Here is a 130499-nt window from a genome sequence, read left to right on the forward strand (position 1 = left end):
TAACTCCTCGATGAGATCTATCTTAGGCCTCCCTACGTCAACTCGCATAGATAAACTCAGAACCATTCTCGCCCTACCCTCCTTTCAGGATTCTATTCTCTTCAGAATTGGGTTATCTTGTATTTCTGCCACAGCCTCTCCCACGCAGGGTCACTCTAACCATATGGATTCGGGTTTTTGTCGCCTCTCTCCATCTTTGGCTAGGAAAATATCACAGTTCAATAATACCATTGGTTTTTCCCATAGGTCCATGTTGCGTCCAATTTATTCCTTTTGGCCGTGGATACCCTCAAATATTTATTTCATATCGGAGGGTCTTAATTTTCAAAAAACTAAGTCTACCATCCCTTATCAAGCAATATTCCAAGAGTACATTGAGTCTCTGCCGCTGAATGCTCATGTAATTGCTACAGATGCATCTAAATCATCTCAAGTGGTTTGTGGAGCTTTCTGTTTGGTTACTAGAGTTATCAAGTCTTGGTTCATTAATAAAGACTCCTCAGTTTTCACTGCGGAGGCCCTTGCTATTACTTTGGGTCTCAGATCCTTCATTCAATCGTCTAATTCTTCAATATTCATATTTACGGATTCCAAATCAGTCATCATGGCTCTCGACAATTTCTCTATTCATTCATCTACGGTGACTCATCTCCTGTATGCTCAACTGGTTCATACTAGTTCTTTGGTTAACAGCATATCACTAATTTGGGTCCCAAGTCATTCGGGCATTACCATTAATGAAACCATTGACAATCATGTTCGTACTGTAGCTTCTTCTACTGTTGATCTTCTACCTTCTAGCCTTTATGTGGAGGACATTCGTTCGATTTACTATCGCTACTTCAAGGAAAATATTCGCAATGCTCTTTTCTTATCTATTCCTGAGTTTAGCTTCTTCTATAACTGCTGCCAGAACTTCTCCCCTTTGTTTTCGAACAGAAGGTTGGAATGTTTATTTTACAAACTCATTTGCAATAGAGCTCCCTTGAACGAATACCTACATCGTATCAGGAAAATGGCTAACCCTCTCTGTCCACAATGCAAGATTCCTGAAACTTCATCTCATTTTTTGTTTTCTTGTATTGGGTTCTCCCAGGTTCGGTTCTCAACTTTTAATTCTCTTTCTCCACCAGTTAGGTGTTGGTCCGAGTTCTGTTCAGGCAGACCTGAGAACATTATCTGTAGCTTTGAGAGGTTCGTTACCCTTAGTCAACGTTTTTCGTGAGTTTTTATTATTTTTTTTCTCTCCCCCTTTTCTTTCTCTCGTTTGGTTTTTGTCCTTTTCTGTCTTGGTTGTTTGGTTTCATTTTTGTTACCACACACTCATCCAGGGACTCCATGTCATCATATCATTCTAAAGCGGCTTAGCATCGTCCCCTAAGCCTGAAGACTTCTTCTCCATCTCATATAACATCTCCATCTGCGTTTGTTTCGTCTGGTTTTTTTTTTTTTTTTTCATACCCTTCTGAAGAAGAGGGAAGAATGGAAATTGCTGGAATTCCCATGTGTTCTGTGATTGATGACAGCTCTTTCGTTAGTATATTTTATAACATTTTCTATGCTTTTGTGGAATGTTTCTTTCTCTAACAGGGGATGGCCCGAAGGCATAAAGCCCTGTATAATTGAAGAAGAAGAAGAAGAAGAAGAGTCAAGTCAGTAAACAAATGTCTGATGAGCTTGTCTAAAAGCACGTTTCTGTTCTGTTTTATTTACGTCAATATAGCATTTGATCAATCGAATAACTCTTTGACTGAGTAAGTTTATGAATTAATTATGGATAATATTTAATTAATTCATTTATATAATATTTATGAATTGAAAATAGCTTTGATTATCTATGGTTTATTTCACGTAGGAATCAATGGATGATGATGCAGAGACTTACAAGTTGTGGAGAATTCGTAGAACTATAATGCAGGTATTTTAATAAAAAGATTAATTTATGCAAGCATTAAATCGTGTATTTATTGTCCACGTCATAATTTATTTTGTATTACACTATAATCCTGTTAGTCCGAACAGTTCATGGCAGCGTGGATCTGGGGGGGGGGGGGGAAAGAGGGCGTTTTCCCCTTTCCTCTCGCAAGAGCCTGAATAATATGGGGGGGGGAAATTTGTCCGTTCCATAAAATATGGGATGATCCAATGCATCGGCATAATAAGTCGCTTCTCTGACACATCGCTCTGAATCTACTTGCCTCCGCTTCATTTGCAGTTGGAGATGCCTGTCTTCGGCCCATTCAGAGCTGAAGATATGTCTTCGCTCCATTCAGAGCTGAGATATGTGTTTGCTCCATTTGAAGCTGAAGATATATGTCTCTGCTCCATTTGCAGATTATGATGTCTGCTTTCGCTCAGGTGCAGATCCAGTGGGGAGGGGAGGGGGTGATAGGAATGATTTTCTTCTTCCAAGAGCCGAATAATATGGGAAAATTTCTGTCCTGTAAAATAGGAGAGTATTCACATAAAACTTGTACAATTCGCCTTCCTGACACATCCTGGATCTGTGTCCCGGTAACTAGGTAGATGCTTGGCCAGTGAAAACAAACTCTAATTTTGGTATTTCCTGTGTAATGTTGAAGGAATGAATTAAATGCTAATTTATAGCCCCTCTTGTCTGTTGCAGAGGAACCAGTCCTGCTTGCCCCTCTCCCTCCTCCAGTTGTGGCTCCCATGAAAAGAATGTTAGGGCATTTCACTGCACACACAAGCGCAGGGCCTTAGACATCATGGGACACATGAGCTATAAGCTAGACACAATTTATGTCTAGATACCAAATTTACTCCGTCGCGGGGAGGGGGATTTCTTCTCCTTCTAATTTTTAAACGGAAAAAGACTAAAAACTCTTGGCACCTTTCCTGGTGTTCAGTGCACCCCCTTCTCTCTCTTTTGTGGAGCCCTGTCTAAAAGTGCTCTCACAATAGTAAGTCAGTCCTTGAGCGATTGTAATGCCTTTTGAGATACAGGTTGCAATGATTTTGGAGACAAGCAGCGAAAATTGTTTTATCGAAGATTTGTTGATGGTCACAGCATTAAAGAGATGTATTTTTCACCTCTTGGATTTCATATAGTGGAATATTGCTGCGCTGCCATCAAAACCTGTTTGTGTGTAGGCAGGAAAAAGGAGAGAGAAATAAGAATAAAAGTCAAACTTATTTATTTTTTGCCCACGAAAGAAAAACACAATAAGAAGCATATGTGGATGCACCTTTAGAAAGAAAGTTTGGCACCTGGGGCTCTATCTGCTGTTTAACACAGTGGCATCTTAATTGTTGGGCCAACAGGTTTCAACCCTTCTACGATCACGGATGGAATATTTCCATCCAAACATCAGTGGCAGAAATTCAATCCGTTTCACTGTATTTTCTTTCTCATCAGTAATATAGTAACTTATAGTAATCCTATGAACCAGAGTTTTTCCCCTCTGTTCTCTCTGTACTCGCCCTCATATAATGTATCTTTCATATGCATGTAAGAGCAAAAAAAAGAACACTTAGGGTGAGGGCAAAATAGAAATCTGTAAAAAAATCCTTCTTTCCCTTTCTCCTATCTACTATAAGGTATTTCCTCTGTTTTATTCCCTCTTCTTTTTTTTTCTTTCGTTTATTTTTTCTTCTTTTCTGTTGAATTTGAGACAATTTTATGATCGATATGCCAAATAGGGAGTATTCAAATTTGCTGCCAAAAGCCTGTACGTAAAGTGTTTAAATGCCCTGCATTATGTAGAACTAAATCATTTGGAATTTTCAGAAAACCTAATTTGAATTTTGTTTTTCAAACTCCAATTGGCCTATTTAATTTTATTGTACTCTTTGCAGTTGGTGTTTGATTGCTAAAACACAGTAGACTCTCACTAATCTGTTGCAGGTTTTCTTTCAGTACAGAAGAGAAAAGCATGTCACTGCATGCAGAAGTTGATAATATTTAAATTGGCTTTTTCAATTAACTTCCAGTAACTCGGCACACCCTGGTCTGATATGTCGCCACCTTATAATTAATGAAAACCTTATACATCAAACATTCCCAACTTTATAGGAAAAGCTAAAAAGGGATGGCAATCAGACTTGCCGCAAGGGACTACCCCAGTCAAAAATAAGTGCTTTTATATTTATAAATTTGATATTTTTCATAAATTAATACATTCACCTGTTACCCAAAATCACATCATGACACCAAAAGGAGGACACGTCATCCTTTTTGGTGTAATTTCAAGCGTCCTCCTACATTTTAGAAAATTTGTTTTGACCTCCTTTTCAGGTTTCCGGAATCAGTTTTTTTTTTTCAGGAGAATTTCATTTTCTAATACTCAAACATATATTTCTCCATTGGCATGAGTGTTTGTTACCAATAAATTTTTACACGCTGTCACCAATGCCCTCAAAATTCCCAGATGAATCCAAGCTGCATCCAAGCAGGTTAGATGCTATTCTAACCAGCTTGACATGAAAAAGACAGTTGGAAAAACAGCCCTGGAAGAAGAAAACAGCAATAGCTATAAATTTTGAAAATACGATTGTTCACCAATAGCAGATGCCATGTACTGAAGTGAGGAGGGAGGGGGGTTTCCTATTCAATTCAGAAGTAAAGAATTACTGTCCTGGTAAACATCCAACACTGGGTACAACTCATTAAAAGCGAGGGAAGACGGATCGTTGTGTTTTTCTTTTTTTGCTCCTACTCATAATGTCTATGCTAGAGATAAATCTCAAAATGTCGAGACGTTTCAAGTCCAAGACTGTTGAATAGCTTTTTGGCCATCATCATCCTACTCCTTTTTCCACCTGGTCTGAAATTATGAAGGAGAAAAAATTTACCAATGGACGGTAACATGGTAAGTATGATAAAAATAGAAGAGAAATCATGCAAAAATATCACAAATTCCACCACTCATCGGTTTCGCCCATAGATAATAGGTGCACTGCACATATTCCACCATAAACTCTAAATTACCACATTTAACGTGTATAAGGAACCCCTGAATTTTTTGGGCTTAAAATTTGGGAAAAAGTTTAAAAGATATAGCTATAATCAGGGTATGCTGATTTAAATCACAAAATTTAAATTGTTTTTTTCTTTGCAATAACTTCAATGATATTGAAGTAGGTGTCACCTGGTATGAAGAGATGGTATTTTTTCAGTCTGAAATATACTGAGAAATTGAATTTTCTGGATGTTATGCCAAAACTGATAATTTCTTTATCACTCACTTCTCTTTCCAAATATCAGTTTCGGCATAACATCCAGAAAATTCAATTTCTCAGTAACCTGGTATGGTTTGCATGTTACTGATATGTGATAAAAGTTTGTGATTAAAAGAAGTAGAGAAGTTCTTTTTTTGAAGTAAATATAGACTTGCAACTTAATCAATAGATACAGTGCAGAAAGGAAGCTGCTGTATTTCTAGATTTTGTACGTGGAAAACATTGCAGAAAAATATAGGGAGCTAAACTGCACTATATGCACTGCATTGCAATTTGGCACTAGGGTTCCCATGAGATTAAAAAACAGAGGAGTAATTTTCTGTCTAAAGCCTTTCCCTAATTGCTGATTCAAAATAATAATAGATGTTGTACCAACATAGATATCATTGGGACCTTTGCTTGTACATCGACTAAATTGGGAAACCTGCACCATATGTGTGATACTGATTTGTCACCTCTCATTCACTTTAATGGGGGGGGGGGGGTTATGAATAAAGGAACTTTTCAAGGTAATCCATGAAATTAATCTGGGCTCAATGATGTTTCATGTTACGTAAACACAGATTTTTCATGTTCGTATTTTTTTCTTATAGTTAGTTTATTTATTAATGCTTAGTTAAATCTGAGTGATTAGGAGAAAAAAATCAGTTAGGTGATATGGAAATATGAATTTTTAATGATTAACACGATTTGCTTCAATTAATAAGGGGTCAGTTAATTTTAATTTAAAAAAATGATTTTTTCATACCCTGGCTATAATACTCTCCATGTATAAGGAACCTCTCCTTATTTGTGGGACCTAATTTTTTGAAAAAAATTTTCCTTATACACGTTAAACTATGGTAAATGAAAATAAGCATTAAAAAAACGTGTAAATACATGAGCTGATTGAATCCATCATCTTAGACTGAAATTTGAGCAAAATTTCCAGTAAATGTAAATAATTTATTGGTGATTACTTGACAATACAAGCTGGGGATTACACATTATCACAGGTAAAAATGTGAAAAACAAAATTATTGAACTTACAATAATGGTTGGTAGCTATGCATAATAGCCGGTGATTATGCATAATAATTTGAGTTATCAAATTTCCGTAACATATATAATGGTTCTGTTTTAATTGTGAAAAATTACTGTGGTGGTGGGTTTATTTTTTTGGAAGAAAAGTGGTGCCATCTGCTGTGGAAATTTTGTTCCAGACTCTGCCACGAAGCTGGGCTGGAAGAAGTCTCTGCATCAGGATAAGTCCAGTGGCAAAGTTCTGGCATTAATTCATTGCTGTGGAAATTGGAGAAAATGGTGTTGTTAAGGATGTGCGTGCAGTTGTCTTCCTTTCTCAGTTATTGAATCTGGTTACCCCACCTATGTATAATGCTTGTTATGTGTAGTGATGCCATCTGCCATCAATTTTTCTAGATGAACAAGAATCTATTTGATTTCAACTTGTATGCACAATTTGACATGTTTTCTTCTGAGAAACATGAGCATGACATGTTTTCTTCTATACCCAAATAAAACCCGCCTAAAAATGCTGAATCACTGAACGGGAGCGGGCTAGTGTAAAGCAGGGTAATCACTACTGTACCATCTTTTCCAAACTGAAACAACACCTATATTCAAACTAATTGTGAACAAAAGAAAAACCATTGAGCCACTGGAAGAAAACTTTTATTCAAATAGGCAACTGTTAATTTGTGAACTGGTGACTCAAAAATTCTGATAATTCTTGTAAATTCTTTTATGACAAACTTTCAGTTTGATTTTTAAAATGTTCTTTTTTTTTCTCCCGTTTCAAGTTATGCCACGATCGTGGTTATCTAGTGACTCAAGAAGAGTTGGATCAAACTTTGGACGAATTCAAAGTACAATTTGGTGACAGGCCAAGGTAACGGTCTCGATCAACTGATTCGCTTACCAATATCTTAATTACTTAGCACCATTTTAGTATATTTGTAATCATGTGATTTTTCACCTGAAAAAAAAGAAAAGTAGGCCAAGTCAGATCGCTATTGCTCTGATTTTCATATTTATCATTGTTGAAATCTACAATTGTTTTGTTTTTCTCTCTCCTCTTCAGTGAAAGCAAGCCTGCAAGAGGTGATCTTATAGTTCTTGTTGCTCATAATGATGATCCAACAGGTCAGTTTTGATAGTTTGATTTCTATATTGTAAGTTGCAACATTGTTCAGATGTTATTGAACTTGCATTTATTTTACCCTCACATTCGTGGAACTATTTATTTTTGTATTGTTCGTATAAAATGCGAAAGGTAATACAGTAGAGCATCGATTATCTAAATACTGATCAACTGAAATATCGGTTAATCGAAAGCATTCTAGTCTGCCAATTCTCTGCCTTGAGATAGCTATGAAGTGGTTAGAACAACAAGAAGAATGTGATGATGTCCGATTGCTGTCTTTAAAACATTCAGCAGCAGAAAAACACGTCTCAGGACTCATTTTGGACTTCTTTTGCTAAACTGTAGGCATATTTTAATAGCCATAAAACTAAGCTAGTCAGTTATTAAGTCAGTCTATCAAAGTAAGATGTGTGATACAAAGTGTATATAATATATAGTTTTCTGTTAATAAAATAAAAACGAAATATTATTTCAAAATAAAAGTGAGAAATATTAATGAAATATTGAACTTCAAGTCATTGGCTATAATTTAAGATCAATTTTGTTTTGAAACTTCAACTTTGAATTTTTTGTTTCAAAAATGTGGAATGTGGAATTTCTTTGGGAATGACCCATACATTAAAAAATTTCTATGCATACCGTTTATTGGAATTAAAAATGATGCTACATTCGGGTATCCATAGGCTCCAGTGCTTCTGATTTTTCAGCCTTTTTAAAATCTTCTGGTTGGACACATGATTCTTCCAGTTTCTCGTATCTTTATAGAAATATCCTGAAATGGTGCTTTGCTTGAATGAAAAGTCCATAAAGAAAATATTCTTTCTGTCCTTGATCATTGTGATCTGACCATGTTTCCTCAGAAAAAAAAAAATATTGGGGAATTAGGATTTTTCAAGTATGGGAAATCGGCAATTGTTGCTAAACATGCCAAAATAAGGCTGCAGCTATAATTCTTGTGAGGTGGAGATGGGGGGGGGGGGGGAAAGCAAAATTCGATGATTTTTTTCTCATGGCAATTTTGTTCTCTCTTAAAATTTGATAACTTCAAGGTTTGATTCTATGGGCAGCAGCCCATTTCGCCTGACTGGAGCGAAATAAGCGTGAAATTTGGAAAGTGGAATGCACGATTAAATATTTTGAAACAAATTTTGTGTAGAGAATACAGAGCTGTCCCATTTTTCCGTGTCAAACGGGGCATATAGTCATTTTATTTTCTTCTGGGTTGGTTTCAGATATAGTTGTCTATTGGTTATTGTTAACAGAAACCCAGAGTCCTGATGTAATATCATTACGTGGCGTGTACTGTAGTAATATTCAAGAGACTCGAGAAAATTATCATTGTGACTAGGGGGTGTACGTAGGTTGAACTTTTTTTGGAGGAGGTGCAAGGAATCTCTTTCAGAGAAATTCTGAGTTAACTAACCTTCAAGAAAACATTTTAAATTAAAAGAAAATTGGGTTTGTTAACGATTAAATTAATGTTCATCATTAGGCCTGTATGGAAGTTCCACCGTATATTTATACGTGTATATTTTTGTTATTTATTCAGAATTTAAAAAATGCATGTGCAAATTTTATTTTTTTTCTTTAAAAAAAATATATAACTCGTTTGCAGACCAGATGTTTGTGTTCTTTCCCGATGAACCAAAGATCGGCATCAAGATGATCAAGACCTACTGTCAGAGGATGCAGGAAGAAAACATCTCGAGAGCCATAATCGTAGTTCAACAAGGCATGACACCATCGGCCAAACAGGTAATGTATTTAACAATATTTTATTTTAAAAAATTAAAATGTTTAAATAAGAACCATACATTTTAGTCGTCTGTGAAAACAAGTTTTTGGAAGTTCTGTTTATTTATTGTCCCTTTCATATCATGCATGCACAGATGTGGTGTTTCTTTTTCTCACTGTAGCAATTTTTTTTTAACCCCAGCAAGTTAAGCCCTGACTTAAAGGACTATTTAAGTTTTGAGTTAAAAGTATGATGAATATGAACTTTGGCGCTTTCATCAGAGGGCAGCACTTGAAATTGAGCTTTCAGGGAGTTTTAAGATGGCTTTCAAGAGAAAGTGCCTCCGAGGGAAAAGTGTGATTTACAATTGATTCCCATTTTAATACTGTTATAGTGAAAAAATCTTGTTTTAATGAAAACTTTTCTAATCCCCAGATAAGTTTATATAGAAACAATATATAAATCTGGAATTCCTTTGTAACAAAATTTTATTATTGCAAAGTGATTTCCCCAGTCTCTTGGAGGTCGTTATAACAGAATTCAACTGTATTGCATCAAATTTAGCAATAAAATTCCAGAAAAATTTATATGTAAAATATACCCTTCATCATCGTGGCTGAAAAAATTTTAACAGTTAATTATTTCTTTGAGGAAAATAAAAGTTGAAAAATTGAAAAAAATATTAATTTTTGCTGACATATATGTGTTTTTAATGCATTTTTTGAGTATCAAAAATGCAAAAACATCTTGAAAAATTCACAAAAATTGAATACTCGGGTCTGATAGGGATACAGATTATATACTATCTTTTAATATCTTTTATTGGTTTTATTTTAATTTTTCAGGCTTTGGGTGATATGGCTCCGAAGTACATTCTAGAATATTTTCTTGAGTCTGAGCTTCTCATCAACATCACTGAACACGAGGTTGGCATAACTCATTTGTATATAACTTTTTATGTCCGCATGATCTATATTTTGATGTCAAATTAGTACAGTGAATACAAATGGGTTAATCAGCATATTGAACTGTTTTTTTTATATCCAAGTATTTCTATCCAAAACAAATCTACCTGCTTTATTTTAAACTGCTGGTGTTCCTCTGTTTCCATCACAGAGCTCAAACGCCAACTTAATATCCTCTCATTTACCTCCCAGAGATGTATTGCTCACCTAACCCTACTTTTCAAAATTATTCACAGCTATTTTAACTTTGACACTTCCCGTATTCTAATCAAATCTTCACATTTTTCCAATATACTGTCACTCTCACACATTGAAACCTTTCCTTGCATCCACAGATTGCTTTGAATTTAGTTTCTTCCCCCGAAGAATTATAGATTGGCACATAAGTGTATGCAGAATTTTTTCGGGGGGGGGGGGGGATTTCAAAAAAAAAAAATTCTTCTGAAGGGGTGGGGTTTTTACGTTTTTTCCTGCAAAATAACACTGCAATCTCTACTTCCCTTGCACATGCCAATGGATTGGAACAACATCAAATACTATAGATTGTACTTCAATTTCTTATTTTGTATGTAGCATCAATCGTCTCGTCTCAAATCCTGTCATGGCATAATATAATAAATATTGTAGTATTTGGGACTAGAATGCCTAACCAACCAATTGACTGCCTACTAGTCTGCTGAATATCTTATTATGATTTGCTTGGGGTATCAATGCAAAAAAAATAAGTAAATTTTTCTTCTGTGTGTTCAGAAAGATATATATCTGAATGGTGTTATATATATATATATATATATTGTATATATATACTCACTGCTCATTTGAATGGTACATAGGCACACATGTTAACATGTCTCTAGACCAGTGTTTCCCACCATTTTGAAGTTTCGCAGCACCCTTTAGAATAACATTAAAAACTTGCGGCACCCTTCTTTGAATACAGTTAACTACCACAACAATCACTGAGTGAAAATACATCAGTAGAGTTTTGTTTGATTAATCATTAATGTCAAACTTGTGATTGATGCTTAGAGCGCAGATACTTGAAATCAGGCCTTACAGTTGGCCACGAATCACATAAATTGTCCTCCGGGTCTTGCGGTCTATTTCCTGACAGATGATAGCACTACAAATAACAAGCATTACACAGAAACAAACTTCACATTTGTTTCACAAAGAGTGAGGCATCAGTGTCTGCTTTTTGGCTTGGACTGAGAGAGGAGTATCCTAATCTAATGAAGATAATCTGCTGTGGTGACAATAAAATACAAAGCAAGAAATAGACTGCTACTATAAAATCATACATGCACCTTGCACAAATTCCTCTAATGAATCGGTACATGCCGGAAGGCACGTGTATGTGTTGTGAAACAAACGTGAAGTTCAAAATTCTCAGTGGAAATTACATATCTATTGCATCTTGCAATTTTGATAAGTGTTGACAAATGAGGTCTTTCAGCTTGAAGGTGTGTGTGTGACGTTACTCTCCGCTATTACTTTGAAGGTTTTGACAGCTGGCTGTGATGCAAAGATAAATCCAAGAAAGACTGGCCTTGGGAATCGAACCCATGTCCTCTCACTTGCCAGGTGAGCGCCCTAGACCATTAAACTAGAAAGCCAACGAATCCTCTTTCCTTAGAGCTTGTGTGCACTGAACGAGGCCGTACGTGGATAGCCAGACCTAACTCAGGCCAAGTTTCACATTGCTGAAACTACCATCAGATGGCGACTTATCAGATTAGTCTGCCATGCATGAGAGTAATTCGACTTACTTTATTTTAAGACCCTAAGTGGACCATAATATTTTTTTGATTTATCTCCATAATATCTCACAGCACCCCATTTCCTAACCAGTGTGTCCCGGCACCCTAGGTTGCTGGGGCACACCGGTTGGGAAACACAGCTCTAGATGCATTTACTGCTTCAGCATTTATCAATTAATTTAACAAATTTCTATGAATATTGCATGTCATTACTTCCATGATAATCTATTCTTTTGCAAGATATAATATGTGACGAATGCCATTGTAATTTATTTCTGTAGCTGGTCCCTGAACATGTTGTCATGACACCAGAAGAGAAAACCGAGTTACTCAACAGATAGTATCCTTCATACACTCAGTTATTTTTATCAATTATTTGATTTTATTGTGATTGTTATCAATTATTTTATATCATCAATATTAACTGTCATTTATTCGAATGTAATTACTAAAAGAATGTTTACCCAAAAAACCAGCTATCCCATGTTGGGAGAAGGTTTGTTTTTGTGCTGGATGTGTGTTTTATTTTAAAGTGATAGTTGCCCCATCCTCTGCACTTTGTACCACATTGAAAATTTCAGTGAAGCTGATGGTCCAGTAAGGCATACTGTCTACCACCATCAAGGTTGCTATCGCAGTCCCAGGTTCAAACCCGAGGGAGGATAAAGATATCATATGAAGATATATATACAGGGCCGTCTTAAGAGCATCATAGGAAAATTCTCAAAAATTTCAACCATATTTCATTTTTGTGAGGCCCCCGGGCCGAGCCGGGTGGACCCATGCCTTAAGACGGCACTGTATATGTAGATAAGATGTTTTCCTTAACAAGCTTGAGGCAACCACCGATAGACAGTGCCTTCATTTCCAACCCATCTCATTAATGGCAGTAAATTGCAATATAGTGATATGGCCAGAGTTGGTGCTTGGTGTAATAGTGGGAAAGCTTTGAAAAATAAACACCAAAACATTGCATGCAACTATTAAGGCACACACTAAAGAACGTTGTTACTGATGGTGGGGGACCCCCGTCCACAATATTGATTGCAAAATTAAAGGGCACCTTTTGTGATACAACTTATTTTGCCAATTGAATCACCAAAAAAATCTCATTTTACACTATGAGCATCTAGTCAGGAGAGCTATTGTATATCAATAATTCATTAATTTAGAATTGTTGGTTACTGTTCTCATACCTATATATATATATGTATTATGGTTCACATTCTTTTTTCGAGAGTGTCCAAGCTTTGATAATCCAATTTTCTACCGAGTTTTCACCTTGATCTAAGTCTCTCAGCAAACTGAAGGAGAATCAGTTGATGCGTATCCAAGCTGGTGATCCAGTTGCAAGGTATTATGGTCTCAAGCGAGGACAGGTGGGTAATATATTTAATCATGATATTTTATATGAGAAGTTATAAATTCTGTTTAATTTTATATAATGTTAATATGTCACTAATGCAGTTAGTACAACATGTCCCCCCCTCCATGTTTAATGCTTTATAGCAGAGATGCCTGAAAAAAAATTCAATGCACACAATATAACTACTAAGTTCAAAAAATTTTGTAACTTATTTCATTAAGGGAGAATGAATACGGATAGAACCTGTTTGTTAAAGGGGTGTTTCCTTCAAAATAGCGCATTTATGCTATCATTTATACACAGGTGTAAATGCAGATTGCAAGCCTCCTTTTACCACATCCTCTATTGCTTTCGTCGCTGCACTTCTTTGGAACTTAAGAATTATTGCTCCTCAAGCAAATTCTTTATTCAAGGAAAAGAGATAGTAATGCTATTATAGCCGAGCATTGGCGTACGCAAAGGAAGTTTTGGGGTTCTAACCCCCTCCCCCCAAACCAAGATTACTGTGTTATTATGCAGGGAAAAAAGTAAACCCCACCCCCCTGAGAAAATTCTGTGTATGCCTATGCAGCCGGGCTTGAACTTGGTTCTAATAATGGTTTTTTTTTGTTTGTTTTCAAAAATCTCTTTGCAGTCACGAGGCCAGATCAGGTTAATAAGCTGGTTGCGAAGGGGATGTTTCACAGGTAATCTAACCCCAGGAGAGACCTGTGAGCTGACACATTATCGTGATAGTGCACCCATGACTTTGCCTTCCAAAGATCTGGGCGTTTGCATTTCACAGAATCATGCAGACGTTTAAGGACTCACAGGTCCTGTCTGGTGTTAGATTACCTTGGGCTGCGAATAAGCTACCCAGAGCAGTTTAACAAAGAAACTCTTTGAAAAACGTTTGTTAGGCTGCCGCTGCACATTGCATAGTTTGAGAAATCCTGGCTTCTAGTAGATAGATAGATTCGCTCACCACCCCCGGACTGATGCAAACCACCTTGCTTCCTTGCACTTATTTGGCTTATAGTATGTTTGCCTCCCACATCATGCAGCAGGGGCTCCCCCCAGAATGGGATCTTCTTCACCCCCCCCCCCCCCCATGGCAGACTTTCCAATGCGCCCACCCCTTATATCCTGTATTCAATTTATAGTGTGAAAAAACAAAAAATGATGAGAATTGTCCTGGTTCCCTGAGTTAAAGCTCTTTGTCAGCCATGCCTAGCAGTTGATTGCTGGTTCTGTGTTCAAGCTATTCAATAAACTGAACCCATAAATGGGATGGCTACATACTAATAGCATTTCTTGTCAAGGATTCCGCTCTCTCCAAACACGTAATACAATGTGTAATTATACTGTGCAAAACATGGAATTCGTCTCTGTGCAAACTGTGCTGTGTATTTTTTCTGCAGCTATTGTCATGTTTTCACATTTGACCGCACCTAATAATATATATATTCTACAGTTTGGTCTTGATTCATATATCATTTTCTTTTTTACGTTTTAATGAAGGTGGTGAAAATCATAAGATCTAGTGAAACAGCTGGAAGATACATATCCTATCGACTGGTTGTGTGAAGAAGGAAAAAACTTTTGTACATTGTATAATTTTTCAATAAATATCCATCATATCGCCAATGAATATGTCCATTACGAAACTCAAAATTTCATGATCATGTAAGTGAATACATGGTGTTTTTCAAACATGCTAGAAAAGTTTTGTTCCCTCGTTAACTGTGTGACTTTTTTTCATATTTCATTTGAATCAATAAACGCAACAATTTGCCGTTAAAAATGTTGACTTTTGTGTTATAATGGCTCAATATCCATATTAAGGCTATTCTTTTAACCCATACAGGCTTTTGGCAACAAATTTGAATCATCTCTATCTCATTAATTGGCGATAAATCTGGTAACCTTGTCCGAACCAAACCGTATATTAGAAAAAGAAGGGATAAGAAAAAAAAATTAACTAAAAAAAGGGAAAACAAAGTGTGTGTGAAGAGAGCATACAATAGATTTCGTTTTTCACCCTCAGCCACGTGTTCTATTTTTGCTCTTGCATACAGGGCCGCAACTAGATGCTTGGTCAACCGGGGCAAACGCGCATTTTGATGCCCCCCTTGTAATGTTGAAGGAGAGGTTTCAGAATGAAATTTGTGCCGCCTGCTCCCACCTAGTTGCGGCCCTGTATGGACAGGGCGTCCATAATTAAAAGACCCTATTTTAAAGTAGCCTGCAGGCGAAACCAGTCATCAGAAAATTGTGAAATTTTGTGAAGGAATTCATGAAGTGATAAGAATTTGCTTCAGGGGGAAAAAATTAGTTGCACATGTCACCATCAGAGGGCGTTTTATTAAGAAATGACACATTTAGGCAAACGTTTAAATTTTAACAATTGTTAAACACTCTTTTACAATTGTTACTGCAACAAAACATGTTCCACGTGATGGCCATCATTTTCAGATATCGTGAAATCGCAAGATGGCATTTCACTACTCACCGAAGCCAAAAATCGCATGGATTAAGGATCGGGGAAGGCCATAGATTAGGGAAGTGGCTGATGACACGTTCTTCTGTAAAATGTATTTTAAGAACATTCTTAACACTGCAATGTGCGGAGGAGCTCCGTCTTGCATAAAGATTTTGTGTGCAAGACAGTGACGTGCTTGCAGAGCCGGAACAATTTCGTTCTGTATAACAGCAATGCATATCGCTTGCCGGTGATCAAACATGTCACTGGACCTGTAGAACGTGACTTCTCGTAGAAGTAGGGACCGAGAATAAGGCCCTCCTCACACGGGGAAACTAAAGTTCGGCAACTGATAAGAGAAACCGTCTCCCGAAGACCAGTACGTATATCGCTCTAGACGCCCTCACACGAGGAAATTAGCGTCTTGGCGAGGAAATATCGAACGCGACTCAGTCACTTGGCGACTGACATGCTAGTCGCCGCCAACTTTTGTTGAAGAAACTAGAGAAACTGCCTTTAGCATTCCTTCATATTTTCGTCATGCGAGTTTGGACTCATATTGAAAAACAATCCAGAGTATATATATAATAAATTATCAGTTGAAAGGATATAATGAAATTTCTTCAGAATTTCAGTTCACAGGTAAATACACGATTTCTTTATTTAAATTGATATTATTTTGAAATTATAATGAAATCAGGGGCGTCGGAATTGTTTCGAAACTGGGTGTGTGTGCTCGTCTTTAGTTTTATATCGGAAAGTTTAATTTCTTAATCAATTCTGGGGTGCTCGGATCCATGCCACAAATTACCGTGGGTGCTTGAGCTTGCACCCCTGGCTCTGACGCCACTGAATGAAATGGTAAACCAGGACTGTCATTTCAACTTTTTTCGGGGGGGGGGGCAAAGAACATATACTCACTGTATGTACGTATATATACTATTTATAGTGTATTTTTGAAAGCCGGGGGGGGGGGGGAATAGCCCCCTGATCCCTCTAGATGTCGGGTCTGTGGTAAACACATGGGCCCACCCGGGCACTCCCCCGCTGGGGTGATTTCAAAAGAAGATGGAGCGTCACAAAAATTATATCTGGTAAAAAAATTTCAGGAATAACCAAATGAATTTGCCAAGTAGGATCTCAGGAAAAAAATACATGGCTGGGAGCCCCCATGTTGCTCTTAAGACGGCCCTGGATAAGAACCTGCAGAAAATTTCAAAATACTGTCTACTTTTACATGTACCTAAACAAGCACGTGTTCCATAGGGATGGTCCCTGATTTTCCCCCTTGCTTGGAATGTCTGTAATCTAGGTCACGTACACGCACATCTGTGTGTGGGAGTATTCGGGGAAAATCATTCCCTGAAACATAAACAAAATTCATGTGTTGTTTGTCTCTAGTTTTGCCTATTAGTACTATTCGTTTCATCTCATGAAACTACTTAAAATTCTGCGTGACAATATTTTAACTAATAAACAATAAATATATATTAAATCCAACATATATATAGGTACTGAAAGGCACATTTATAGAGGAAAAACAGACATTTTATTGCGAATTTTTTTTCCGAACGAAACATGAAATTATACTAAAAAATTATCTAATTTTTACCATTTTATTGTCATTTCAAAATGATATCAATTTAAATAATGAAATTTTGTATTTACCTGTGAGCTGAAATTCTGTAGCAATTTCACATATAATAAAAATTATTTTTCTTATTTATTTGTTTCGATTTTTCCTAACCCGGTTAACAAGATAGTACCGGAAGATAAGAAGGAAAACTATAGACTGTGCTGTTTTTACTCAGTTTCCCGGGCTTTGAATATTTTTTTAGTAGCGCCGTGTGAGGGAGAACGGGCAACTCAACTCGTTCTAGTCAACTCAACTCTCAAGTTGAAGCAACTCGAGCTCGATTTTAGTTTCCCCGTGTGAGGAGGGCCTAAATGATGCAGTAAATCCACACCGTACCGTCACTTTTGGGGAATGCAACGGAACCTCTAAGATAGCGTGCGTATTTACTGGTTCCCAAATTCGGCAGTTGTGAGTATTGACTGCACTGTCCAAGTGGAAATGCGCTTCGTCTGTTCAGAGAATATTCCAAGGACATTCTGAATCGACCTCAATTCGAGCTAGAAACTGCAGTGAGAACCGGAGTCGAGCGTCATAATCATGTGGAAGCAACCGTTGCAAGTTTGAACGGATAATATCGGAGGATATTCCGCATGATCTTATGGACCTATGGAACGTGGCCTATCTAACGCCTGTGCTACACTCCTGACACTACCACGAGAATTTGAAGCTCTTCCACCTGAAGCGAAACCACCACCTCCTCTTCCAGGACGAACAGCCAACGATTCTGTGGTTTCAAATTTCGTTATCATACTCCTAAGGTTTTTAACATTTATTGGACCTTTTCGAATCCTCTTCCAAGTCCGATATTTCCGTTGAGCAGTTACTGCGGAATTGATGTTTTGGTAAAACAATTTGACCAAGAAAGCGCGATTTCGTAAACTTATCCTCATTGCGAGCAGCAAACACATTGCGGAAACAAGATCTCCGCGAATGTGTCTAGGTTTCACAACCGCTGCTGCGTGACATCACATAAATTTACATGTTTACTACAGGTATTTTTAAAGTGAAATGCCTTCTGGTGGCGACATGTGCAACTAATTCCCCCCCCCCCCGAAAGAAATTCCTATCACTTCATGAAAGTCCTCCACAATATTTCACATTTTTCTGATGACTGGTTTCGCCTGAAGGCTACTTTAAAATAGGGTCTTCTAATTATGGACGCCCTGTATATTATGGAAAGATACATTATATGTGGGAGGAGATCACTAACAGGAGCATAGAAAGAACAGGGAAGGAAAAAAAGCTTCGGTCCGTAGGGTTACAATAAAGCTTCGGCCCGTAGGGTTACAATAAAGCTTCGCGATGGTGAGGAGAAAGAAAACAGAGAGAAATGGATTGAATTTATTTCACTGACGTTAGGACGAAATATTTCGTCCGTGGTCGTAAAGGAATTAATACCTTGAAATACAGGTGGAATGGTATTGAAAACTTAGTCGAAGCTTCCATTGTTTTATTGTACCGTGTTAAGGCAGGGCCAAAACTGCGGGCATAGGATGATACAGATCCCCCCCCCCCCCCGTTCATTCGAGTCTGTATCCGCTTATGACTGCAGAGAGAGCAGCTGCCTCTGGTGGCAAATTTTAGGAAAAACAAAAAACTCACCATTATAAAATCAACATTAACAGTGAAGGGGGTGGCACAATTAAGTGTGCACCACCACCCCAACCCCTAAAAAATCCCAGTTACGGCACTGTGCCGAGGTGCCCTCCCCCAGAAATAATGACCATGCCTCCCCAGACTTCCAAGTTTAATACCACCTATGCTTGGACCCGATCGAATGCCTTCTGGAAATAATAATAAGGATAAACAACATCTACATTTTTTGCCCTTACCCAAAGCCTTAGTCACGTGATCATAGAAGCAAAGGAGGTTAGTTATACATGAGTTCCCTTCCTGAACCCATGCTGATTATCCGACAAAATATATAGTATATACTAAATATATACGACAAAATATATATATTATTATATAATAAATACTATTACATTACTATACATGCTAATACTATATACAGTGTGATTCAGAAAAGATGGGAAAAACTTTAAGAGGTGATAGTACACACCAATACAAGCAATTCTCATCGAAGAATGCATGGTCTAACATGAAACGCAAACGCGCGTTTCGAAACGGCTGCTCCGCAAACGTTAAACGGCATTCCTGTTGAAATTTATCGGGAGAAAAAGAACACCATGCATGCAAATGTAACCTGGGGAAGAAGAAACCCTACGCAAAAAGCAATTTCACAGTGAATAAAAGGCACGGACTAAGTTGCGCCATTATCCCGTACGTTACAACTGTTAGAACGGTTGCACGCCGGAATAACTTCACAGTGCTGGCGTCCACGCCTTTTATTCACTGTGACGCAGATTTGTATACAGTTTCTTCTTCGTCTCCAGGTTACATTTGTATGCGTGGTGTTCTTTTTCTTCCGATAAATTTCAACAGGAATGCTGTTTTAACGTTTGCGGGGGCGGCCGTTTCATGTTAGACCACGCATTCTTTGATGAGAATTGTTTGTATTGCTGTGTACTATCACCTCTTGAAGTTTTTCCCCTCTTTTTTGAATCACCCTGTATAATAATACTATACATACATATTTTTTTTCGGCCCACCCTAATATACAATGTACTTATCATTTATATATATCTTGGGTTGTTCGAATGATGTCGCTCAGAGACAAACATCTTCAACCCGTTGCTCGTGAGCACCACGGTGCTCTCTGAAGCACCCAGAGTGCTTCATACTCGTGTCCGATTTCATGCTCACGAGCACTGGATCAACGTTCCAAGTAAACACCTTGTACAAATTGCATCGAAAGATTGAGATCATCATGATTCCACTCATTACTGGTATGTCAAACATGCCATAAGGGTGCTCTTCTTTTGATGATGGGGGACAAACAGTGCTCGCGACTACAAAAAGGTTGAAGACTAAACAAAAATGCTCCATGACTTTAGGGCTGCAGGATTTTTAACTTCATTCTTGGCGTTCAAAATATTAATACTGTATTTTCAATTTTCTTGAGCGGCCCATAACAATTCCGTCGGATTTTTTTTTGGTATTTTTGTGCATATTTGAGCAGAATTTCTGGTCATTTTTTCGAAATTTTTTGAGGATGACACTTGCGGACCGTTGCTTGTGAGCCATACGACTGAAATTCTGTACACAAATATTAAAGGGATTTCTAGTTTTAAAAAAAAAAATTAAAACGTGGGAATTTTTTCGTTTTTGGGAAAACCCTGTGATTAATTACATGTCGTTATTACATTCAAAAATCGAAACCACATCAACGAAAATTCAACATCGGGGCACAAAAAACGGGGTAGATTCGAAATCATTTCGCTCGATCGATTGACGCTGGCTGTTTGGCGAATTCTGGCTTTTTGTCGCCAGAAATTGAACATTTCTTCGTGATTTCGCCCGCAATGGAGACATTTTACTTTAAGCACGTGAAGTTATTTTAGGGACGAAAAACACAAAGAAAGAGAGAGAAAAATAATTTTTTTCCTCGTAAAAATAAGCTTTGGGAATAATTTTGTCCCTCGGAAAGTACCTATAGGGATTCTTACGTTTTGAAATCGCGATTATGATTTGGAAGATACGTACAAGAATTTCTAATAAGGATATCCGGGAGACTATGAAATCGAACGAAGCGAGAAGAAACTGGACAAAAAATTATCGATAAATGTGAGCGTCATCCGTAAAGCCAAAACTGGGGCACTTGGCTACAGAGGAGTATTTACAGGCCGAGGATAAGCGAACTATATAGCCAAGAGAGCGAACTGTAGCCGTTTTGGAATAAATGGTCAAAATAATTGGATAAAATGGCCAAGTGTTGGGAGAGACAACTGATTGTGTAATCGCGCAGGAACATCCCACATTTTACAGTTGTTTTTTACTATATTATCGGCTCTTGGGAGGGGTGATCAGCTCCGTCGCAACCCTCTGGATCCATACCTGTTTTTGAGTGACAGAGAAAGTGAGAAAGCGTGCGCATGGTAGTGACCTAGATGTTGTGAGAGCACGTTAATTACCAATAGAGTGTGAAAACATGTGAGTGACCTATACAGCGCGATGCCGGGTCAGTGAATGACCCAGAGAGTCTGTGAGCATGCGAGCGTGTGACAGACCAAAATAGTGAGGCATATACGCTCTAGCGAAGGAAAATCTCTATCTCCTCTGTAGCTTAGTGGTCAGAGCGCTTGTCCGGCAATCGCGGGACCCGGGTTCGACTCCCGGTAGAGGCAGAGATGAGTTTTTTCCTTCCTTAAAAAATTAACATCTCAAATAATAAATATCTTCACAACATCCAGTCTTCTGTATATCTTGTTTTAAAAATATTGTCTCGATGAAACAAATCGATTTGTATTTGTTCAATCATAACTAAATCTGAAAATTTTCGAACGAAATTTTTCCACACCCGAAAACCGTACCTATCAAGTGGTTGTATTAATGTAGATGAGTGGTTTCAGGTGGCATCACAAGCACGTGAACGATTTTACCCGGTGGCGTAACACTATCAATCAATTCATTGTTTTTGAAGGGTGACCAAGAATCCACCCCCCTAATACAAGGGGTGTATTTTTAAAATACATTTCCTTCCCCCGATTTCGAAACGACGGCATAAATATTGTCAGCTTGAAACATTTTCTGCCGAACTTGGGTTCCGAATTGCCCTTTAGGTTCAGAATACACAATAAATAAAGGCGATAGCAACATTCCATCTTTGCTGATTGTTGGCATTACAGCATATGAATGGGCCGTAACATGGACAGACTGTGCAGCACTTTCAATCTGTTTTGAACCCAAGAAACCACAAGCGTTCTCCCAGAATGAATTTCTTTATTAAAACCCGATTGACAGAATTAAATATCTGGTTATCCTTCAACAGCGAATTCTTAAAAAAAAAATACATCATTCACATATGCTTTTGAAGCATTTACAATGTGATCATCCTCATAAATCTGCTTTTGAGCGATCATTTCAGTAATTTTTTACTGCTCTAACAATTCTATACCTTTCTATTTAAAATTACAGAGCCATTTTCCTAAAGCTTTGAATGGCATTTGTAGGGGGAGAGCACAGCTTTTCAAATTCGAGTCATGCACGTTTACATGCCATCCTGAAACTTTTGAAAAACATGTTTTTGAATTTCGTAAAGTTTGTGCCTCTTATCACCAAATTTGTACTTTACCTCAAATCAGCGGGAATCCAGGTGTAACTTTGATCGTCAGAACTCCAACGTATGCCCCGAAGGGCGGGACGCTAGGACTTTAAGCCTTATCACCAAATTTGTTGACTTGATTTTCCCACAAATACATTTGAGACAAATTTTTTCAAATCTGTACTTGCTTTGAACAGATTTTAGTGTGCGATGTTTCATTTTTTTACTGCTACGCCAGTATTCAGCGGCTGCTCTTTCAGTTTCAAAAATGGAATACTTTGGACCAAGGGCGTAGCCAGGGGGTGGGGGGACTTGGGGGTCTGGTCCCCCCCCCCCCGAAATGTGAGAAAATGACCGAAAAAAGGGAAAAAGATGGCCAAATCTATTGTTCTGTCACTTTGGTTCCCCCCCGAAATGAAAGTGGTCCCCCCCCGAACGAAATTTCTGGCTACGCCCCTGCTTTGGACTTCCTCATTTAACTCTTCACCTACATACATTTCATCATTTTCATCTACATATATAATGTCAAAACCAGAATTCTCAAATTCACTTTCGCCAACCCCGATGACTCGAAATCCAGAGTGTCTTCTACTTCATCACTAAACATTTCCCAAATAGATTCAGGTTCTTTTCAAAATCTCCATTATTTTATTTGTTAAATTTATTTCGGCTTCTGTAAAATCTGCCAGCTCCATTTCTTGAACAGAGAATTCGTGGTACATCATCGTCGAACTCATTAATATGTGGGGGCATTTTCCATTTGAGAGCCACAGCTGGTTTAAAAAAATAGATTCAAAAACATCGAGGTATACAACAATGCAATTTCATGCGAAAGAATTTGCCTCTTTTTTCTGAATCCTCGCCAAGTAGGGTTGCATTTGGCGTTAAAAACGTTGATTTGCATTAATTTTTTATAGCTTTTCTGTTGCAATTTCGCAGTACATATTTTGAGCCATCTACTAAATCCTGTGAAACTTTCGTCGACATCTATGAGTTTAGCTTGGAAGCGTTTCCTTGTGAGGAAGGAACTAAGAGGAAGGTTGGTTTTTGTTAATAATGGGTAACAACGCCACTCAACAAAGCCAGGAAATTTAGTCTGGTCCACGCAGAACCAGCCCAAAAACTGATTTGCACGGTAAACTGCGTAATAATTGTGCATCGTACAAAGACAAGCAAGATCCACCTGGTATCGGTACAACAAAGGAAATCAACTCGTTCTCGTAAGCGCTGTGCCGAGTTTCTCTCCCAAACCGGTTTTTATCTGCTCGGCGCTACTCTACGCGGTTGGTATGGATCAGCACTTCCTAGAGATAGAAGGCCTCCGCAGTCTACTTGTGACGCCAATAAGTAGTCCATTTTCCCTCACAATATTCAGGGAAAAATAATTTAGGTGCTGTGTGGATCCGGCCGGGCTTACTTTACACCCGACAGACCAGACACGACCCAGGCTCTGTCCCTCCCGGGATTACTTTACACCCAGCGCTATATGGTAAGGGCTACCTCATCCCTTTGAAGTTGCTCTTGAAACCTTGGCTCATTGGGTGTGGTCTGAGATCAGAGCTGCGTGACGTCTCACTGCTCTAATAATTTTTTAGCTAGAGCACGATCTTGAAATATCAGGGTAGCCAATGACAATTAACCAGTTCTGTCATGGCGATGGCGTCAACTGGTATCGACTCCGGCGCGTCGTGAGATAGCCCTTATTATATGGCCCTGCTTGTACCACAGGTTAAACCTTGGCTGACCATATTTCTTTGAGGAAAATCGCCAATTATTGCCGAAAATGATACTAAATGTTATGGAAACTGCCAATTATGACGAAAATCAATGAAAACATGGCAAATGGCGGGGAATGAATTATATCACATTGCGTCAAAGGTTCAAGACGCTGAACCTAATGAATTACAACGAATTGGAGTGTATGTGGTGGGTTGCTTGAAAATTGTCGCCATACGCCCCTTGCGAAAATGTTGTGGGCCTTTACCTAGCTAAAAGTATCCACCCCTACGGGGGTACTGTAACTCCCATCACTGGTAATCATGGCCTACCGAATCTCATTATCAAAGAGTCCCAGGGCCATGCGTCAACTTGTCTACAAGTACTGCCATCTGCTTTACAAATTGGGAGCTTTTTTTGGGGGGGTTGGGCTTAATTTTGTTTTTCTTGGGTATAGTGTTGAGGGTGTGCGTGTTGTGTTTTCAAAATTGGAGACCGGGTCACATTTGTGCCTTGTTCATCCAACCACTTTTGTTGTTCCGCCTGTGGGGGGGGGGGGGCTCTGAATCGCAAGACAAAAACACCTGTGTGTCGTCGATTGCAGTAACTCGAAATGTATGACGAGGTGTCACCAAATCACGCGTTTGATATGAGTAGTACATGTTGTGTCTTCAGGTACTGCCATCTTAGAAACTGAGATTACCAAAACAGTGTGTAAGCTTGGAGTGACTAAAAGATGGACCAGGTCAGAGAGCGACCACAAAAATGACCTAGAGTGTGTCTATGCATTTTGTGAGTAACACATACGGCCGTATTCACCTACACAATTTAACTGCAATCGCAGGTTAAAGGATTAGAGATCGACACGGATTGGTTAAAATCATGAATTTAACCAATCCGTGTCGATGAATATAATCCTTGACAAATTTAATTCTTTCATCCGCGATTATACAGGGTTATTTTAAAACGGATCACCCGATTTGAAATGCGTATGTTACGAAAAATATTGAACACATAGACACTTAAGATTACTTTATTACGTGGCTAATCAGTTTCTTACAAACCAAATCAAAGATGCTCAATGTGTCCACCATGGGATTCACGGCATATGTCTATACGGTCGTCAAATTCGTCAGCGAGCATGTTTGCATCCCCTGCGAGTGGATTTCTCTACACTACGTGCGAAACTCCCGTCGGATGCGCTACACATTTTCGTCTGAAATGCGGGGACGGCCAGGGGATTTCCCTTCACACAGACAAACCTGTGTCTCGGAATTGTTTATACCATCGCCTTATGCTCTGAGCGGTAGGAAGCTCAACACCAGGGTATTGGCGACGAAAAGCACGATGAACAGTTGTTACGGACTCGCACTTCGCGAAGCTTACAACACGAAACGATTTCTGTTGTGCAGTCGCCATCTTGACAAACACTGAAGTGGCGGCCGAAGGAAGAACGTTAGCGCTACCTGTCGGCAACTGCGTGAAATTCGAGATTCCCCCCCCCTTTCTACCTATACATCATTTGATCAAAACGGATTAAAAAGTGAATAGTTCTGATTTTTTTTAAATCCGGGGGAATTTTTTAAAACAGCCCGTAGTTTAAACTATGTCGGTGAATACGGCTGATAGAGAGTGAGTAAACAGCATGAAAGTGGTCACCTAGTCAGTGAGGAACTATGTCAATTGGAGCGACCAAGAATGTGTAAGCATGCAAATGACCTAGAAAGCGTAGAGCCACGTCATCGAACAACCAAGAGTGACTCAGAGGGTGTGCAAGTATCTGAACCACCACAAGAGTGACTTAGAGATTGAGCAAGCATCTGAGCGACCTGAAGAGTTTGTAAGTATGGGAATGGCCTAGTAAGGAACGTCATCGAGCGATAGAAAGAGTACAACCATTTGAGTGACCATAGAAGTGGCCTAGGGTGTGCAAGCATGTGACTGAAGTAGAAAGCGAGGAGCCGTCATCGAGTGACAAAAAGTGGCCTATAGTTTGTTGAATGACCACTCATAATTCGAAAAATAGATGGAAGCACTCTACAGCAAGCTTTACACAGAAATAAACTTCACGTTAGGTTCACAACAAGCACCAATTCACTAGAAGTTCCGCAGAGAAATTTGGACTAGGTGTATGTGTGGTTTAGCAGTAGTAGAGTGCGCAAGCATCTAAGCAACTACAAGTGAGTGCACGAATGTGACTTAAACGAGAGGCCAGGTCATTGAACGACCACGTGGTATGGAAGTGCATAATGGGAGACTTTCTGTTAAACCGAGCACAACTCAGGTCTACCGAGTTGTGCCAGAAGTGTATCTAACAGTCTGAGTGCGTTTGAAGTGTTGTTTTGATTTTTTTGGTGCCGCTATCTATATTTCAGAAGTGAAGTGAGCGATGTGTTAAGAATTACATTTGCAGTGATTGTAGGTCTGTGTTGCTCTCTGTGGAGAGACTTTTTAAAGAAGAGATCGACTCGCATGCGCGCGTTGAAGTTGAGAACAACAAAGCCAACTTCAGCCGACGGTGGGGTTCGAACCCGGGACCACTCTACCACCACAGCGGCGCATAATGGGGATTAGCGACGAAAACGGTGTTGTATTGTTTTCCATCTCATACTCAACAGGAAGAGGAAAGGCACTCCCCGAGGTGCAGGAAAGCAAGTTTGTTTTTCCCTCGAGGTGAGATTTTCGCTATCTGCTGATTGTTTTTTTCCTCCCTCTTCTGAAGCATGCTTTCCCCGAGTTTAGTTCCTACTTGGTGTGTGGGTAGCTACCAGCGACAAAATCCTGCTTCAATGTGGAAGTGCTGGGTTAATTATAGTAAGGAATAACTTTTTTTTTTTCCATGAGTTTATATAAATCCACACCATCAGACTAAAAACTTTAAAAAAAAAGGCTTTTATTTGTACTGTGTAACAAAATGATAAAAAAAATTTGGCAAATATACAAAAGCTGCTTTTTTGAACATCAGCGTTCGACAACACGCAGTACAATGATTACTGTACAAGAATCGAATTTTTCTTTTTTTTTTTGCCTCTCGTGTGACAGACCCCTAGGTGTCTCGATGTTTTCCACACATTTTCTCACGGAATCGTCCTCAGATGATTGGGGGGGGGGGGGGGGGGTCTGTAAACGAGAGGCGAAAATAGCACAATGTGGAAGAATGGGGAGAGACTATGTACATATATTGCTTACATCGATCTTGGCAATTTTCCTCCTTACAAGAATGGCGAACTTGTTGGATCCATAGCCGCAAAGACTTTCCTCAAAGTTGCGTTGTTGACAACTTTAACTTTGTTCGCGCGGTAAGTGTGATCTTCGGCGGCAGTGGCAGCACTTTCTGTGGCGTCGTGCAATTGTTCGTAGTGTGGCGCGATGGTGTTCACGTCGTCGGAGGTCATTTCCGAGACGGCACCAGTCACTGCGATTTCTTCCACCGGATGATCTTTGTCCGATTCGCTCATTTCGTAATTTATATGCGTCGGATGATGAACCTGTGAAGAACGTGGATGTGCGTCGCCGGATGAGTCCGATCGTTTTTTCTCAACTATGGTTTCCTCGCTCGGAACACATTGTTGAGAAAAAACAATGGTTTTGTCACTCGAGAGAATCACGCAATCTGAATCGTCGCCGGAATCGCTGATTTTTCCCACGATTTTTTTCTTGGCTGGACGAGGCTGGAAATCATCTTCCGAATCGTACTTTTCGTCTGTTGACAGTTTCGGTGACGATTTTCGTTTTTTATTAGCGGCCTGAGAGTCTTTCTTCGAAGGTGATGATCCCCTCTTGACACTCCCCGCGGATGTCTGCTTATCTTTCTGATGCTTCTTTGGATAGACGTACTTGTGCAACAACTCTGTGACTTTGCCCTCGTGCTTATGCTGTGCGTTTTTCGGATCGGAATGGTTGCTACTGTCGCCGCGGTGCGTTTTCTTGTGCGATTCCCTTCGAACCGTCGCGTGTTTCTTTTTGGAGTTTTGTTCCTTTGATTTTTTTGTCTTCCCATTGCTAGCGCTTGTGTCTTCATCCGAGCTGCTGAAAGAAATTGCGCCACGGGAGCTTTTGGATTCGGTGTCCTTCGAGAACGTAGCATTGAGCTTAGGATCTTCGGCTTTTGGGCGTCCTCCACGGGGCGGCGTGGAATGCTCGTCGAACCAGGAATCGAGCGACGCGCTCGACACGTCTTCCAGTTCTAGATGGTTTACTGAAAGTCCGTTTGAAGTCGACGACGGTTCCGAGGTTCTGCTTTTTGAAGACGACGACGAATCTCGACTGTGTTCCCTGTGTTTATTTTTGGAGTCCCGCTTGCCTTTATCACTACGCCCTTTGATACCGTTCTTCAACGAACCACCCGACTTCTTTCGAGTCGACTTGGTCTTGCTGTTTTTGACGTGTTCTTTCGCCGCTGGTGCAGATTTTGATTTCGAGCTTTCGTGCACGTGAACAGCTTTGTCTTCACGTTTCGAAGAAAAAGGTCCTGCGCTTACTTTCGATTTCGAATCGACAGCATCTTTCGAGGTTGTTGTTTTATGATGGTGCTTCTTCTTCGGCGGAGGCTGATCCTCGGCAGAACTAGTCTTCTTTCCATCTACGTTATCACTCTGATATTTCCGTTTTGAAATGTTGTTCTTATCGGCGCCTCCTCCACCGACACATATTTTCTTGACCTTCGTTTGCTTTTTGCTCTTATGAGAAACCCCGTCGCTTTTCGGACTGGTGGACCCATCCAGACTAGAGCTAGTCCGAGAAGTGGACTCGTTACTGGAGCTTCTTTTGGTCTCTTCCGGTGTAGTGGGCTCTTTTTTCGGCGCGTTCATTGGTTCCTTTGGCGCATCAATTAGCTCCAGCTGTCGATCTTTCTGCGCCTCCAGCTGTTGAGCTTTGCGATATTGGGCCTCCACTATATCCAGTATATCTATACTTTCCTCCGGGTCGACGATGACGTTCTGCAGATTAGTGCTATTCGGTTCGTAATTTGGTATGAAGGTTCCTTCGACAGGAGGGAACAGATCATCGCCAACAGTTTCGTCAACTGGAATGATGTTGTTCTTCTGTTCCTCCTGCATTTCGTTCATTATCAACATTTTTTCGATATCGTCATCCTCGGTGGACGAAAAAGCCTCAATTTCTTCGGAACTTCTCAAGTCGCAACTATCGTACCCGGACAAAGGAAGCCCTAGTTTTTCCGCCCGTTTGATAATTCTCGGATCCTGACGCATTTCTAGATAGTTTGGTGGCATGTAAGTCTTATCAACTCTGACATCTATTTTACGAAGCCCTAAGCCCTGCAATTCCACGGCATTCCTCTCCGGAGAGAGCGGGGAGTCCAATGTTTCAGTTTCTTTTTTGTCACACACTTTCTTGGATGACGGGGTTTGTTTTACTGGTTTCGATAGCAGTTTAGCCCAGAACATTTTTTGCTCTTCGGTCAACACGTCATCGTTGTCGACCTTTTCTTCACTGCTTCCACTACTTTTCTGATGAGTTTCGGAACGATGCGCAGGCGATTTCTCCCGAGAAGTCTTGGGTTCTTTTGGTGGCAACTGCAAAAAAACAACAAAAAACGTGGGGTCATGAGCTAAATCGAAATGCTACGCATACCCATTTCTAAGTTCAATAAAATGACACCTACCTTCAAACAATATTAGGTAAAGGCTACTTATATACAGGATGGGTGGCAACCCGCTTATTCGGGAAATACGTGCATCATCCAACTTCACCAAGCCGCCAAAATATGGTAACCTTGCTCACATCACAGGAAAATTTCATACACGGTGCGAGGGGGATTCTTCCTTCTAGTCATAGGCAATAACGGAGGGGGAAGATATCGTCCCTTTTTCTCCCACTGCCAGGGTTACTTTAGGGCCTTTTTCCACCCTTTTCGGTGCTAATGGCTCAAATTGCATGTTCGATAATAAAAAGTCATTTACGTCTCTAGGTTCCATTGGAAAATTTCACTTGAAGGGTAGGAGGTACCACCTCATCTCATTCCAGAAAGTTCTGGGACACAGGGACACCCTGTATAATGACAGATTTGAAATCAAAATGAACGGGAAATCTAGATGGTAAACGATACAAAAAAGAAAGATGCAAGAATATAAATCGTGATTCTCCTCCAAAGGGAGTGTGACAAATATGGATGCAAACACAGCACGTTTCTCATAAACAACTTCTCTGGATTCTTTATGGGATAAATTGAACTGCTGACAATCAATGGGGAGGTGGAAGTGTAGTTAATGTTTGAGGTGTGCATATTATGTGTGTATGAAGTTATGCCACCCATCTTCCGAACTGGAGATTAGAAACAGCAAATACCCGATTTCACTGATGGCTGTAATTTAATGTTACAGGCCGCATATAAACAAACCTTAAATTCCTAGACACATAAAGAACTTGGTGCATCGTGATTAGTTGCGATGAATGATGAAACATTGTCACTCAGTGAAATACTTGGCGAAATTGACATTCAGAAAAGTTGGCTTTTTTTTCTCTATCGTTTTACTTTCTCACATGATTGCAGGTGGATTCTTGTTTCGAAAATTTCCTGGTTTTATTTTATTCACAAAAAAGCCTTTTCAAAGGCCAAATTAAATTTTTGAATGGAGTTGCCATCATCTTCTGTGAATAAGATCATGGAAGAGGACGACAAGACTTTCGTAATTCGAAGTGATATAAAAAGTATCGACTATTTGGCGAGATTCAGTTTCGCCAAAAGCTCTGCCCCTCGTGACGTCTTCATAGCTTTCTTCCTCATAATAACGAATCACTGTGTGCTAATGCCTCATGTTAAGTAATGTAAGGATTATAATCACACACATACAAGCCTGCTGATCTCTGGATTTTTCAAGTAGTAGTATTTGTGCATCAAGGCTTGGAGACCAATGACAGAATTGACTTCACTTTAAAAACAATTAATTTTTGATAAGGAAAGGCATTCCACTACTAGTCCCCTAGCGATGGGTCTTGCCACTAATTATTGGATGACAGATAAGATTCAAAACCAATACAATTTCATATATAAATAGGGAACAGCCCAGTACTCATAAGGAAGTTATACAGTATAAAAATTTTTTGAATGAGTGAAGACATTTGGATTTAACGATCACTTACTTTTTTTTGGATGTTCTTCATCATGTTGATTAATCCATCTTCGTCATCGCTGCTCTCTCCACTGTGAGACATCCCCTTCTGCTCTAAAATAGGGGGGGAAGAGAAAAACACGCACATATTCCTATTTTTATTATCTATTGATGAATAACTATAAACATTATTACAAAGGAACAAAAATCAGCACATCAATCAAACATACAACACTTTCTTCTTGGACACACATCGTATAAACAAAGCAGAATTTCAAACATTTTTATTCATTATAAGGGGCCATTCAAGTATTACATCAGCAGATTTTTAGTCATTTGTGACCCCCCCACCCCCCATCAGCAGCTTAGAAAATTTCATATCTTCAAAAAGGGTGGTTGATGACGTAAGCAATCTTCAAATCCCCCTCTCCCCCTTGTCATCCAAAAGTCAGCAAATCCGAAATCCCCTACCCCCCTTCCCCGATGCTGACCCCTGAGCATTATTTCGGAGACCACTAGGCTCGACAAAAGGTATGGTCATATTCCATAACTATAATTTTTCATGCTTTTACTCAAATGCAAGCATTATAAAATACGTCTTATCGTTCATCTAGAGGCGCCAACATAAATAGAACACTAGGGGAGGAGTTTCCAATCGTCACCAATATAAGAGACACAAGCTTGTATGAAGGGGGAAATGTGGGTAGCACTGAATATTAATTAATTATTGCAGGAGGAGGGGGCTCAGCTACATGACAAAATTTAATGGAGGGGAGGTTCAAATTGCCTCAGTTTGTTCCTTCCCCCATAGGTTCTGGCGTCTATGCCTTCATTCATTGCATATTGATTTTGTTTCACTGATCTCACAATCGAGCTTCCAATATCAATTGCTGAAGACTATCTTCATGCATTATCTTCATCATCAACAATAACAACAAGATAATTATTGTAACTGGTTCCCCCTTGTTAATCCTACCACTGCCATATCAGAATATTATAGATGCAGTGCAATGATCATGGGAAATTAATATGCATGTCACAGATGGGACAGTCTAGCCCAAACGATGTGTCTACGGCTGATTTGGCCATTCAAATCATGAAACAGGACATATGGGCATCTAGGAAACTGAGTATCTAACCATCTCCACCATGAAGCTCCAAGCTCTATATTACCTCCATGGTTGGAACTTCTCGAAAAGAGAAATGAAGTAATTCACCAGAGACAAGTAACAGAAATACTTTTAGTTCTACTTATGGCAGGTATATAAATTAATTACCCATGAATTTTATCTAATGATTAGAAATTATAATGTTACCAAAAGACGCTGAAGTTTTCGATACAATGGAATTTCCAATAGAAATGACCAAATTGTAGTTTAGTTCACTTCTCAAACTCTAGTTGTTATCTTGTTGTTATCTAGTTGTTGTATCTACATGCACAGAAAGAAATTTACTTCCTTTTTATCTGTCTCCGCTAAAGTGACAGTTTTGAGGGGGGGGGGGAAGAAAAGGTCAACTAATAGAATGGTCAGGTACAATGAGCAAGTCACAATCAACTATTTTAGAAAATATGATTACAAAACTAAGCGTTCTATTATGGTAACTTTTTACTTTCGGCTTATCTTCTTTCTAGGTTAGCAATTATATATACCTGAACGTTAGCTTTAATAAATAATGCAAAATAATTCACACACAATCTCACACTTTCCTTATCAAATGCTCGCGAGGAAGGATGTGAAGAAGTTTTAGATATTGATTCTGTTATTGACCCACTTTAATTTAACTTGAATAAATGTGAAATTATCAAAAACAATAGTTATGTGTATCTAAGTTATGTGTCTAAGGTTTGATTGGGCCACACTCATTGGCAGTCAAAATGAGTAACAGGCTGGTTCATGGGAAGAATAAAAAATTATTTCTCAAAAATAATGAGATGTGGGATTCAATTTCAACATATTACAGAACTTTCATTATTTCCCCCCAATATATATACCATATTTTGACAAAAATGGATGATCTATTGGGCTAATATTTGGGAAAAATTTTCTTATCACGGATATTTTTTATTCATCAAATAAACTATTACAAATTTTTCATCACTCTCATATGATAAATCACAGTCAGCTACATTAACCAGCTTATTATCATCAGAGTCACTCTCAACGTAAATTGCAAGGAATTAAATAATGTGTTATTATACTATCCAGAGGAGTATTTATGGTTTTACCACCTGTGGACTACACAATTTTTGCCGCCCTTCTCCCATTCTAGTCTAAATTTCCTTGACTACTCTTCACTCGGAGGGTAGTCACTCCTCCCCCCCTGCAAATACAAAGTGTCTCTAAGTCACTCTTTTGGTCATTCCCACGCTCACACACAGGGCCGCAACTAGGGGGGAGCAGGCGAGTCTACTGCCCCAGGTGTTGGACTAGAAGGGGTGCAAATTTCACACTTTTACCTATCTTAACATTACAAGGGGGTGCCAAAATACATGCTTGCCCCTGCTGACCAAACTTCTAGTTGCGGCTCTGCTCACACACTCGTTAAGTCTCGATTTTAGTCACCCACATGCTTGCACACTGCTTCTGTTACATATTGCACACTTTTGGTCACTCACATGCTTACACCGTTTTGGCCACTCGCATGCTTGCACACTGTTTTGCTCAATTACAGTATATTTGCATACACTGTAGGTCACTCAATGACACGGTTTCTTGCTTTATAGGTCACTCTTTGATCATTTACACATGCTCTAGGTCATTCACATGCTTGCCCATACTCTAGGACACTCTTGTTCATTCGCATGGTAGCTCGCATTCCAAGTCACTCTTTTGGTCATTCACTCCCCTAGTCCCTTACTGTTGTGGCAGCAGGGCAGTCTAAAGAGCATCAAGTGCCCCTGGGCAAAGTGATATGTTTTGGGACTCCCCATCTAGAGATGAGAACTTCTAACTTGAGCATGAACCCCCATGCTCGCCCGTAACCATTTTGTACACTTACTCTTGAAAATTTTAAATGGTTCTCATTTCTATGCACCCCCCCCCCCCCCCGCTCTTGAGAGGCCTTGTCCCATGCCTGGGTAGGCCCATGTGTCAAGACGACACTACTTGGCAGATGCAGATTTATTTAGTTATGCAAATTTTGCCACCCTTCTCTCATTCTAAATTTCCTGGCTACTCACGCTTCTTATACACGTAAAATATGGTAACTGTACCAAGTATTTGTAACGCATTGCAGTAGGACACAAGGGTTGCGTAAAGAACAATCTTGTCAATAGAATAAATTTTTTTTAGTTACTTGATGCTGAATGACCCTTTGATTCTACATAGTGAATCTAGAAACCTGCAACATGTGATACTGAGTCCCCTCCAGAATAAAAACACTCTACAAGAGAAATATTAATCCATGAAGTTAATTCAGGCTCGACGACCTTTCATGTTACATTAACACAGATTTTTTGGCACTCTTATTTCTTGCTTGTTAGTTTGTTTATTGTTTGTTTGTTAGTTTATTCACTGATTATGAATTACATTTGAGAGAGTAGGTGAAAAAATACACATTCTTAATGATTGACAAGATTCATTCTATAATTAAAAAGCAGTCGGTCAATTTAAATTTAAAAAAAAAAAAATCAAAATTTTTTTTTTCAAATCATGATTTTTTTATACTCTGGTCCCTTTACCTCCGGCATACAAATATACACAGTAGAACCTACCAGTTCCAGCCCCTATACACAGTCAATGCTCGTAATAATGACTCCACATTATAGTGACCATTTTATTATAAAGACTGTTACGATACGTCCTAAATGTTTATATATATATGGAGAACCGCTATCATATATATTTTACTTTTGATACAACAAACCTTCCAATATAATGCTTGCTTTTGACAGGACGAAGGAGGTTGTTATATTGATTGCTGACTGTATTTGCCTCAGAAAGTCTGGCACTTTTGATCTTGTTCATGTCCCAGCCATCAGCAACAAGGTTCCTAGGCTGTCAGACCAGACACTATCCAGGCTCTGTCCCTATGCTCCCCCCCCCCCAATACCACCGACTAGATTTCTCACGAGCTATATTAAATTTATAGTGTGGAAAAACTAAGCATGAGAATTATGATGGGCCTCACAGATGGAGCCTAGTCAGTAGTATACATATTTGTTAGCAATTCCCAAAAAAATGTTTACACTATACATTGCTCAATTAAATTAAAGTGGCTCGCTACAGTGTTGAGCATGTAGAACATTGTCAGGCGCGTGATTGGTGCAGCTTTTCTAGCAACTGTTGGTTAACATATCCCAACATATTTCCTGGCAATGTTTAATAATAGATATACTTATAAATTTGCAAGAAACCGATCTGGTACCGTGGTTAGAACATGGAACACATATAGTGAAGGTAGTGGGTTCGATTCCTTCAAAACCAGCTGAGATTTTTTCCCCCTCATTATCATCTTCGTTTTTTAATGTGTGTGAGATCTTAAATTTATATATTTAATCAAATTTATTTTTTTAAACCATTGCACACGTTAAATGTGATTCATTATATTTCACCATCAATCACCAGATGCATGGGGCTAGGGGGTTGTTTCCAAACAGCAAACATGACAAGACGAGGCTGCCCCATACAATAAATTATTCATTTATTCACCGAAAATACTTCAATGTTTTTTTCTGCTTTTATTTAAATGTGGTTCAGCTGTGCTGTATCAAATTTACAATAATATAGTTCTTTATATTATATATACTATATATTATACATTCGGCAATAAATAGCCGGGGAGGCACTTTACTGTGTGGAAGAATACTCCACACAGTACAGCCACCTCTTCTCATATCACATATGAATGTTTGGACAATGTTCAACCCACTCAACACTACAGCGAGACTCTTAGAACTAAATAGTAGCAATGCCTGTAACCAGGCCTGAAGCCAGAAATTTCGTTTGCGGGGGAGGGGGCTTTACGCCCTTGCCTGTGACTAAGGTCGAAGATGTTCCATTAGTCAATGAAGTAATCAGGTAAAGGCTGAGTTAATTGTTTTCTTGTAAAAGCTCACAGGCCATCTAAAATTCCTCTTAGGACACCTAATCTATGAAGTACCTAACAGATGAAATATGAAATTAAGATATATTAACTTTACACTGGTTTAACCCAGTGCCGTCTCAAGGCACGGCCCGGGGGCCTTACAAAAATGGGATCTGGTTGAGACTTTTGAAAATTTGCCTGGTAGGACCCCCCAGAAAAATCATTTGGCTCAGGGGCCCATGATGCTCTTAAGACGGCCCTTTGGTTTAACCAGATTTTTTTCCAAACCAGCTAATCTTTGAAGTCCCTACAGGCTGAAAAAGAAAAGGTGTACTGTATACACAGTACCTAAATAGATTGAGGCAGCGATCCTCAAATGCAAAAGCTTCACGGTGGAACTAAAATTCTAAATACAGTGGTACCTCAACTTGCGAGTAATCCAATTTACAAACAAAAAGTATTCCTTTGAAACGCTAAGTAAGACTTCTAAGCGAATATTCAACTTACAAGTATGAAGCTATGGCTGCCACTACATCCTGCATCTAGGTCCCTTAGGCTCTGTGGCAGTGCTCCCCCCCCTCCCAGCAGCCAAATTTTTCACAGGGGCAGCTTTGTTGTAAATTTATAGTCAGCTGAAATTGGTTTTCTAATTTTGAGGTGCTAATACAAGCCAGTATCATATTTGACTAATTTTTTTTAGCAAACAGGCAGACCTTTAACATGATACTTATACATTTTTGTTCTTGGCATGAAAATTCAAACATTTACCATTTTTACTTCAAAATATGGAATGCAGGTGGCAGCACCAGCAAGAATGCAAAACAAGCTCAACTGAGCTAAATGTTTGGTGAAGTAGCAGTAGTGAATCTATAGTGTGAAAAAATGAATTCTAATATATATAGTCCCAGCCCCCTTCCCCCCCCCCCCCCAACTGGATCCATATCAGCATAGGCAGAGATAGACTTGAAAGTCTGGAGGGGTTGCACGATGATCATGATGTGAAGGCGGAAAAGAATCAATGTCAATGGATATAGATGGCAATCTGATCAGTTGACTACATCATTGACGCTAGGGATAGATGGAAACAGATTTGAAAGTGGAGGGATACGATGATTGCTGGGCGGGCATGATGATGCCACTTCATATATATGCATATACATTGTATCAGTCAGTTCTGCCCCTGACGCTGGGGAATATCCATGTAGCACACAACAAAGCCATTCAATTTATCTAAGCTTAGGCATTTTGAAGAAATTAAAGCTGATAGCACTGCCTTGTATGCTGAATTCCTCTCAAAGACGATATTAGTTTCATTACAATTGAAATACTCACATGCTAATTATTTTCTTGAATGAATATTAATGTTTCCAAAACATGAATGGAGGCAGGAATCAGGAATTTTCACTGAAGGCATGGGGTGGTTGCCCAGTTTGCTCCGAATGCCCCCTAGAAATATGGAACGAATCGCATCATTATTCTAAATGGAAATCTTCGCCTTGAGATACCAGTTGATATAGACTTGAAATTCTATTTGGGAACAGGCCTGTGGCAGAAAGAATTGTACTTAAATCACCCATTCAATCTTGAGACACAAAGCTATTATAGATGGCGCTACATCATTAAGCTTACTGTTGCTAAGGCTGCATATAAGCGAGAGCAAAAGAGGATCTTTTAACATCCAGATTTAAACAGGTGTGAAGGGAGCCGCTAAATTTTATAGAGGGTCGCAAAAACAGGACAAAAATACTTTGTTTACATTTTGACTTCAACTTCATAACTAAGTATGTAATAATTTAAATTTTTGTCCAAGACACGGAGCCTTCAATATTCAGACATTGAACCCCAGGACTAGGGTTTTGACAAACTGAACTCCCCTCCACCCCCAAAATTATGCTAAGAGGTGCAGGAGGACCTGATGTCCCAGGTGGTGGATCAACATTGAATATAATTCTTTTAATCAATTATTAAAAACCTGGGGGGGGGGGCGCTTACTATGACTGAAAGAGCACCCAGTTGCGGCCCTGGAGAGATAATCGGTTCTATAGCCCCGACAACTCTTCCACTATGGTTCCCTGTGTACAGATATTGTAGAGCAGTGCTCCTGGGTTGGAAACATAATTTTTTGCTGGGCAGCAGGCACTATTGCTCAAAGTTTTTAGAAATGGCTTTCTTATTACCATGAAATAGTAGTTATAGTCATTCTTGTGTGCGAGTGAAAAGTTGGGTGACCACAGACACTGGAAAACCCAATTTTAGAGGGCCACAAAATACTTAGGGCCTTCCTGGGTCTTGTGCCCACGCGCTGGATCAGGAAGGACTCCAAGTTTACTCATTTTCCTTAAAAAATTAGGGGGAGTGGAAATGAGTACTGGAAGAGTACATTTCTAGTTGGGGCCTGGGCTGTTATTTAGTTCTTCCTCACCCCAAAAAAAATTTGAGCAGACATATTCAGAAATGAATTAATCTCTCAAGTCAAGGTACCACCACAGCGATTGCAATATATAGATCGAATAACGATATCACACACAAGAGCAATTTGTTCAATCTAAAAGAATTAATACACAAAATAAAGCATGCAAACAGTGGGTTTTCTTTCCCCAACTGTTCAAAAATGCTTACTTTTCAGTGTTGGTTTATCTTCCCTCGATGATATGAAACTAGTTACAGCACCATGTTCACTTGAATTAACTGGTTCTTTATGATCGCCCTTTACATTTTCTTTATTGCTGTTTACATCGTGGCCTTCGTACTTCGGACTCACTGTTATCAGTCCTGAGGTATTTGGATGCCAACCACTGAAATCTGAGTTGCTGTCAGACGATGGAGAGGTTGGAGTAGCTGCGACTACAGAATTTGAATCAGATGAGATTTTATCGGAGTATTTTTGTACAACATTCTCATGGTTCTCAGTCTGCTGATGATTCTGTGATATGGAATAGGCGAGGCGGTTTTGAACGAATGCTGATTTGTCTGTCATCTCGATCTGACCGGGAAGTGATGGCACGTGAGCAGGATGAAACTGTGTAGGGGACAAGCTGTGAGCATGATTCGAATGGACCATTTCTGATTGGTCAGAAACTTTCACAGAAATGTTTGCACTGTGATCATTTTGATGAACGAATGGAAGAGGATTGGGAGGTGCAAACTGATTGTATCTAGAGTACTGTAAATAATGCGGATTCACATACCTATTGTCGTTGTACATGTAGGGATTGAGCTGATAAGATCCAGGAGTCGGAAGCAAACCCCTAGGAGGGCTGTACACAAGAGGAACTGTACTCACAGGTGGCACACCAACGGGTGGATAACCACGAACATAAGGATAGTTAGGATAACCCGGATAGGGATACATATCTGATTCTTTCACACTTTCTGGATCGCCAGAGAATTCAGAATGCTTTGGAGAGCCGGTCCGTGGACTTGATGGTGTTTGCACTTCTTTAGCCGGAAGTTTGGTATTCACAGACCCGCTGGATTCGTCGAGGCTATGAGATTCAAGAAATGGGATTTGCTGGCGACTGAGAATGGGTGTATCTACCCCATCTCTAATTTGTGAAGGCGAGCTCAAAGCATAATTTAGCGATGAAGTGTCGTGCTGAAAATACAAGAAAGGAAAAAAAATTTAACTACATTGAATTAAACTTTGTCTATATACATCATCCAAGGGTGCTATAAGAATAAGGGGAGAAATTTGACACTTTGCGTAAAATAGTTGTATGTTAACCTTTACAATAGCTATCCAGATCTTGTCAAAAACTTGATCTGCTTTATTTCCGTCTCCCCAAAATATCTTGGGCTCATAATACTTTTTTCCCAATGTGGCAGTTATAATGCTGATCAGGAAAAATTTTAAAAGTAGGGCTAACAGGGCTTCATTTTAATTTATTTATTTTTGTCTCTTTATCCTTTAAATTCACTTTAGAGGGGCCTGTAAAATGTCTGGGATGCGAGGGCCTTGACCCCCAACATTCAAAAAGCTGGTATCCCTCGTGTTCCACAGCATGCTAGCTAATGCGGGGAATACAATAATTAACTTCATGTCGAATGACACAAAGATGTTTCATTAAAAAGACTCCGTTTAGAAAAAAAAAGTCTTGTCTATTGAAATCAGAGAAAATAGATGATGTCACTAGGAAAAAAAAACTCGAGAAACCGATTTAACAAGAAACATTTCTTGAAGTCACTCCATGCGTATATGTGATCATCCCGGTCCAGACTTTATCCAGGAAGCATCAAAGACAAGGCTGTCTTCAGAGCATCATGGGTTCTTCAGGCAAAGTGATTTTTCTGAGGCCAACCCTACCTCATCCTGGCTAGAAGTACCTATACCTCCTACAGTTGACATACGTAGTCTGGAAAATTGTAACCTGATCTCATTACTATGTATGAGGTCCACCTCGTTCTTCAGCTCCCACTGGATCAAGTCCAGGTGGATCCATGCATTAAGATAGCACTGATTAAAAAGACTAAATTTTTTTTATTTTTTCCAAATGCTTAAGACAGCATTTATGTAACAATAAAATCTGAGCAGAGTGGTAAACTAGAACCGCCAGACAGTCAACCAGCAAAATAGGTACAAGAACCCGTAGGCCCTGGATATTTAAACCATGCGCCGAAATGGAATTTGTGAGTAAGGCCAAAAATTCATGAATATATGACTTCCCGCACGCCCTCGCTCGTGTGCATAGGCGTATGCAGAATTTTCTCGGGGAGAGCTTCCGAAAATATTTCTACTGGGGGGGGGGGGGGTTAGAACCTCCCCCCTTTGCATCAATGCTCGTGTATATGTGCCCTGAATTCTATCCACACTCAGCTGCCACCCAAAAGTGAATAAATGCTCATAACTGCATGAAGATCGATTCAAAAAACTGATACTCAAACTGACACAGCACAGCTATTTCATTTCCGTCATAATATAGATCCATCCATCTCCAAGTTTCCATCTCCATTTTCTTTATTTTCATGGATTTAAATCAAATTAATTCTAAACTTCTGTATTCCACAGACCCTTCTGAAAATAAGATGAAGGTCACAGACCCTTTTACAGAGTTACAGTGCTGGTCATAAAATAACTTTGCCGACACATAAGCCCCTAACAGCCACCCTTATAACCACTGATTAATCAAACCAACAAGAAAAAAAAATTTGGTGGTCCGTGGGACCGGTTGCAAAAAAACTTTGCCTGCCCCTTTTTCCATGGGGATACATTTGGTGATTGTGGAAGAATCTTCTATGGGAGAACCACTGATCCTCAGTCATTTTAAATTTTCTCAGCCATTTAAGTAGGATGATAAATATTTCTTGCTGTGAAAAATATTTAGAAACCCGCGTCTCTCTACCAAAATTCAAAAATTTATGAGTGAAACTGATTTTGATCATTGATCATTTTTGTCACACCACGGTCATTTTCTGCACAAGAAGGCTAATTAGACCGGGACCTACAGTTTATCGCAGATTCCGAAAGGCAGGCTTGTTTTTTAATACTCATCGAGAAGTTGGTGTGCTAATCCCTCGATGGGGGACTCCCTGCAGTAGCAATTTTTTCTGTGGTCATGCCGTCATTTCTGTTGTACCCGTGTCAGGAAAGTTTTCTGACAAGGACAACCCAGTTATCGAACTCTGGACACCTCTAAACATCCTTTGATACTTTAAGCAAGTATCTTATCGACCTGGGCTACAGCGCCCAACTGACTTTGATATGCTGTATTCTGCAGTATGTGTACTAAGTGGTCTGTTAAAATGTAATAAGAAAAAGAATAACTCTTAAAACCTCCATACTTGTTCATCAATAAAGTCATAAAATTCAAGGGGGGAGGGGGGGTGTTTATAAGGTTTGACCGAGTTCTAATTGTTTTCTACATCTTTTTACACCCCTCAGTGGTGTATCATACTCTTTTAGAAAATGATATATTCAGGAAAATGAATTATTATCATTTAGAGGTGATTCCGTTTAGTGGACCATTCATTATGTCTGTGGACCAGTAGGTTCTTGTATTCACTGGTTTGTGGTACCAGTGACTTTTATTTTTCAATTCTAACACTGAATGTGATCTGCGTTGGCCGTTTCTGCGTTTGTTTTTATTTATTCAGTACCAGGGCTGTGTACTGAATTTGAATGGCATTTCAACTTTTTCCGGGGGGAAGGACAAAGAACGTGTACTCAATGTATTTACAATTTTATATATATACTAGGAGTTCCCTGCCGCCTTTGGCGTCCAACCCCCCCCCCCCACTTCTCTTCACAACATATCTTGTTTATTTCGTCCCACTTCATCAGCATGCTATGGAAAGAGACGTGTGAAAACACCAGCTTACTGAAGAAGCGAATTTTAATAAAAATAATGATAAGGCAACAAAAAACAAATGAGATTCATCAAGTACCCCAGAAACTGGAGCCCCAGATTCAATTCGCTGAATTTTAGTGGGGCCCCACACTGGATATATCTCGGGCTACCAATGTGTTGCAAATTTTACAATGTTAAACAACAAAAATCAATGAGATACATCCAGGGGCCCCGAATTAGAACCGATCAACATTCCCATGGAACACTGACCTGGAAACTTGTCGGACACACCCCTGTAAGAGGCCACGAAAATTTTTCATTTTTTTCAATTTTGCAACAAATAAAATCCAGGGCCCCACATCCAGTAGCGGGAACACAATACGCAGATTTTTAGTGGGGAATCCAGACTGGATTTATCTCGGTCTTCCGCTGTTGCAAATTGTATAATGTTAAAAAACAAAAAGAATCAGATTCATCCAGAGCCCCAAAATGAAACCTGTAAACATGGGGCCCCCAACTTGGAAGTTTGGCGGTTATCCCCCAGTGAGAATGCCATGAAAAATTTTCATTTGTATTTGTTTTACCAACGAATAAAATCCAGGGGCCCCTACCAATTACCCGGGACACCAATTCGCATACTGTTAGTGGGGCCCCATACTGTCTTTATCTTGGGCATCCGCTGTTGCAAATTCTGCAACAGAAAATAATGAGATTCATCCAGGGCCCCAAAATGAAACCTGTAAACATGGGGCCCGGACTTGGAAGCTTGTCAGTCATCCCCCGCTGTGATTGCCGTGAAACATTTTCATTTGTATTCGTTTTACCAACGAATAAAATCCAGGACCACTCACGCAACTACCAGTGACCTAATTTTTCATATTCATTTTCTTTAGTCATATGTATGACAGAGCCTTCCACTTACAGCAATGAATTAAACCGGTGGCTTCCAAAAGGTACCACCGATCTCAAGCTTAGAACCACTGGTTACATATTCCTGAAACCGCTTCAAGTATCCCTAAGAGGTCTGTGGACCCCCCCGGTTAAAAACCCACCTGATTTAAATGGATAAAATTCTTCAGGAATAATTATATTGAACTAATTATCCAAGTCAGGAGTGCATGAAATAAAGAGCGCAACTACATATGATTTTTAATCGAGAGATCACATGCTGTACTGTTGGGGTTCATGTTCCACTGGAAATTTTGTTCCAACAACATAAAGTCCACAAACCCTCTCCTGTACCAATAAAATGAAGGGCACAGCACGCAGCAAGGATCACTATCGAATTAGTAATCCTTCCCAGGGCTGCAACAAGATAATTTGTCAAGCGGGACAAGCATGCATTCTTACGCCCCATGCACAGGGTCGTAATTAAATGCTTGGTTACTAGGGACAAGCATGCATACAAAAGGCAAGAGTGTCCTTTGTAATGTTGAAGAGAAGTTTATGAGAATGAAATCTGCGCCCCCACTATGATGCTCGTGGCACGAGCCATACCTGCCCCCCCCCCCAGTTGTGGCCCTGCCCTATGTTATGCAGAAGGGTCAGCTAAAAGGTGAATTCTGCACACCCTCTAGTCCAGCACCCGATATACCACACTCAACTGCTCTGCTCTAGTTGTGGCCCTGGTCCTTCCTAACACATCTTGAATCTGAACCTGAGTCGCGGATCATATTACCAAATAACACTCAGTATATTACACTGCTCTTTATATCAGCAGTGTGAAAAAATAAAACAAAATTAAGGCAAATGTCCAGCTGCACCCTCCAACTTATGCCAATAATGCAATTGACCAGGACACTCTCCCACCCACTATATATGCTCAGTGCCATTTTAAAACATGGCCTGGAAAGAAAAAAGGGGCCTCACAAAATGAGATCTGGTTGAAATTTTCTAGAATTCACCAGGTAGGGCCTCATAAAAACTAATTGACCCAGGGGCCCGTGACGTTCTTAAGATGGTCCTGTTTATCCTGAATATTATTCAGCAAAAATGCCCATGGCAATTCATCTTATTGGAGGATTCCCTGACCTTTGTTTTAATTTGATAATATTTGTTGTCACACCACTGTCATTTTCTGCAAGCGGGGTGGGAGGGGTGCTAATTAGCTCAGGACTTACAATTTATTGTCAATTTCGAGCAGCAGCTTAATTTTTAATACTCACTGAGAATGGTGTGCTAACCCCCTTGCCGTGTGGGACTGCGGTAACAATCTTTTTCTGTGGTTATGTTGCTGTTTGTGTTGTTCCCATGTCAGGAAACTTTCTTGCAAGGATGAACCCGATATAGAACCCACGACTGGTATTTTAGGCAAGTATCTTAACGACCTAGGCTACTGCCCCCTACCCTTTGTTTTAATGCCACAAAGGGTTTGGAGTACAAAAAGGTTAAGAACCCCTGGTCTAGACAAAAAATACTCAAAGGGGAAAAAAGTATAGCTACTGAACAGCTATTCAATAGAGCGACATGAAAAATTAACATACAATTAGTTCAGAAAATTAAAAATGATTAATTCAGGATATTGGCTAAGACGTTTAAATTCAAAAACCGATTTCTTTGTGCTACAAATATTTTCAAATCCCGTCATTTACAACCTGCTAAAATTTCATGAATGTGATTTTATCTGTAGATAGCCCAGAACAGGCGAGCTTCAATTACAGACATTGCAAATAAAACTTTCCATGTATTGCGTCAAATGACCCAAATAAAAGAAAGCTTTTTTTTTCCCCCTGAAAACAGTCAAGGACATGCGAAGCCATTGTATAGGGAATCACATCAGTGAATACCTGTTTGGAAGTTCCTTGACCTGATTTCCGTGTGAGCGAGATATCTTTTCCACCAAATGGCACATCAGAGACGTCTACACTTCCTGGTAACGCATGACCATTCTCAAATTTCCTAACAAAGGATATAAATTTTCAAATAAAAATGAGTAATTTTATTTTACTAATGAAATTTCAAAAAATAAAAATTAATAAATTGGAATATTTAATATAAAAATGTATAATATTTAAAAAGCACAACAGTAATTTTATACATGGCTCTCACAAAGGGGAGGGGAGCAGACAGGACTCCAGTTCCAAGGGGGGGGGGGTTTCCCTGGATGATTTTTATCATTTTTGTTTTTTCGCACTACAAATTTATTATAGAGCACCCATGCAAAATTTGACCTGGAAGGGGGGGCCCAAAAAGATCTCAGCCTAGGGGTCCTGTTGCAGGATGTGAGGGCCAGGGTTTAAGCTACTGTCATATTTTTCGCAAAATGCAAAAGAAGTAGTAGCCACTTTCACAAAAATGCGTACAGGAGGTACGAAACGAGTAGACATCCAACCATCAGTCATTAGAACTGTAGCACTTTGCTAAAGCTTTTCCCTCCTCATTTCTGCTTTTTTTTTTTTTTTTTGGTAAATCTAGCTTAAACCCTGGTGAGGACCCCATGATGTTTCCCCAAAGAAAATGTGATTCAGTGCAGAATTCAAGTCTTTTTTTTTTTTTTTTATGGAATGCGAAAGATCAGGATTGAACTTATATTCTCACCCCTCTCTCTCCCCCACCCCAAAATTTTACTAAATTAATTTTTAAGGAGAAGTTTATAAATTTAGTTCTGTTTGGTTAGTAGCTTCTCAACAGGTAGGGCGCAGGCGCAGTCAGACAGAGAAATGGAATTAGTTTTTATTTTACACACACACACAAATGTCACATTAAACTAAGCAGTGACATTACAGCCAGGGTATAGCCAGAGCATCCTTTTAAAGCAGGGGCCCACCCAGGTATGACCCAGGAGCCTCAAGTGTAAGAGTTCTGGTTCTATGGTTTTTGAGAGAAAATATAAATTTATAAGCAGGTACTTTCAGCTAATTAGGGGCTCTAGAACATGATTTGTGGGGTCCCAAAATTTAAAAATATATTTATTAACTAAACATCTTTGACAATAGTTACAGGGGTACCGCAATTCCTGCTTTGCCCAGGACTCATGTACGAGACCACTATTGCTGAGCATCCACAGAATTTTGATTTTGTACCCACTGAGTCAGGAGCAGTTCCAAAGATTTTTATTTTATATAGCACCCCATCCTGCCAACTCTTCAGAATTCTTTTCTCTCTCATTGCCCCCAACTGAAGCCAACCAACAAGATCCTATGCTATCCCTATAATCTTTTAAAGTCCCCAAGCTATTCCACCCCCCTCCCCAGGGGACAATATTGCCCACTTTGGAAAACGCTGGTCTAGAGCAACCCTAGAATCAATTTTAAAAATCAAAATCTCCCATGTAGTTTTAAAATGTCAAGTCAATGGATAATATGGGGGTAGCAGTCATGTTCATTAGGGGCCATTCAAGTATTACGTAAGCAGATTTTCAGTCATTTTTGATCCCCCCCCCCCTGGTCAGCAAAACACCCCCCCCCCCCAGAAAAATTTCGTCAGCAGCTTAGAATATTTCATTTTCAAAAAGGGGTGGTTGATAACGTAAGCAACCTTCAAACCTCCCTTGTCATCAAAAGTCAGCAAATCCGAACCCACCCACCCCCCCCCCCCAATGCTTATGTAATACTTGAATGACCCCTTAGGCTAGACCAGTGATTCCTAACATGGGCATTAACGCCCATGGTAGAAGCTACAAGTATAACATAGGATCCTATGGGTTAGATTGCATTGAGTGGGGCGCTGGGAGAAAAAATTTCTGAAGGGGGCAATGGGACGAAAAAAGTTGGGAAACTAAGGGCTAGACCATAATTTCCCAAACTTTTTGTTCCATCACCTTCTTCATAAATTTTCCCCCACATGGTCCATGTTCGGACATCTCCCTACATTGGACAATGTTGATTGGAACTGGTTCCTATGACACACACAATGTCAACAATACTGTATTCCATAAGTGTTGTAACCCAGGGCTGCAACTGGGGGGAGCAGGTGGGTCTCATGCCCCGGGCACAAATTTTATTCCCAAACCTCTCCAACATTACAAGGGGGCACCAAAATGTGCACTTGCCTTGGGTGACAAAATATCTAATTGTGGCCTTGCCGTAACCTAGCGGCTGAGGCCCTCCCAATAAATTTTACGAGGAGGCTGAGCCCCCAATAATTTCCGGAAAAAACAATGCAATGCACCTTCCTTCTTCAGCGCCCATTGCTGGAAAAAACATTCAATGTTACCTAGCAGTTATTCTAGTGAATAATATTTCCAGGCAATTTTGATTCTGTCGGACGAGAGGAGACACTATCGGTCAACTCATATTTCAGTTACTGATGCATTCATCATTTTGTGACAAAGTCTCTTTTCTTAACTGAAGTTCCAGGTCAAATTGAAAAGCACAAATGTTTTGTTAACAATATGCAAAATGTTAGATGCATCAGTAAGGCCAATGTTACATTAAAGAACTTTTTAAAACTTTCACAGTCAAATTCCAACCTAACTAATACGAGTTGCCTAATATGTCTCTTGTAGCGCAGAATCAACACTGTTTGGAAATATTTATTAGAATAACCACTAGTTAATGTGTGTGTGTTGAATCTTTTCTTCAGCATTAGTACAAAGTCAAAAAAGTGGATAATGCGAAGTTAGTGAATTGTGGTACCACTACACATCTTGGACACTAATGGAACTGTAGTTGTCAAACTTAGGTTTCACACATTGCTTGAAAATATCTGGCATACAACACAATATCAAGTTTTATACACTTACAGATTAATGCTTTGCAGCATTCACTTTTAAAGGACAATAAATCTATACAACGATGAGGCACATATACCACACACAAATACTTCACTTGAAAATGACCAGCATGTCTGACATCTGCCTGTTACTGGAAATGTATCGTGTCATTCCCCCACTATTAGGGGCCTTGCTGCGTTAGTGAATTTATAGTGTGAAAAAGAACAAAATAATTGTCCTAGATCTCTGTCGACCCCACCATTATGAGGGCATGGTATGAAATTCATGGCGTGACAATTTGAAACACAGGCATCAGAAGGGTTTTTAACCTGTGGGTGTTGGCTCAACTCGGTCTTAAATATGACTGAATTAACTGTTCAAATTAATTCTGGGGCAGGGTGCTCAATCTAGTGCTATAAAATACTGTAGATGCTCGGGCACCCACTGCACCCCCCCCCCTCCCGGGCTACCGTCCGCACATTTCCAGAAACAGACACATTGATCAAACACACATTTTTCATAAACGTCATTTACATTTATTTCAAACAAACATAATTTTCAAAGCACATTAAATTATTGCTACAATAATAATTTGAGAAAATTTAATGATGGCCGCATTGGAGTACCAATAACCATGAGTGTGTGTGTATGTATATAACCTGTCACTTTGGCGCCAAATATCACGCTCGACTATTATGCTCCACGCCCTTGAATCTAGATTAGAACCAGACTTTAAAAAAAATGAAATTGGTTACACTAACCGTGATGATGCGATCCGTAACCGCCGTAAACAAGTTTCTTATAAATTTATCTCCCATCAGAATTAGGGCCGTCCCAACCATGCCTCTCCTCCCCCAAATCCTGTAGCAGGGTCCCTAGGCTGGGTTCTTTTCATGGGCCCTTCTACAGTCAATTTATAGCGTGAAAAAATAAAAACAGATGAGAACTGTCCCGTGGCCCTGTCCATGTGGGAGCCATACTCCCAATTATAACAGAAATCCAAGAATTTTTGGGGACCCTCCTCTGTAAAAATTGTACAACAGAAGCGAAACACACGCAAGAAATAAAACAAAATTCAATGTTTTGGGCCCCTGTTCAATTCGGGTTTTGGACTTTCTAGACAGGGCCGCTACTAGAGGAAGGGCCTGGTGCCCCAGATGCAGGGCCGCAACTGGGGGGGGGGGGCAAGCAGGTCTCGTGCCCCGGGCGATAGACCCGAGGGGGCGCAAATTCCATTCTGAAACCTCTCCTTCAACATTACAAGGGGGCGTCAAAATGCACGCTTGCCCCGGGTGACCAAGCATCTAGTTGCGGCCCTGCCCGGACGTGGGACCCAAAAGGGCCACACAAATAGGTGCTTGCTCCGGCTGTTTCCCGATCTTCCATCAAGACACACGTACCTTAAAAAAAAAACCACGTGGCAAAATCGGGCTTCAGAAATCCAACTGGCCCGGATCCAGGGATTTTTTTTTTTGATCGGGGCCAATATCTTAGCCGTAGCGTCGATCTTCAGAACGGATTAAAAATCCAGGCCTGACATTACTTTTTTAAATATCTATCTAGACTTACCTATTGGACCAGGTTTTCCTGCGCCCCGATCATTTGGGACCAGATTCCAAACTGGACCCAATCATTATAAATAAATTAAACATCATCCGTGTTAATCTATTTCGTTACAATAGCGTAACATGATCAATTAACACGTACGATGGTACGCCATCGAAAGTTCAATAGGTGCCGACCAATCTAAACTCGCACTTACCTCAACCGTAAACTGAATATAACTGACTACATCAGCGGGTAATACAAGCACTATACACCAGCATAAAAAGAGCCAAATCACGGACCGTTTGCCATACATGGCAATATATCCCTCAAAGGTAAATCCTAAAAAAAATATTTTACTGCCATTCGCTCCAATACACACCTCTCTACGCAATCCAATTTTATTTTTAAGGAAACATTTTCTGGATATTACGTCGGGGTGAACCCGGAAAGAAAAGTCACCTGGACGGACAGGTGACTTTTCTGGGTTCACCTTGGCATAATACCCAGAAAATGCGTTTCCTTGATATGGCTGGGAAAAAAAAGCCGCCACTGTTATTTTTGTTTCACCACTGTTGGCGATCTAACATAAAAAAGGAAAATATTCTAGTAGCCAAGAACACTGCTAACCATGGAGAATATCTGAAATCTGATTTGTTCGTGACGAATTTGCATGACAGTACAAAATGGGCCAGGCTTGTCAGCAGACACGGATTTGGTCCCATGGGAATAGCCTGAAACAGTGAGGAAAGATTTTTTTTTTCTTCTTCTTTCACAAATCTGTTGCTTTTTGCGCCCTCTGGAAGTGTTAAAACTCAACAATAATTTCCGTATCGAATTCAGATACATCTTGGACCAGTGGCGTCGGAGCCGGGGGTGCTCAAGCACCCACGGTAATTTGTGACATGGATCCGAGCACCCCCAGAATTGATCCAGAAATTAAAATTTCCGATATAAAACTAAAGACGAGCACCCACAGTTTTGAAACACTTCCGACGCCCCTGTCTTGGACGCCATTCTCCTGAATAATTCTGAAATTCCAATGAAAAGATCATTTTCATTCAAGTATTACCTCAGCATCTGGGGGGGGGGGTTCGGATTTGCTCACGAGGGGGTTTGAAGGTTGCTTACGTCATCAACCACCCTTTTCTGAAGATATGAAATATTCTTAGCTGCTGACGAAATTTTGCTGGGGGGAGGGGGGGCAGTGCTTTGCTGATAAGGGGGGGGGGGAAGGGGTCAAAAATGGCTGAAAATCTGCTTACGTAATACTTGAATGGCCCCTAATGGTCAGTTGCGTACACTTTTTTCGTCAAGGAAAAGGTCGATTTTCACTATAAAAACAAACACCATAATCTCTTCCCCTGGGGAGGGGGGGTGTACCCTATACTATCACCCCTACGTTCATTGTTTCTATCAAAGGGGTTTTTTAACGAAAAAAATTGTTCCATTTGGCAACTTGTAATCTTGGGTTATTTATCACAGGTGAAAGTCTTATAGACGAAGAACCGTCATAGGCCGCAATAGACTTGGATGTCTTGGGGCACGATGATGCCAGTGCATATATACATTAGATCAGTTGACTACCTTTGACGCTGGATTGCCTGCCCGACCCCCCCCCCTCCCATATCTCGACCTATGGGAACCGTGAAAAATGCTCAAGGACAAGGCTTGACAAACAGAGAAAAAAAATACAGGCGTCAATCAAATATTTTAGGAGCTAAGCCATTTATTTTTGCTCTAAGCTTAGTAATTAAACAGGAAAAATTTCGGGCTCCAATACAATTTATTTTGTCGCCATGGCGACCTGGGATTCATCGTGCCCTCCTTGAGCCGTCCACAAAGTACGGGGTTCTTTGAAAATCCTTCTGTTCGGGAGCCCGTGGTATTAAGACGTTGGGTAATTCGGGGCGGGGTGTTTAAATGAATTTTTGTACTCCCACAATTTCAGGCAGAAAAATTAAAAATATTTTCAAATATCTTCGAGAAATAATTTTAAAAAAAATGGTCCATTTTTCTTTTAAATAAACTCATTTGTTAACTTGAATAAGCTTCTAGAAGGAAATTACCGAAAATTCGAGGAAGAAATTCGTTGTGTCCCCTGGAAAAGCCGATCCTGCGTATATATGCCCCTGAATTTACGTTTTTCTTTTTTTATGAAGAGATTTATTTTTCGGCCCGAAATATACAACAGATATTAAATTTTCTGGATGTTGTGCCGAAGCTGATATTTGGAAAGCAAAGTGATTTGTCTCCACCCCGAGAATCGAACCCGGTTCCTCTTGCATACCGGGCAAGTGCGATAATGCATTTTTTTTTCCCTTCCTCAAATTGGACGCCAACTAAAAAAACGCTAGAGCTAGCTCTTCGGCGGGGAACCAAATTCGAGGTGGAAGGTTGGCAAAAAATTAAAAAATAAACTTCGAAATCGTTGGGAGTAGAAGGAAATAAAGAGGCCCGTCATTTTGGGCGGGATGTTCAGGCGGCCTACCTGGCTTTGAAAAACACAATAGAAATTGCCTACCCCTCGAGAAAGTTGAACTAACGGCCCGGTAGGGAGCGAAACGGGAAGACGTCATCTTGACCCAAGCCCTTCATAGTACCCCAAAAGGAAAACTCATTGAACCCTACACCCATGAATTCCAATGGTCCAACGAGGTCACGGGCAGTGCCGTCTTAACGCACGGTCCGGGGCCTCACGATAACGAGATCAAGATCAAAGCATGTTAATTTGTAAGCAGGCATTTCTGGACAGGCAGTAGGACCCTAAAAAAAATCTACCCGTGTGGGGGAGGGGGTAAGCAGTGGCCCTGGCGAAAGATCGATTAGGGGCAATCACTATATTTTGCATTCGACGTCCCCCCCCCTTAGCAGAAATTGGGGATCAGGTGGGGAAAATAAAACTTCATAACACAGAAGCGTTTTGATATTTATTTCATTGGCTAGAAGCTCTAGGAGGTGATAAACCAATAAACGAAACTTGAAATATAAATATGAAACAATTGCAAAGAGAAAAAAAGGCAACCACGTGCCAAGACTTCCAACGAATACATCACGCGCAAACATTAAAAAAAAATGACTTTTCACGAACATGCAAAAAATTCGGAATTCCAGTCCACGTGGCTGTTTACACGCCTACGTGGCAGGGGGGAAAACTGAACACGCAAACATGGCCGCCACTTCCTGAATCAACGACCTTGACCTGCTGCCACCTAGCGACAGAAAAACTAACCATAGACGGAGGAAAATTTGTAATATCGCCAGCCTATCATTGGTTACTTTCCCTGCCGAAATTTTGTTCATTTTGAATTTTTTATAAAAAATTATTTATATCTATATATTTCTTATACCTTCCAATTAACGTCATTACCAATAAGAATTTTTATAATGAAAAACTATTATAGTTTTTTTTTTTTTTCTACGCTAAGTCTAAAAGCTCCCATAGAAATAAAATGCACGCCGTTTAAAAGAAACTATATTTAGTTTTATCCCATTCACAATATCTACAAGTCCAACTACCTATTATATAAAAACAAAAACTCACATTTGTGAATACATATATACAACACATGAAGGGGATATTGTATATTTAATAAGAAAAAGGAGGGTTTTCCACACACACAACAATGCGTATCCATTTGAACGTCACTGATTCAATACACACACACACACACCGCGCGTCACTGAAACCAAATTTAGAAAAAAAAACCAGCCTAATCGAAAACACCGATGCTCCATACACAAAAAAATGGCGCTCAAGATATTTTAAAAAAATCAGCCATTTTTTTTTTGCTCATCCATTTCTCCGGCCATCATTAACAATTGATGATTATTACCTCAAGTCGTTCGACAATTCTCCGTCATCAACAATCGTAACATCGACGAGATTCGCCAAGTTCTGCGAGTTTTGCTGCTCTCGCTTCGTCGTAGTAGTATTCGTCGCCGCCGCAACAATGGAATCAACACTGGAACTCTTTCCGCTGCAGATGTTATTCACGAGCAGCACGTTATTCAGGTGCGAGTATCGGGATCGATCCGCCCTGGACGACGCAAAGGAATGGTGCTTCATCGTGTCCAACGACGAGGACGTCGTCATCGTCCATCCTCGCTGATAATCCTCGGCCATCGCCGCGACGGATAACATCTGAGATCCCGCAATTTCTTCTTCACTCCCTAAAAGATGATTAACATTCGTATCGTTTCTCTGTTACACACAAAAAAAACCTCGTCCAAATTAAGAAAATAAAACAAAAAAAAAAAACGTTTCTTTTCAATCGCGGAGAGGACGCCGAAAGACATCCATCGCGTATCGTAGCCGGAGCGAAAAAGAACGACGCTGACGAATTCCGTTGGTTTTATTCGAGCGCGATTAACGCAGCGGAAGGAGGAAGAGAACGAGACGATCACCCCTATTTTAGGAGGAATGAGAACGGCCCTACCTACGGACTGGTTCGTCATGGGTGGTGGGCGGGAGGGAAAGAAACGAGGAAGGGGGAACAGATAACACAAAAAGCTAGAAAACGAGCTCCAAGAGGAGAAGGCAGACGACAAAATCTCGTCTGGTTGCACATTCCTGGGGATTTCTTTTTTTTCCCTGCTTGCTTTTTGTGGTTTGAAAAAATATAAATCGGTTATTCGATGTCTTTTGAATGATGATATTTTGTTTTTCTGAAATAGGAATGATGAAATAAAGTGCTATTTATTTAAAATTAATGAAATAATTTCCTCTTTAGTGAAATTAATATACCCATGTGTTTTTTTTTTATTTTTCGAGAAAATGAATGAAATATTCCCGGTTTTCGAATTCGATCGATGATTCACATTATGATAAGATCTGTTCTGGACTTCCGAGAGAGAACAAAAATATTTTCAGATGGTGAATCGAATAAAAGTTCACGAAATCTGTGAATTAATGTATTTATTCCAAGATGTTTATGCGTTATTTAACTCATTATAAAATTGGATTTCCCCTTTCAATTGAATATTGTTGCAATTGTGAAATTTAAAAAAAAAAAAGAATCTAGAAAACCAACTTTTTCACGATTTTTTTTATTGTCTGTTTCATCAAGTGATAGTTTTAACTATGTTTTTGAATTATACTCTGCCAGATCGTTCGCGTGGTGAAAGGTATCGATCCATGTGCAGCCTCACTGGACATCGCTATACGAGGGGCGCCAAATTATGAATAAGTGGGAAAAAAACTGCGGAAAAATTTAGAAAAAATGTTTTGTCTGTAAAAATTCGAACAATAAATTACAAACTGTGTTGGATTCTCAGAGAAAAATAATTTTTGATGCGTTTTATTCAACTGGGAACACGTTCGAGTTTCCGGGATCGCTGTACATGTGCGGTGTGTACGTCGGAGGAGGGCGCCGAAATGATGTCTCGTACGGATGAGAATGTTGTCTCTATGTCCACTTCTGTATCCAGAGCTCCAACTAGAAATGAAAATTTCCTCGGTCGTCCGGGTGAAGCCGCAACTAGATTTTGGTCAGCCGGGGCAAACAAGCATTTTAGTGCCCCCCTTTTAATGTTGAAGGGTAAAATTCCCCATCCCCTTCAGTCAGGGGACGGCTTAAGCGAGGAAGCAAGGGTTGCGGCGCACCCGGACGGCAGCGTAGACTTTAGTTAGGACTCCAAAATTCAACACAATAAAAATTCACATGGCATCACGCTTTTGAGTCATACCTCGATAATGGAACAGTTGAGAAAATATACAGGACCTCTGACAGTAATACCAGAAACATGAATGCAAGCTATTAGGGCGGCTCGAGACAAAATCTGTACCGACGCGGGACTTATTTTTTGCGCCTTCTTCCCCCCATAGCCCCTACATCCTTGGCCCCTAGGCTGGAATCTTCCGCGGGCCAAAGTCAGATTTTTCATGGGGCCTCTTCTATAGTTAATTTAATTTATAGAGTGAAAAAAAGAAAAATTATAAGGATATAGTACCGTGCCCAGGGCCGTAACTAGGATTTTTGCCGCCCGGGGCAAACATTATCTTGCTGCCCCCATAGCTTTGAAATTCGATAGCTTTTTAATGGTGTTTTTTGCTCCCATCTAATGCCACCCGGGGGGGCAGTTGCTCCCTCCTCTCAGTTACGGCCCTGTCAGCCCTACCCTTGGAGGAATCATCCGAATTAACTCACAAAATAAACCAATAATTTACCGATTTGAAATCTGAATATTTATGCTGATAAAGAGACACATCATTGTTTACAAAATATTTAAACCCTCTTTTAAATTCGGTGTGTTTCATTTTTACATTTGTAGGGGTTATTCAGAAAAGGTGGGAAAAACTTTAAGAGGTGATAGTACACACCAATACAAACAATTGTCATCAAAGAATGTATGGAATGTATCATGGCAGCGCGTTTCGAAACGGCCGCTCCGCAAACGTTAAAACGGCATTCCTGTTGAAATGTATCGGGAGAAAAAGAACGTCATGCAAGCAAATGTAGCCTAGGAAAGAAGAAGAAACCGTATGCAAATCTGCGTCACAGTGAATAAAAGGTGTGGGTGCCAGCCTTGTGAAGTTATTACAGCGTGCAACCGTTCTAACAGTTGCAACGTACGGGATAATGGTGAAAGAAATACTTTAAAAAACTTACTAAAAAAACTTTAGAAATACTGAAAAAAAACCATTCATTTCAGTACGAAATACTTAGCGTATTTCCCCAGGTTACATTTGCATGCATGGTGTTCTTTTTCTCTCGATAAATTTCAACAGGAATGTCGTTTTAACGTTTGCGGAGCGGCCATTTTGAAACGAGCAAACAAACGCGTTTGCGTTTCATGTTAGACCATGCATTCTTTGATGACAATTGTTCGTATGGGTGTTCTTGAAGTTTTTCCCCATCTTTTCTGAATCACCCTGTACAGAAGGGCCCGTGAGAGGTCTGACTGGATGGGGGGGGGGTGGCCACTGAGCTATAGGGAAAGGTTTACTTATAGCTCAGTGTGGGGGGGCCCACAAAAGATCACAGCCAGGGGTCCTGCTCTAGGAGGGGGCATGCTCTCTTAGAATTTGTTCCAGCAAAATTTATTCCACTAGTCAAATGAAAGCAAAGCAAAAATTCGTCTTCTCACTTGTCTGGTCCCTGGAGTACCAGAAACACCTTTGACACCAGAATTCTATTTCAAAACGGGATGTATGGTCACACACATTTTACACAGTAGACAATGATGTGTGGCTTTCTTCTGAAAAAAAAAATCTGGTGCATCTCGAAGTCCCCCTTCACTGAATCCCTATCAGCCTCCTGCCAGGATCGCTATTAGGGGCGACATATGAGGCTTTTCACCTGGGCGGCAGGTAGGCTCGATCCGCCTCTGCCTTCAATGGCGGCTCTGCGTCCGTAACCAGTGGCCATTTTCGTGCTTCCCCCCGTTATTTTGAACGGGAAAACAGTATATTCGGCACCCTTTCTGATTTAATGCCCGGTGCTTTGTTTCTGAGGCTTTCACGATGAGTAAAGAGCAGGCGCGGACATGACCCACTAGAAGGACGGGCATGTCAGGGCTCTAGCTCAGGAAGATTATTAAAAAAATTTCGTTTTTTTTTTCACACTATAAATTGACTACGGCTAAGGGATTTGAGGGCCATGGTCGTGGATCATGGGCGATGTGTCACGAGGAGTGATTAATTGTGCAGGCTCGTCCTGTATTTTACGGTAAAATCATTATTTTTCCCTATTGATCGCCCCCGCTCTATTCGCGTCTAGGAAAAGGGGAAAAGCAACTTCCATTTGATTCAGGAAACTCAGTCTCGTAAAATAAGGTGTAAATTCTTTGGAAGGAATTCGACAGTATTACTTTTAAGCCCATACATATCCCATATATATATATAGGTGACTGTCACGTGCGTCGAAGAAACCAGGGGCGTAGTCAGAAATTTCGTTCGGGATCAGTGATAGAACAATAGAGAGATTTGGCCATCTTTTTCCCTTCTCTCGGTCATTTTCTCACATTTCGGGGGGGGGGCAGACCCTCAAGTTCCCCCCCCCCCCGCTACGCTCTTGAAGGAAACCAAACCATTTCTTTCTTGTGTTCTGCACCAGCGATTCTCAACCGGTGCTCCGCGGAGCCCTTGCGGCTCCATGTGCACTCTCCAGGGGCTCCGCGGCCGCTCGAGGAAAATAAATAAAAAAAACCAGTAAAATTAAAAAAATAATAATTATAAATATTTTTAAATAGTAAAAATAAATCAGTAACTTTGATGAATAATTAAAAAATTGGCCTACAGGGCTTCGCCATGGAATTTTTTTACTTAAAAGGGCTCCGCGAGTCAAAAAGGGTTGAGAATCGCTGTTCTACACTATACATTTTCGAGAAAATCATATTAGGATAACCAGCCGAAAAATCTTGGATTAGGGTTTCCAACTCAAGGATGTATCCAGACTGTGCGCACACACACACACCAATAGACTGGAAGGAATAATATTCCAGTGCTTTCTTTTTTTTTTTCAAGGTGGGCTCACACTACTCACGTTGACTTTCGCTCACTAGAAAACACGTCCGATTTCTCAATTTTTTACAACAGGTGTGACGTTAGCTTTGTTGATGCCCCGACAATGGGCGGACCCTCACGAGCCACGTGTGGTTCAATGGCTCCTCCAATTTCTAACTCCTCACCCCTTTGCACATTACCCGTGAGTTCAGTAAATCACTCGAGTTTTATTTCGACTAATTTACTCGAACTTCGAATAAAATATTCGCCCGATTTGAAGCATTTTTTTTCCCTGGTTATTTTCTAGTAAATTTTCTGAACATTTCCCCCATTTTTTATTCATTTATTTGGTGAATTATCGAGTAAAAAGTTAATAATTCGATTATTTTTTAGTCTGGAACAATCATACATTTAGAGCCGCCTCAACCCCTTTCCAAGATCTTCCACAATTTTCTTCTTACACATTTTGTTTCTAAATACAGTCGACGCCACTTATTAAAGAGGGGATAATGTATAATATCACATCACGGATAATGTTATCGTTTGGGTATCGTTGTTATTTTTGCAAAGAACGGAATTGGACCAATATCGTAACATGGGGAAAAAATTCGTTTGTAGTTATCGGGACTTTGGACAATGTTATCAATTGTTTTTTGCGTCGAATTTATTTTTTTTGAGCATTTTGAAGGTTTGACCAAACTTTTTTATTTTTCTGTTTGTTATTTGTTATCGTTATTAGGCTTTAAGATTATGTAGTAGGTTAGGATGTGTTCTTCCCCCCCCCCCCATCTTGTTGACAAACATTTCCGTACATGTCACAGTCAATCGATAGTATTCGCTGTGATCCATGTGCGTGTCGAGCTGCTTTTAGGAATCTCTTTCTATAGTGAAGACAAATGTATGACGAAAAAAAAACCCGCTCTTCAGTTTTTGATAAATTTCTTTCAGTTGACCATATTCAAATTTCTTTTTCTATAAGTCCCTCTCAAGGGATCTATGAAACGTTTTGTACCTTAAAAAATATCGTAATTTGTGATATACACATAGGCACTTGGTGGCTGCCGGGCTAAGGTCATTTTGACCCCTAATAAACTTTGTGGGAGCCTTAGAGCCTTAGTTTCCCCCCCCCCCCCAATAATTGATGAATAAACACAGTGCAATGCATCTTCCCTCTGCTGCGTACGCGCTTGAGTCCCATATATACGGGACGGGGACGACCAAAAATTTTCAGCGGCCTTTCCCCGACGCTTTTTTCATGTAACTGCTCATAATGGCTGAATAACAAAAATACTGGTTTTTTTGGATGAAAGGGGCAAAAAAAGGTCCCGTTTTTTGGAATAAAATTACAAAAAAACAAAACAAAATGGAACGTGCAACTGTTTCGCAATCAGTTGTGTAGAGCAACAAAAGCAGAGCTGTCCCACTTTACCAGTTCCCGTTTACGTTATCCTGCGTGTTGGCTGAATGCGCAGTGAAGAATGCGCCAAGAGATTTTTTTATGCGGTGCTAAGTTTAAAATTAGAAATAACTATAATGTTCAGCAATAGTGGTAACGCCATTAGTGATCCCAAAGATGAAAGAGATGTAGATGAGAATAATATTTAATATTGATCTGTGGCATTCTACATAACTTAGTCACGGTCCCGTTCAACCAAACGGGAGAATAGGGTCATCATGCTCGCAAACGGATATAGTTGTATTAGGATTATTTTTCGGATATAGTTATCATTCGGTTGTTGTTAACAGAAACTCTGTCCAGATGTGATCGTATTTAGTGGCGTGTACTGTATTTTCCACCTGCGCACAAATTTCCTCCGGGCATCATTTCTCTTTGGGTGGAAATTAAAATTATAATTTCCTGCGAATTTTTTCAAGATACCCATAGAAAATTTCCAGTGAGTGTTTATTCTGGTGATTTTAATAGTTTTTCAAAGGTTACGCCGTATTATTTGAATGATTTTCTAGCAAATTTTTTGATCAACCAATTTTTTTTTGTCAGTTAATTTATAATCTTAGAATTTCGAGAAATTTCATCCCTTTCTTATTTTTACTAGAAAATTTTCCATCGAAACTTCATCAGTGATTTTTCGTTGATTTGAAGGAAAATTTCTGGCGAAGCATTGTTGTGATTTTGTTCTCAGTAAATTTCTGGAAATTTTTCCTTCAAAATTTTATCTAAATTCTACCAGTTGATTTCTAAAAATAAAGAGTTGTTTGTGTGAGATTTATTAAATGAGGAGCTTTTTCTGAATATCAATCACTTTTTATTAAGATTTTACTTTTACTCGTTACACAAAACCTCCCGGAGACGAGGGTGTTCAATCGGGGGCAGCAATGAGGGTAAAACAGATTTGTTTGATGCCACTGGCACTATACAGGGTGTCCTGTAAGTGCTAGCGTGGCCTTTATCTCATCAACCGTCCAACGTAGAGATATGATTCCAATTTAAAAAATGCTGAAAAGACGTTCAAAAATGATCCTGTACCAGTTTTGAGAGTGAAAATACGGTGTAACAGTCCCATATAAGTGTATACAGTCCCCCTGTGCTCTAACTTCCAATTAAGGAAGTTGTTGCTCTGTCTTTCCTGATGCCAAGAAAAAAATAATTTAATGTTTTTAAGTGCAATATATTCGCCAAGATATTCGAATCGAAAAAAAATTGAGGAAATTCGAGAAAGTACAACGTTAAATGCAGAAAAACCGTTTTACCCGCATTTAACGCTGTTATTTCCCAAATTTCCTCCGTTTTCCGAATGTTACTGTGAATATTGCACTTAGAAACATGATTTTTTATTGGCATCAGGAGAGAGACAGATTTTGGCACCAACCAACCGCAACAACTTTCTGATTAGAAATCAGAGCGGGGGGGGGGGGGGGCCGTATAAAAATGTAGATTTTTTTATTTTGCTACAAACTGAATTTTCACTGCTAAAACTGGTACAAGGTAATTTTTGAACGCCTGTTGAGCATTTTTAAAGTTGGAATCATACCTCTACGACGAATGGCTGATGAGATAAAGACCGTGCTAGCACTTACATGACACCAGGGCCGTCTTAAGAGCATCATGGGCCCCCGGGCCAAGTGATTTTTCTGAGGCCCTACTAGGCAAATTCTCGAACATTTCAAAAAGATCCCATTTCTGTGAGGCCCCTCTTCTCTTGAGGCCCCCGGGCCGTGCCCGGTTGGACCCATGCCTTAAGACGGCACTGCATGACACCCCGTATATAAACCAGAATGGAGAGCCAAATTTTTTCTTTAGTTTAACCCCTCCTAGAACGTTACACGGGGGTGCCAAAATGCGATCTTGTTCCAGTTGACCGAATATTTATTGCTATTTGTATGTGTATGTACGAGGTATACTACTGCTACTACGTATTATAATACAAATAACTGCTGTGCGTATAAAAAGGGGGGGGGCATGGTCTAGCAAGTTTATTTCCTGCCGTTTATAAGCCCCGGCTGACATGTCAGTCAGGCTTCTCAGGCACACCCGCCCTTAACCCATTTGTGACTGACGTTCGCGCAACGCTTCGTTTAAAAAAAAAAATTTCAAATATTTTTCATTCACATTTTTGTATGAAATGAACATTTATAGGTCTAATGAATGCCATAGTATTTTTTTAAATTTGTTTGCAATGAAATTTGACTTTTTATAATTTTTCAAAAGGAAATGAAATTTTCATTCTATATACAGTCAAACCTCGTTAATGAGCCACTCTTGGGAGAGCAAAAATATGACTTATTAAGTGGAGTGACTTGTTAAACGGAGTAAGCCATAGCTGTGCCAATTCATGCCTGAGGACAACTCGGGACTTCCAAAAAATGACCCGGTAAGCGGAGTGACGTGTTAACCGGGTGACGCACTAACGAGGTTTGACTGTATATATTTATTTCATTCCGATTTTCTTTTTTCTCTTAAGCGTGAGAAATGAATTTTTTAAAAATATGAAAAAACTAAGTTTTCCCCAAATTTTTTTTTTGTTACATGTACATGAGATTTCCCAAAATTATAATTATTAATTATTTTGATTAAACTAAGATAATTAATTTACATTAATTAGAAAGTTAATTAATTGGAAATTTACGTTAATTACAAAGAAAAACATGCCAAATTGATGCCCAATTTTTTGAAACTTCGAAAATATGTTATTTAAGTAGCCAGTCACCATACGGAACATAAAAAAATTGAGCGATTTGGTTACGAATTGTAGGAGCAGTAAAAAAATGGTACAAAGATGTGCGACAGGTGCGGTCGCACCGGGCAGTGTCGTCTTAACGGATGGGCCCATCCGGGTACGGCCCAAGTATCCTCAAAAAAAAAAAAAGTTGAAATTTTCAAGAAATTTCTAGGTAGGGTCTCAGAAAAACCACTTGGAGCGAGAGCCCGTGATGTTCTTAAGACAGCCCTGGAACCGGGCCCCGCTTTTTTTTGGCGGTGCCTGCATTTACGGTAACAATAATTTCTTTCAAAATTTCTGAATTTTCTGTAATCTAAATTTCTGTAAATCTGCTTTTGCATGGAGAAAGAAATAATTCTGGAATTCTGCATTTTTTCATGTAGATAAATTCGGAATTTCCACCATGTCTGGAATTGTTTTTTTAAAAATAAATTCTAGATTTTCATCGTTTTTTTTTTAATTCTGAACTTTCCTCAATTTTGAAATTTGTGAATTTTCATCAATTCTGAAACTATTTCTTTCTTTTATTCTGAATTTTCACGATTTTCAATTTCTGAATATTTTTGGTTCCCTTCTCTCACAGAAGTGAAAATCGAGGCGAAAGGGCCCCCCGTGTATGGTAAGGGCGACCCTTTCTCTCAGGTTCCTCACAAGTTTGAATTTTAGCGCATCTATATTGGCATTCTTGAGGATTGGTTACGACGAGTACGTTTATTCGAGAATCGGGCACAAATGTTTTCAAAGGGCTACCGTCCATTCTCTTTGCGAAGTTGCTACAAACAGAGCCTGATTCTTGCATGAAACAATTGGCCGGGAAGGGCTTCCAAAATTTAAACATCCACGGTAAAACCTCTTTTTTGCTTGGGACAAAAACATTCGTCCGTAAAAGACGGGTGACCGTAAACCAGTGGCTTTAAATTCATATAAGGAAAAGTTACAATTTGGCCGTATAAAAGGAGTGACCGCATCTGAGGGGTGTCTGTTAAGAGAGGTTTTACTGTTTTCACTTACTAACCAAATATCTTTGATTCTAGTCATAGCAGCAGGGCTGCAACTAGGGGAGGGTGCTCCGGGCGCTGGACTAGGCTCTTTCATCCTATTTTACCACTGTAGTCATCAAAATAATTACCACCATTTCAAAAATTCAACGAGATGAGCAAGTACGGTACATTGAATAATTTTTTTGGGGGCCCTGAAAAAGTCCCCATCTGCCCTAAAAAAAGAGCACTGCTTAATTAGATGTACATTTCTGAGTGGATAATGCCTGTAGCAAATTTGAAGAGCGTGTGTATGTATTATTAACGCCCATCAACCCGGAAGTTTTTCAGTCGGGTCAATTCATTTTAATTCTAAATTTGATGTTGAAAAAAAGTTGATTCATCCGCATACACGGTGCCAAAAGGAAAAAAAATCGACAAAATCATATGCAGACCCCATTTTTTTAAAATCTATTCGAAATTTCACCAAATTTTATTCAATTTCTAGAAATAATGCAAGCTATTCTTAACTTGTACAACCTGGTTAAACAAAGTGCAACCCAATTCACATTTGCAACGAGCATCTCTCATTTCCAGCGTCGCCATCTTGCTTTTTTTTCTCTCTCGGTGGTTACGAGAAAAAACTTTCTCTACAGCTTGGACATCGACGGTCACGTCACGAGGTTTCTTATTTATCGTTTCATTTTTTTGAATCTATTCCCGAAGTTTCTTTGAGGCAAAGAAGAACACGTGACCAAAGTAAAAACTTTGACACTCCATCTTTTAAAAAGAAATACCATCCTTATCTCATTCACAACATCTTTTTTTTTCCTCTCTTTTACAACGCGAGAGGAAGCTGGGAGCTATTGAAGTCGAAGAGCAGACGACCGAATGGGATAGTCTCATTCTACTTTTTAGGGGGGAGAAAGTTTTAATCTTGCTGTTGAAGGGAGGGAATACGTGCTGCGCTCGCTACTCCTGTGTATTACTCCCTTTTCCATTCCCCTCCCTATGAATCATTACCGTATACACGTACTTGCGGTGGTTGAGCTCTTGTGCTCTTTTTGAGAAGCTTCGGGCGGAATTATCGTGTGCTCAGTGAGTTGTTTTTTTTCTAGTGGAGAATCGAATGGAAGCCTTTTTCAACATGGCCACGTGTTTCTTTCGGGAGTTATTTCGTATACAATTTTTAAACTTGAAATTTTGAAATTTCTTTTCTCAACTTTATTCATTTATTTATATTTCTAGAAACGCACTTGACATTTATTTTTTCTGAATAGTTTTGTTACTTGTACATTCTAATTTGCTATTTTTGTTTTCAGTCGAATCTTTTGATGCCTCGGACCAATCTGTCGTCTGCGTTTGAAAGCTTGGAAGCAATTTTTTTTTCCAAATAAATAAAATTTTTTTATAAATTAAATGTTTCTTTTTGAGTGGTTATTTCGTCATTTATGTTTCCGAACGCAAAACTGATAGTTTTAATATCAGGGCCGTATTAAAGAGTTCTCAGAAATGGGGGTTCTCAGGCTGGGTTCCAAACCTCTTTTTTTCTTTTAGGAGGTGGACAGGACTTCCCTTTTTAAAAACATCTTTTTTAGCCGTGAAGCACACTGAATGAATCGAATGCATTGATACCTCAGTTTACAATTTTTTTTGGATAACAAATTTTTTTATTCGACGTTTTCCTTCCTCAGCTAACGAACATTTTTTTTTTTGTTGATGTCAATGCATGTGCTCACATGCAACAGTCGCGTCGTAAGCCAAATTTTCGAATCGATGGAAACGAATCCAATGAGTAACCGAGCGAAATTAATTTATTTTCACCTCAGAATCGCTTTTCAGATACACATCTCTGTTTCAGAAAGATTTCTGGCGAACTGAACTTTAACCATAACCGTGAAATATACGTCATCGCAGATCTATAAATACATACATACATTAAGTACATGTTCTTTGACCCCCCCCCCCCTCCCGTGGAAAAAGTTGAAATGACGAGCCTGCCTTTTGATAAGTTGAATGTAATAAATAATAATTGTTGATTATTGAGTCTACTGCGCTATTTCTGAAGTCGTGTCATCCCTTCAAACTTTTAGCCATTTCGTGTGAAATGAATGATTAAGCTAAGAGGAAATACTGTAAATATTTAAAAAAAAGCCTCTGACTCGAAGGGTTTCCGTGGATACGCGATACTCTTAATACCAAATTGAACAATCTCGACATTCTAGTAAGTTATCTTTTATAAGTCCATGTTTTGTTCATTTTGAAAGTGATTTAACGTATTTGTACTGTACAGCGGTATTTCCTAACCTTTTTGATGTAGGGAGCCCATTCAGTGCAGGTCAAGGCATCACGAACTTCCTGTAGCAAAGGTCAATCACCACGTTGCCTTCTCAAGAAAACCAGAATGTATGGTTTTTAGGGCTGGGAATCGATTAAAATTTTTAAATGGTTAATCAGAAAAATTTAATCGATTAATTGACGAATTAATTGAATTTTAACCGATTGTTTTTAAATGCTATCCATTCATAGCAAACGTAGTGTTGGAAACTATGTAATATTAATTGATGCTACTACTACTACTATTACGAAACCAGACATGCAACTCGTCCACATTCCTCTGCGGAACTTCTGACGAATTGGTACATGTTGGAATGTGCGTGTCAGTCTTGTGAACCTAACGTAAAGTTTGTTTTCTGTGTAATGCTTGTTATGTGTAGTACTGCCATTTGCCATCAACTTCTCTAACCACAAGTGATGAGCAATGATTGAAGATTTTATCGTTGTAGGCCTGTTGCTCTCTGTGGCGAGACTTTTTAACAGGGAGATGGGCTCGCGCGCATTAGCTTCTCGAAGACCACAGAAAACCAACTTCAGCCGACCACCTCTATGGCGACGGTGGGGTTTCAATGATTGTTATATTAATTTATGCTTTAAAACATATTCTATTCATTTCATGCATCTATCCACTGAATGGATGTAAATAAATGTATACGGGACTCAAGCGTGTGCGTAGGATGGGGAAGGTGCATTGCATTGTTGTTTCAGAAATTTTTGGGTGTTCTCAAATGGCCTCAGCCCCTAGGTTCCGGCGCCCATGATGGAAGTTGTTCTCCGAAAATGTGTTTTAATAGGAGATACACATTTGCGCGTTTCTGGCACAAATGAGTCATCCAACCAGCTGATGAACCCAAAAGTAAAAATTTGCACATTCACGTCTCTGGCATAAGGGAGGTCGATATGCTGAGCATGCTTGTCACACATATCCTGGAATTTCTTAACTTGGATCTTGCCATTTTTTTTTAAATGAAAGTTATTTTAGAAATCTCATCCCTAGTTTTTTTTTGTTGATCGACTTGTGTTTCCTGATGTGTCGAAAAACCTGATCAAAATGTTGATTAAAATATTTTTCAATGCTGTCACTTATCTGAAATGCCATGTATAGGAACACAATTTAAGATATTTAATCTCGGTTTGTCAAATAAATCAAAAAAATTATAAACTTAATAAAAATTTTGATCGGATATTGATCGAGTCGATTAACTCAACTTAAAATCTCTAACTGCGATTAACAATTGGTTATAAGATTCACCGACCCGATTAATCGGACCACCTAACTGTTTTTTCATAATTTTCATATCATAAAAAATTAAAGTAGTGAATTACAATATTTCACAATAATAAATAATAAATGTGTGTGTTTCATGCAATAATAGTAAATGAAAATTACGGAAGTCCGTTGTAAACGGACATCATAGTACAACCTCTGACAATAAAGTTCGGCGAATGAAGTCAGAACGGCCGATCTGGCGAAGCAAAACGCTGCACATGCGTAGCGGCAGGTGTTGACCATCTGCCACCACCGTTGTTCAGTTGAGCGTCGTTTGTGTTCCGTGAAAGACTTGTTTTACAAAGTGCTTGTTTAGTGCGTTGGTTCTTAACTGAGAACAGGAAAATCCACAAGGAATTTCTACCTGAGGGAACGACGATGAATGCTGCAAGGTACATTGAAATTTTGACCCGTTTCATAAAACGTCTACGCAGGATACGACCTCAGTACGCACAACAAGGTTCATGGTTTCCACAGAACTGCCCTCATTGCCTCTGCACTGTCTGCTCACTGTCGGCAGAAGCGCCGAAATGAAGAAAACATTGGGGGGGGGGGGTTGAAAGTTGCTGGTCGTCCCAGTATATATGGGACTCAAGAGCGTACGCAGGAGAGGGAAGGTGCATTGCACTGTTTTCTGCAGAAATTATCCTCCCTCCCCGTCTACAAAATTTATTGGAGGGACTCAAATGACCTCAGCCCCTAGGTTCCGGCACCTATGGTCGTTGGGAATCGACATGCTCATGGATATAATAATTAATCAAAATTAATGAAAACATATAGCAAGAAAATGGCAGTTAATGAAAGGATATAACATAAAATAGTAATCAATTCTTGAACATATTATTATCCATTCTTATGAATCGATATGCTCAGGGACATGATATAAAATGGCAATGGTAACCAATTTTAGAACGTCATTGTGTCCATTGTAATAAGTTTAAATATGTATTTGAAGACGAGCCAACCTTTTTCCTACGGCTCAGAGTCCGGGTCCGAGGTATATCTTCATCTGACGAAGTCTTAGACAAAAGATTAGTGTTATATTATATCTATGGTAGAGACATCGCCCCTCACATCTTAGAACAGATCCCTTAGGCTGACATCTTTAGCGGGCCCTCAACAAAGATTTTTCACGGGCTCTTTTGTAGAAAATTTATAGCATGAAAAACAAAAAATTATGATAACTGTCCCAGACCCTGTCAGCCCCACCCTTGTGGGGGCCATGGGTAGAGACCTAAAGAGAGCGACACATTCTGGAAGTGCAGGAAAGGAGGGGTATTGAGAGATGAGAGATGAATTTCATGATGACATTCATCATTTATTTTGATGACATTGGGGATAGCAAAAAAGTTCGATAGCATTTCAAAAGTATTGTACAGTCGGATCCCGTTTCAACGAATATTGTTATAGCGAAAAAAAATCTCGTTTTAACGAACACTTTTCTAATCCCTCAGATAAGTTTACTTAGGAACAATGCGAAAACCTGGAATTTACTTTATAGCGAAATATTTCTTTATAAGGGAGTGATTTCTCCGGTCTCTTGGAGATCAAAATAATTTTGATGTACAAGAAAGAGAAGAAAACACCGTCGTAATAAATCAGACGTAAAAAAATGACATCTCGTCACCTCATGCATGAGACCAGAGAAATCACTTCGTTATAGCGAAATTTCGTTATAAAGGAATTACAGATTTTTGCGTTGTTCGCATATGTAAACTTATCTGGGGGAAATCAGAAAAGTGCTCGTTAAAACGAGATTTTAGCTATAACGGTATTCGTTAAAACGGGATTCGACTGTATTACTAATACTACTATGTCACTTATTAGTGTAAGAAAATGAATTTACTCATCAATTGAAAACGTTTTATTGAATCAATATTTCGCTCACAAACATCTTTTTCGAAATCATCCCTCGTTCGTAAAAGAAAATATAGTATAATATATCGATCGCACGCGGAAGAACGCGATGGCGTGGGTCAAAGAACTCTGATGTTGCGTGTCAAGAGTCGTTCCCACGATGTGTGTTGTTTGGACGAACGTTAGGGGAAAATCTCTAATGACGCGCAGCTCTCTTATATATTTCATCTCAGTTATTTTCCCACTAAAACCCCTGATTTCCAACGTCCCACAGGGAACAAATGCGATTTTTATAGACGATTTGATTTTTTTAGTGGGAGAAGAAAACTAAAATAACTCAATTAATTTATTTAAAGATGTAAATTAATTAATCATAAACTATCATATAAATCAGGATTTATGATAATAATTAATCAAATTTTGATTATAATTAATCAAAAATTCATAAGGAAATAATCCAAGAATTGTTGGAAAATTCATATTTAATGAAAAATACTTTCGCGAAATTAATAAAAGTTCGTATTTAATGAAAAAGTACTTTCAGAATAAATGAAAATTTACGTTGGGTGAAAATTTATGCTAATACATAATGAAAATTTACGTTGAATGAAAATTTATGCTAATACATAATGAAAATTTACGTTAATACATAATGAAAATTTACGTTGAATGAAAATTTACGCTAATACATAATGAAAATTTACGTTGAATGAAAATTTACGCTAATACATAATGAAAATTTACGTTGAATGAAAATTTACGCTAATACATAATGAAAATTTACGTTGGGTGAAAATTTACGCTAATACATAATGAAAATTTATGCTAATACATAATGAAAATTTACGTTGAATGAAAATTTATGCTAATACATAATGAAAATTTACGTTGGGTGAAAATTTATGCTAATACATAATGAAAATTTACGTTGAATGAAAATTTACGCTAATACATAATGAAAATTTACGTTGAATGAAAATTTACGCTAATACATAATGAAAATTTACGTTGAATGAAAATTTACGCTAATACATGATGAAAATTTACGTTGGGTGAAAATTTGTAAAAATTTGTAAAATTTACGCTAATACATAATGAAAATTTACGTTGGGTGAAAATTTATGCTAATACATAATGAAAATTTACGTTGAATGAAAATTTATGCTAATACATAATGAAAATTTACGTTGGGTGAAAATTTATGCTAATACATAATGAAAATTTACGTTGAATGAAAATTTATGCTAATACATAATGAAAATTTACGTTGGGTGAAAATTTATGCTAATACATAATGAAAATTTACGTTGGGTGAAAATTTATGCTAATACATAATGAAAATTTACGTTGAATGAAAATTTATGCTAATACATAATGAAAATTTACGTTGAATGGAAATTTACGCTAATACATAATGAAAATTTACGTTGAATGAAAATTTACGCTAATACATAATGAAAATTTACGTTGAATGAAAATTTACGCTAATACATAATGAAAATTTACGTTGGGTGAAAATTTGTAAAAATTTGTAAAATTTACGCTAATACATAATGAAAATTTACGTTGAATGAAAATTTACGCTAACACATAATGAAAATTTACGTTGAATGAAAATTTACGCTAATACATAATGAAAATTTACGTTGAATGAAAATTTATACTAATACATAATGAAAATTTACGTTGGTTGGGTGAAAATTTACGCAAATACATAATGAAAATTTACGTTGGGTGAAAATTTACGCTAATACATAATGAAAATTAACGTTGGGTGAAAATTTACGCTAATACATAATGAAAATTTACGTTGGGTGAAAATTTATGCTAATACATAATGAAAATTTACGTTGGGTGAAAATTTATGCTAATACATAATGAAAATTTACGTTGAATGAAAATTATGCTAATACATAATGAAAATTTACGTTGGGTGAAAATTATGCTAATACATAATGAAAATTTACGTTGGGTGAAAATTTATGCTAATACATAATGAAAATTTACGTTGGGTGAAAATTTATGCTAATACATAATGAAAATTTACGTTGAATGAAAATTATGCTAATACATAATGAAAATTTACGTTGAATGAAAATTTACGCTAATACATAATGAAAATTTACGTTGGGTGAAAATTTACGCTAATACATAATGAAAATTTACGTTGGGTGAAAATTTATGCTAATACATAATGAAAATTTACGTTGAATGAAAATTTATGCTAATACATAATGAAAATTTACGTTGGGTGAAAATTTACGCTAATACATAATGAAAATTTACGTTGGGTGAAAATTTATGCTAATACATAATGAAAATTTACGTTGAATGAAAATTTATGCTAATACATAATGAAAATTTACGTTGAATGAAAATTATGCTAATACATAATGAAAATTTACGTTGGGTGAAAATTTATGCTAATACATAATGAAAATTTACGTTGAATGAAAATTTATGCTAATACATAATGAAAATTTACGTTGGGTGAAAATTTATGCTAATACATAATGAAAATTTACGTTGAATGAAAATTTATGCTAATACATAATGAAAATTTACGTTGGGTGAAAATTTATGCTAATACATAATGAAAATTTACGTTGGGTGAAAATTTATGCTAATACATAATGAAAATTTACGTTGAATGAAAATTTATGCTAATACATAATGAAAATTTACGTTGAATGAAAATTTACGCTAATACATAATGAAAATTTACGTTGAATGAAAATTTACGCTAATACATAATGAAAATTTACGTTGAATGAAAATTTACGCTAATACATAATGAAAATTTACGTTGGGTGAAAATTTGTAAAAATTTGTAAAATTTACGCTAATACATAATGAAAATTTACGTTGAATGAAAATTTACGCTAACACATAATGAAAATTTACGTTGAATGAAAATTTACGCTAATACATAATGAAAATTTACGTTGAATGAAAATTTATACTAATACATAATGAAAATTTACGTTGAATGAAAATTTATGCTAATACATAATGAAAATTTACGTTGGGTGAAAATTTACGCTAATACATAATGAAAATTTACGTTGGGTGAAAATTTACGCTAATACATAATGAAAATTTACGTTGGGTGAAAATTTATGCTAATACATAATGAAAATTTACGTTGAATGAAAATTATGCTAATACATAATGAAAATTTACGTTGAATGAAAATTTACGCTAATACATAATGAAAATTTACGTTGGGTGAAAATTTACGCTAATACATAATGAAAATTTACGTTGGGTGAAAATTTATGCTAATACATAATGAAAATTTACGTTGAATGAAAATTTATGCTAATACATAATGAAAATTTACGTTGGGTGAAAATTTACGCTAATACATAATGAAAATTTACGTTGAATGAAAATTTATGCTAATACATAATGAAAATTTACGTTGAATGAAAATTATGCTAATACATAATGAAAATTTACGTTGAATGAAAATTTACGCTAATAGATAATGAAAATTTACGTTGGGTGAAAATTTACGCTAATACATAATGAAAATTTACGTTGGGTGAAAATTTACGCTAATACATAATGAAAATTTACGTTGGGTGAAAATTTATGCTAATACATAATGAAAATTTACGTTGAATGAAAATTTACGCTAATACATAATGAAAATTTACGTTGGGTGAAAATTTACGCTAATACATAATGAAAATTTACGTTGAATGAAAATTTATGCTAATACATAATGAAAATTTACGTTGGGTGAAAATTTATGCTAATACATAATGAAAATTTACGTTGGGTGAAAATTTACGCTAATACATAATGAAAATTTACGTTGGGTGAAAATTTACGCTAATACATAATGAAAATTTACGTTGGGTGAAAATTTATGCTAATACATAATGAAAATTTACGTTGAATGAAAATTTATGCTTATACATAATGAAAATTTACGTTGGGTGAAAATTTACGCTAATACATAATGAAAATTTACGTTGGGTGAAAATTTATGCTAATACATAATGAAAATTTACGTTGAATGAAAATTTATGCTAATACATAATGAAAATTTACGTTGGGTGAAAAAATACATTAAAGAATTAATGGTAATTCATGTTCAATGAAAATTAACATTTAAATAAAAATTGATATTTAATGAAAATTCACATTCGTATGAGATGAAAAAAAATTGTCTCAGAGAATATAAATAAAATTCTGCAATGATGTAGGGCAGCGGTTCTCAACCGGTGCTCCGCGGAGCCCCAAGGGCTCCGTGTGCAACTCCCAGGCTCTCCGCGGCGACACGAGGAAAATAAAATGAATCAGTAAATTTGATAGATAAGTAAATAAGAGAGGCCTACAAGGTTCTGCCATAAAAATTATGTACAAAAAAGGGCTCCTCGAGTCAAACAGGGCTCCGCCATAGAAATTAAATACTGAAAAGAGCTCCGCCATAGAAATTATATACTGAAAAGAGCTCCGCCGTAGAAATTATATACTGAAAAGGGCTCCGCCATAGAAATTATATACTGAAAAGGGCTCCGCCAGTCAAAAAAGGTTGAGAACCGCTGATGTAGGGCTTCCTATTTGACTCGAAGCCGTTGGGTCCACCTGTTAAGACGTCACTGTGTATTGAGAAAAGAGATGCCACGCAGTAAGGCCGTTGCACTTCATGGACATTTTTTTTTTGTCCCGCACCATCTCAGAGGTTGGCAACCTCTGCTTTAGACCAGGTTGATAGATTTCTGGCTTCCTCCACGTGGATGGGAAATCCCTGTTCAAATTAGGAAGCTACAGAACAGGGGTTTCCAACGTAAAACTTCTCGTGGAACACTTGATAGTTACAAGGCTGTTCCGCGGAACCCTTTATGATAATGAGGCTGTTCTACAGAACTCAAAGAAATTTTTGAATATTTATTTGAAAAAAAAGTGTACCCCTCAACAGCATCATATCCTCCAAAGCAAACTGAAAGGGCCTAGGGGCCGTTCAAGTATTACGTCATCATCGATGGGGGGGGGGGGTTTCCGATTTGCTGACTTTTGATGACAAGGGGGGGAGGGGGAGTTTGGATAATGCTTACGTCATCAACCACCTTTTATGAAAATATGAGTTAGGATTCAGAGGGGCAGAGCTGATGACGAAATTTTGCTGACAAGGGGGTGGGGCGGGTCAGCGTTTTGCTGACTTTTGCTGAAAAGGGGGAGAGGGGGTCAAAAATGGCTAAAACTTTGCTTACGTAATACTTGAACGGCCCCTTAGGTACCACCTCTTAATTTATGCAATTATTGTCACAAATCAGTGTGCCAACTGCCATATCTTATAGTGGAAGCCCCTATGCAAATGAGGTATCCGTGTCGTGCCCGGGGAGGACTCATGGATTGAAATGGCTTTGTCTGTCCCGTAAAGCAAGGTTGTAGTGGAGGGACTTGGCGGTCTGGTCCCCCGCCCCCCGAAATGTGGGAAAATGACTGAAAAAAGGGAAAAAGATGGCAAGGTCTAGTGTTCGACCACTTTGGTTGCCACCCCCCCCCCCCGAAGTGCAAGTGGTCCCCCTCTGAATGAAATTTCTGGCTACGGGCCTGTCGTAAAGTACACGTTAATGCTGACATTTAAGAATCCTCAATTCCAGTGACCTCTAGTGGATGAAAAATTTCCAAAAAAAAAGAAAACCGTGTTTTTCAACTTCTGGCTGGAAAATTCGATGTGAAAAAAAATGTAATATGTTACTGTTTTAATAAGTTTTTTAGTCATCCAAGTGGCAGGGCCGTCTTAAGAGCATCGTAGGCCACCAGGCCAATTGGTTTTTCTGATGTCTTACCTGGTAAATTCTAGTAAATTTTAATCAGATCTCATTTTCATGAGGCCCCTCTACTCTTGAGGCCCCCGGCCATGCCCGGTTGGGCCCATTCGTTAAGACGGCACAGTCAAGTGGTCTGATTTTTTTAAACGACACTGTCTCATTAAAATTCAAAATAAAGAACAGCTCATGGGCGGAGATACGGGGGGGGGGCGTGGAGGGGGCATTGCCCCCTCCCCCAGCATCAAAGGTGAAGTTGACTTTATCTATTGTATATATGCAGATATGAATTATTGACATCATCATCATCGTGCCCCCCCCCAGAAATAATGACCGTGCCCCACCAGACTTCCAAGTCTATCGCCGCCTATGGAACAGCTTTGCGAGTTACAGTCCACGCCGCTTAATGTGATCACATCCGGATTAGGGGTTTTATGATAACAATAACCGAATGACAACCATACCCGAAAAAAAGTCCCGTCTACAGTTACAGTGACCATACAGCTCATTTGATTGAACTGGACGAATGGCAAACTGGACAACTCTTTTTACATTCTGGGCTGCATTTTTGTTTTTCAGCTATTGCAAGGCGGTAGAATGGAACTGTCCCGTAATGACGAATTACGACTTGTTTTTTAATGTGCCCGATACGTTGCATAGATCCCTTGATAAAGTCTCTCGGGGAAAGAAGTTTGAATCCGGTAAACTGAAAGAAACTGATCGAGAACTGAAGAAAAGGGCTTTTTTTTCTGTCATACATTTGTCCTCAATATAAGCAGATAATTGTAAAAGCAGCTCAACACGTACATGGTTGACAGTGAATACTACGGACTGCGGGAATGTTTGTCAATAAAAGAGGGAGGGGGGGGGGGGGAAACAAAACCTTTCAGCCTCCTACATAGTCTTGTAGCCTGACAATGACGACTTACAGGAAAAACTTCGCAGAAATGATAACAATGCCCCGAATGGTAACATTATCTGTGATTCTAATAACCGGCGTCGACCATATTACGTAGTAAACAAGACAGTTTTCTTCTTTGAAAGATCTCCGGTTTCCGGGATTTTTAAGGGTTCCGAGGCTTTTGATCATGCGTAAAAGCTGTTACGGAACCCTGGTTGGAAACCCATGAGATATCTCATCAATGAAATTGGGATGGATGTTGCCTCCCCCCCCCCCCCCCCCCCGACTGACTGGGTCATAAAAGCGTGATCTACGTGAGTGATATTATTACTTTCGAAGGTCTCGATAAAAGCCGCATTCCACTATAAACCGTGTCCCACGAGAACTTGCTTTTTTTGGGACGCGGGGTAAGATAATTAAAGTAAAAGAGATAGTAAAAGTCTTTGTCAGGATCCGAGGTCGTCTCGGGGAAGCAATAATTTTTAATGGCTTCCTTAACGAGCGTCTTCTTTGAAATGACCGAACAAGTACTGATTACTTCACGCCGGCTGTGGTTGTTGCAGTTTATGTCCAAAACAAAAGATTTTTATTATCTTTTACTTCAATTATCTTTCTTACCCTGCGACCCGAAGCAAGTTCTCGTTGGGGTGTCCTGACGCAGGATAAAGATAATTAAAGTAAAAGATGATAAAAAGTCTTTGTCGGACATAAACCGCAAGGTGGCATCGGCAACCGCAGCAGGCGTCACTTTTTCGTCTACTTTTTGCGGAAATTTCAAAGGAAGACGCTTGATGGGGGAGAAAACCTCGCGCTCCGTCATTATTCTATGGCCTTTGTATTGAAAGCCGTAAATTATTGCTTCTCCGAGATCCGAGGACGATCCCTGGATCCAGTCATAGTTGGATGCGGCTTTGTAGCTGTAGGATCCAACTTTATCCTCGCCTCTAGAGTTTTTCCCGACACCTTAGTTCTTGTTTGGAACTTTTTAACCATATTTTTAGGTGCACTTATACTTTTGTAAGGCGGCCGTGCGGACCAGTTTGCCGAAGGTCAGTACGCATTTCACTGCCGCGAAACATGGAGTGGAGCAATGACATAATTTTTGAGTTTTTAGATCTATACCGAGGAGAACCCATCATATGGGACCCTAGCCACAAGGATCATAAAGACAGGTTTCAAGTGTACGACGCCTATAAAAGGATCCAAAGTAATTTAAGTGTTTACGTTTCGTTGGACGATTTGAAGAAAAAGAAATTAACGCTTATGAAAACGTACCGAAAAGTTGCTGCGAAAGTGAAGGAAAGCAAAGCCGCGAATGAAGTCTACGAACCCGAGTGGTTTGCTTATGAAAAGATGGCTTCATTCCTTCGCAGTGTCTACGCACCGAGAAGATATAAGAAGAGTTCTGAGGTAAGAATATTTCATAAAATATTTATTCTGTTTAACATTTTGATTGTGTGCGTGTGTAATTTTTAAAGGAGGACTTCCCTCCGAATATTAACTTAATTTTATTACTTCTTTTGGGATCGCTGGGGGCAGGTGTGGGACTTTCTTTCTTTCAAGTCGAACACAACTCAGGTCTATCGCCATGGGCGAGTTACTACCTCGCCCATGTGTATGTACCTAAGTTGCGGCGCTAAGTTGCGCCGGAAGTGTATGTACCTAACAGCCTGAGCGAGTATCTAGTGTTGTGTTTGATTTTTCAGTACTGCCATCTATGTTTCAGAAGCGAAGTCAGTGAAGTGTAGTGACTGAATATTTGTACTGTTTGTAGGCCTGATTTTTTTTTTTCATACCGAGCACAACTCAGGTCTATCGCCATAGGCAATTTACTACCTACCGAGTTGTATCGGAATTGCAAGTGTGTGTACCTAACAGTCTGAGTGCGTATCTAGTGTTGTGTATGATTTTTCAGAGCTGCCATCTATATCTCAGAAGTGAAGTGAGTGATGTGTAGTGACTGAATATTTGTACTGTTTGTAGGGCTGTTGCTCTCTGTGGCGAGACTTTTTAACATGGAGATCAGCTCGCATTTGCGCCTCGAAGTTGGGAACCACAGAAAACCAACTTCAGCCGACCACCACTGTGGCGACGGTGGGGCTCGAACCCGGGTCCCCGCGATGCGAGTCCGTCACTATGACCACTCGACCACAACAGCGGCTGTAGGCCTGTTTCCCTCTGCGGCGTGACTTTTTAATGGGAAGATCGGCTCGAAGTTGGGAACCGCAGAAAACCAATTCCAGCCGACCACCACTGTGGCGACGGTGGGGTTCGAAACCGGATCCCCGCGATGCGAGTCCGTCACTATGACCAATCGACCACCACAGCGGCAAGTGCAGTGACTGGGGGGGGGCGGCTTTCTTTCCTTCAAACCGAGCACAGGTCTGTCAAAATCTATATGGGCGATTTACTACCTAGTGAGTCGTGCCGGGAGTGTAACTGTGTGTGTACCTAACAGCCTGAGTGTGTGTATGTAGTGTTGTGTTTGATTTTTAACGCTGCCATCTATATTTCAGAAGTGAAGTGAGTGGTGTGTTATGATTCAATTACATTTGCTCGGTTTGTAGGTCTGTTGCTCTCTGTGGTGAGACTTTAAATGGGAGATCGGCTTTCGCATTCGCACCTTGAAGTTGGGAACCACAGAAAACCAACTTCAGCCGACCACCACTCTGGCGACGGTGGGGTTCAAACCCAGGACCTCGCGGCACGAGTCTGTCACTATGACCATTCGACCACCACAGCGGCAAGGGGGGGGACTGCTTGGGGGGGGGGGGGCATATCCACTTTCCCCGTGTCCTTAAAGAGATAGAGATTTCACAGAATGTTTTGTGGGAGAGGAGACTGAAGAACAACGACTGGGTACAACTGCTGCGAATTGCCTATTCATTTGATCGGATGAATTCAATCCTCCCATGAATTCCCTCGATCCACATGTAAAACACGAAATAATATTGACTTACTAGCTATAATACCCGGTGTTGCCCGGGTACAAAAATGGGAAAGAAAACATGTTGCGAACTTGCACAATATAAAAAATGAGAGGAAAAACATGCTATATATGAACTTGTATAACGACAAAAATGAAAGAAAAAACATTTTGCAACTTGCATAATTACAAAAATAAACAAGGGAACATGCGGAAGGACTGCGGATTTGTATAATTGAAAAAATGCGGGAGATAAATCTGGATGATATATATAGAATATATCATCATATATATCATATATATCATCATATATATATCATACCCTGTGATCTAAATATTAAGGATTTTGGTATGTTTTTTGGCCAAATGCCTAGCTATAATACCCGGCGTTGCCCAGGTTTTCTTCAATGAGGCTATTTTGGATCACGTGATATCTCCCTTTCTTTGAAGGACATGCAAACCGCGTCTAAGTTAACCAATATGGCGACTTCCTGCGCGACTCGTGAAACAAACAAATCTAGATTTAAAGAAACGTAAAGAAAAAAAAAAATATATGTATATTTTTCTTTTTTTAAAGGGTGCTAGGTATTTCTGTTCCCCCCCCCCCCGAACTTCAAGTTATCCATCTCTGCCTGTTTCTGCTTCAAAAAATGCTTAATTGAAGCTGTGGAATTTTTTCGATGTACTTTTTACTAGAATACTTTAACCAACATGAATTTATGCAGTTCAATATTAAAAGACAATACGGAGACATTAATTTTCATGCTTGAGAAGATATAAATAAAAAGTTGAAATCAATGTTATTGCATGAATGTCCAACTCAAAAGTAGGTCCGGCTAATTACTTCATATTTGATCTCCTGGGCTTCGTATATCTCTAATCGAACTCAATATTTCAGAAATCTAGAATTCAATACAATTTTTAAAATTATTGATGCGACAGAAAAAAACCCACCGAATTTCCGCATTTCTATATTAAAATCGGCAATTTTAACACTGATTTCTATGGGGGATTATCCTTTGCCTTACCCTCAAAGTGATGCTGATGATGGTGTCTATTCAAAAAGCTCTCATTACTGGGAGAATTGAATGAAGTGGCAAACCATTATAAAGGCATAAATATTATACATATACTGACAGCGTTGAAGAAATGACAAACCATTGTAAAGGCCTATACACGTCTGAAACGCATTGCTAGGGAACCACGGTAACCAAAGTAAACGTTCGGAAAGTGATTGTTGAGGCCCAAAAACCATTGTTGCTCTCCGGCTTTTTGCCCATTTGGGGCATTTGCCCTGCTCTGACGAAATTTTTAAAGTAGTCTATCGTTCAAGTCGGGTCCCATTTAGTATATATGCAAAATTTAGCGACGATCGATCTAAAATTGTAGATTTGTATAGGGAACATACACACAGACAGAAAATCAATTTTATATACAGGGTGATCAGCGAATAAGCCCTTATTTCAGAATGAAATATCTCTACAACAAAGATCAATAGAATTATGCGGTAAACGGTACGCTTATTAGCAAAACTGTAAGAATGTTGTACAGAAATTTCGAAAATTTAGTTTTTTTTTAAAATTTTTTAAAATTAAAAAAAAAAAAAAAAAAAAAAAAACTAGTGATTTTGGGGTTCCGAAAATCCTCATTTGTGTGAAGAGAAACCACTGCATTCGCCTAAAGTTACTGCATGGGCTGCGGTATGCGCCAGAGGCATTATCGGCCCCTTCTTCGTGCGAGAAACGATTACTACTGAACGTTACGTTACAATTTTGGAACAATTTGTCAGCACACATGGCGCATACCGCAGCCCATGCAGTAACTTTCGGCGGATGCAGTGGTTTCTCTTCACACAAATGAGGATTTTCTGAACCCCAAAATCTCCAGTTTTGTTTTGTTTTTTTTTAAATTTTAAAAAATTGAAAAAAAAACTGAATTTTCGAAATTTCTGTACAACATTCTTACAGTTTTGCTAAATTTTTTCAGAAAAAATGGGAAAAACTTTAAGAGGTGGTAGTACACACAAAAGACAAAAAATTTTCATCAAAGAATGTATGGTCTAAAATGAAATGCAGACGTGCTACAGGGTACGCCGTTATCCCGTACGTTACTACTGTTAGAACAGGATGTACGAACAAGGTTGTACGCTGGAATAACTTCACAGGGCTGGTGTGTACGCGTCTTTTGTTCACTGTGACGCAGATTTGCATACGGTTTCTTCTTCTTCCCCTAGGTTACGTTTGCGTGTATGGTGTTTTTTTTTCTCCCGATAAATTTCAACAGGAATGCCGTTTTAACGTTTGCGGAGCGGCCGTTGCAAAACGCGCGTTTGCGTTTCATGTTAGACCAGGGGACCAGGGGTCTCCAAACTACTGCCCGCGGGCCAACCGCTAGCACCACCAATCCTGCTCGCCATAGTTTATTTTGATTATGACTAAGCCATGAAAAAATCTTAATATACAGGGTGTTTCAAAAAGAATCATCCGATTAAAAAAAAACCCATAACTATTCAGCTTTTAATCCGTTTTGATCGAATAATGTATAGGTAGAAAGAGGGGAAATCTCGAGTTCCACGCAGTTGCCGACAGGTAGCGCTAACGATCTTCCTTCGGCCGCCACTCAAGTATTTGTCAAGACGGCGACTGCACAACAGAAATCGTTTTGTGTTCTAAGCTTGGCGAAGCGTGAGTCCGTAACAACTGTTCGTCGTGCTTTTCGTCGACAATATCCCGGTGTTGAACTTCCTACTGCTCAGAGCATTAGGTGACGGAATAAACCAGCGGTTCTCAACCGGTGCCCCGCGGCCGCTTGAGGAGAATTAAAAAAAAAAGTAATATTAAAAAAAATATATATATAAATATTTTTAATAATAAAAATACATTAGTAACTTTGATGAATTATTAAAAAATTGGCCTACGGGACTTCGCCATAGAATTTTTTTTACTAAAAAGGGCTCTTCGAGTTTAAAGGTTGAGAACCGCTGGTACAAACAATTCGGAGACACGGGCTGTCTGTGTAAAGGGAAATCCCCTGGCCGTCCCCGCATTTCAGACGAAAATGTGGAGCGCATCCGACAGAGTTTCGCACGTAGTCCACAGAAATCCACTCGCAGGGGATGCAAACATGCTCGCAAAAGTTTGGGATGAATTTGACGACCGTATAGACATATGCCGTGCATCCCAAGGTGGACATATTGAGCACCTTTAATTTGGTTTGTAAAAAATAACTTTATGATCAGCCACATGTAATATAAAATTAATCTTAAGTGTCTATGTGTTCAATATTTTTCGTAATATACGCGTTTCAAATCGGGTGATTCTTTTGAAACACCCTGTATTTTTGATTTTAAAAGTTCAATTAAGCCTCGTTGAAAATAGGAGAAAACGGGAAATTTTATTAAAAAGTTAGAACGTCCAAAATTAAGGAAAATGCCCCGTAAATTACGGGTCATATGGTCACCTAAACGCACAAGATTCTGGCCCGTTGGTCTTCGTCTGTCCCCATTTCGGAGCTCAAGCGCCAACTCAATATCCAACCGCTCTCTCCTCTCTTATAGACTTAACTCTTTTAACTTTTCTTTTCAAAATTTCCTCCATAGCGTTTTTAATATCGACACTTCCAACATTCTAATTAAAACCCCTGCAATAATGACCGTGCCCCCCCCCCAGACTTCCAAGTTTATCTCCGCCTATGCTTTGCAGGGGTGGCTTAAGCGAGGGTGCAAGGGGTGCAGTGCACCCGGGCGGCGTCTTAGACTTTAGTTAGACACCAAATGTTTTTAAAATTTTGAAAAGTATATAAAATCCACTTGACATCACGCTTTTGAGCCATATCTTGACGATGAAGGTGCTGAGGAAACGGGCAGGTCCTGGGACCGCAATAGCAGAAATAAGAATATACTACGTCACAAGAGGCAAATGCGCATTCTGGTGCTCCCCCCCCCCCCACCCCGGTAATTTTTTGTTTAACGACTGAATAAAAGCAAAGGAAAAAGTCGGCGCTTCTCACTTTTTCGGTCTCTGAAGCACCAGAGATGCCTTTGAAATAAATTTCTCAGCAAATGTCGCTTCGTTATACTAGCTTTTTAACCGGAAAAATGTGTAAGTAATGACGGATCATCAATAAGAACTGTGATGTGGATTAAGTTATTTGGCATAGTGTTAAGAATGATAAAATAATTCTAGACTAAAAAGCCGGTGGGCTCCCTTAAATGCGGGACGTATGGTCACGCACATTTTGCTCTGTAAACACCTGTGTGCGGCTTTATACTAGAAAGAAAAAAAAATCAGGTTTATCCCGGGGTCTCCTAGGCTGAAGCCCTGTCATCCTCCCGCCAGGGTTGTCTTTAGGAGTGGCACCTGAAGCTTTGCACCCGGGAGGCAGGTAAGCTCGAGCCGCCCCTGCATCACCTTTGCTTCTTCAGATGGTCACAAATTTAGCTTCTTCCCAAGAACTATTATCGATTGGAACAACCTACCACCAAATATTGTAGATTTCACAACGATTTCCGAATTTTCATGTACCATCAATCGTCATTTTCGTCATGTGCATAACTTCCGCATCCTCTTGTATAGGCCTCGGCCAAACAATATTGAATAGATAAATTAATTAATAAGGCTATTAAGGTGTTTAATTGGAACGTTGATCATGTGCTCTCGAGCAAAATCGGTGACGATGACAGGGACGATGACTGGACTCAAAAGTCTTTGTCAGGATCCGAGGTCGTCTCGGGCCTCGGGGGAGCAATAATTTTTATGGCTTTCAGTACAAAGGCCACCGAACGAGCACCTTCCTTTGAAATGACCGAAAAAGTACGGATTATTTCATGCCGGGTGTGGTTTTTGCGGTTTATGTCCAAAACAAAGACTTTTATTATATTTTACTTTATTAGTTATCTTACCCTGCGTCCCAGAGCAAGTTCTCATGGGACCTAGTGAGATGCCGCTTTGAAAGGCTATATGATTTTATTGCCTCTTGTGTTGCTGCTTGCATGCAACTGGGTGGGAATGAGGTCCTGAGGCAAACCAGCTTTGCCACGTAGGAGGTGGGGGTTCCTCCGAACTGGTATTTCCAGCAATATCGGGAATAGATGAAAGCCTAATCACGTGACTGCATCCGTAGCCGCCACATTTCACTGATGTTTCTGTGCATTCACCATTCACTAATATTTCTGCCCATTTCCGTGTGGTGGTGGGGGGGGGGGGTTGAATATACCCTCTGACTACGCAAGGCTTTGGCCTTGACAAAACTTATCTCAAGGTTTCTAGAATATATAGAAACTCGTTTTGACGTCACCCGATTCCTCACGTGACCCACTGAAACGAGAGCATAATGTAAAAAATTGTTGGTTTTTCATGAATTTTTTCGCATAGTTTTCACGCTCAGAACTTCATCAGTTTTTTTGAGCGGATGCCACGAAAACCTCTTATTGTCAAGATTTTTTTTTTTATTTTTAAAAAATTTATTTGATTTTTAATGAATTTTTTTCCCAACTCATGTATGCAATGTTAAGTCAATGGAAGCAGCTTCTCTCTTCCACGAGAGGGAAATTCTAGAAACCATGAGGGAAATTATCAGGAACGCGTCTTTACGGAGAAAAAAACCATACAGGGAGAGAAAAATATTAGATACATTTGAAAGTGTTTAATAATTTTGATTGAATTAAAAAAAAATTCCTTGGTAAAATAACAGTATTTGTGTTTATTATTATTGTTTTGAACTCGCCCACACCTGAACTTGTTTAAACAGTTATAATGTAGTAAAATTGATTCCCAAACAGGATGGCACTGAACCAGGGGGCGTAGCCAGAAATTTCGTTCGGGGGTGGGGGGGACCACTTTCATTTCGTGGGGGGACCAAAGTGACAGAACAATGGATTTGGCCATCTTTTTCCCTTTTTTCGGTCATTTTCTCACATTTCGGGGGGGGGACCAGACCCCCAAGTTTCCCCCCCCCCTCGCTACGCCCTTGCACTGAACCGTGGGCAATAACAAGAGGAAGGGGTTTTCGTTCGTTTTTTAACTGCATTAAAAAAAAGTAATCGCGCTACAACGATACTAGATACAGCGATAAATCCCTCTTCCACGCTATTTTCTCAAGTCTGGTTTGCAAATGTCTATACTCTAATGTTAAACTGCTGCCTCTCGATTTAAAAATAATCCTTATACAACGATATTTTTTCTTGTCCCACATTGTACCGTTATATCGAGGTTTCACTGTAATTTAATACATAGCTGCATAAACTTCGGCCCGCAAGCCAGTCTGATCCACTAAATAATTTTATTCGGCTCGCTGTACGATTTCGAAAAAAATTATATTTTCAAATACGCTTTAAGACACAGGCATCTTAAACCCGTTGCTCGCGAGCACCATGGTGCTCCCTGAACCACCCAGGGCGCTCAATACTCGTGTCCGATGTCGTGCTCACGATCACTTGATTAACAATTCCAATTAAACACCTTGTACACATTGCATTCAAGGATTGAAATCATCCTGATTTCATGCATTCGTATGTCAAACTTGCTGTAAGGGTGCTCTTCTTTTGATGTTGAGTACAGGTCATAGACTAAAGATATAAATATTATTCTTACTCTGTGGTACAGGTAGGGCTCGCGACTGGGAAAAGGTTGAAGACCCCTGCTTTAATACGTTTGGTTTAACCTAGGGTGTACAACTTCCGGCTCCCAGGGCCGGAATTGGGCAGCTGCGAAGGGTGCGATCGCACCGGGCCGCAAAATATTAGGGGCCGTAAAAATGGGTTTACTGATGAAAAATATGTACGTCCTGAAGAACGTTCTTTCCTTTTATACAGTTGGGGGGGGGGGGGTGAAGAAATGATGATACACATGTACACAAAAAAATAAGTGACAAAATTCATCGCTCTTGTATTATTTCGTTCCAAAAATATTTGAAAGAATGAGTTGCCATGTATTATATCATCTGACCCCGTGGGAGGGGGCGAAGAAAAAGGATTGCAAAATGAAATATTTGTGAAGAGTGATGCACAGTGAAAGTGCCGACGGAAGTGAAACGATTACGATACTGTATCGCTGAAAGGTTCACAAGAACTTATAAGTGAAAAACTCTGCTGCTCTTGCCACATTTTACGCGGGAAACAATGATGTGCGGCTTTCTTCTGGAAAAAAAAAATCAGGTTTATTGGGACGGAATGTGAGGCTTCGCACTCGGGTGGCAGGTAAGCTCAAGCCGCTGGAACCCTGTCAGCCCACCCTTGAGGGTTAGGCCCCTCTCTCACTATTAATTCCTAACAAAAAAAATTTTTCGCCCTTTCATCTTGGATTGAACGCCCCTCCAAGAGCCGACAGAAAGCATTTTCTTTGATTTTTCTCGGCCAATGGAACTTTTTTTTTTACCCATTCACCTCGGATTTAGCACCCCTCTTGAGTGGCGCCCCGTGCAGCCGCAATGGGTCGCATGTCCAAGTGCCGCTCCTGTATTCTATCACGAGGGGCAAGTGTGCATTTTGGTTCCCTTACCCATGGCACCCACAAGAGCCCGGGACAATTCTCGTATTATTTTGGGATATATATTTGGGGCAAGGGAATCCTTATAATTTTTCTTTTTTCACTATAAATTAGCTGCAAGGGGCTCCATGAGAAATTTAGCTTGGGTCCCAAGAAAGATTCCAGTCTAGGGACCCTGACTTAGGATGTACGAGCAGGGCCGCAACTAGTAGGGAGCAGGCAGGTCTGGTGCCCCGGGCGCTGAACCAGAAGGGGTACCGAATTCACCCTTTAACTGCTTTCTCTACATGCCAAGGGGGTGCCAAACTTCCGGCTTGCCCCGGGTGACAAAGTATTTAATTGCGGCCCTATGTAGGAACTATGGGGAACAACAGGCAGGTGGCCCAAAAAATAAGTCCCGCTTCTGGTATTTACGGTCCATTTTCTCAACGTTTCGTTGTCCGAGTATGACTCAAAAGTGCGATGTCACGTGAATTTTTACTGTGTTAAATTTTGAGGTCTCAATTAAAGTCTACGCTGCCACTCCTAACAACCTGCCACCCGGGTGCGCCGCATCCCTTGCACCCTCGCCTTGACTTTGTGTAGCCGTCACCAATCGATAGTCCGTGGGGACTATTCCTGTGTCGCACAGTGATGCGTTTTGCGGAACTTGTGGCCACCCCTCAACAAAAAAAGTTTTGCCGTTCAACCCCTGATTTTCTCGCAGATGAAGAGTGAATAAACCACAGCTTATCGACGTATGTTCTTTTTCGTTCATCACCTCTTATTAGTTTTCGCCCAGAAGGAGCTCCAATGTTGTGCTCCTTCAGGTAGCAAGCAGTATACAATATTATTTATATGAACAATATTTATTTGAAAAATTATAAAAAAAATTGAGTGAGCCTTCAAAATAAACCTTCAAAAATATGCACTTATACTGAAAGTTCTTTGATTTTATGCATTTATATGCATTAATGCTAAAAAAGGCCAAAATATGCAAAAGCATATGCACAATTATATGCATTTGCATATAATCCGGGCTCTGCTTATAAAGAATCATAACTCAAATTTTAAGCAGCAATGCACCGATTTGGGAAATCTCTTAAAGAAATAAACACAGAATGAGAAGTTTTGAATGCTTAAATTAAGTAAAATTTGAAGGGTGTACAGAAAACACAAAAAAGGAAGAAAAAATTGCAAATCTAGATTGGTCTCAACAAACGTTCTAGTTTTCTTCGGTATACAAGCAAAGAATCGGCGGTGAACACGTATCAGAATTTGCCGGGACTAATAAGAGAACAAAACGAAGGGAAATAACTGATTTAATTAAGGGAACAACAGCAAATACGCATCAAAAACTTAAATAAATTCTAAGAAGTTTCTTGCAAAAATTTTCAAGATGTGATGCACCAATTAATAATTTTTTTTCTGATCCATTCATATCTTAGCATGGGGGGAAAGAAACAACGAAGAAACAATTTCAGATTACCGCAAAAAACGTCTTCAATAACCCAAAACATTACTTCTGAATTACATCAATTCTAGGATTTTTTTCTCTCATTATTTCAGAATTTATATCAATTCTGAGACACTTTTTTCCTCAGTAATTCTGAATTTTCATCAATTCTGGGATTTTTTCAACTCATTATTTCTGAACTTTCATATAATCTAGGATTTTTTTTTTTCCATTCATTATTTCTATGGACTATGGGATGGCGATTCCCCTCCCCCACAAAAGATCTGGCTGAGGAGCTGCGAAATTATTTTCGCCCCGGGCCCCGCGTCTGATAATAAGAGAGGTGGCCCTGGTCACGCAGGGTAGGGGAAAGATAATAAAATGTCTTTGTTTTTCCACATAAAACCGCAAAAATGCTTTCGGCAAACGAGCCGGCGTGAAAAGAAAAAAAAAAACGACTCCTTTCGTAATTTCGGAGAAACACACTTGGTGGTGGTTTGGCGTTTCAAAGGAAGACGTTCGTTCCGCTGCCTTTGTGTTGAAAGCCATAAAAATTATTGCTTCCCCGAGACGACCGCGAATCCTGACAAAGACTTTTGTTATCTTTAACTTTAATTATCTTACCAAGAGTGCCCCAGCCCACTCTCGTGGGACTGCCAGCTAACGCTCCCCCGTTTATTGGGTAGGATGTATTCTCCCGTCGCCGTCGTTATTCCTTTGTTCAATACGGCCTTTGTATTAAAAGCCATTAAAAATCATTGCTTTCCCCCCCCCCCCCGCAAGCCTCTCACAGATGACGACGACGACGCCTGGTTCCAGACATCGTCGAACGCGGTCAGATCAGACACCCTGCCTCCATTGCAAGGAGAAACTCTGAGAGTGTGAGGTTCGGCATATTTCCAGCTCCGGAAAAAACCTCTTTTTCTATTCGTTTCCATCGGTTTTTTTTTTTTTTTGACACCTTATTTCGTGTTCGGTGACATATTTTTGTGAGCGGACTGCGCAGACTAGTTTGCCGAAGGTGTACGCAGTACATGTTTGCTTGCCGTCGTGTATAACAACATGGAATGGAGCAACGATATGGTTTTCGAGTTTTTGGACCTATACCGAGCAGAACCCACCATATGGAACCCTAGGCACGACGAACATAAAGACAGGTTTCAAGTGTACGAGGCCTGGAAACGACTCCGAAGTAATTTTAGTTTGGGTATGGACGTTTCATTGGATGATATGAAGAAGAAAAGAGAAACGCTTATGAAAACGTACCGAAAACTTGCTGTGAAAGTGAAGAGAAGCAAAGCCAGGGCTGTTACCCCAGATGAAGTCTACAAACCCGAGTGGTTTGCTTATGAAAAGATGGCTTCATTCCTTGGCAATGTCTACATACCGAGAGAAAATACAAATTCTGAGGTAATATATTATGTAAAATAGATATTCTGTGTGTGTGTGTGTGTACAGAGGCGCATTTATGGTTTTGCCGCCCTTCTCACATTCTAGTCTAGTTTTCTTGACCACTCTTTTTCCTCGAACTCACCACCCTGTGCTATAACCAGCTCGGACTCCTTCCACTCTTGCAAGTATATTTATGTTTCTGAGTCACTCTTTCAAGGGCGTAGTGGAGGGGGGGAACATAGGGGTCTGCCCTTCCCCCGAAATGTGAGAAAATGAGCGAAAAAAGGGAAAAAGATGGCCAAATCTATTGTTTGGTCACCCCGAAATGAAAGTGCCCCCCCCCTCCCCCGAACGAAATTTCTGGCTACACCCCTGCACTCTTTAGAACACTCTCACGCTCACACACTCTTTTCAAGTCACTCTTCTAGTCATTCACATGTTTCCACATTATTTTGATCACTCACATGCTTGCAGGTCAGTTTTTTGATTGCTCACTGACATGGTTCCTTGCTATTCCACTCTTTTGATCATTTAAACCTTCACGCATGCTCTAGGTCATTCTTTTGACCATTCGTATGTTTGCACACACTCTAGATCTAGATCACTCTTTTGGTCATTGGAATGCTTCCACACTCTCTAGTTCACTCTCTTGGTCATTCACATGTTTGTACGCACTCTAGACCACTCTTTTGGTTATTCACAAGCTTGCACACGCTCCAAGTCACTCACTGACCTGGTCCCTTGCTCATACCTTTTAGTCATTCACATGCTTGCTCATTTGGCTGTTTTGCTCATTCACGGGCTTGCAAACTCTCTAGGTTAGTCACTCACTGATCTAGTCCCTAGGTGTCTGAGCAGAGGCAGATTTATTGAGGGTCATACAAATTTTGCCACCCTTGGCCAATCATTCCTGACATTTACCGCCTCTCTGAACTTCCCGTCCTGGGCTATAGCCCGCTAAATCCCCCTGTAAATACGCCACTGCGTGTGTGTGTGTCATGGGCGGAGATACGGGGCGGGGGGTGGGGCGCCCCCCCCAGCGTCAAAGGTGGAGTCGACTGATCTAATGTATAAATGTATATATGAATTGACATCATCATCATCGTGCCCCCCCCCCAGACGTCTATCTCCACCTATGGTGTGTGTGTGTGTGTGTGTTTGTTTGTTCTCTCTACAAATCTACAATTTTCGAGCGATTTCTGTAAAATTTTGCATATCTATGCAGGGGCGCATTTACAGTTCTGCCGTCCGTTAGCGTTAGCGCTACACGAATTTTGCCGCCCTTCTCCCATTCTAGTCTAACTTTCTTGACTACTACTACTTAACAGAACATGCGCCTCATACACATTCCTCCGTGGAATTTCTAACGAATCGGCACATGCCGGAATGTGTGTTCTGAGTGTACGCTTGGCCCTAACGTATTTATGTTGTCGAGTTGCGCTCGTTTCTTGTTCACGCTGCCATTTGTCTTCCATTTTTTGCAGTAAAGATTGAAATGCTTGAATTTTCATGGTTTTTTTTTCAGCATCGTGCTGTAGGCCTGCCTGCTCTCTGCGGAGAGACTTTTTCAAATGGGAGACCGACTCACATTCGTGCCTTGAAGCAATTTTCTTGACTACTCTTTCCTCGAATTCTCAACCCTGTGTTGTAACCTTAACTTAGCCTACCCCCTTCCCCACTCTTGCAAGTACAACCTGTGTTAAAGTCACTCTTTTCGTCGTTCACATGTTTGCACACTGTTTTGGTCACGCACATACTTTCACACGCTCTAGGAGGTCATTCACTGACCTGGTGCCTCGTTCTGTAGGTCACTCGTTTGGCCATTCTCATGCTTTCTCACGCTCTAAAAGTCACTCTTTTGCTCACTCACATGCTTGAAAACTCTCTAAGTCATACAGGCTCAATATATCGGATATCGCTGTTGGTAAATCCGCTGTGCTAAGCGCATATTGCCATCTGCTCGACCGTAAGTCAGATGCATATCAGCGTATTCCTCGCGTATTCCAGCGTTATACCCATTGAAATCGACAACTAACTGCTACACGTGCTTACTACCGCAATAGCGCTAATTTGCGTCGTCCGCAGCGCGTGATCTTACCCTCGGCGCATGCGTTTCGCGACGCTGCTTACGTCAGATATGGTGAGCGAACCCAAGAACGCATTCAGCGATCAACTGACATCCACCTTTCGTTCCCTCTGCACTCAGAGCCTGCATGAGTTTTTCGCGATTTTCACCCTCTCAACGTGGTTTGCGACACCATGTTCCATAGCAATTTTTGTTCCTCTTGATGCCTACTAACAACCCTGTGAGTTTGTCGGTCCATCAACAGAACACCCTGTATACATATATAATAACAGAACTTACAGAAATGCTGAAAAATATCTTAATGAAAGAAATAATTTTAGAATTATTGAGAAAAAAAATCATTTCGTAATTGATGAAAATCTATAATTAATTAAAAAATAATTACAGAAATATAATAATTTCAGAATTGTTACGAGTAGTTTTCAGAATTGTTCTTGAAAGTAATAATTTTCATGATAATTTTCTTTTTTGTTGAAAGAAATAGTTTCATAATTTGTGAAAATTTAAAACTAATGAAAAAATAATTTCAGAATTATCAGGAAAATTTCAGATTTAATAAAAGAAACAATCGATTAAATTAAAGGAAGTTATTTAAAAGTAAATAAAAATCCAAATTTATAATGAAAACAATAAATACAGAGCTAATAAAAATTTTCAATAATAATTTTTTGGGGAACCCTGTTTATATATATAATAACCGAGAATACCGTGGTATGAGTTGGTGGCCCAAGGGCTTCGTGGGAAGTTTAATTTGGCCCCGCAATGTCTAGAACAGTGGTTCTCAACCTTTTTTGACTCGCGGAACCCTTTTCGGTCTATAATTTCCATGGCGGAGACCTGCTTGACTCGAGGAGCCCTTTTTGTGAATAGTTTTATGGTGGAACCCTCTAAGCCTCGTTTTTTTATTTACTTATCAAATTTACTAATTTATTTTATTTCCCTCGAGTGGCCGCGGAGCTCCTGGGAAGTGCACGCGGAGCACCGGTTGAGAACCGCTGGCCTAGAACATTGAAGACCATCCTTCCCCGTAATAAACTTTGTAAGCAAAAACTTCGTTATTCTCTAAATATCTAAATTAGTGATGGGCAAACTACGACCCGCGGGCCACGCTTAAGGGTTCTATCCGGCCCGCCGCAGAATTCTGCAGCGCTTCACTCCTAAAAAGCACAACAATCCCAATTATGAATTAATGTCCGAATATGTCCCGGTCTGCCAAAAATTTTTGTTTTTTTGTTTTTGTTTTTTGGCCCGCTCCTGAAAAAGTTTGCCCATCATCGCTGAATCAAGGGTGTTGAACCTTTCCGGTCGACTTCATTGATTTGAAATCGTATCGCTGGCCATTCAGTTAAGAGAGAGAGAGAGATCTGTACTGTGTCAATAAGCTTTTCCCTTAATATTTCTAAACGCTTCATTACAAAACATTCAGTAGACTCAAAATCCTTCGATTTATAACCACGTGACACAATGGAATTTCTCTCTGCAGGAAAATGTTGAACCGACCGTATCACATACGAAAAAAAAGCTTCTTTTTTTAATTGTCATATCAACAACACTATCAATAGCGCTGATAAAAAGCTATCAGTGCTAGGGGTCGTTCAAGTATTACGTAAGCAAATTTTTAGCCATTTTTGACCCTTCCCCTTGTCAGCAATATTTCGTCAGCACTGGCCCCCTACTTCCTAACGCATATTGGTGGAATCAGAAACGCACTCCGGAGGGGGCATAGGGGGTTCGTGCGCATCCCTCCAGACGAAAAAAAAAAATTAATGGAAAAAATATTTAAAAAAAATTTTAATCTCGAATACCTTTATATGTTATTACTAGCTGATACCCGGCAACGTTGCTCACCCCGTAAAAAATGTATACAACTTATATATGTATAGCTTATTTGTCATGGCAAAAGCTAAACGAATCGGGAACTGTAATCGCTTGGAACTGAATGGCATTTGTGATAATATGGATACGTGTAATGAAGACGCGTCTTCTCCTTTGGCACAAATCCGGTTAGAATCGTTGCTTCAATGATGTAATTGTGCAATTTCTTCACGCAGAGTCTCGGTGTCTCCAAATTTCTTAAAAGAATTACAGGTGCTCCGACTTTGAGGGTCAAGTTGTGCGGTGGCACACCCGGAACATCCAAATAGTTCAGAAATTCTGCAGGATACAGGGGGTGAACTATTTCTGCAGTCCTTAGTAACTACTAGTCCTAATGAACTACCGGTCGGAGGACTGCAGCTAAGGACCGCTTCAACTACTAGTAGTTAAGAGGTACTATGAACTACCAGTCCTTAAGGTCACGTGACGTGAAACAGTAGTTAGAGGGAGAGAAAATTTCTGGTTTCGAGAGTAACAGATCGCTAACCAATCGGGATGCCGTTTGAAGCCTACAACTACTACTAATTATTTAACAATCGTTTTTCCGCAGTGGATGGTGGCAGCGATTTCATGTTTACAACTGATTGTAAACAAACTTTTTTTTCCGAGGGACTCGCCACACATTTTTGTCACCCGTGCTTTGCAATTTTTTTAACTCTAACATCGCCAGCTAGTTTAATTATTTTGTAAACGTATGAGACGTTGCATTTTTCATCTTGCGACTTTTTTTAGAATAAGATTCGGTATTTTTCTTGTCCGAGCTCATGGATCCCACTTTTGGATACTTGAAAAAGCGAGTATCTGGGACCCCAGCGGCATATAAGCGGGTCGCATACTGATGAAATCAAAATTTGAAAAAAAGGAAATTCTTACAACAAAATGCAAAATTTTAAATTAAGGTTACCGGCACTAGTTGAGCCTACGGTCGTAGTGTGCCTTTCCGGGCAGACTTTCCCTTTTTTTTTGGGGGGGGGGGCTCTTCTTGAAAGGGTTATTATGCAAAATAATTGTAGATTTTTGGGCCCCCAATTCGCCTCGGGGGCCCCACTTGAGGCCCCAGCTGAATACTATTTTTAATATTGAGTGCCACTTTTTTTAAGACCAATTTGTTCAAAATGATTTTTTATTATCCATTTTTATTCCTTTTCAAAATTCATTGAAACAATGAATTGCAAATTATTTTCGGAGCAACTAAAATATTAAATTATTGATAATTTATAATTAAAATAATAAACTGCCTTGCTGCGTATTGTAGTTCTATATTTTAAACTATAGGTTTCTCCTCAGTATTAAAAAATATCAGAACACGATTTTCTATGAATGAGCACTTACCTGTTAATGGAAGTGAATACTTCAATATTTAAAATATGTATACGTCTATATTAAAGATCTTTCATCAATTTATCTGTTTCATATTTAGCTTCCAACAAATAATTTCACCTTATAACTTTCATTTTGACAATATATTTCATTTGAGTTGATTAGAAGATGAATGATTGATTGAAATTGATTAATAGAAACATGAATTAAATAACAACTTGCACATATGATTTGTCATACAAAAACATTTTATTTCAAACATATGTTCATAGAGAGTTATCATAATCACAATTTATTGGTTGTACTTTTCTTAGAAATCGCATCTTTCAAGAATATAATTTTTTAAGATTCATAAATTTTCATCTGCATCTTCAAATGTTGATTTACCTGAAATTAAAAAGAGGAAGAAAAAAAAAACACCTTTATTATGTTTATCAATATTTAAATGTACTGTATATTTTATTTCAAATTATAACGCAGTCTTTAGTTGTATAAGTAGAGATAATTCGTGCACAATAGCACTTAGTCGACATTGAGTCGTCTCGCCACCATTTTATCACAGTAGGATCCAAAATGTATAAACTGTGTTTTGCAAGGGAGGCCTGGCGTTCCACATAGATGCACATGTTCATGTCTAGATGTATTTACCTAGGGCTTGGCAAATCTTAAGAGCCAACATTGCAAAAAAAAATTTCATACTGACACCTAAAATTTTCTATGCAGATCATAAAATATTTGGAGTTTATGTCTGAATCTTCCAACATGTCAAGATCATCACTAAGTGCTGAAAAAGTTGAATATAATTTTTTTTTACTTCGGATTATTTCTTCTAAAAATATGCTTGGCTTCCAAAAAATTTGGCCCGCGCCTTTTTCAATTTTTCGAGCCATGTTTCTACCCTAAAATTTTGGTCAGACAGATGAAGTGCAAAAACCTATTGGCACGCAGCTTACTATATATTTTCACTCTACTCTTTCAACTTTGCTCTAAAACACATCCTTAGCAACCTCTTGTGGATCGGGGAACCCCTATTTAAATTAACATAGAAATTTTGTTGTATGGTCTCACTAGTTAAAAAGTATGATATTATTTGTCGTCAAGTATATTGTTTTAATATTTTCATTCACAAAATTTGCTCATCAGTAAATATAACACGCTTTTCAGAGAATTAATATTGCTTTTCAGTTAGTAAAGCTTCTAAAAGTTTTTTTTTAATGTCCTCCCTCTCATTTATATAGCCAAGACAAGTTTTTCAACAGTACATGTTTTTACTTGCACTGGTCAAATTTTGAGTGGTATAGGTAGCCATTAAGAAATCGTCTATCTTAATTTCCTCAATTCAATTATGTCAAAAACAGTTGTTCTTTCAATAGTATCTGAAAAAATTATTATAAAGATAATTACTCATAGCAAGATATTTCTCGAGAGAAACCAATATGGTATGGACTAAAAACAATGCCACCTTTCCCCCTTGCTTATTTTGTTTTTGCACATATAAAATGTGTCGCTGAAATTACAATAATTTCAGAGGGAAGTATGTTTCTGTTGAGTTATATATTGAGAAATATTCAAGTGATTGTACAGTTTACAATTTTTATGAATTTTCTCAACTTAAAATTGAATGTGTATAAAATAGGTTATTTTAATCATGGTGCAACATAGATAAGACACTGAAATACAACATTTCTTAATAAACATGTGAATTTATGTAATACAGCCTCTCCGAAACGCTATTATGATTATGATCTGATACAACGTCAAAATTCTGTGGGTGGGATGGTGGTGTCAAATCGGGTTCGACTGTATTTGTTCCACTAGGGTTGTTGATACAAATGAAATCAGTGAAAATGATGATTGTTACAATTTATGTCATTAAATCATGCATGGAAATATTTCATTTTACATGAAAATAATAATGGAAACTGTTGCTCAAAGTCAAATACAAAGAATTAAAATTACCTTTGTTTGCTCTGGGAGAATTGTGTGGTAACATTGAAAACCTTCACATAACTTCGTAGCTACCTACAGCCAAGTTCCTGGGAAACAAAATTTTTCGGAGTTAGAAAAGTCTCACAAATGTATATACACTAATATATATATAATCTCTCAGCTGTTTACTAACAACATTGTTAAAAAATAAATGCTTGTTAAAAGTTTCACTTCCATAACATCTCAAAATGTTATATTTTAAAGTTCTTAAATATTCGACATGGAAATTTGTTTTCTGTGTTTACCCATACACACAAAATCAAAAACAATTTTTGGCAAAAAATTAAATTTGAACACACACAGCAAGGCCATAACCCAAATACTGAAGTAGTAGTACGTTTCGAACACTAATCTGCTTCCTCTAGTTATAATGTATATACCTCAATAAAAACTGTGCCTGAAATTCCAACTTTGTTTTTTAGTCCCATTGTACGAATTTCATTTTTCATATCAACAAAACAATATAATGATTCCTTATTAAATATTCCTCATCTCAGAGCGAGTTACAAAGTGCAATTTTTCAGGAAGTGGCACATGATTTTTTTCTCAAAATTTAACTTCCACTAAGTATTACAATATTGTTCATTTGAACAGTTCAAAATATCAAATCTATCCTTTAGTGCACGAGTTTCACAAAAATTAATATTTAACATTACTGCCAATTTTCACCATGCTTTATTTCAATTTCACCATTACTCATCACAAAAAAATAATTAAATTTTTTGTCATTTAGGTGCTATAATTTATTATCAATGAATTGTAGCTTATTAGTTACTTTGTGCATTGAAGGGAGGTTGATCTAAAACACAAATTTTCAATTTCCTTATTTATAGGCGATTATTCATAGCATAGTCATCCAAGCACAATTTTTATTGTGCCAACAATATTCAAATTATTTATTTACACACATGCTCAATTTATTTAGACATAATTTTTCATTGAAAAAAATTAATACGGCAAAAAACATAGAATGTAAAATTTCAATCTGATATTATCGTAATTGCAGATTTATGTTTCATTTGCCATGTAAATATTTTCAATACAATCCAAAGTATACATGGGCTATTTGATATTTTTCAGCATTACCAAGTGGGATCCACTGCCCCATTGATTGCGTGACATTATGTTCATTTATATTTTTAAATAACGCATTTACCGAGCAAAAAAATACTAAGAATATTTCTAAACACTCTTCTTATATAGTTCGATAGCAATAAAATAATTCTTACCTCAGTAATGAACATGCTAGCACTTCGTCGTGGCTTCGATCGCCGATGTCAACATCTGGTTTTGCAGGATATAATGATGAATCACTTCAACTTTGATGACATCGAAGACATAATCTAAGTTTTATCTGTCATTATTATCGTAAAAAATTGTTAAATTCGAAAAAAAAAACAGCATATTTCATCACTAAATATCACAGCGAGAACTCGCGGCCAGAGACGAAATTTCCTCTTTTCCAAGATGGCCGCCGTGAACTACTTTTCTTGCTGCTTTAGGACTGGTGCTAGGCAGTCCTTAGCAGCGGTCCTAAGTAACTACTAAAAAAAAGTCCTTAGCTTAGAGATAGTATCGAAAAGTCGAACTACTGGCCAGCTAAGGACTTTTCGGCGCTCAACTACTTTTTTTCCGCTAAGGACCGCAGAGATAGTTCACCCCCTGAACCGTCTGCGCTGAGTCTGTGACAGTGTAAACCGATTTGTAAGATGTGGAGTCTCCTTAGGATTTTTTCGTTGATCTTGTTAACACTGTCATTTTTCGGTGCCAGAATCGCTCTCTCACAAAGCCACTCGTGGTTTCAATGATTTTGTTGAATGTTGGTGAAGACTTTGTCTGCAAGTTCTGGAACTGAATTTAACAACTGGCAAAATCTATTTGGGAGCGTAATCAGTCCAGTGCTTGGATCTACGGGAATTCTTCCATTGCCACGTTTGATGTGAAAGCGATAGCAGTGCTGAGTAGTTTTGCAGTTGAAACTCGCATATGTTGGTGGATAATAATATTTTTTTAACCTCGTGTCAGAGTGTTGATGATTTGAGGCAAGCATTGAGTTCATCAGCTGGCGGTGAACAGTTCTGTTCTCAGTTTTGTCGTCGTAGTTGTTGTTCTCTGTTGTTAGTGACGTCATATGTCCAGCTTGTGCAGCGAATTTTATTCAAACGCCTTTAAAGCATTTTTTAAATTGAAACTATACCTTTACGATGGGCGGTTGATGAGATAAAGGCCACATTAGCACTTACAGGCCACCCTGTATATAAGTTAGCAAAAATACCCGGCGCTTCCAGGGTTTTCTTCAATTACTGGAAGTATTAGAAAAGAGCCAAACCATTATAAAGGAATAAACTGTTATAATGGCAGCATTAAAGATGTGACAAACCATTGTAAAGATATATACACGTCTGAAACGCATTATTGGGAACCATGGTAACCAAAGTAAACTTTCCGAAAGTGATTGTTGAGGCCCCAAAACCATTGTTGCCCGACAGTTTTTCGCCCATTTCGGGCATTTGCCCAGCTCTGACGAACTTTTAAAGTAGCCTACGGTTCAATCCCGGACCTGTTTGGTATATATGCAAAATCTGGCGACGATCGGCCTAAAACTGTAGATTTGTATAAAGAACATACATACACACTTTCACATTTATATATAAGACTAGCTATAATACCCGGCGCTGCCCGGGTTTTCTTCAATGAACCTTTTTTGGATCACGTGATATCTCCCTCTCTTTTTCTTGAGGGACATACAAACCGTGTGCAAGTTAACCAATATATCGACTTCGCTATTCATGAAATAATTAAATCTAGATTTACAGAAACGTAGAAATGAATATATATTTTTCTTTTTTTAAGGGGCGCTAGGTATTTCGATAAACCTCCACCTCCACCCGCCTGAACTTCAGGTTATCTATCTCTGCCTATTTCAGCTTCCAAAAAATGCTTAATTAAAGCTGTGGAGTTTTTTCGATCCACTTTTTACGGGCTCATAATTAATTTCAAAATATCCTAACCTACATGAATTCATGAAAATAAATATCAAAAGACTATACGGAGGCATTAATTTTCATGCTTGAGAAGATATAAATAAAAAGTTGAAATCAATGTTATTGCCTGGATATCCATCTCAAAAGTAGGTCCGGCTAACCACTTCATATTTAGTCTCCTGGGCTTCGTATATCTCTATGCAAACTCAATATTTCAAGTATCGAGGATTAAATACAACTTTTAAAATTATGGATGGGGCGGAAAACCCCCACCAAATTTCCGCATTTCTACAGTAAAATCGGCAATTATAACACTGATTTCTATGGGAATCATCCTTTGCCTGACCCTCGATTGCTGATGATGATTATGACGTCTATTCGAAAAGCCTCATTACTGGGAGGATTGAAAAAGTGGCAAACCATTATAAAGGCATATACACGTCTGAAACGCATTGCTAGGGAACCACGGTAACCAAAGTAAACGTTCGGAAAGTGATTGTTGAGGCCCAAAAACCATTGTTGCCCGACAGTTTTTCGCCCGTTTGGGGCATTTGCCCTGCTCTGACGAAATTTTAAAGTAGCCTATCGTTCAAGTCGGGTCCCATTTAGTATATATGCAAAATTTGGTGACGATCGATCTAATATTGTAGATTTGTATAGCGGACAGACAGAAAATGAATTTTATATATATATGACATGAATGTCGCTCTCCACTTGTTAATACAAGATATAAAGAAGGCTGGATGTTGTGAAGATATTTATTATTTGAGATGTTAATTTTTTAAGGAAGGAAAAAACTCATCTCTGCCTCTACCGGGAGTCGAACCCGGGTCCCTCGATTGCCGGACGAGTGCTCTGACCACTGAGCTACAAAGGAGATAGAGATTTTCCTTCAGAGGGAATATGACATGAATATATATAGCGCTATATATATACATGTCATATATATAGCCCTCTGGTGGCTCGTCGTCCATGAGCTATTAGCTGATCGGTTTCACCGTCCATTGCACGGTTCTGTTCGGCATATATACGCTCTAGCGAAGAAAAATCTCTATCTCCTCTGTAGCTTAGTGGTCAGAGCACTCGTCCGGCAATCGAGGGACCCGGGTTCGACTCCCGGTAGGGGCAGAGATGAGTTTTTTCCTTCCTTAAAAAATTAACATCTCAAATAATAAATATCTTCACAACATCCAGTCTTCTGTATATCTTGTATTTTATATATATAGATTTTTTTATGTGTGTTTGCGTTATTTTTGCGCGTGTTTTATGTTTATTTTATTTAATGTGCCGCGGGTGTCACTCGAGTGAACTTTAAATGCCCCTTAGGCAGGCCCGTCATTTAGGGGGGGGGGGCTTTTGAAAATACACTAAAAATGGTATATATATCTATTCTATAATATAAAATCACAAACAAACTCGAAAAGGGCCTGTTGCTAAGCAACCGAGTGACGGAAGTGGGTGAAATTTTTGAGTGACGGAAACTCTGTTACGGAAGTGGGTTCGATTCATATATCGATATTCACATTCATATTCATATATTCATATATCGATATGATATCATATATCATATATCGATATTGGGTCGATATTCACATATCGGGACCCATTTGACCCATCGGGACCATGCTATGTGCATGTACCAAGAGGCTCCTACATCCTCTTACTACATCCTACAGCAGAGCCCTTAGGCTGGAATTTAGATTTCGAGCCCCCAAACCAGCTTTTCAGGGGCCCCTCTGTGATTAATTTATAGTGTGAAAAATCAAAAAGTGATAAGAATCGTTGTGGCCCCTGTCAGCCCTTCCTTTGGGGGGGGGAGGTCCATGCCGAGAGGTATATATATGTATAATATACACACACAACAGCAGTGCTCCCAACACAGGGTCGGGGAACCTGGGGAAGATTTCACGTATAAGTAAAAAGTTTTCATTTCCAGGGGCCCTTGATGGATTTCATTGTTTTCTTGCTGCTTTAACGTTGAAAAATTTCGATAGCGGAAGCAAAAGATATATCCAGTCTGGGGCCCCACCAAAAGTATGCGAATTGGTGTCCCGGGTAATTGGTTGGGGGTCCTGGATTTTATTCGTTGGTAAAACGAATACAAATGAAAATTTTTCATGGCACTCGCACCGGGGGATGACCGACAAGCTTCCAAGTCGGGGGCCCCATGTTTACAGGTTTCATTTTGGGGCCCTGGACGAATCTCATTCTTTTCTGTTGTAGAATTCGCAACAGCGGAAGCCCGAGATAAAGCCAGTCTGGGGCCCCACCAAAAGTATGCGAATTGGTGTCCCGGGTAATTGGTTGGGGGCCCTGGATTTCATTCGTTGGTAAAACGAATACAAATGGAAATTTTTCATGGCACTCGCTCCGGGGGATGACCGACAAGCTTCGGGGCCCCATGTTTACAGGTTTCATTTTGGGGGCCCTGGATTTTATTCGTTGGTAAAACGAATACAAATGAAAATTTTTCATGTCACTCGCTCCGGGGGATGACCGACAAGCTTCCAAGTCGGGGGCCCTATGTTTACAGGTTTCATTTTGGGGGCCCTGGATGAATCTCATTCTTTTCTGTTGTAGAATTTGCAACAGCCGAAGCCCGAGATAAAGCCAGTCTGGGGCCCCACCAAAAGTACGCGAATTGGTGTCCCGGGTAATTGGTTGGGGGCCCTGGATTTTATTCGTTGGTAAAACGAATACAAATGAAAATTTTTCATGGCACTCGCTCCGGGGGATGACCGACAAGCTTCCAAGTCGGGGGCCCCATGTTTACAGGTTTCATTTTGGGGGCCCTGGATTTTATTCGTTGGTAAAACGAATACAAATGAAAATTTTTCATGGCACTCGCTCCGGGGGATGACCGACAAGCTTCCAAGTCGGGGGCCCCATGTTTACAGGTTTCATTTTGGGGGCCCTGGATTTTATTCGTTGGTAAAACGAATACAAATGAAAATTTTCCATGGCACTCGCTCCGGGGGATGACCGACAAGCTTCCAAGTCGGGGGCCCCATGTTTACAGGTTTCATTTTGGGGCCCTGGATTTTATTCGTTGGTAAAACGAATACAAATGAAAATTTTTCATGGCACTCGCTCCGATGGATGACCGACAAGCTTCCAAGTCGGGGGCCCTATGTTTACAAGTTTCATTTTGGGGGCCCTGGATGAATCTCATTCTTTTCTGTTGTAGAATTTGCAACAGCCGAAGCCCGAGATAAAGCCAGTCTGGGGCCCCACCAAAAGTATTCGAATTGGTGTCCCGGGTAATTGGTTGGGGACCCTGGATTTTATTCGTTCGTAAAACGAATACAAATGAAAATTTTTCATGGCACTCGCTCCGGGGGATGACCGACAAGCTTCCAAGTCGGGGCCCATGTTTACAGGTTTCATTTTGGGGGCCCTGGATGAATCTCATTCTTTTCTGTTGTAGAATTTGCAACAGCGGAACCCCGAGATAAAGCCAGTCTGGGGCCCCACCAAAAGTATGCGAATTGGTGTCCCGGATAATTGTTTGGGGGCCCTGGATTTTATTCGTTCGTAAAACGAATACAAATGAAAATTTTTCATGGCACTCGCACCGGGGGATGACCGACAAGCTTCCAAGTCGGGGGCCCCATGTTTACAGGTTTCATTTTGGGGCCCTGGATTTTATTCGTTGGTAAAACGAATACAAATGAAAATTTTTCATAGCACTCGCACCGGGGGATGACCGACAAGCTTCCAAGTTGGGGGGGCCTCATGTTTACAGGTTTGATTTTGGGGGCCCTGGATGAATCTCATTCTTTTCTGTTGTAGAATTTGCCACAGCCGAAACCCGAGATATAGCCAGTCTGGGGCCCCACTAAAAATCTGCGTATTGTGTCCCCGCTACTGGATGTGGGGCCCTGGATTTTATTCGTTGTAAAATTGATAAAAATGAAAAATTCTCACAGGGGGGTGTCCGACAAGCTTGCAGGTCAGGGCTTCATGGAAATGTTGGCAGGTTGTAATTCGGTGCCCCTGAATGTATCTCATTGATTTTTGTGGTTTAACATTGTAAAATTTGCAACACATCGGTAGCCCAAGATATATCCAGTGTGGGGCCCCACTGAAATTCAGCGAATTGAATCTGGGGACCCCCATGGGGAAGTTTTCTGGGGATACTTGATGAATCTCATTTGTTTTTTGTTGCTTTATTATTATTTTCATTAAAATTCGCTTCTTCAGTAGGCTGGTGCTTTCACACGTCCCTTTCCCCTTTTCCATAGCACGCTGATGAAGTGGGACGAAATAAACAAGATATGTCCGGGAGAGAAGTAGGGGGGGGGGGGGGGGGGGGTTGGCCGCCAAAGGCGGCAGGGGGGCAGAACCCCCCTAGTATATATATATATATATATATATATACATACATTGAGTACATGTGCTTTGCCCCCCCCCCCCTGGAAAAAGTTGAAATGACGGTCCTGCCCTTGGGGTCACTTCAGTTATCTGTAAATGGGCCACTTTAGTGATTTAAAACTGTGCAGCGGGCTATTCGATGTCTGTAAATTGCCGCAGGTCACTGAGGTGAGCCCTGAACGTGCCGCGGGCCTCTTGAGTGATCTGTAACTGTGCCGCGGGTTGATTGAGTGAACTACAAATGTGCCACGGGTCGATTGAGTGATTTACAAATGTGCCACGGGTCGATTGAGTGATCTACAAATGTGCCACGGGTCACTTATGCTATCTGTAAATGACCGCGGACCACTTGAGTAATCTAGAACTGTGCCGTGGGCCGCTCGAGGAATCTGTAAATCGGCGTGGTTTACTGAAGTGAGCTTTTGAATATGCCACGGGCCGCTTGAATGATCCGTAAGTGTGACACAAGTCACTCAAGTGAGCTTTAAATGTGCCATGGGTCACTTGAGTGATCTGTAAATATCACGTAACTTTAGTTATCAGTAAATATCACGCCACTTTACCTGTAAACGGCCGTGGGCCACTTGAGGGATATAGAACTGTGTCACATGCTACTCGAGATCTGTAAATCGCCACAGGTCACTGAGGTGAGCTCTGAATGAGCCGCGGGTCGCTTTTATTTTCTGGACCTTTGTCGCCTGTAAATATGCCGCGGGCCACTTCACTCAATTGACGAGGAACTGCAGCGTGGGTCACTTAAGTGATCGGAAAATGTGCATTTAGTTCCCTTAATACAAAACGGTTCATTTCTATAAAATTAGGGTTGACGCGTCGCGGGTCACACCAAATGACTCATTTGGTCCGCGGGGCATTGGTTGAACATGTATGATCTAAATGTATATAAAATAATGAAGCTGATTCCCCAAGACTTACACAACCTGACAGCAGGAAGGCTGACTCACTTGACAACACAAAGGCTGAAATAGCTGAACTGACAATCGAGTTAGATAAGACCCGTATCGAGGCCTTGTCCATCGAGTGAAGGAGATAAGAGGCGAGATACAGGATTCACGTGCAGAGGAGTTGGCTAGGATGATCAGGAAATCTCATGCTGAAGAGATTGAAAAACTGAAAGGGTCCTTGACTGTGTCTATGACGCAGTGAAAAGATAAAAAACTTTTGGAAAAGGAGGTTGAGGAAAAGGTTGAAAAGCAATTGCTGGACAAGGATATAGAAATTCGAGAATTGACTAGGAAGACAGATAGGGCAGAACATGAGGTGGAGACGTTAGACATTTATCTAGAAGAGATGTTTGCCCGAAGGGAGATAACAGATAAATTGCAGGAAAGTCTCAAGAAATCTGTACGCAAAGTGATAGAAGAACTATCTAGGGAAGGCATAGAAGAGGAGGAACTGGACCTAGTTAGGCTACACAGCTCCATGTGATGCTTGATAGAGGAGTGACCAAAATCGGCTTACTGGATATGGGAGAACAAACACAAAGACTGGTGGGAAAAGTCGAAAGCTAACATAGAGGAGGTCTTTCGAATAGTCACGAATAGCATCGGTAATATGCTAAAAATGGTTAGGAAAGGACAAGGGATGACACATGAAGCTAGCAGCCCAAAGTCATTCGCGGAGATTATGAAAGAAAAGGAAGCAAAACAAGAGAAGGGAAAAGGCCAAACTAGACAAGAAAAGGGACGAAAAACAAGAAATTTAATACAGACCAAATCTCGGACAGAGACTGAGAACCTATTACACTTTGATCCGTGGACCCTGAGAGTGAGGCTGTAGGACCATTGGGTGACAAAGGCAGGAACAGTCACAGTGGAAACACAGAGCAGCGAGGACTCTAGGAAGGCAGTAGAAGAATTCAAGAGTGATAAACTCAAGGGGAAACTATGAGGCGTATAGGCTAGTAAGGCTCTCCCTACTAGCCTATCCGCCTCATAGTTTCCTTACCAAAAATACTAGTGACCGTGACCGTGCAGAGCGCTAGACCCAAAATTATTTATTTAAGGGCCTACATCTCTTTCAACATGGAGATCACTATTGTCGTGATCACTATGAATGACTGTTAAAGGAAGACCCTCAGTCTAATTCAGATCAAAGATTTGTTTTTTATAAATTTTTTTCTGCCATTTGCAGACTCCCCCGGGAATGGGTGTGATTTAGATCTTACTTCATTAAAATACTTGCTTAAAAAAATTTTACTATTGATGCCCTTTTGCACACTCGGGCATGACATGTGGAATCGGTTATATCATTATTTTCATGGAAATTCACTTCCAAAAAATGTTTTATAATCCCTTCTCTCTCTATTTTTTGTGTGATCAATTTATCTTCTCAATCTACCTCTTGCACTTGCATTTGCTTTTCTTCCATTTTTTTCTCATCTTTTGTACATATTCTAAATCTATGACATATATTGATTATGTGCCAATAAACAGCTTCCAGTTGACAATATGTTGTCATTTTTCAATTATATGAATAATATATAGTTTCGAAGTTCCATATATTATTTACATTATATATTAATAATGCCCTTCTATGCATTTCAGAATTATACAACTAAACTGTTTCATAAATGCCCGCCCATGTATATATTCTTTTCCACTCCAGAAAAATTTAATTTCTACATTTTTTGTACTTCATCTATATCTAAATGCATGTTGACTACACTCATGCCCATAAATTAAGGATAATTCAGAATCACACGGAAATCGAAATCTAAAGTAAAAATTTCACCTGTAGAATTATCGCACACATCTGCAAGAATGATATGCAAATTTCAGGAAGCCACCAGATGATGCCGGTAGTACGTCACAATGACGAGAGTGTAAGAGGGGGGTATATAAAGAATGGTGGCAAAGAAGTGAAATTGTTCACAAGAGTTCTGTAAGGCGCTCAGTGCCATAAGCGAATAGTTATGACACAGAGGGCGCATGTGGATGATTTTTTACGTGGTAGAATTATCAGCCGCCTGGAATGTGGGCGTACTCAGATGGAAGTATCCGAGGAACTTGGAATTGCCCAAAGTGTCATCTCTAGGCTTTGGCAACGATTCTAAGATAACGGAAATGTCAATAGACGTTACAGTACAGGTCGCCCCCGAGTTACAACGCCGAATGAAGACCGGTATTTGGCAGTAACTGCCAAAAGAAGCAGACGGAGCACAGCATCCGACCTGTCTCGTCAGCTATCTGCAGCCACGGGTACCACAGTTTCAAGGCAAACCGTGTACAGACGTTTGGGAGATATTGGTCTATATGCTTGCAGGCCTGTCAGATGTGTTCCGCTCACGGCAACTCACTGTCGGCAGCGATTAGCCTGGAGTAGAGAACATGCAATGTGGACATCGTCACAGTGGGCTTGTGTGATGTTTTCCGAAGAGTCCAGGTTTAGCTTGCAGTCTGATTCACGTCGGACTTTCATATGGAGAACGCCGGGTACCCGTTACCACCAAGACAACATCACTGAACGACACCGTTACGGTGGTGCAGCATTGCTCGTTTGGGGTGGAATTATAATGGGTTCCAGAACAGATCTGCATGTTCAAACCGGAACCATGAAAGCCCAAATTTATCGGGACATTATTCTGGAACAGCATGTACGTTTGTTTAGGGGTGCCATGGACGCAGAATTTGTGTTTATGGATGACAACGCCCGTCCTCACCGAGCAAACATCGTAAACGAATGCCTTGAATCTGAAGATATAACATATTCCGTATGGAATGGCCAGCATTCTCACCTGACTTGAATCCGATAGAGCATGTGTGGGACATGCTTGGCCGACGAGTTGCAGCCCGTCAACCACCTCCTACATGTGTACCGGAACTTCGGAGAGCATTGCTTGCTGAGTGGAGTGATCTTTCCCAAGATCAGATCGATAATTTGATACTCAGCATGCCTAGGCGTTGTACGGACTATTTCATCGCATGGGAGACATACAATGTATTAACCATCATACCAACCATGTAATAGTAAGTTTTTGTAAAGGAGATATTTTTTACAATTGCTCCAGGGAGCAAAAATCGTAGTTTTTATGAATGGTATCATACATACGCCATCGTTTTTGTTCTTTATCTTTTGTTTAATAAATGGGTTTTATGAATAAGTAACGTTTGTTTTGTTTCTGAACCTTTATTTGCCGGAGCTGGTATTATCCTTAATTTATGGGCATGAGTGTATATGAGAATAAATAGGTTCCAGGTGACAGTATATTATAATTTTTTCAATTATTTGGATGATAAATTATTTCAATGATCTATATATTATTTACATTATAAATTGCAAAACCAATATTATAATGCCCATTTATGCACTTTTCATGGAGGTACAAATATTTTGTTTCAAAAAAACTTATATATTTCCATTTTTTGCCCTGGGGAAAAAAATTATTTTCTCCATCTTATGTACATAATCTATATCCAAGGTATATATTGACTATATGCGAATAAATAGGTTCCAGGTGACATTATATTATCATTTTTCAATTATTTGAATGAAAAAAATGTTATATATTTTATAAAAATTTTATAAATTTTATATATTATTAAAATATATATTATTTACATTATCCATTGCTAAACCAATATTAGAATGCCTATTTATGCATTTCATAGAGGTACAAACCATTCTATTTCAAAAAATACTTGTGTATTTCCATTTTTCCCTCTGGAAAAAATCATTTTCTCCATCTTAAGTACATATTCTATTTCCATAGTGTATATTGATTATATACGAATAAATAGGTTCCAGGTAACAGTATGTTGTCATTAATTCAATATTTGAGTGATAAATATTTCAATGATTAATTTCTTATTTACATTTTCTATTATATTTCCTAAAATAAAAATGTCCATTCATGCATTTCACAAAATTCCACTAAATGCCTTAAAAAAGTCTATATTTTGCAATTTTTCCCATTCTCGAGAAGCTAATTTCTCATATGATGTGATATACCGCCATGATTTTTTGCTGCTTTTCATGATAACATTTTACTTTATTTGAAGAAAATAAAACCTTGCTCTCCACCATAACACTTCCTGTTAGTGTGTGGATACCCAAATAATAAAGAATACCTTTTTGTATTCATAAAGAAGAAAAAGAAAAAATTTATTTTAAAAACCATTCCCTTGAAAACACCACCCAGATGCCATACCAAAAATACTAGTGCAAGCAGTAAACAAATCTGTTATACGTAGAAGGGGAACTCCTATCCTCGGTGAAAGAGAATCTAAATGGAGTCGGTGGAGATAAAGTCAAAATTATCTCAAAATACCACCTCCAGAGGTGTTAACTGGATTATCCAAGTAGGCCCTAGTGAGTTTAAAACACTTGTTGAGGCAAAAGCGATCTTTTGCGGATGGCAAAGATATAGACTTACCAAAGCTGCATTAAGATTATCTTTCAAGCGGCTTTGAGACTTACAGAGCATTTGAGACCACTTCAATGTTTCAATTGTTGGAACTTCAATTGTTATCCTTCAATAAGGATCGAAAGGAGAAAATAAGTGTAGATTATATATATATTCGTGCTCGGGAATGAATTGTAAACTCTATTTAAAAGAAATAGGATTAAGGCGGGGACGAACGACCAATTCTGGTAGCAGGAGATTGACCTTAACGGGAGACCCACAAATTAGGAACAAACTTGTAAAATGTTTTGTAAATGTAATTGCAACTAATTGTAAATGTAACTTGTTAACCCCGCAATGTAAATATTGCAAAGCGTAGGTCATTAGTGGCTAACATTGTCTTTCAGTCACGGGGCAGAGTGGGAGCCCGGGGACAGAGACATTAGGTTAAATTACTTTATTTTCCGAAACTGGAGCGAGTGTCTCCTTCCGAAACTGGAGCGAGTGCGCACTTCCTCTCCTGCTGGGCTGGATTCATGTCTGACCTTCAGAACAAAGCGTATGCCCCTAGGGGCCGGCTGTGATGTGATTGCATTACACAACCAGCCCCCCCCCCCTCCCCCTATTTGGGGGTTGGGTTGGACATCTTAACCATATACCCTTAGGTAGGTTCTGAAGGATAATTCTTTTTTTGTTTTTCAGAACCTAGCTGATTCAGACGACAATTCCATCGAACTGATGGACGACGACACGCCTTCCAATAATAGCGCCAGCCAGAACGAAGCAGCAGCAGCACCACCACCACGAACAGTTGATGACACCAAAGCCACAGTAAGATCAGCAGTGCCCCCCAATCGAGGTGGACCGCCATGTATGAAACGGAGAGCTGAGGATGCAGTTCAGAACCAGACGTATGCGGGAGGATATCCTCAGCACATGCTGAACATGGGAGGATATCCTCAGAACATGATAAACGCCGGAGGGTACGCGGGGAACGTGCTGAACACGGTAAGGGGACACATGGGTAACACGCTGAACACAGGAGGACACGTAGGAAACGTGCTGAATCGTGCGGAAGGACGCGGGGGAAACATGCTGAACCCGGAAGGACACGTGAGAAACATGCCGAACCCGGGAGTACACGTGGGAAACATGCTGAATCCGGTAGGACACGTGAGAAACATGCCGAACTCTGGAGGACACACGGGAAACATGCTGAACCCTGGACACGCGGGAAACATGCCGAACCCTGGAGGACACGCGGGAAACATGCCGAACCCTGGAGGACACGCCGGAAACATGCTGAACCCGGGAGGACACGTGGGGAACATGCTGAACGCTGCAGATTATCGTCACTACCACGAGATTGAAAAGCGGATGGACGAGGCCTATCGTTACCTGAAACAAGTGGCCTCCAAACCGCAGGCCCCGAAAGACGACTGCGATTTGTTCGTCCAGCTTCTGTTAATGAAACTGCGTGCCCTGGACGAGGACACCCGCGAGATAGCGATGCACGAGATCGACAACGTCATGTTCAACTTGAAAAGATCTAAAAACGCCAACAACAACAACATGACGCCATCATCATCGGAACAGTACGTTGCTGCTTCACCTCAACAGCAGACTTATTATTACCAGGACGATTTCCAGGAAGTGACGGTCGAAGATTTCCCACCATCACCTGAGTACAAACAGGCTGGTACTTCGTCGACGACATTGCAACCTCCCCCGCCTACACCGTAAAAAAAAAAATTAGGAGTAGGGCTGTCTCAAAGCATTGTGCCTCACCCCTCCCTTCCCCAACACCATGTGATAATGGGATCCGACATAATGATTTTTCCTTCTCAGGATGGAACATATCCCGGCTGGGATGTTCCCAGCAGGTTGAGGGGGAAACGGTGCTCGTGGTGCTGTTGGGTTGGCCCTAATCCAATATAAGAACATTCCACAGGTCAGCGTGACTTGAAATTGCAGCTGTGTATTTTTCAGAGGTATACCACCTCTGTATTTTTCGCAACTAGACATTTACATGTGTGCTCATGTACAGTGAATTATGTAGATATTCAAATACTATATTTTCTTCATGATTAAAAAGTGAATTCTCACGTCGTGTTGTTCTTGATTGACTCATGTTAATGTGTTCAGATTACTTGATAGAGAACCCACTTACACAGACCTTTGTGGGCCAATAATTGAAAGGTTCTGACGAATAGCGGTCTATGTTACATTTTTGCGAAATCGGTTTTTTGACTGAATAATGTTCCATATGGCTTCCGCTACAGTTTCCTTTAGTTCCTCCAGAAACTCACCCACATATTTCTTTGCCATGCCATCTCAAACAGCTGCAATCGTGAGTTCTATAATTGGAACAACAGTCCATGTTGCCATTGCGTCTCTCAGTTACTGAAATTATCTCTTCATTTGCTGAAATTATCTCTTTCATTAATGCTGAAATTATCTCTTTCATTAATGCTGAAATTATCTCTTTCATTAATGCTGAAATTATCTCTTTCATTAATTCTAGAATTTTTCTTTCATTAATTTTGGAATTATCTCTTACTCCAACTATGGAATTACCACTTTTTCATCAATGCTGGAATTATCGCTTTCTTTAATTTTATCATCTCTTTCATTAATTTTATTATCTCTTTCATTAATGCTGAAATTATCTCTTTGGAATTATCACTTTTTTATCAATGCTGAAATTATCTCTTTGGAATTATCACTTTTTTATCAATGCTGAAATTATCTCTTTGGAATTATCACTTTTTTATCAATGCTGAAATTATCTCTCACTAATTCTAGAATATTTTCTTTCATTAATTCTGGAATTATTTTTTTCACTAATTCTGGAATTATTTTTTTTCCCTAATTCTGGAATTATCTCTTTAATTAGTTCTGGAATTATCTCATCGATGCTGAAATTATTTCTTTCATTTATTGTCTTAAATTCCTGTGGCTGCCATAAGAAAATAACGGGGGATTGTGCTTGTTTTCACTGAGTCACGTGATCTTCCGACGAACGACGTCGGGGGACACCGTTCTCAGCACTGTCAAGGCGGAGACCGCTGACGTCATGCTCTCTCCAGTAATATAAGCTCGATGATTAGTATAGTGCGCCTTGTAGTTTTTTTACGTTTCTCTTCCTCACTACTATGTGCAGTAGATAATAGAAGGATTACATAGAGGTGTGTGTGTGGGGGGGGGGGGGATGTCGTGGGAAAAAGGAGAGGGAGATTTCCAAAATACGCAAATGCAAAAGTGCATATGCATTTGCATATTTTGGCCCTTTTTAGCATTAATGCATATAAATGCATAAAATCAAAGAATTTTCAGAATAAGTGCATATTTTTGAAAGTTCATTAAAGCCCAAACCCCATCACTTTTTTTATATAATTTTTCAACTGAATATTGCTCATAATATTTTCATAACATCGAGTTTTTTTTCCGTGAGTGGGATTTAGTGAATTGATATAGAGGGATATTTGCAATATTTTCCCCGTGTTATTGTAACGCTATTTCTAGAGATAGCGTCTAAAGTGTTCATTTCTCTTTCTAAAATAGCGTCGGAATTCTTTTGTCACTGGTATTTCGTTAATAAGCTGCTACGACAAATTAAAAATGCCTAAATAAAAACATATGTAAAAGTTTTTTGCATATGAGTTCATTTATGCATACGTTTCTGTGGGGACATTTCTTTGTAAATGAATATGCACTATGAAATAGAAAAAATATATTTTTTAACATGTTTTTTTTAAGCAGATGTTCTCATTTTAGGTAGAAATTTTGGAATTTTTAACTTTTTAGTGCATATTTTGGCATTTTATGTGCATATTTTAGCATTTTTAAGTGCATATTTTGGGTTTTTAGTGCATATTTTGGCATTTTTAAGTACATATTTTGGCATTTTTAAGTGCATATTTTGGCATTTTTAAGTGCATATTTTGGCATTTTTAAGTGCATACTTTGGCATTTTTAAGTGCATATTTTTAGAGCATATTTCGCCACTTTTTTAGTGCATATAATCCGGGTTCTAATTATTATATAATAATTCTTCGCGATTAGGTAAAAAAGAGGTTGAAGAAATAGATGAATTGAATTTATTCCACTGGTGTTTGGACGCAATATTACGTCCCTGATCGTAAAGAGGTTAATAGTAATTATTTTCATCAGTTTTCAATATACAAACCATATTAACGTTGTAAAATGGCAGTCGAATTGTTCCCCGCTTAATCGGATATTTTGTGCTGGAATCAGAGCCGCCCTTAGAGGGATGGGGGGTTGTGTGATAAGTGCGGGTGCACCGGGTTCCGTGTTTACAGTAACAATAATTTCTTTCATAAATTCTGAATTTTCATCAAATCTGAAACCATTTATTTTCATTTAATTTCATATTATGAAAATATTTCATCCATTTATTCAGGGATCATTCTGAAATGGGGGGGGGGGAATCACTGCCATCATTTCCGCACTGGCCCCGCGTCTGGTAAGGGCGGCTCTGGCTGATATCCGATTAAGCGGGGGGGGGGGGCGGAAGACTCTCTGTATTAAACAAAAAATTTAAGTATATTTTACTCCGCAACGAAATTTGGGGTAATTTTTTTGAAGACTGAATTTTGATGAGTGAGAACCACATGCATCTGCATGCGTATTAGCAAACACTGCATAGGCCATAAAAAAAATAAGCCGCCATTTTGTTTTCTTTCTTTTTCGCGCGATTGGTCGATTGGGTGACGTAAATCACCGACACCTGAGTCAACTATAGCCACTAGAATAAGGGCTTTACTTCCTTATCTAGTCGCCTTTGAGTCAACCACGCGTTCCGGTTTATAATCATTAAATTTTCTCTTTTTTACGATTATCTTGTTCATGGAGGCAAGTGATACCGCGTGTTTATTACAGATGAAATTGGGAAATCGCCATTTTCTTCCCCCCTCCTGTCCCATTCTGGCCAAGGACGACGCCTACGTCCCCTCTCTTCGATGGACTGGAACGAATTCAACCGTTTTTGCGTTATCTTTTGCTGGGAAAGGAAATTGAAAAAAAAACTATAAAAGACGCCTTCATATACAGTCGAGTATAAATTTTAGTGACGGAATCGCAACTCGAGGATCCGGGTTGGAACCCCAGAGTCAGCTGAAGGTTTTCCGCGGTTCCCAACTTCAAGGGTGAATGCGAGCCGATATCTCCGATAAAAAGTCTCGCCACAGTGAGCAACAGGCCTACAACGGCGCAATTAATCAATCATTAAAACTCAGAAATTGTCGGCAGATGGCAGCACTGCGTATAACAAGCATGACACAGAAACAAACTTTACGCTAGGTTCACAACAGATACACGCATATTTCAACACGTTCCAATTCATTAAAAATTCTGTGTTCTAGGTGCATGTACGCGCAGTGTGCGAGCATGTGAGTGACTGAAAGAGTGACAGTTAGGAAGGGGAGGGAGGCTAAGCGGGGTTGTTGCACAGGGTGGCGAATTCGAGGAAAGAGTTCACTCTTTCCTGCGAGAGGCTGTAAAAATAACAGGGTTAACCAAGGCCATAGGGTGACATCATGACCAGCACCGCACCTAGGAGTGCAGACGGGTCCGGTGCCTTATCAGAGAGGGCGCAATTTTCACCCTTTAACTTCTCCTTCAATATTACGGGGTGGGGGGCAAATTCATGACTGCCCCAGCTGACAAAGCATCTAGTTGCGGCCCTGACTCTTTGACCAATGATCCATATTTTACGGAACATTCCCGTATTTTCCCGTCATTTTTGACCATCCTTGGATTTTTAGCCAGGAAGATACGGCAGTTTAAGTGAAGAATTTTCATTCCCCCTAAAATTTGCCGCCCTAGTTACAGCCCGTTTATTCCCCCTCCCGACGTAAATACGCCTATGAGGACAGGACCCCAACGAAAGCTCAGAAGCCATTTTCCGAAGTGCGGCGTAGCATCAGACTCGTTAGAAACCACGCCCCTTTCGTGAAACTTATCTTGACCCCGCCTTCGACGATCGATTGCTCGTATCGACTGCTATGTTCTGACTCAGACTAGGCAGGCTAGAATGTTGTAACCTTTTCGATATGACAGAAATACAGAGACGCCGACATTATTGGGAAGAAGAAGAAGAATTACTGGGAGGAAGGGGCTCAAAAATGGCCTCAACACCTAGGTTTTGGTACCTATGCTAAAAACCTTCGTATATAATATTATCCACACTTCATCATGGCCCCTAAAATGGTGAGGCCTCTGCCATCTCATGATTGTATATCAATTTATTTATATATTTTATATTTTGTTGCCTTTGTCCGAGGTGACTATGTGTCTGATTTTGATAAAACTTTCCGGATACAGTTATCCTTTGGGAGCGCTTCGATATATCTCCGAGTTCGGAAGCGGTGGTCGTGTGTCACGACCACCTAGATAGGTTATATAGGAGGTCGGGGTTGTGTCCGGTCTTCAAAGGTCAAAGTCAGTGGTGCGTCAACTTGTAATATAAGTACGTGACGATGGCAGGAGCAAATCCGAACCGGAATTGTACAGAGAAAACTGACGTTTGTTCAGCAATATGGCGCTTGTGAGTCACTTGAATGCGACGAACTTGAAGCTTTAGTCTAATTTAATTTTATTCCCGGCTAAATGGACCAAATAAAGATCTAGTATAATTTTTGTACGAAAAAAGAAAGCCTGCTTTTATTGCCATTGTTTTCTCCTCCTCTCTGGATCTGCATTCTGATACGGCGAGCATTGCACCCCACAAGGGGTGGGCTGGCAAGACTCCAGCCCTGGGGCCCGGGGCGATTTTCATTATTTTTTTTGTTTTTTTACGCTATAACTCCATCATAAAGGGGCCCGTGAAAGTCTGATCGGGGGGGGGGGGGGGCCCGCAAAAGATTCCAGCCTACTCCAGGATGCAGGGGCCATGACAGCGAGGACAACTTAGTTGTATTTGTGTTATTTTCATACCAAAACATCACAATTTAGAATAACTTCAAGTGGCATTGACACGCTATTTGGCCCCTTAAAAGCCTCTTATTCTAGCATCAACAAGCCCCAGATATTTCGTAAAGTTGATTTCTCAGTGAAACACTCTTCCTTATACTCCTTACTTTGCACCTGCTGAAAAAATCGGAAATGAAACTCCTGTTTTATTTAAAAGAAAATTTTTTGGATAAAGGGTTGTTTGGTGATTTCTGCTTTGCCTTTAAAGGGTTGGGAATGACAATACACTCATAAAAACCACAATTCAAGCACAGTTACGTTTTTATACTACAAAGTAAATCAATGAAAATTGGGCTTCACATATGGCTGAAATAATCAGTCCCTTTGTGTGGAAATATGACTGGCTGAATACACAGAAGCGTGCGCAGGATCGCACTTTGGGGGCGGGGGAATTTTGAGTTACCCTTAAAAAAAAGGACCTTCAAAAAACATTTAAATTAACAAAAATTGGTTAACATAGCATAAAAAAAACGATATTTTCTGTCGGTATTTTAATTTTTTTTACCGCAACATATTAATAGAAATCGCCAATTCTGAGCCCGAGATCATTTCTTTTCCGCCCAACGATGATACTGGCACGATCAGGGAATTTTTTTCCCTGAATATTCTGGGGGAAAATGGACTACTTACTGATGTCACAAGCAGATTGCGGAGGCCTTCTATCCCTAGGAGGTGCTGTATAAGCTCTGTCAGATTATGCAACCGGGATTATTCAAACAGGAATATTTTTGGTAGAAATTACAATGTAAAGTTAGTCGGTCGTTTCTATCAAAAGGGAAAACATATCCACCTTTTCCGTCCGTTTCATCTCTTCATAACGGACCTCTCGATAACGGACGCAAATGGAAGCGAAAATTTTTCCCGCAAACGAATAGTGTCCGTTAATTAATAGTAAGATACATAAATCCCGTCGATGCAATTCAAAATTGTGTCTGTCAGTGGAGCTGTCCACTAACGGGAGTGTCCGTTATGGGAGGTTCCACTGTAAATTAATCGTATTTTTTATTTTAATGACGAGGGAGCAGTAAGGGTACCTTCCTGGGCTAGTTAAAACCTTCTGTGGAATCAACAGGTGACGTAGAAATTTTAAATTTTGGATCAGCTCAAATTTTATTCAAAAAAGTAATATTCTTTCAAAACACTAATATTATTCCCAAAATACAAATGTGATAACTCCCTTGAATGTTGATCAAGAAACATAGTATTTAAATATTCTTCTACCATCCCTGCATCCTACTACCTGTTGCATGGCCGCCACAAGGGTAGGGCTGACAAGGCTCCAGCCCTGGGGCCCGTGACAATTACCATCATTTTTTGCTTTTTCATGCTATAAATTCGTTATAGAAGGGCCCTGTGTAAAGTCTGGCTTGGGGGCCCGTCAAAGATAGTCCGTCCCAGACTAGGGGACCCTGCTCCAGAATGTGGGGGGCCTTGACCTGTTGGGCTATTTTCTACTTATATAAAGCAAACGTATTCGTGGGGGGTGGGGGGGATAATTTTTTTACTTCTACTGTAATTTAGCACTAAAATCTTTCTAAATCAATTCATCTAATTACGTAAATACGATGTTCAACGTTATCGCGTGATTATAACGCTGTTAAATTAACAGAATATATTGACGCGTAAAAGCCATTCGAAAGGAGTTTTCCGTGTTATTGTTATTCGTAAATATCGCGCGAGTCATGATGTCCCATAAATAGGCTGAACTTGATAATGGCTTCATGTTAACATGAAGTAATATCATGTTTCGATCGGGAATCACGACTATGTTTTCGTTCTGTTACGGGAGGTCGTCGAGACGAGGAGGCATCGTTCATCGCTGACGTCGTCAACGAGCGCGTCGTAAGTACCGATGTATATATACCCTGAATCGATTACTAACAGCTTCTGTCGTACATTTAATCGTTTCCGTTTGATTGCAGTGAAAGTATTCAATATCTTGCTCTTATTTTTCAAAACTATATGGTCAACGTCGTTGCCGCTGTTTCAGCTGTAGTCAAAGCATGGTGTCGTCGTCGTCGTCCCCACACAAGGGCAGGGCTGACAGGGTTCTAGCCCTGGGGCACGGGACAATTCTCATCCCTTTTTTGCTTTTTCACGCTGCAAATTAACTATAGAAGGGCCTCCCCCCCCCCCTTATAGAAGTCTCACCGGGGGTCCGCAAAAGATCCCAGCCTAAGGGCCCTGCTCTAGGATGTGGGGACCATGAGTCGATGACCTGGTAGACAGGACGGTCATCGAAGTGGCAAGTGTCTCTTCTTTTTCTGTAGCGGTATATTCACAGATCACTCTAGCAGCCCGCGGCACAGTTCAAGAGCACCTAGATGCCCGTGGTGATGTTTCACACCATTCAAGTGGTCCATGGCACATTTCCATATCACTTAAATGACCCGCGGAATATTTACAGATTGTATCAGTGACTCGTGACACAGTGCCAGAGGACTTGAGCGGCTTGCGATGCAGTTCTACATCACTTAAGTTGTACGCGCGGAGTTCTAGATCACTCAAGTGGCCCATAGCGCATTCCCAAATGACTTAAGCGATCCGCGGCACATTCCAAGATCACTTGAATGACCACTTGAATAAATCTTGAATCGAAAATAAGGAGATTTGTCCCGGGGGCCCGGCTGTTAGCCCTACTCTTATGGGGCCCACCATGTACAGTGATGGTACCTCGTCAAGCAAAATTTCCCTTTTGATTACATTTTTCCCACACATTACGAAAATTGTCCTACCATCTATCGGAGGAAGTATGTAGTCAAGTATTTTACACTAGAAAAGCATATTGTTTTGCATTTATATATATTTTTTCAACAAAACTCTTCTTTGATAAACTCTCAAAATTTCTCGCAAAGGCCAAGAAATTTCTCATGTGGACCAATTTTGGCCAATTCTTCCCACGAATATGGGAAATTTTCCCACGAGTTATCATCACTGCGACCAAAGCACGGCTTTGTCATCATTTTCAGGGGACTCCCTTGCCGTAAGGGCGTCCCTGCTTATTTTTCCTTAAGCAATTTCTTCCATGAATAAATACAGGAATTTACTCGCATATTTTGGCGCCATCTCTCGGGCAGCTTCAGACACGAAAACATCCAGGATAAAGGCGTATCGAGAATCCGGACACGGACACACAATCCTGGTTTGGGAACAACCATAGGCCTCAACCTACGGGCAGTGCCGTCTTAAGAGAAAGGGGGCCCCACAAAAATGGGATCTGGTTGAGATTTTCGAAAGTTTGCCTGGTAGGGCCTCAGAAAACTCATTTGGCCCGGGGGCCCCCATGATGTTCTTAAGACGGCCCTGCCTACGGGCCCCTTCTCCAGCAGCAGGAAGGAGTGGACCATGGAGGGGGAGGGGAGACAAGTATAATTTGATTTTTCTCGCTCATAAAAATTGGTCAAATCAAAGAAACAACTTTTCCAAAGAAGAAACTTTTGGTCTGTCCCGTAACATACGGGACGTTTATTCACCACACATACGCCCTTTCATCGTAATTCACCTCCCAGACAGATGGCCTTGGAATCCCTCCCAATCCAATATTGTGGGCCAGGTATGGACCTTACTCATTTAAAATAAATTTATACTAAAAACATTGACTAGAAAATTAATGTAGAGGTCACTTTTTAAAATTTCTGTCCAAATATCCTGGCATAAGCACAGGGCCGTAACTAGGATTTTTGCAGGTGCGGGGGGGGGGTGTTTTTCCCTCCCCAGCGTCAAAGGTGGAGTCGACAGATCTAATGTATATACGTATATATGACAATCATCGTCATCATGCCCCCTAATAATAATGACTGTCTCCCCCAGATTTCCAAGACTATCTGCACCTATGGATTTTTGCCGCCCCCTACAACTTTAAAATTCGATAATTTTGTAATGGTGTTCTTTGTTCCCAGGTAAAACTGCCACCCCCTAAATTTCACCACCCGGGAAAGTTGCCCCCCCCCCATTCCCCTCTAGTTACGGCCGTGCATAAGCAGACCCTAAAACTAACTCCACACGTGTGCAATTCGTACTGATTCGATGAACGCATGTAACACTAATCAAGGCCTTGAGCCGTTCACTTTGGCATCTCAACGAGCCTGGAGGTCCAAGGCTCAATCACTTTTTGGGGCTCTTGATGCTAGGTTAAGATCTTTCGTGGAGGGGGGGGGGGATCTTTGAAAATTTCTGGCCAAGAACCCACCAAATCAGAGACGCCCTTGGGTGTGTGTGTGACAGGTGTTGCCAATTCTGAACTTTATGAGTGTTGGAATTATTTCTTTCATATATTCTGAATTTCCATATTCTGAATTTTTGATTCCCCTCTCTCACAGGGGAGAAACATCGGGGCTAAGGGCCCCCCCCCCCGCGTATTGTAAGGGCGGACCAGCACCGAATAGTAGCATAGGGAGGCCCTAAAACTCCGTGTGTCCACTCCATACTGAATCGACTAATTAAATCCAAGGCAGGAGCAGGTTTTCTGCGCCGCGCGCAACGCGAATAGCCCAGCGCGACACGCCATCCACTCACCAATAAGAAAAGCAACATGACCGTTTTCCTACATAGCTCTCATATTCAGGTGTGAAAATATGCGGCAGTTAAATGATGGTATACCGTTTACAATTGTGGACCATCAGGGAGGGAAAAGACAATCATTCCACCGGGAAATCGCTTCGAAAGGATTTATATTAATAAGGGGAATCAGAATATATAAAGTGCCAAAATCTCATTGAGACTTATTAAAAGAGAATTTATAGGTCGATTTACCAGTAAATAACTAAATGTATAAATGCGCCTATAACTGAATTATATTTGTTTTAGATTTATATTGCATGTGTTAAATTCCATTTATGTTGAATTCTCAGTGTTAATGGGCTTCTTTGCAAGCTCTCTTTACTAGTAGGCAAGGGCGTAGCGAGGGGGTGGAGTGGAGACTTGGGGGTTGGGGGTCTGGTTCCCCCCCCCCCCCCGAAATGTGAGAAAAGGACCGAAAAAAGGAAAAAGATGGCCAAATCTATTGTTCTATCACTTTGGTTCCCCCCCCCCTCCCGAAAGAAATTTCTGGCTACGCCCCTGCTAGTAGACAATGAAGTAAAAAAAAACCCAGTTATGTATAAGCTGGTAAATTAACCTTTTTTTTTTTCAATGAATCTTTGGATTGAACGTGTTTTTAGAAATGAATTATTTATTTGATTCACATGGATACCGGGTGTGGGGGCGGGGCAACCAACGACCATATTTTAATTTTTTTCGAGAGGGACCCACTTTCACTCAAAACGGACCCAGATTGTGGGAATTAGAGTACAGCGGCTCTCTGAAGCCCACAAAGTGAACTTGATGTGGATCAGCATATAAGGAGACATCCGAAAAAAATAGCCTCCAAAGCATAATTTCTCAACCTTTTTTGTCCCATCACCCCTTCTTCAGAATTCCCCCCCCCCCAAATCAATCTAACCTCTTATAGGATCCTCTATGTTATACCCGTAGCTTCTACCGCCCCCACCCCCAGGGACGCTAACGCCCACGTTGGAAATCACTGCTCTAAAGGATGGACGTCCATCCTTTGACACACATCTATAGATACATCTATAGATCCAATGAATATATTCATTTCACTACGTCCAATGGAGAGTCAAATATTGGTGGTCAGTGAAAAAACGTATTTCAATTTTGGAGCCCAAAAAATTATGGATCTCTGGGTAAACATCTCACTTGCCCATGAGAAATCAGGCCTGGGTGCCATGTGCTAAGATGGCACTGCCGGAGCCCTCCAAATATAAAAATTATATCTGAGAATATACTATATTAATAAATATGAATATATATTATATAATAAAAAATTATATAAATTATATCGATAGAAAAAGCAAGCAAATTGATAGGCAGGTATTTTCTAGCCAGGTGGGGAGGGGGATGGGGGGTTCTCTCAGAACAATCACTTGGCCTGGGGGCCCATGACACCCTTAAGGCAGACTCAAGTCAGTGCCGTCCTAACGCATGGGCCCACCTGGGCACGGCCCAGAGGCATCAAGAGAATAGGGATGGGGAGGCTCACAAAAATGAGATGTAGTTGATGTTTTCGAAAATTTACCAGGTATGGCCTCAGAAAAATCACTTGACCCGGGACCCATGATGCTCTTGAGACGACCCAACCCTGAATGATCATATGGTGGGGGCAGGACCGTCTTAAGAGCATCATGGGCCCCCCGGGCCAAATGATTTTTCTGAGGCCCTACCAGGTAAATTCTCGAAAATCTTAACGAAATATAATTTTTGTGAGGCCCCCTTTTCTCTTGAGGCCCCCGGGCCGTTCCCGGGTGGGCCCATGCCTTAAGACGGCATTGGGTGGGGGGGCTGACAAGACTCCAGCCCTCGGGCCGGGAACGCTTCTAATTTGTTGTTATTTTTCACCTATAAATTAACTATGGAGGAGTCCGTGAAAAGTCTACCCTAGAGGCCCACCAAAGGTCCCATACTAGGGGCCCTACCCCAGGATGTGGGGGCCATGGTTTCACATCTGTTAAGGGCGGCCCTACGATGCATTTTAAAGTTTACGAAAAGACATTTTTTCGTTTGGAATCGCCAGTACAGATGGCAGCACTATATTTCTTGATTCAGATTTTCACCCCTCCCCCTACCTCTAAGATTACCAGATGTCCTCCTTTTTGATACAATTTCATTCGCTCTCCTACGTTTTATAGAAAATATATCCTCTTCATAGGCGAAGATAGACTCGGAGGTCATTATTGCTGGGTGGGGGGGGGGGCACGATGATGATGATGTCAATTCATATCTACGTATATACATTAGATCTGCCCACTCCACTTTTGACGCTGGAGGGTAACGCCCTCCCCCCGTAATTGGAATTCTGACGGAATTCCAGACCAGACCGGACCAGAATTGAACTTTAAGCCGATTCCCAGCCCGCGAGGGCCAACTGCCGGCATAAAAACTGGCCAAGAAGGCCTGTGAAGAAAAAAATGTGTACATGTTTGTAGATAGATATGTGTTTGCATGAATGTGTCGTGTATGTAAAAAGAACTGGTCAAATTGGTTAAAAGTCATGATCTGGCTATAAGCAGGCAAATATCATCACAGGTCACAGAAGCAGGTCACAAAATCTGCAGCTAGAAACATCTATTCGAAGTGGAATGGGGGGAAAAAACATCACATGGGAGTCGTGACGCAAAAACCCCAGCAGTAACATCAAAAATGCAATACAGGCAATTGAATGAGAGAATTTATGTATTAAAATAGTATGTATACAATGAGATTTGTAGAAGAAAACATCTTTACAAACTCTCCCATGTAAGGCGCCCAAGTTGTTTGGGCCTCCTATGAGACGGAATTCCCCCTTAGAGGAGAAATATTTATATATATTTAACTTATATTTCTTCAAAAAAATAATTATAATAATAATTTCAGAAACCTGTAAAGGGGGAAGACATAAGGGGAAATTTTCTAAAACTTAGTACGACGCTTGTAGGGTTACCAACCACCCTCCGTAAGGAGGAGGACATGCCTTCCTTTTTGATGTCATTTCAAGCGTCCTCCTGCGTTTTGGAAAATTCGCTTTTCTGTCCTCCTTTTCAGGTTTCCGGAATCATTTTACTTTTTTTTTTCGGGGGAAATTTGTTTTTCTCCACACATTGGAACATATATTTCTGCATTTGTATGAGTGTTTTTGTGAAAGAGGGAAATATCACGTGATCCAAAAAGGTTCATTGTTTGTGGCCTCATTGGTAGGAATAGTGACACCATCTATTGGAGAAACTGGGATAAGTGACGTCGCTAAGGGTGCGTGTGCAAGCGTTCTCCGTTCTTTGTTTCCGAACCTAGTAACCCTAGGACCTAGGGTTTTCCAACTTGTGTTCCGTGGAACCCTAGGGTTCCGTGAGAGAATTTTTGGGGTTCCGCGGAATCAAAAGCAACGGAACAGTGAAAATCCCGGAACCCTGGTAGCTTCAAAAAATTTTTTGTTACTGTTTCACCCGAAGTAATTTTTTATTTTTATTTTTGTGAGAAATCTAAAAATTCAGACAGCATATTGGGATAATCGATGGAATTAGTAGGAAACAAACATGTTCAACTAACACCTTTTTATTAACACTCTTTACTATGCTCTTTTCCATTCCCATCTAATGTACGGTCTTCTTGCTTGGGGAAGCGACTACCGTAATAATCTTCAACCAATCATTTCTATTCGAAATAGAATTTTACGGTTTATTACTAATGATTATCACTCGCCTACATTTGCCCTTTATAACCGCCTACAAATATTACCTCTTCGACATCTTTATTTTTACAAATCACTATTGCTCATTCACAACAATCAGTTTTCTTTCAACCTTAATACCACTCGCTAGTCCTCAAGAATAAATAGTACTTACACTCTACCACTAATTCGCAAAACAATAGCTAGAAAACACTTTACATATATTATTCCAAAGTTCTATAATTCATTTCCTTTAAATTTCGATACAAATGTCTCTCTGCCTACCTACAAAAAATTAATTACATCCTATCTCTTATCTGAGACTAACATAGAAAAACACTTTTGAACTTTTTTTTTTAAATTATGGTATATATCTATTTATTTATTTTGTTTTTTTCCTCCATGTTAATTACTCAAAGCACCACCACCATGGTTGTCACTGTTTAATGATATATTTTGTTAACCAATCCCCCCACCCCTTTGTTCTTTCTTTCCTATAATTTTATTGTGTATCATTTATACTTTAAGTTAGTCGATTTGTCTATGTATTAAATATCCAGTATGAGCCTTTTCTGGCTCCTTGGGTATAACTCCTTCAATTGTATATGTACTTTTCATGCTTGAATTCTACGAAAAAAAACAAAAAAAAAATATTCGTTGTTGGTTCTTTTCTTTCTTTCTTCCTATTCTCACACACAAGTCCTTCAGACAACAACAGAGTCACGAAGACTTCAAGACCTGGGAATTGGTATTACGGTCTTCCTCCAAAGATGCGGAACTTTTAAATTGTTCCTTTACATATTCTGTGCCAACGCCATCCCGCATCTCTTCCTTGGGATCGCCAGTTGAACTTCATGGTGTCAGATTTTTATCGCTTTCCTGAACAGCAAAATCCGAAATAGCAATAGAAAGACAGACAAAAAGGAAAAGCTTTACTTTCTAACTTCCCTGGGGTTATATTTCTCCCATTCTACAGATTAATTACCACAAATGGAACCTCGTTTACACGATATTCAATAGGCCATGTCAAAAGGTCGTATAAGGATGAAAATCGTACAAGTGAAATTTATTTGACAAATGACCTGCCCCGTAGACCTTAAAGAAAATATCACAAAAAATTGAATTATTTCAACTGCATTTGGTTTGTTGCACAGTAATCATTCTTGGGAAAAATTACCAACAACATATTAAATTTTTAAAAATATTATAAATTACGTATCTAAGAAAAACAGATAATGCATCGAATCCAACTCTTTAAAAGTTGTCTAAAAGAAAAGAACCTAAATACTCTGGATATCAGTGTTTCTCAAACCATGCGTCGCGGCTCTGCCAGGAGCATCGCCAACCTTTGTCAAGGGCGTCGCACCAAGCTGTTGACATTGCTGCTGATTGCCTGTTTAGTGCTTTAAAGGGGTGTTTTTTCTAAATTATTCTAGGCAGGGCCGCAACTAGGGAGGAACTTGGGAGTCACCAGAACGGTGACCGGAGCTACGGACCAGTGGGGGTGCAAATTTCACACTTTAATCTCTCCCTCAACATATAAGGGGGGCTCCTAAATGCGTGATTGCCCCGGCTGACCAAGCATCTGGTTGCGACCCTGATATCGTATCTCTGTCAATATTCAGACAGTTAGTCGATCATCAAAGTTTAGGATTTTTGAGGTGACCATATTCAATGAACAACTATTATAGCCACACATTTTTGTAATATAATATCATTGTACAGAAATGATCATTTCCCAAACATTTGGAGTTTGAGTTGAAGTGAAAACGTCGAGTATAATTCAAGCTTTTGCAACTTATGAATGTTATCGTTAATGATCATTTCATCCAGGGTCATAACTACGATTTTTCTGAGGAGGGACAAAAATGATTCTGCCACCCTCTCCACTTCGAATTCTGATGATTCTATAACGGTATTTTTGTTATTTCCTGATATTTTCCGCCCCCCAAAGTGTTTGGAGACCGGGGCAGTTGCCCCCTTTGCCCCCCCCCCTCCAGTTCCAGACTTTATTTCATCGATCTTCTTTTTACCATTTTCTTCCTCTTTTGAAGCTTTTCGTGTTTCGTGAATACTTAACGAGAAATCAGCAATAATGTGTATCAGTTGTCGAGATTAAAAAATTAAAAAACCGTGGGTATTAGCAAAATACTGCTTACATAGCAGTGGAATATGCTAGCCTAGGATACTCGCGAACTGCGCCACAAGATGCTCAGAGATGTCGTGTGTTCAATATCCTCTTTCGTCCTAGCCAGAGCCTTTTCTGATGCAAGGAACTATTGCAAAACTGTAACGCCATGATGATCAAACCACACATTGCTGCTATTAAAGAAAGTCTTCTACTACTACTACTACTAAACCAGACATGCACCTCGTCCATATTCCTCTGCGGAACCTCTAACGAATGGCTACATGTTGGAAATGCGTGTGTATGTATAGTGAACCTTCCGTGAAGTTTGTTTACGTGTGATGCTTGTTATGTGTAGTGAACAGTGCGTGGAGTGTAATGAATGAATAATTATACCGTTATTAGGCCTGTTGCTCTCAGCGGCGAGACTTTTTAACGGGGAGATCGGCTCGCATTAAGAAAGTCCGCACACCAAATGCTTGGCGTTCGAACCTCTCGGTGAGAAACATAAAAAAGATGTTCGGAATCAGCTGTGAACTGTGTAAGTAACGGTCTAATTAGTTCTATTGTGCAGAAAATGAATGTGGAAGAGAAAAAAAAAGATTAAATGAGCATGTTTTTCGTTATCCTGAAGCTAGGGTGACCAAATAATTAAATAAATAAATAAAACAGAAAAAAATGGACATTTTCACATTGATGCGTAGCTCATGTTAAAATAACGAATTCATGATTTGAAAATTTAAAAGTGAGTTTTTTAGCAACCTTGACAAAACTAAAATTTTTATTAAAACGCTGAAATAACCGATTATTATGAAAAAAAGTATTCTACCTCGTAAAATATGGATCATATGGTCACACTACGCGTTTCTCACAAATATATATATATATATATATATATATATATATACTGGGGGGGGGGGCTCTGCTGTTCACTACACATAATAAGCATCACACGGAAACAAACTTCACGGAAGGTTCACTATACATACACACACATTTCCGACATGTAGCCATTTTGCTAATATCTAAGAAAAACAGATAATGCATCGAATCCAACTCTTTAAAAGTTGTCTAAAAGAAAAGAACCTAAATACTCTGGATACTCTCTCCCTAATACTCATTTTCTGCACAATAGAACTAATTAGACCGTTACTTACACAGTTCACAGCTGATTCCGACCATCTTTTTTATGTTTCTCACCGAGAGGTTCGAACGCCAAGCATTTGGTGTGCGGACTTTCTTAATGCGAGCCGATCTCCCCGTTAAAAAGTCTCGCCGCTGAGAGCAACAGGCCTAATAACGGTATAATTATTCATTCGTTACACTCCACGCACTGTTCACTACACATAACAAGCAACAAGGGTTCCGCGCGAGCTTTCACGTTGGAAAACCCTGCCCTAGGTAATCCTAACTCAGATTCAATGAAAAACAGTGGACTAAATGCTGATTCTTAGTGGCACCATCTGTTGTGAAAATTGCGAAAAATTGACGTTAAAAATGGTACGCACACAGACTCAGTTTTCGAATCTGGTAACCCTACACTTGGCCGATATTGTTCGTTTGTGGTAAAATGGATGATACGTTGCTTGTAGGGTAAGCAGATGTCCCGGTTTTCCGGGACTGTCCTGATTTTTCGCTCTTAAATTCGCTGTCCCGAAAAAAGGCTTCCAGACGCCCAATTGTCCCGGTTTATGCTTACGCAATCGGAAAAGTAGTATTGTAACGAATCTATTTTTCCAGTATGGACATTTTTACTAACTCTCTGAGGCCTTACAGCACTTAATGCGTTTTGTTTGTTTATACGTTGTTAAAGAAGTTGAGAAGAGAAAATCTATCTTCCAAGAGAACGTGAGTTGGAATGTGGCTTCCATCCTGGAAGGTTGTCTGTTTTGAGTGTGCTTCGAAATAAAGGCTTCTTCGTTAAGTTCCGTAGTTTCGTGTATAAATTGGCAACCCCTCGATTATCAGGTGTATAGGGATATTCCTCCACCTTACGGACAAGAGGCGCACCTCCGACACGACGTCCCCTTATGGAATTATTTTCAATGTTCTTTTAGACAACGCTATTTAATTCTTAAATTTTCAAACTAAAGTGGTCTCACACTTGTACTGTACACCCCCTCACAGAACCGTTTTTCTCACTTATAAAACTATTTTCTGTGCTCCGGGTCAGGGTCACATCGCTGGTGGGGGGGGGGGGGGGTGTCCGAACCCGTGTCCCCTTGCGATCAGGCGCGGATCCAGGGAAATGTGTTAGGAAGGGCGTTTGTTGTGTACGTTCGTTAAATAATCCCGTATTTTACGGGACGAAAATTTTTTTTTTCCCTTATTATTCGACTCTTGGGACGGGCGATCGCCTCCTCCCCTCGTGGATCCGAACCTGCTCACGATGCGGGTCCGCCACTATGACTACACGTACCGCATAGCAACTGCATGAATTTTCATTTTTACCTTTTACCTATAGGGTTACCAGATTCTGAAATTCCAAAACGAGGACGTAAGCTTGTGTCTCCTTAGTAACGACTCATTTATCTCTGTTCATAAGAGATGCCCCCCTCCATTATATTTAAAAATTCCCAGTAATATTTCAATCAAAACGGAACATTTTTCTATTTTTTTCGGCCTTCGACCCAGGGTTACTGGATTCAGAAACATTTTAGAAATGAAGATACCCGCAGACACAATCTTGGCAGCGTCACTTACATATTTTCACAACAGATGGCACCTCTGTAGAATTTTTTTTTTTCCAATCAAAATAAAGACGCATTTAATATGTAAGGAGCTTATTTTTTCAAAAGAGGGAATATTTCCTTTTTTTTTCGAAATTCATTCCATGACGAGAGGGCAGTAAGAGTACTTTCCTGGTTAAGGTAAAACCTTCTAGAATCAACAGGTGACGTAGAAATTTCCAATTTTCGGGACTTGACCAGCTCAAATTTTAATCAAAATTAGCATTTCCACTAATTTTGTATCAAAACGAAACATTTCCGAAATTCGAATCTAGAAAACTCTTTTGAATGCTGATCAAGAAACAAAGAGAGTATTTAAACACAGTCGAATCCCATTATAAATATCGCCAAGAGACCGCAGAAATCACTTCGTTATAATGAAATTTCGCTATAAAGGAATTCCATTGTTCCTATGCAAACTTATCTGGGGGATTAGAAAAGTGTCCGTTATAACGAAATTTTCGCTATAACGGTATTCGTTAAAACGGGATTCGACTGTATTCTTCTACCATTCTTATATACTATTTGTTATACTTTCGTAAAGCAAACGTATTAATGAGGAAGACGTTTTTTTTACTTCTACTGTAAATTTAGCAAAAGCGGGAATGTGTGTTCAATTTGAAAATAAGCTCCTCATGTAAAAGGGGCCGTTCAAGTATTACGTCATCATCGATAAAGGGGGGGGGTTTCCGATTTGTTGACTTTTGATGACGGGGGGGGGGGGGGAGTTTGGATAATGCTTACGTCATCAACCACCCTTTATGAAAATATGAGTTAGGATTCAGAGGGGCAGAGCTGATGACGAAATTTTGCTGACAAAGTGGGGGGGGTCAGCGTTTTGCTGACTTTTGCTGACAAGGGTGGGGGAGGGGGGTCAAAAATGGCTAAAAATTTGCTTACGTAATACTTGAACGGCCCCAAAGTACTTTTTGGGTAAGGGGATCGTTTTTAATGTGGGGAAACTATACAGCCCTCGATTTCTGCAAAGACTAAATTTTCAAATATGTATAGAAAAGAAACCCAAATAAAGTTTTGTTTAACTTCAGTTCAATAGAAAATATTCATTTTTTCTGGAAAAGGAAAAAAAATTCCGGGAAAATTAAATGAGCACAAAAGGGAGGAGTTTCGAGAACGTATGAGGACGTTCTGAATGATATAAAAAAAATTAGGAGGTCTGGCAACCCTACTTTATCACGAATAACTTTCTCCTCGCGAAAACGAGAATCATGCCATCTATCTTTTAGGTCAGAAAGTAGAAATCAGCAATGGATGTTCGATAAAAAAATACTTTTATTTACGTCACACACATAAAAGGGAACTTCATACAAAGATGAAGGAAATAATTGACCATGAATAATGAATATCAAACAGTAAAGTAACAATAAATGACACATATTACTCCATTTTACCTGAATCATATTCCACTCATTTTTTACATAGACATTTTGTATCGAGCAACTTGGAATGTAGTGCTGCAAGAATGTGTAATAAAGGAACTAGACGTTGTTGGAAACAGGGTTTCAGCGTTATCTTGGTGACCTCAGGACCGAAACTAGATACTTGATCAGCCGGGACGAGCACGCATTTTGGCGTACCCTTGTAATGTTGAAGAAGAGCATATAAAGGGTGAAATTTGCGTTCCCTCTGATCTGGCACCCGGAGCACCAGACTCGCCTGCTTCCCCCACCACTTGTTTTGGCCCTGGGTGACCTCGACGAATAGAAAAGACGAATAGAGAC

The 130499-nt window shown here is 39.6% G+C and overlaps 3 protein-coding genes across 6 annotated transcripts; 2 read left to right on the forward strand and 1 right to left on the reverse strand.

Annotated features, from left to right (window-relative positions):
* The first annotated feature begins 1636 nt into the window (after nucleotides 1-1636).
* Nucleotides 1637-14801, forward strand: Polr2E (DNA-directed RNA polymerases I, II, and III subunit Rpb5). The gene is made up of 9 exons (XM_089237858.1): nucleotides 1637-1754; nucleotides 1856-1918; nucleotides 7002-7090; nucleotides 7283-7344; nucleotides 8961-9100; nucleotides 9926-10006; nucleotides 12087-12145; nucleotides 13106-13184; nucleotides 14672-14801. The coding sequence occupies exons 2-9, from the start codon at nucleotides 1862-1864 to the stop codon at nucleotides 14735-14737; spliced, it is 633 nt and encodes a 210-aa protein (XP_089093984.1). The 5' UTR covers nucleotides 1637-1754; nucleotides 1856-1861; the 3' UTR covers nucleotides 14738-14801.
* Nucleotides 14802-27157: 12356 nt separating this feature from the next.
* On the reverse strand, nucleotides 27158-54147 carry LOC149081080 (uncharacterized). Of its 3 annotated transcripts, none has more exons than XM_089237859.1 (5): nucleotides 53568-54147; nucleotides 45320-45431; nucleotides 38869-39844; nucleotides 31253-31335; nucleotides 27158-29685 (listed from the first exon to the last, which is right to left on the reverse strand). In XM_089237859.1, the coding sequence occupies exons 1-5, from the start codon at nucleotides 53873-53875 to the stop codon at nucleotides 27361-27363; spliced, it is 3804 nt and encodes a 1267-aa protein (XP_089093985.1). In that variant the 5' UTR covers nucleotides 53876-54147; the 3' UTR covers nucleotides 27158-27360. The 3 variants fall into 3 exon arrangements, with proteins under 3 accessions (XP_089093985.1, XP_089093986.1, XP_089093987.1); XM_089237860.1 differs by lacking the exon at nucleotides 53568-54147 and adding an exon at nucleotides 50362-50471; XM_089237861.1 differs by lacking the exon at nucleotides 53568-54147 and adding an exon at nucleotides 49949-49979.
* Nucleotides 54148-76318: 22171 nt separating this feature from the next.
* On the forward strand, nucleotides 76319-110815 carry LOC149081081 (uncharacterized). Of its 2 annotated transcripts, none has more exons than XM_089237308.1 (2): nucleotides 76319-76893; nucleotides 109413-110815. In XM_089237308.1, exons 1-2 carry the CDS (start codon nucleotides 76561-76563, stop codon nucleotides 110451-110453), a joined length of 1374 nt encoding a protein of 457 aa, XP_089093434.1. In that variant the 5' UTR covers nucleotides 76319-76560; the 3' UTR covers nucleotides 110454-110815. The 2 variants fall into 2 exon arrangements, with proteins under 2 accessions (XP_089093434.1, XP_089093433.1); XM_089237307.1 differs by lacking the exon at nucleotides 76319-76893 and adding an exon at nucleotides 88100-88738.
* Nucleotides 110816-130499: the final 19684 nt, after the last annotated feature.

This window comes from Pholcus phalangioides, unplaced genomic scaffold (genome assembly GCF_987345545.1).
Source record: "Pholcus phalangioides strain wild (caught in Gottingen) unplaced genomic scaffold, Ppha-v1.0 ptg000010l_1, whole genome shotgun sequence".
Lineage (NCBI taxonomy): Eukaryota > Metazoa > Arthropoda > Arachnida > Araneae > Pholcidae > Pholcus > Pholcus phalangioides.

What these genes read in the sequence shown, in the direction of transcription:
- LOC149081080 (XM_089237859.1), bottom strand. Translation starts at nt 53,875, where the DNA reads ATGTTATCCGTCGCGGCGATGGCCGAGGATTATCAGCGAGGATGGACG. An exon ending in GAATTGTCGAACGACTTGAG is followed by an intron (nt 45,432 to 53,567) that starts GTAATAATCATC and finishes ATCCTTTGTTAG; the next exon opens with GAAATTTGAGAATGGTCATG. An exon ending in GTCAAGGAACTTCCAAACAG is followed by an intron (nt 39,845 to 45,319) that starts GTATTCACTGAT and finishes TTGTATTTTCAG; the next exon opens with CACGACACTTCATCGCTAAA.
- Polr2E (XM_089237858.1), top strand. Translation starts at nt 1,862, where the DNA reads ATGGATGATGATGCAGAGACTTACAAGTTGTGGAGAATTCGTAGAACT. An exon ending in TTCGTAGAACTATAATGCAG is followed by an intron (nt 1,919 to 7,001) that starts GTATTTTAATAA and finishes TCCCGTTTCAAG; the next exon opens with TTATGCCACGATCGTGGTTA. An exon ending in TCATAATGATGATCCAACAG is followed by an intron (nt 7,345 to 8,960) that starts GTCAGTTTTGAT and finishes ACTCGTTTGCAG; the next exon opens with ACCAGATGTTTGTGTTCTTT.
- LOC149081081 (XM_089237307.1), top strand. Translation starts at nt 88,391, where the DNA reads ATGGAATGGAGCAACGATATGGTTTTCGAGTTTTTGGACCTATACCGA. An exon ending in GAGAAAATACAAATTCTGAG is followed by an intron (nt 88,739 to 109,412) that starts GTAATATATTAT and finishes TTTGTTTTTCAG; the next exon opens with AACCTAGCTGATTCAGACGA.